The 138,621-nt window shown below is 37.7% G+C and overlaps 18 protein-coding genes, 1 long non-coding RNA gene and 2 pseudogenes across 26 annotated transcripts; 13 read left to right on the top strand and 8 right to left on the bottom strand.

Moving 5' to 3' along the window:
* Positions 1–325: 325 nt before the first annotated feature.
* Positions 326–8,349, bottom strand: LOC126587152 (DNA-directed RNA polymerase II subunit RPB1-like; annotated as a pseudogene).
* Positions 8,350–9,306: 957 nt separating this feature from the next.
* LOC126587143 (DNA-directed RNA polymerase II subunit RPB1) lies at positions 9,307–17,736 on the bottom strand. Its single transcript, XM_050252128.1, has 15 exons — positions 17,427–17,736; positions 16,922–17,185; positions 16,342–16,641; positions 16,101–16,259; positions 15,798–15,959; positions 15,425–15,645; positions 15,186–15,327; positions 14,765–15,100; positions 14,366–14,652; positions 13,948–14,206; positions 10,801–13,862; positions 10,526–10,597; positions 10,327–10,380; positions 10,139–10,210; positions 9,307–9,698 (listed from the first exon to the last, which is right to left on the bottom strand). Exons 1-14 carry the CDS (start codon positions 17,508–17,510, stop codon positions 10,150–10,152), a joined length of 5,463 nt encoding a protein of 1,820 aa, XP_050108085.1. The 5' UTR covers positions 17,511–17,736; the 3' UTR covers positions 9,307–9,698; positions 10,139–10,149.
* Positions 17,737–19,369: 1,633 nt separating this feature from the next.
* Positions 19,370–19,994, top strand: LOC126583305 (uncharacterized). The gene has a single exon (XM_050247648.1). The coding sequence runs from the start codon at positions 19,446–19,448 to the stop codon at positions 19,836–19,838; it is 393 nt and encodes a 130-aa protein (XP_050103605.1). The 5' UTR covers positions 19,370–19,445; the 3' UTR covers positions 19,839–19,994.
* A 1,156-nt stretch (positions 19,995–21,150) lies between these two features.
* LOC126583316 (uncharacterized) lies at positions 21,151–22,124 on the top strand. The gene is made up of 3 exons (XR_007609718.1): positions 21,151–21,411; positions 21,609–21,739; positions 21,821–22,124. It is a non-coding gene; the product is annotated as an uncharacterized LOC126583316 (long non-coding RNA).
* A 1,833-nt stretch (positions 22,125–23,957) lies between these two features.
* On the top strand, positions 23,958–26,606 carry LOC126613870 (probable prolyl 4-hydroxylase 10). Its single transcript, XM_050281488.1, has 8 exons — positions 23,958–24,339; positions 24,426–24,507; positions 24,826–24,923; positions 25,058–25,155; positions 25,340–25,469; positions 25,578–25,765; positions 25,990–26,078; positions 26,286–26,606. Exons 1-7 carry the CDS (start codon positions 24,131–24,133, stop codon positions 26,061–26,063), a joined length of 879 nt encoding a protein of 292 aa, XP_050137445.1. The 5' UTR covers positions 23,958–24,130; the 3' UTR covers positions 26,064–26,078; positions 26,286–26,606.
* A 298-nt stretch (positions 26,607–26,904) lies between these two features.
* LOC126600896 (F-box protein SKIP23-like) lies at positions 26,905–28,351 on the top strand (annotated as a pseudogene).
* A 2,004-nt stretch (positions 28,352–30,355) lies between these two features.
* LOC126589657 (aconitate hydratase 1) lies at positions 30,356–35,945 on the bottom strand. Its single transcript, XM_050255026.1, has 20 exons — positions 35,778–35,945; positions 35,580–35,684; positions 35,199–35,359; positions 35,012–35,104; positions 34,720–34,905; positions 34,463–34,624; positions 34,138–34,282; positions 33,872–34,014; positions 33,740–33,796; positions 33,562–33,641; positions 33,398–33,473; positions 33,055–33,240; positions 32,587–32,654; positions 32,394–32,512; positions 32,185–32,306; positions 31,947–32,045; positions 31,342–31,821; positions 31,093–31,191; positions 30,755–30,997; positions 30,356–30,659 (listed from the first exon to the last, which is right to left on the bottom strand). Exons 1-20 carry the CDS (start codon positions 35,779–35,781, stop codon positions 30,591–30,593), a joined length of 2,697 nt encoding a protein of 898 aa, XP_050110983.1. The 5' UTR covers positions 35,782–35,945; the 3' UTR covers positions 30,356–30,590.
* A 7,748-nt stretch (positions 35,946–43,693) lies between these two features.
* LOC126589664 (NEP1-interacting protein-like 1) lies at positions 43,694–46,079 on the top strand. Its single transcript, XM_050255037.1, has 5 exons — positions 43,694–44,425; positions 44,977–45,155; positions 45,331–45,414; positions 45,529–45,696; positions 45,801–46,079. Exons 1-5 carry the CDS (start codon positions 44,272–44,274, stop codon positions 45,921–45,923), a joined length of 708 nt encoding a protein of 235 aa, XP_050110994.1. The 5' UTR covers positions 43,694–44,271; the 3' UTR covers positions 45,924–46,079.
* Positions 46,080–52,230: 6,151 nt separating this feature from the next.
* Positions 52,231–55,366, top strand: LOC126611699 (probable serine/threonine-protein kinase PBL21). Its single transcript, XM_050280082.1, has 7 exons — positions 52,231–52,574; positions 53,142–53,345; positions 53,579–53,650; positions 53,881–53,949; positions 54,055–54,117; positions 54,199–54,521; positions 54,768–55,366. Exons 1-7 carry the CDS (start codon positions 52,376–52,378, stop codon positions 55,245–55,247), a joined length of 1,410 nt encoding a protein of 469 aa, XP_050136039.1. The 5' UTR covers positions 52,231–52,375; the 3' UTR covers positions 55,248–55,366.
* A 164-nt stretch (positions 55,367–55,530) lies between these two features.
* On the bottom strand, positions 55,531–57,753 carry LOC126613711 (protein ALTERED PHOSPHATE STARVATION RESPONSE 1-like). Its single transcript, XM_050281290.1, has 4 exons — positions 57,613–57,753; positions 56,962–57,179; positions 56,535–56,743; positions 55,531–56,440 (listed from the first exon to the last, which is right to left on the bottom strand). Exons 1-4 carry the CDS (start codon positions 57,677–57,679, stop codon positions 55,783–55,785), a joined length of 1,152 nt encoding a protein of 383 aa, XP_050137247.1. The 5' UTR covers positions 57,680–57,753; the 3' UTR covers positions 55,531–55,782.
* Positions 57,754–59,893: 2,140 nt separating this feature from the next.
* Positions 59,894–63,358, bottom strand: LOC126603905 (probable protein phosphatase 2C 46). Of its 3 annotated transcripts, none has more exons than XM_050270947.1 (5): positions 62,998–63,358; positions 62,126–62,559; positions 61,523–61,890; positions 60,667–60,903; positions 59,894–60,410 (listed from the first exon to the last, which is right to left on the bottom strand). In XM_050270947.1, exons 2-5 carry the CDS (start codon positions 62,442–62,444, stop codon positions 60,150–60,152), a joined length of 1,185 nt encoding a protein of 394 aa, XP_050126904.1. In that variant the 5' UTR covers positions 62,445–62,559; positions 62,998–63,358; the 3' UTR covers positions 59,894–60,149. The 3 variants fall into 3 exon arrangements, with proteins under 3 accessions (XP_050126904.1, XP_050126886.1, XP_050126897.1); XM_050270929.1 differs by having other exon boundaries at positions 62,126–62,540; positions 62,998–63,357; XM_050270940.1 differs by lacking the exon at positions 62,998–63,358 and having other exon boundaries at positions 62,126–62,623.
* Positions 63,359–77,348: 13,990 nt separating this feature from the next.
* Positions 77,349–80,084, top strand: LOC126611853 (CSC1-like protein At4g35870). Its single transcript, XM_050280187.1, has one exon. The coding sequence runs from the start codon at positions 77,543–77,545 to the stop codon at positions 79,994–79,996; it is 2,454 nt and encodes an 817-aa protein (XP_050136144.1). The 5' UTR covers positions 77,349–77,542; the 3' UTR covers positions 79,997–80,084.
* An 809-nt stretch (positions 80,085–80,893) lies between these two features.
* On the top strand, positions 80,894–82,291 carry LOC126611191 (uncharacterized). Its single transcript, XM_050279386.1, has 3 exons — positions 80,894–81,222; positions 81,467–81,518; positions 81,861–82,291. The coding sequence occupies exons 1-3, from the start codon at positions 81,059–81,061 to the stop codon at positions 82,056–82,058; spliced, it is 414 nt and encodes a 137-aa protein (XP_050135343.1). The 5' UTR covers positions 80,894–81,058; the 3' UTR covers positions 82,059–82,291.
* Positions 82,292–88,153: 5,862 nt separating this feature from the next.
* Positions 88,154–97,039, top strand: LOC126600054 (aspartyl protease family protein 1-like). 3 transcript variants are annotated; one of them, XM_050266573.1, is made up of 10 exons: positions 88,154–88,758; positions 94,330–94,465; positions 95,019–95,254; positions 95,398–95,625; positions 95,749–95,884; positions 95,972–96,048; positions 96,127–96,208; positions 96,289–96,352; positions 96,569–96,640; positions 96,738–97,039. In XM_050266573.1, the coding sequence occupies exons 1-10, from the start codon at positions 88,436–88,438 to the stop codon at positions 96,938–96,940; spliced, it is 1,557 nt and encodes a 518-aa protein (XP_050122530.1). In that variant the 5' UTR covers positions 88,154–88,435; the 3' UTR covers positions 96,941–97,039. The 3 variants fall into 3 exon arrangements, with proteins under 3 accessions (XP_050122530.1, XP_050122538.1, XP_050122522.1); XM_050266581.1 differs by lacking the exons at positions 94,330–94,465; positions 95,019–95,254; positions 95,398–95,625; ... (4 more) ...; positions 96,569–96,640; positions 96,738–97,039 and adding exons at positions 88,983–89,118; positions 89,713–89,948; positions 90,095–90,322; ... (4 more) ...; positions 91,263–91,334; positions 91,432–91,811 and having other exon boundaries at positions 88,173–88,758; XM_050266565.1 differs by lacking the exon at positions 88,154–88,758 and adding an exon at positions 91,905–92,562.
* Positions 97,040–98,400: 1,361 nt separating this feature from the next.
* On the top strand, positions 98,401–103,669 carry LOC126600038 (uncharacterized). 3 transcript variants are annotated; one of them, XR_007615340.1, is made up of 5 exons: positions 98,401–98,714; positions 100,356–101,999; positions 102,117–102,216; positions 102,284–102,359; positions 102,443–102,590. XR_007615340.1 is itself a non-coding variant. In XM_050266553.1 (4 exons), exons 3-4 carry the CDS (start codon positions 102,350–102,352, stop codon positions 103,600–103,602), a joined length of 1,170 nt encoding a protein of 389 aa, XP_050122510.1. In that variant the 5' UTR covers positions 98,413–98,714; positions 100,356–102,216; positions 102,284–102,349; the 3' UTR covers positions 103,603–103,669. The 3 variants fall into 3 exon arrangements, 1 of the variants encoding a protein (XP_050122510.1); XR_007615339.1 differs by having other exon boundaries at positions 102,117–102,359; XM_050266553.1 differs by having other exon boundaries at positions 98,413–98,714; positions 100,356–102,216; positions 102,443–103,669.
* An 863-nt stretch (positions 103,670–104,532) lies between these two features.
* Positions 104,533–108,081, bottom strand: LOC126610020 (pre-rRNA-processing protein esf1-like). 2 transcript variants are annotated; one of them, XR_007618347.1, is made up of 8 exons: positions 107,455–108,081; positions 107,275–107,349; positions 106,752–106,987; positions 106,495–106,657; positions 106,156–106,281; positions 105,160–105,893; positions 104,677–105,036; positions 104,533–104,613 (listed from the first exon to the last, which is right to left on the bottom strand). XR_007618347.1 is itself a non-coding variant. In XM_050277996.1 (7 exons), the coding sequence occupies exons 1-7, from the start codon at positions 107,959–107,961 to the stop codon at positions 104,766–104,768; spliced, it is 2,112 nt and encodes a 703-aa protein (XP_050133953.1). In that variant the 5' UTR covers positions 107,962–108,081; the 3' UTR covers positions 104,533–104,765. The 2 variants fall into 2 exon arrangements, 1 of the variants encoding a protein (XP_050133953.1); XM_050277996.1 differs by having other exon boundaries at positions 104,533–105,036.
* Positions 108,082–110,532: 2,451 nt separating this feature from the next.
* LOC126584455 (peroxidase 64) lies at positions 110,533–112,242 on the top strand. The gene is made up of 4 exons (XM_050248830.1): positions 110,533–110,831; positions 110,927–111,115; positions 111,363–111,525; positions 111,617–112,242. The coding sequence occupies exons 1-4, from the start codon at positions 110,622–110,624 to the stop codon at positions 112,009–112,011; spliced, it is 957 nt and encodes a 318-aa protein (XP_050104787.1). The 5' UTR covers positions 110,533–110,621; the 3' UTR covers positions 112,012–112,242.
* Positions 112,243–114,727: 2,485 nt separating this feature from the next.
* LOC126600906 (uncharacterized) lies at positions 114,728–118,469 on the bottom strand. The gene is made up of 7 exons (XM_050267614.1): positions 118,363–118,469; positions 118,240–118,249; positions 115,450–115,500; positions 115,286–115,360; positions 115,003–115,010; positions 114,855–114,945; positions 114,728–114,739 (listed from the first exon to the last, which is right to left on the bottom strand). Exons 1-7 carry the CDS (start codon positions 118,467–118,469, stop codon positions 114,728–114,730), a joined length of 354 nt encoding a protein of 117 aa, XP_050123571.1.
* On the top strand, positions 118,218–120,619 carry LOC126613837 (uncharacterized). Its single transcript, XM_050281444.1, has 4 exons — positions 118,218–119,106; positions 119,199–119,256; positions 119,386–119,463; positions 120,283–120,619. Exons 1-4 carry the CDS (start codon positions 118,795–118,797, stop codon positions 120,474–120,476), a joined length of 642 nt encoding a protein of 213 aa, XP_050137401.1. The 5' UTR covers positions 118,218–118,794; the 3' UTR covers positions 120,477–120,619.
* Positions 120,620–121,112: 493 nt separating this feature from the next.
* On the bottom strand, positions 121,113–121,556 carry LOC126600915 (aquaporin PIP2-7-like). Its single transcript, XM_050267623.1, has 2 exons — positions 121,332–121,556; positions 121,113–121,232 (listed from the first exon to the last, which is right to left on the bottom strand). The coding sequence occupies exons 1-2, from the start codon at positions 121,554–121,556 to the stop codon at positions 121,113–121,115; spliced, it is 345 nt and encodes a 114-aa protein (XP_050123580.1).
* A 1,161-nt stretch (positions 121,557–122,717) lies between these two features.
* Positions 122,718–127,056, top strand: LOC126600456 (la-related protein 1C-like). The gene is made up of 6 exons (XM_050267020.1): positions 122,718–123,556; positions 124,022–124,535; positions 124,614–124,764; positions 124,877–124,967; positions 125,676–125,747; positions 125,967–127,056. Exons 1-6 carry the CDS (start codon positions 123,020–123,022, stop codon positions 126,228–126,230), a joined length of 1,629 nt encoding a protein of 542 aa, XP_050122977.1. The 5' UTR covers positions 122,718–123,019; the 3' UTR covers positions 126,231–127,056.
* The last annotated feature ends 11,565 nt before the right edge of the window (positions 127,057–138,621 follow it).

Raw genomic sequence — 138,621 nt, forward strand, 5'->3', positions numbered from 1 at the left:
AAAATGTCTTTAGGGGCTTTTGGGGAAGCCGGAAAGGGAATGAGAATGTTGTTGACCTTTTTCACAATAACAGATTGTGAATGGAACGGAAAAAGGTTTTTTGCCGGCAAAAATTAAAAAAACTTGGATTTGCATTGCCCCCTCCACATGGCAACCAGGACAATCTCCAAATGAGAGATTTTTCAATGCGATCGTCTATAGAAATGATGGGTTATGTGTATTAAAAGGTTAATAACTTAAAAATTAAAAATTTCCACCACTTGCATAAAAACACGTGATGTATGATTCGTGTTCTTGTCACAAGTAAAAATTTCTAAGTTGGATGTGATTTTTAATTGTTGTTTTTCAGCATTAAGTCAAAATTTTCGAAAATTACAAACTTGTTCCAAGTTCAAAACCAAGCTCGTTATCATATATTACTTTCTCTACGCCCTGCTCTTTCAGCATTGGTCGGTCAAGCACGCCATCACCAACACTTGTGCCGCAAGCAATGTACGAAAAGACGGCTCAAGTTTAATTTGGAGATGGAGGACTGTAGGTTGAAGAGTAGCCCGGGGAAGTTGGGCTGTAGGGTGGTGAGGTAAGGTTGTAGGATACTAGGATGGGGATGTGGGGCTGTAGAAGGGGGTTGTCGGGCTGTAGGCGGGTGGTGTAGGGCTGTTAGGTGGAGATGAGAGGCTAGCTGTAGGAGGGGGACGTCGGGCTGTAGGCGGTTGAGATGGGGCTGTAGGATGGCGATATGGGGCTGTAGGAGAAATTCGGGCTATAAGCGAGGGAAGCCAGGCTGTGAGCGGGCGAGGTTAGGTTGCGAGTGGATGTAGTCCGATTGTACACCGGACTGGTGGGAGAATCTTCCTGATCAGTTGGACTGTGGACCGGATAAACCAGACTGTAGGCCGGAGAAACCAGACTGTAGGCTGGGGAAGCCAGACTGATGACGGAGGGTGATGGGCAGCATAATTTGGGCTGAACAGCGGAGACATCATATCGTCATGATATGGAGTTTCCAACGCTGGACAACAAAATGGTGTCGCGTCAAACTCAAGACCCTCCATACAACTAGGCAGCTCGAGCTCATTGAGAAACAAAGCAGTCTCCTGTTCCGATCGGTGCAAGCTGACCTAGCATTATATTTTCCGTGACCCCTCTCAAATAATCTGTTTCCCCAAACATGGCCGCATCGAGTAGAATATCAACCGTCTGTTCAAATGAGCAGCGCATCAGGGGACCAGTGACATTGCGGTTGAAGCCATGGCGGGTGATTGACATTAAGTGTCCACGATATGTCATGAGATCAGAGAGGATCGCCAGATGCCGATAGTTCACATAAGACCCATCAAAAGATATGACAACACGCAACTCATCCAGCAGTGACCGACGAGCTGCCTCGATTCCAAGAACCTCAAGAATTTCGGGCAAGTGATTACTAGTAGTGCGCCTGGCATCAACCTCTTCATGGCCCATGACGGCAAGAAGATTAACGCCTTCTGTATCCAGCATCCACTCTTGCTCTGCTTTAAATCCTTCGTTCTGATCGAACTTGTTAACTTTACCGTGCTTAACGAACACTTTTTTAATCTCCGGGATACCACGAATAGCCATCTCTGTCAACATGTTGCTCTCAATCTTCTTCAAGAAAATCTCATCTTCAGAATCGTCGCCTGATTCCGCTTGTGGAGCTTCAGCATTCATTATGTGCACTCTAAGGATCAACTTTTCAGCATTGTCATCAATGAAGATACAATTTAAATCATCGCCAAATTCATTGTTAATCTTCTCAGCAATGTCGGCCATGCTGAACCTCTTATCCACCATCATTTCGCGATTCAACTCAATGCGAAGCAACCAAGGAGATATTCTATCTGAATTAACCTCTTCATCTGGCATTTCCCAGTTGGTATTCACAAGTTCAACATCCTCTTCAATTATTGTGCACATGGGGTCTGGATCGTACCATACTTCTGTGGCATGAATAACACTTCGGAGAGTGGTGTATTCCAAATCACACTGGACATTTTTAGCCCTCTCCTTGGTTTTACTAGCTTCCGGCTTTAAGTAGACAGACAGAGAAGGCGTTTTGATTTTCTTAGCGACGTTCATAATTTCCTTCAACCTGGGAACACCTAGGGTAACATTCTTTGCACTCACACCAGCATAATGGAAAGTATTGAGAGTCATCTGAGTAGCAGGCTCTCCAATAGATTGTGCAGCAACAATACCAATCATTTCTCCAGGTGCTACGATTGATTGCCGGAAGTGTGACTCTATCTCCCTATTAATCCAATCAAATGCTTCTTGAGTAAGCCTGTACTCATCCAACACCCGTTTGCTTGCGAAAGTGCTGCGAAGTAGAATGTTGAAAAACAATGTAGCATTCTTTTGAGCTTCGACATTCAACAAGTCATCACCAGGAACAACTTTCAGTCTCTCCGTCAGCTTATCAATAGCATCCACAATTTGCATCGGGTGCATATCAGAAGTCTTCCGGAAGTCTATCTTAAAAGTTTTTTGTGCATTCCAAATAAGCCTCTTCAAGTTAACAGGTAATGGCCAAGAATTATCACCGGTGACTGCAATCTCTGTTCCAAGAAGTAATCTGTCTCTTTCAAGTTTCTCAAATTCTGCTTCGAACACATTGCGAAACTCTATATTATATTTGAGATCATCAGCATGTTGATGCAAAATGTAGTCTGGATCCCAATTTTCGTCCACCTCATACTTAAAAGTCTGATCAAACTCTGATTTTTTCATTCTTAAAGAATCCAGCTTCTGTGATTCTATCCAAACAGCATCCATTCCATCTTCCCCGTAGAGAAACTGAATGACATCATCCAAAGAATTACGTACTGTGCCATCATGTTTCACCATAATATCCTCCATAGCCTTCACCAGTCTCCTTTGGATGTACCCAGTCTCAGATGTCTTACCTGCAGTATCAATAAGACCTTCTCTACCATCCATAGCATGAAAAAAGAACCCCTGTGGAGTTAGTCCTCGCAAGTATGAGTTCTCCACAAATCCACGACTTTCCGGTCCATAGTCATCTTTGGCAAAGTGGGGCAATGTCCGGTCCCTGAACCCATATGGGATTCGTTTACCCTCAACGTTTCTGCTGTCCCACACAAGCAGTCATCTGTGATATGTTGATAAAACTCCCCTTGGACCCTGCCGTAACCATGGCCTTAAGATTGTTGCTTTCGGACAAACTCTTTTGAGCACTACTTCCAGCGTCATCATGAGCCCTATTCAATACCTGGAAAAATCAAACATATTATTACTCAACAGTAGGCAGTCTGCAGCCAAACCACCATAATAAATTGCAGGCAAAAATTCATGTAGCACACCTGGTTGACTTTGTTTTCAAAGGATTCCATCATAGTTCGTCCAGGTTCAGCCTCGAGTTGCTTGGATTGGGCTTTAATTATAAGATCTTTCACTTCATTTTTTGCCTTTGATATTGTTTCATTGATTTTCTCCATTGTTGCAGCATCAGCAATTGTATCTCCAATTCCCATGCTAAAAGCATTCTGCAGCAGCCAGTAATTCACAAGCCATTGGGTATGACCGAGGAACTTGCTCGCTGCATCTGGACCAACCTCTTCCCTGCACAACAAAAAGTTTCAATCCATAAAACTTTCTGTTCAGATGCTTCAACTTAGATCCAGCACGATAAATTAAAGAGCAAACTGGGAAATTCTAACATTTCAGAACTGAATAGTTAAACTGTAGAGCAAACAGCATACCATATAACATGGATAAGACTTCCTGTAGAAGTCCCAAGAGTCTTCTTGCACAGCGTTCCCGAAAGCAGTTCACCTTTTTCAATTCTAACTAAAGTGTCTCCTGGGGTTATGTTCCCACTCTCTGCTTCTGAGTGCCATGAAGATGTTCTTTGCATATTTATCTGTTTCGGAATTATAAGATTGAATACTTGCTTCCCCGTCCATAATGGCCGGGGCTTCAAAATTGCTGGAGCAGGAACTTTTCCATCAAAATCCTCACACCACATCAGAATATTCATGAAGACATCCTGAAAAAAATCAGCAAGGATAAGACACCTATGTCGCTAACAAGAAAACACGATATTCACATGGGGAAAATAATGGTCGTATCAGAGTCACCTTCTCTATGAAGGTATCCCTCTTTGTTATCTTACGACAACCTAAAAGCGTGTCCTGGACGATTCCCATAACAGGTCGATTTGACTGAGGTGAGACGATGCATTTTGGTACCATCATGAGCTCCGATACTTCAGCCCTGGTTTCAAAGGACTGGGGTACGTGCATGTTCATTTCATCCCCATCAAAGTCAGCATTATATGGCAAGGTCACAGACAGATTCAAGCGAAATGTTGAGTACGGCATGATCTTGACTTTGTGCCCCATAAGAGACATTTTATGCAGACTAGGTTGACGATTGAAGAGCACAAAGTCTCCATCGTTCAGATGGCGCTCCACCTGAAGGCACAATAGTAGAAGCTAAAAAGTGCTACTCAAACAGAGACGACCCAAATCAAAACTTATTAGAATGAAAGAGCAATGCCTTATATCCAAGCTCCAAATGATGATCACTGCTTTTCTTCAAATAACGAAGATCAAGCCTTTGCCCGTCATCTCTTATTATATACTTCGCACCAGTTTTACCGGGCGGAGGATGAGGGCCATACTCAACAAGCTCCTTCAACCTGTTTTTGATTCAACAAAATTCCATCAACAAAAGATTGAATGAACTAGAAAAGAAGAAGAAAAGTTGAAAGGCACAAAGTAGTCTACCTTTCAATATTATACGGAGTCACAGTCTCCGGGTATGTGAGATTCAAAGCAATACTCCACGGCACCCCTAATTCATCGATGTTTATGTTTGGATCCGGAGTGATCACCGTTCGTGCTGAAAAATCAACACGTTTCCCCATTAAGTTGCCTCTTACACGGCCTCCTTTGGCCTTCAGCCTACTACATACCGATTTAATAGGCCTCCCTGATCTCTGAGTAGCCTGTTTCAGCCAAGAAAAGTTTCAGAGTACGCATACAGACAACATAAAAGCATATAGCTTCTATGTTGATACATGTTTCCATGTATGCATACCCGTGGTAGACCAGGCAACTCATTGTCAAAATATGTCGTAATGTGGAACTGCAACATTTGTGCAAACTCTGAAATTATACGAGCCGGTGATCCAATTCGTTCCTGTCTCCTCAGATTGTCATTATGACGAATGATCGTTCCCAGTTGATAAGTTAAATCATCCTGGATCAGAAAATATATGACGTCAGTTACAACTTATCGCCACCAACAACGAATACTAGATTTTCTCCTTGGACACTAAAGCTATCAGCTAAAGAGAGACAAAAGACCCGTACCTCACTCTTGGATGAAGTGTCCATCATCACGGAAGGTCTCACAGCTAGTGGAGGAATAGGTAGAACTTGTAAGATCATCCAATCTGGCCGAGAGTCATCGGGATTGAATCCCAATAGTTGGAGTTCTTCATCACTTATCCTCTTTAAAACATTCAGAACCTAAAACCAATTCAACAATGCCTTAGCAACGTGCAAAATGTTGGTCTGATAAAACGAAACTGTCTAAGTTTAAGCACACAACCCTTTCAGCCGTAAGAGTCTGTTTCCTTTCCACCGGTTCAGGAAGCTGTTCCTGGTCATCTTTTTTCTTCCTCTGGGCTTTGTACTCCGCTATCATTTTGATACCGTCTAGAGAGAACTTGGGCTGCTTAGCACCGCAGCCGCCATGACTTTTCTTGACAGGCTCTTCAGACTCTAGGCCTTGGACATCAATGTCGTCACCGCCTTCACATTTAGTTTTGGTTCTGCACGCATCCACAATCTGTTTTAGCCTATCTTTCGGGCATTTGATTCTCAAAGCTTGCTTACACTTCTGGTCTTCCTGCGGCAAATAAAAGGAAGCGAACATTCGAAACATTTCAATCTTTTTTAAACGACTAACGAGCTTATAAACCAAATCTTCGTCAACATTAATCAAACAACGCAGAAAACTACATTGCAGGGAAAACTTAAAGCTCGAAAGCACCTCGTCGGCTAGAATTTTCGAGCAATTGAAGCAGACGCAACGGATCACAGACAACACGGTCTTCATGAACCCGATGTGGTACATTGGTTTGGCAAGCTCAAGGTGCCCGAAATGGCCAGGGCAGTCAGCCATGTTGGAAGCACAAGTCTCGCATTTGATCTTCCGGTCAATTGTACCAAGCCGGGGATCACTCAGACCACCCGTCTTCGGTTTTCCCTCCACCGTTGTCTCACCGTGCTGAATCTTAGCCACAGACATTTGTCTCTGCAACCAATGCACCAAAAAACAAAACTTGTTCGTGGCAGGAATTTCCGCTGGGGATGTTTCCTGGCCGACGAGCACACAGCTTCCCTGGAGGTTGGCGCCGGTTGAGGGCTGCTGTCGGGCTTCTGCTTCGTTTCTGGGCGTTGTCGGGCAAGTCTCGTCGGGCAAGACTCTTCGGGTAAGGCTCTTCGGGTAAGGCTGAAAGAGAAGGACAGCGTTAACTTTGAGAGGTGCCTTTGTGGGGCCTTAGGTATAGGCCTTGAGGCTCACAATCAAGGTTAACATTCAGGTGCTCAGGCGTGCCACTGCCATCTTTAGCATGGCAGATGTAAAATGGTTGTCGTTCTTTCATTGTATATATATATATATATATATATATATATATATATATATATGTATCCAAGAAACCGTGTTAGTTACAACAGGTGCCTTTGTGGGGCCTTAAATGTAGGCCTTGAGGCTTCCTATCAATAACTAAACCAGTGCATCATATTTATTCTTGTGATTGTAGGAGTCTTCTAACTATTATATTTCCGATTACCCGAATCCAAGGAATAGAACGAACCCAAATGGATGCCTTTGTGAGGCCTTAGGTGTAGGCCTTGAGGCTTTCCATTAGAGTCCATCCCATACTTAAGCGTTCTATGATAATCATGATATAATAGAAAGAAAACTAGAAGGTAGGTCGATTACTTGCGCCCCAAGTAACTTCGGACTTCTCGTTTATCAAGGATTGTCGTGGATGGGTTAAGTCCACATAAAGTTCTTTTTTATGCCTTGAGGCCAAGGACTTTCAAACTAATCAGATTTACATGCCTGCGGGCTTAGGACTTTGATCTGATTTAAGCATTTAAGATATATTTAAATCAGATCCAAGTACTGAGAAAGCTTTGTCATAGTGATTTTGCTAGAAACAGACTTGCATATAACTAAAAATATACAACATATTGCTAGACTTTAAAGAAAGAGAAGACAAAGACAGAACAAAGCAGGTCGGGCAAGATTAAACCTTATCAATTAAGGCTGATCGTCTTGCAGGTCCCTATCTTTGTGGTTCTGTCATAGGTCTGAAAGCTTAGAGGTGGAGAGGGGAAGGAGAATACAAAAGGGTGAATCGATACTACAACAAGTTAGAGCAGGGTAGCAGAGCTATTACAAAGTTTAGGAGAAAAGAGTATCCCGCGGGGGATAAAGGCTGGTCCCGAATGGAATGAAGGCTTGGCTGACTACAGCTTCGTTTGGAAGGCAAATCTGGCTTTGAGCAGAGTTTTGGCTTGCAGTTGTTTGTTTGATTGAGTGTCGTTGCTCCTGTCTTCTCTTCTTCCTTTTATAGACGACTTGACTCGGCTTCCTGTAGCAACAACTTTGCCCGAATGCGGTCTGAGGGTGATGACTCGTCAGCTTTATTACATGCAATGCCACCATAAAGTACTTTATGGGCTGTGCAGTCTGATCAGTCTACACCACTTGGTCCTTGGGTAGGTAGGCAAGTGGCCTTTGTAAATTGTATCAAGTCAGAAAAGGGCATTTCCTGCCTTCCCAAGTTTTGGCTGGGCTTTGATCTTCTATGTTCGTCCAGGCCTCCTTTTGGGCCGACTCCATCCTTGGGCCAAAAATCAAGTTTTAATCCAAACAAAACTCAAAACCAAAACCCTAACACTCCATCCAATCGCTACTCAGTAACGAGCTTTCGAAATCGAAAACTCGCACCACATGGCAGAATCACAGGCTAACTTTCTCGGCAAGCAAACAATTACAGAACAAGCTTCGAATCTCAACAAAATTAAATTCGAAGAAGAGCAATGAGGAATCGGAAATTACGATTTCATCAGGACTCAGTATCCCGAACCGTACGCGGCGGACTTTGGCCGTCTCCGCCGGCGAGTACGGGAATCCCTGGTCCATACTGTAATCAATCAATCTGCTCACGCAAAACGAAACCCCAGGGTATGTGATTTTTCAAATTTTTGTTCAGATTTTGTTATTTTTTGGTTTGTTCTTCGATCAGCATCTGCAATTTTCTGGTTCGAATTTTCGATTTTGAATTTTTGAGCTTCGATTTCTGCGCCAACCTCCGAGGCAAAATGAGGAATCGTGCGGCGAGAGGGGGTATTTATAGGGGAAATCTTGGGGTTTGCCGACTTTGTCAAAGCACGAAATCGGCCTCATGTACCGACTTATGATATTAGCTGAAAGTACGGTAATATAAGGCCTAGGCCCAATGACAACAGTTGGTGATCCGCGCAGATGACACTCGCAGTTGCGGAAAGTAATCATTATGTAGCTTAGTGTTGGTGTGTGTTCAATTCTACTGATCTTTCTTCCCTTTAACAACTAACAAATTAACTTATTAACGATACTGTTTGTAAAAAAATACAAGTTGCGATCAAATTGAAGATAAAACACCTCCTTTTTCATTATTACAAGAAAGAAAATCAGTTTTTTTTTTTTTTTCCCATGCTAACTTCGAAGTGGGAAATTCATGATTTAAGAATGTAAGAAATAATCAAGAGAAGGAATGAGTATGCGATGAACTACAACTCTAATCAATTTAATTCGTGATTTTTTATGTCTCAGTAACGAAGAGAACTAAAATATGCGAACGTAGCATCATCGATCTAATACACAACAAAAGAGCAATTCCCATTCTAGCTAAATAGGCGTAGGAGAAGTCAGGAATCGCAATAATATTACCATTCATTCTATGTTAGTTGTGTTAATTGGCTAGAGTAGTGTGTATATCATCTTACATCTAAATTCAATAAATTATAGTTATTTAAAAATATTCCTTTTAGGAAAGCAAGAAGGGAATTAAACCACATAATTTTTTAGGTTAAGCACTAATGTGCCATAGATTAAGCACTTGTTCACCGTCAATTTCAATGCTTGGTACTTTATTTCTTTTATGAGATTGGCCTCTTCAAACTCATAGATTGTGTAATGAAATAGTGGAAGCTTTCATTGTGTGATAAGCAGTGGCAAAGGGTTTTAAAACAGTTTTATGATAGCAACGTGTGCAATTTTATAAATCTATGAACTGGTAATAAATTCAGAACCAGAACTCTCAACATACTCGTCATCCTCACACTAACAAAGACACGAAAATATCCGACGAGAACGTACAACTTTTTACAGTTTCAACTCATCTCGACACGAAAATATCCGACGGACACGAAGTTTTGGGCACCAAAAACACAAAGTGTTACAGAGTTAAGATACATTCTCCCGGGATATCTGAACTGATGCTAGTAAAAACTAGTCCTGGAGATATCCTCCACTGTTAACGGGATTATAATATGTACGGCAAGCTCACATCCTGCCATGAAGCGGCCAGCTTGAACGTGACTTCTCAGTTCCAATTAGTCTGTTCTCCGATGGTAGCAGGCGAGCTGTAAATTTGGACAAAAAGAACCATGAATAAAAGCCAATGAAGTATCATTTTATATCAGTTTCATTCTCTAGCTACTGGCGTGCATTTTGGGAGCCTACTCGGAAATTTTCCTCCGACCAAAACATCGTTTCGTTTTCCATTCCGACTTGCTTACACGCAATTTCCTTTTTCCAAAATGAAAACAACCAGGACCACATACAATTTAACTACAAAACTGTATGATGCAACTATAAAACTTTACGAATATAAATGAATGAGATATACAAGTGCTCGAGTCAAAAGCTTGAGGAGGCATTTTATGTTTGAGAGACGTGAAAATGAACATAACTGGTGACGTAAATCAATCCTAATAACCCAAAGATGAAGGCTTGAAGAAGAAACTGAAATCTCCATTTGGATAAATAGACATCCACAAGATGAAGGATTCAAGAAATATACCTCCGTATCATCTACTGGCTAGTAGATGATGGCGAGTAACCTGGTTGACTAGGTGAGTATCCAGCACTTGGACTGCACGGAAATAAAAGCGACAAGAGGAAAATTCACAAGCATTAGGGCACATCTAGGGGCAATGAAGATCAAAATAGAAATATTCAGAGAAAAACAAAGATTGTTTCACAGTTTACCTATACTGAGGGGAACTCGGGCTATAGTCTGGGCTCACTCCAGAAGTCAATGGGCTGAACAAGAATAAATATTAGAACAAGATAACATTTTTCAACAAACTTACACAAGAATAAAACCAAGTAAACTCCAAAAGTACGAAATTGGACAAGAAAATAAATATAGGAAGGTGCAGAACAGAGGTGACCAGAGTAAGTTTACCTGCCCGGACTGTATGTGGGGCTTGAGGGAGAGTACGATGGAGATGTGGGTGAATATGATGGTGAGGTTGGGCTGCAAATAAAAGAAGACATAATTAGTAGATAACAATAGATTTCCTCAACTCAATAAATATGATTACTGGAAAAGAGAGGCAGCAAGACAGAGGGTTAGAACTGAAGAGATCAACTGTGAGAGTACTAATTCTAATCATCAGCACTGATCAGTCAGCATGCAGCAATTCTAATACCATAAGTGCAGTTCAAAAGACAGCTCACCTGTAGTTCGGAGAGGTAGGACTGTATGGACTAGATGGTGACAATCTTGGACTGCTTGGAGAGTAAGCTGACGACGGACTGTACTTGGCAGACTGAGGATTATAGCTTGGAGATGTAGGGCTGTAACTGGGCGAGGTTGGACTATAACTGGGAGAGGTTGGGCTGTAACCAGGAGAAGTTGGGCTGTAGGCTGGCGAGGTAGGGCTGTAGGATGGAGATGTGGGGCTGTAGGAGGGAGAAGTTGGGCTGTAGGAGGGTGAAGTTGGGCTGTAGGAGGGCGAAGTTGGGCTGTATGAAGGAGACGTGGGACTGTAAGATGGGGAAGTGGGGCTATATGCAGGGGAAGTGGGGCTGTAAGCGGGGGAAGTGGGGCTGTAAGCAGGGGAAGTGGGGCTGTAGCTTGGTGAGGTGGGACTGTAGCTTGGTGAGGTGGGGCTGTAGCTGGGAGAGGTTGGTGAGTATGATGGACTCGTAGGAGAGTAAGCTGGACTGGTGGGACTATAGCCAGGAGAACTAGGACTATATGTCGGAGAGGTGGGACTGTACCCAGGAGAAGTGGGGCTATACCCTGGTGAGGTGGGACTGTACCCAGGAGAAGTGGGGCTGTATCCAGGCGAGGAAGGGCTGTATCCAGGGGATGATGGGCTGTAGCCTGGAGAGGAAGTAGGAGAGAATGCCATTCCTCCAACATATGGAGAAAACTGAGCATCTGAAATTGGCGACAACCGAAGATTTGGGCTCAACAAATAATTAGGGGACATCATGCCCTCGTGATATGGTGTTCCTGATACTGGAGAACGAGACGGTGTCATACCAAAATCAAGACCATCCATGTAACTGGGCAGCTGCAGTTCAATGGCATTCTTCAGCATCTCATCATTGAGATACAGGGCACAATCTCCTGTTCCAATTGGTGCAAGTTGTCCTAACATTATATTTTCTGTCACACCTCTTAAATAATCCGTCTCTGCGAACACTGCAGCATCAAGAAGAATATCAACAGTCTCTTCAAAGGAGCACCTCATCATAGGACCAGTGTCATTTCTATTAATGCCATGACGAGTTATTGCCATTAAGTGCCCACGGTAGGTCATCGTGTCACAAAGGATAGCGAGATGCCGATAATTAACATAGGACCCATCAAACGATATAACAACCCTCAACTCATCCAACAATGACCGACGAACTGCCTCAATTCCGAGAATTTCCAGAATTTCAATCAAATGATTACTAGTTGTGCGCCTAGCATCAACATCATCGTGGCACAAAACAGCTAAGAGATTAACCCCTTCGGTATCCAGCATCCACTCTTGCTCCGCTTTAAATCCTTCATTCTGATCGAACTTGTTAACTTTACCGTGTTTAATGAACACTTTGTTAATATCTGGAATACCACGAAGAGCCATCTCTGTCAGCATGTTACTCTCAATCTTCTTCAGAAAAACATCATCTTCAGCAGATTCATCAACCATCTCCCCTTTTGGAGCTTCAGCATTCATGATACGGATACGAAGGATCAATTTTTCAGCATTGTCATCATTGAAGATACAAGTCAAATCATCGTCAAATTCAAGGTTAATCTTCTCAGCAATGTCAGCCATGCTCAACTTCTTATCCACCATCATTTCGCGATTCAACTCAATGCGAAGCAACCAAGGTGAAATTTTATCAGGATTAACCTCTTCATCTGGCATTTCATAGTAAGCTTTCACAAAATCTATATCCTCTTCAATTACTGTGCTTGTGGGGTCTGGATCGTACCATACTTCTGTAGCTTGAGTTACACTTCGCAGAGTGGTGTATTCCAAAGCACACTGCACATTCTTGGCCCGCTCCTTCGTTTTATTAGCTTCAGACTTTAAGTAGACAGAGAGGGATGGCGTTTTGATTCTCTTGGCAACATTAATAATTTCCCTTAACCTGGGGACACCTAGGGTAACATTCTTTGCACTCACACCAGCATAGTGGAAAGTATTCAGTGTCATCTGAGTGGCAGGCTCTCCAATAGACTGTGCAGCAACGCAACCAATCATTTCCCCTGGTGCTACAAGTGATTGCAGGAAGCGTGATTCTATCTCCCCAATAACCCACTCAAATGCTTCACGAGTAAGCCTGTACTCATCCAACACCCGTTTGCTTGCGAAAGTGCTGCGAAGTAAAATGTTGAAAAACAACGTTGCGTTCTTCTGCGCTTCAACACTCAACTGGTCATCACCAGGAACAACTTTCAGTCTCTCCTGGAGCTTATCAATAGCTTCCACAATTTCCATTGGGTGCATATCAGAAGTCCTTCGGAAGTCAATCTTAAAGGTTTTTTGTGCATTCCAAATAAGCCTCTTCAAGTTAACAGGCAGTGGCCAAGAATTATCCCCTGTGACTGCAATCTCTGTTCCCAGTTGTAATCTATCTGTTTCAAGTTTCTGAACTTCTGCATCAAACACATTACGGAACTCTCTAATCGTTTTGAGATCCTCAACATGTTCGTGCAACATGTAGTCAGGATTCCAATTTTCATCATCCAACTCATAAGTAAAAGTCCTATCAAATTCTGTTTTTTTCATTTTCAAAGAATCCAGCTTTTGCGATTCTATCCAAACAGCATCCATCCCATCTTCCCCATATAGAAACTGAATGACATCGCCTAAAGAATTACGTACTGTGCCATCATATTTCACCATAATATCCTCCATAGCCTTCACCAGTCTCCTTTGGATGTACCCAGTCTCAGATGTCTTAACAGCAGTATCTATAAGACCTTCCCTACCACCCATAGCATGAAAAAAGAACTCCTGTGGAGTTAGTCCACGCAGGTATGAATTTTCTACAAATCCACGACTTTCTGGTCCATAATCATCTTTAGTAAAGTGGGGCAACGTCCGGTCTATGAACCCATACGGGATTCGCTTACCCTCAACATTTTGCTGTCCCACACAAGCAGTCATCTGTGATATGTTGATAAAACTCCCTTTGGACCCTGCTGTAACCATGGCCTTAAGATTGTTGCTCTCATCTAAACTCTTTTGAGCACTACTTCCAGCGTCATCACGAGCCCTATTCAACACCTGGAAAAATCACATACATTATTTATTACTCAACAATATGCAGGCAAACAAGAATAAACTGCAGGCAAAATGCCAAGTAGCACACCTGGTTCACTTTGTTTTCAAACGAGTCCATCATGGTTCGTCCAGGTTCAGCCTCCAGCTGCTTGGATTGGGCTTTACTTATAAGATCTTTCACCTCATTTTTCGCCTTGGAAATTGTTTCATTGATTTTCTCCATTGTGGCTGCATCAGCAATAGTATCTCCAATTCCAATGCTAAAAGCATTCTGCAGCAGCCAGTAATTTACAAGCCATTGGGTATGACCCAGAAACTTGCGGGCTGCATCTGGACCAACCTCTTCCCTGCACAACAAGCCAAAGTGGTCAAATTATATGTTTGATACTCAGATGGAAGCAAAGGCCCTATTGTATGGTGCGTCATAAACTGAGGGTACCAAGACCATACACACAAATGTATTTCTTAACTTAATAGAGTGAACTGAATAGAGAAAATTTGCATACCATATAACATGAATAAGACTTCCTGTAGAAGTCCCAAGGGCCTTCTTGCAGAGAGTTCCAGAAAGCAATTCACCCTTTTCTATTCTAACAAGAGTATCCCCTGGAGTTATGTTCCCACTCTCTGATTCTGAGTGCCATGCAGAAGTTCTTTGGAGATTTATTTGTTTTGGTATTATAAGATTAAACACCTGTTTTCCAGTCCAAAGTGGCCGGGGCTTCAAAATCGCAGGAGCAGGAACTTTTCCATCAAAATCCTCCCACCACATCAAGATATTCATGAAAACATCCTGAAAAGAATTAGTGAGGATAAGAATCCTTTTGCGTAAAAATAAAATAAAATAAAATAAAATATTAACAAAACACGATATTCAAGGGGTAAAATAGGGGTGAATCAGTTACCTTCTCTATGAAGGTATCCCTCTTCGTGATCTTACGACAACCTAAAAGTGTGTCCTGCACAATTCCCATGACAGGTCGATTAGCCTGAGGTGAGACGATGCATTTTGGCACCATCATGAGCTCCAAAACTTCGGCCCTGGTTTCAAAGGACTGGGGCACATGCATGTTCATTTCATCCCCGTCAAAGTCAGCATTATATGGCGAGGTCACAGACAGATTCAATCGGAATGTCGAGTATGGCATGATCTTGATTCTGTGGCCCATGATAGACATTTTATGGAGACTAGGTTGTCGATTAAAGAGGACAAAGTCTCCATCATTCAAATGACGTTCCACCTGAAGCCACAAAAGTAGAAGTTCAAAATTTACTCTCAAACAGAAAAGACCCAAATCAAAACTTATCAGAATGAAAGAGCAATGCCTTATATCCAAGCTCCAAATGATGATCACTGCTTTTCTTCAAATAACGAAGATCAAGCCTTTGCCCATCATCTCTTATTATATACTTCGCACCAGTTTTACCGGGCGGAGGATGGGGGCCATACTCAACAAGCTCCTTCAACCTGTTTGTTATTGAATAATATTCCATCAATATTGAATAGGAGAATGAAAAATGTAGAAAAGAACAAAGATGGGAAAATTAAAAAAGATAAAGTTTACCTTTCAATATTATATGGAGTCACAGTCTCGGGGTATGTGAGATTCAAAGCAATACTCCACGGCACTCCTAATTGATCAATGTTTATGTTTGGATCGGGAGTAATCACTGTCCGAGCTGAAAAATCAACACGTTTCCCCATTAAGTTGCCTCTTATACGCCCTTCTTTCGCCTTCAGTCTACTACAAATTGATTTAATAGGCCTCCCTGATCTCTGCGTAGCCTGTTTCAGTGAGGAAAAATTTCAGAGTACGCATGAAATGAAGTTGTACTGCTTAACATAAATTTATGTGTATCTCCAGTCTACAATCAAAGAAAGACACAAAATAAATGAATATAGCTACTATGCAGAAATATATTATAATGTATACATACCCTTGGTAGTCCTGGCAACTCATTGTCAAAATAAGTGGCAATGTGGAATTGCAGAAGTTGTGCAAACTCTGAAATGATATGAGCAGGAGAACCATTTCGTTCCTGCCGCCTGAGATTGTCATTATGACGAATTATCATCGCCAATTGATGAGTCAAATCATCCTGGAGTCAGAAAATACATGAAGTCAGTTATCAACTTATCACCAACAACAATAAATACTACTCTCTTTAGCTACTAAAATTATCAGCTTGCCACTTGTTCTCTAAAGAGAAAGGAAAAAACACAGCACGAAAGAAGCTTACCTCACTCCTGGATGAGGTGTCCATCATTACAGAGGGTCTCACAGGTTGTGGAGGTATAGGCAGAACTTGTAGAATCATCCAATCTGGCCGAGCGTACTTTGGGTTTAATCCCAATATTTGGGAGTCTTCATCACTTATTCTCTTTAAAACACTAAGAACCTGATACAAATTTAACAATGTTTTAGCATCATGAAAAGCTGGCCTGATACAAGGAAAATCTGTCTATTTAAAGTATACCAACCCTTTCTGCAGTAAGGGTCTGTTTCCTTTCCACGGGTTCAGGAAGCTGTTCCGGGTCATCGTTTTTCTTCCTTTGGGCTTTGTACTCTGCATTCATTTTCATACCCTCAATAGAGAGCTTGGGCTGCTGAGCACCACAGCCACCCCGACTTTTCTTTACAGGCTCTTCAGTATCTTGGCCTTGGACATCAATTTCATCACCACCTTCACATTTGGTTTTGTTTTTGCAGGCATCCAAAATTTTTTTCAGCCTGCTTTTCGGATTCTTTATTCTCATAGCTTGCTTAAACTTGTGGTCGTCCTGCAAAATGAAGTCACATAAAATTTGCTGGGGTTAACAACTGTCTGCATACTTAAGTATAAGATCCTTTTTTAAAACAAAATTGATGTTTTCGGATTCCATGAGGCAACAGACTCATTTTATGCACCGCATCCATTCAAGCCATCCCAAAACATAACCCAACAAATTTACAATGAGGTATACAACAGGCTAGGGACATCCAAATGACCTTTCAATCTATCTTACAAAGTTACAAGACTAACAAGCTTATCAATGTTAGTCAATATCAAGAAAGCAGTACCTCATCGACTAGAATTTTCGAGCAATTGAAGCAAACGCATCGCATTACGGACAGCACAATCTTCATGAAACCGATGTGAAACATTGGTTTTGCAAGCTCAAGGTGCCCAAAATGGCCAGGGCACTCAGCCATGTTGGCTGTACACGTCTCACATTTCAACTTCCGATCAATTGTACCAAGCCGAGGATCACTCAAACCAGCCGTCTTCGGTTTGCCTCCCAACATAGTCTCACTGTGCTCAATCTCCACGACAGACATTTGCCTCTGCAAACAAAACACACCAAAAAAATAAATATTGTTTTAGAACACTCCGATTCACCTAAATACAGCATTCACTAAACCCTAGCAATCATCCAATAACTACCAAATCGATCAAACTCAGTAAACAGCTTTCGAATTCGAAATCTCGCAACAGAATTCACGTTTCTTAATCTTTCTCAGCAAACAAACAGGCGATAACCGAATGAACGCAAAAACGAAGAACAAAGAGGGAGTGGAAAATTACGATTTCGTCGGGGCTGAGGATGCCGAACTGCACGCATTTCACCTTCGCCACCTCGGCTGGCGAGTAGGGAAACCGGATATCCATGGTGGCGACGACGACGACGACGACAAACCCTAGGGTTTGTTGCGAGTTCCGAGTAGAATTCTCACTGTAACTGGAATTAGTCAGCTCGTGGTGGTCGTCAATCAAACAGTCTTCTGATTTCTTTGTTTTTTTTTCTGGTTTCTTTTGGGTTTAATTTTGTTTTTCTGTTTGCGGCGAGATCGATTTCGCACTCGACTCTGAGGGAGAAGCTCTCCGAACAAACCAAAGGGGTAACGAGGCCCTAAGGCTCTATTTATAGGCAAAGTAGGTGGAGGATTGTGGGTACCGACTTGTCTGAAAGACGAAATTGCCCCTCTGAGGTTGACAGCTTCAGCCGCCTCCATGTGGGCCGTGGGCTGTGGCAAAGCCAGTCTGATGGGCTTTTGATCGGAAGTGTTCTGCCAGCGGCTAAAAGTGCATTACGATGATAAAGGATTTTTTTTTTAAAGTACTTTTAAAGAAAATGGTTTTAAGGTTCAAAAGTATTTGAAGTGTTTTCAGTAGGAAACAGCGGTTATATGTATATTGAATGAAGCATTTCAAATGTTTTTTCATGATTAACTACTAAAGATTGATTTCAAAAAAATTTCTCAAAAATAACTTTCAGTCATTTAAAACACTTCTCAAATGAGCCATAAAAACACTTTTTTGTGCATTTGACAAAAGTAATTAGAGATCTTTTCTTGAGTGTGAGAAATTATTTGATTGCAATTTTGAATACGTGTTTATTGAAATGCTTTTACAAGAAGCATAAAAGTTGTTTAGGAATGCTTATAAAAAAAGGTATAAAACTATTCAATTTTTTATTAGTATCAATCAACATAGTAAGGGCTGGCTTGGTATTGTTGTGCTTTGAAAAAAAATTGTTTCTGCTGTGCTGTGAGAATAAGCGGTTGTGAAATAAAGTTGTAGAGTGTTTGGTAAACTTTTTTTGTAAAAATGCTTTTGAAAAAAAAACAATATTATAGTGTTTGGTAAACTTTTATGTAAAACAGATGTGAAAAAAAATCGGTTTTTCAAAGCTGGGGTTTTGCAGCTTTCTTTTTTTTGGCTTTTTTTCACCAAAAACTGTAAAAAAAGCTGAAGCTAAATGTTTACCAAACACAAAAAAGCTCCCAGTTTTTTTTTATACCAGTTTTTTTCAGAATCGACTTAGTACCAAACCAGGCCTAAGTCTCATTGCTCGTCCAAGTCTTCTTGTTTTGTTTCTTCTTGTTTTTGGTTGATGACCAAGTCGGGGTCTTGTTGTTGTTGTTCTCTTTTTCTTCACTTGCTTTGCAAGCAACTCCAAGTTGAGGTGAGTTGAAGATGTTACTACCAACACTTGTAAATGGTTCGTTTGGTAAATGATTTTAAATGATTGAAAACATTTTTAAAGAAAATATTTATGGATTTCAAAAACACTTGAAGTGCTTTTTACAAGAAGCATCCGTTATATATTTTTTGCATGAAGTATTTAAGTGTTTTTTCAAGATTAACTTGCATTTTTACTAAGATTGGTTTCAAAAATATTTCATCTAAAAATATTTTCAGTTATTTAAAAATATTTCCCAAACGAGAACATAATATTTGAGCGGCTTGTGCAAGTCCGTAATAAAGCTTTATTTGCTTGTGATAACGCATGATAGGGAAGTAAATACTTCAATTTATCTAAACCAAGATTTACTAATTTTTGCTCAAAGATCCAAATGTTTGCTAATCAAATTTTAGAAAATTTGCTGTAATATGATGCTTCCAACTTTTATTTGCCTGCAATAGCGGGTCGGGTTGTATTTTCCAATTGGATCACCCATTGCATTTTTGGCTGGGGCCCACCTGATTTTCCACAATTCTGAAATTTCCTTGCCGGCCGAACGCGGTTTTGGAAACTTCCAGTCGAAACGAAACCATATAAACGCCAAAACGCAGCAAAAACACCATTTCCCAATTCCGCCAATGGCTTATTCCGATTCGACGATCTACACCTGCACGGAGTGCGGAGCCAACCTGAACCTTTCCGCCGCGAATCTCTACCCTCCGGACTTCTTCTTCGAGGCCGGAAACAAGGGAACGGTGTCTTTTGCGGCGGTCGACACCACCAAGTTCCGGTTCGAGAAGGAGGACAAGATCAGGCCGTTCTTCGAGACCAGAAACTACTGGGGGATCCAACGGACGAGGACGAAGATCAAGTGCAACGGCTGCGGGCGGCTGGTCGGCCACGTCTACGACGATGGGCCCCCCATGACTGACAGTCCCGGCCAGTTTCACATGGGGCCCAGCCAGGTTATCCCTCGAGCTGCTCGGTATAGGTTCAAGACGAAGGCCCTTCGCGTTTCGTCTGGGACTTAGGTGGAGTTTTTGTGTAATTTTGGGATTTTCCTTGTATACTGAATAATGATATGGGTTGCGACCATAATTTCTTGATTGTATACTTTTTGTTGTGATTGAAGATTGTATCGAATTTGTGATTAAATAAGTGAAATTTGAGGTGGGATTTTCTGGGAATTTTGGAAAAAAAATCCCATGAGCTCTGGAATTTGATCTGGATTGAAGAACATAAATTCAATTATTAAGTTAAACAGATCATTAGGAATAGATTAATTATAAGAAAACGAATGAAAAAATATTAAAAACTTCTGAGTTTTAACGACAAGGATAAGATATGGCTTTTCATTAAAGTGAATAGTAAAGTTCTTATATTGAAAATTTTTTAATGTAAAAATATAGTTTTTCGTTGAAGTGAACAATAAAATTTTCATATTGACTATACAGATGTTATTAATCACAAATTGATGATATTAACGTATTAAAACTTATAAATTCATGTTAAGATCTGTTAATTAGTTAGTGAAGGCTTTTGGGTAGCCGGCTTGTTAGGGTTGTTCAATTTTTAATTGATGTCTGACTTGGGAGGCTTTGCTGTTCAACGGAAGCAAATATTCGGTGGGACGACATCATTCCTTAGGGTATGCTGTTAGATTCATGACACGTCATCTCTTGCGAAAAATATAAGTATTTAGATTTATTTTAATAGTTGGTTTTTTGGATCTAACTTGATATAATTAGAGTTTCGTTTCCTTATCTATTAGGGTTAGTTTGGTTTTTTAAATATATGGTACTTCGTAACTTTATAGATAACAACTTAATTAAAATGTAGCATTTAATTTGTAATCGTCCCGACATTCTTGTTTCGTTATTTTTCTTTTAATAAAATAGCTTTCGAAGTTTGTTCGTTAACATACTCTGATTTTGGACTATGTCATCCATTTTATAAAATAATAACACAGCTAAGAGTTGTGACCGTCGCACTTAAACATTTCTGGTTGGAGCCAATTCCATGTCTCGAGTCTTCACTAAAGAAGGTCACTTTTTGGATGCATGGATTTAAGAACATTCTACCAAATAGTTCTGTTGGGAGTTGCTTGCTGCAATCCAAAATGTCAGAGTCTTACTCGAAATTTCAAGGTGCAATGACCACTCAAATTTCCTTTGTATTAGAAAGCAGAACTGGGAAATGTGCCTGGAAAGCCAAATCCATCAGTCACATTTGAAAGTTAGACTGGAGCAGTAGCTACCTCTTGAGGGTTGGTACTTGAAAGTTCCATATCCAAGACTTTCAATCGTATTATTTCTTCCACCACTTTGCAGTCTTTATCTTATACTTATAGAACTTCGAAAAGGAAAGTCGGCAATTCGGTTAGCAGAAAAGATTGATGAAGATGAAGCAAATAGAGCAGGGGAATTCACTCTCGCCGCCACCTCCACCACGGCCACTTCCAAGGTTCTGGGATAAGAAGGCTGTTCCGGAGAGCGTGACAAAGCAAGAAATCGCAAGGTTCTGGTGTCAGAAGCACATTAACGAAAGGAGCATCTCCTCGTCGCTATCAAGGCTGCAGCATGTATTCGAGCCCTCAAGCTCTCGGTAAGATTCTTTAAAATGACTTGTTACAAGAAAAAACTTTAGTGTAACCGAGGATATATCCCCTCTCAGTCTCACTCATCACATGTCATGTGCTATCGAGCTGAGACATATGGATCAGAAACATATGCAAAAGAGCAGTTAGTAGCATTTTTATTTGTTTACTTTTGCTTAACTTGATGAAGGGGTATGGTGTATAGGAGGAAGATCACAGACGTTTTGAGGAGTCCTTGAACGACAATGGCAAAGGCGAGAAGGACAGCTCTTCTGCTACAAACGATAGTAACAAGAGCGCAAGTGACAACGGAATTCGTGTTGGAATCAAGGACTGGTTAGTTAATTTTCTCAACTAGTCAAGCATTTTAAGTTTTCAATTTTTCTTAACAGAGATTTTGGACAAATATTTGTGCAGGTGGACGAAAAGCAAGTACGCATACTTGAACCAACCCGCCATAGAGTCCTCCGCGGATCCTCCGAAAAGGCGGACTTCCACATTTGTTCCGAATTGTTTCGCTTACACGCCTGCGCCGCTCTACCCTACTTCTGTTGGTGTGTTTTCTACCAGTTGATGATCATCAGATGGTTCAGTTCAAATGAAGGTTTACAGCCTCTGCAAGTATATTTGTTTTCTGAGTAAAATGTTTGTATTTATGAATATTTGGTAAGTTAATTGGACAGTGAAATATACTTATGGTGTGGAGCTGTGATTGCAAAAACTTTGGCCAATCTTTTATGTTTCAGAACACAAATTACTTAGTTTTTTTTTTTTTTTTTTTTTTGTCAAAAAATTAGATTGGTAGCTCAAGAATAATTTTTTTCTCTCGCAAGAGTCTTTTAGTTCAAATCGTTAAAAGCATTTATTTCCTCGTTCTTCTTGCCATTGGCATGCTCTACGTCCCCAGCGGCTCCTTCGGCAACTCCCTCAAAGCCAACCTCTAATTAAGTAGAAATGAAACCACGAGTACAAAAGAAAAAAAGGGGTTAAGAAAATCACTTAATAATCTAAAAGTGCACAGTATTTCAAGTTAATTGCGTATTTTGTACGTTTTAAGTGCAAGATTGGTTTGACAAATGGACATAGTAGCATCATGTTGCATTGCATCGTGTCTGTGCCATGAGATGGAAAAATAAGCGCGTCGTTAAAGAAAGATAAATCACTGTCGATGAAATGAAATTATCACGAAAGTTCATCTCAACATTTAAAGATAGTAAGTAAAAAAATGGTAAAAATCACTTTGGAAGTGAAGTTGCCAGAAAAGTTCGTCTTCTTCAACCTAACCACATTCACATTGAAAGATAGTAGTGCGTAGCAAGAAAACACGAGGACTGATATACACAAGAGAGAGTCCATTGACCATACCATACTGCATATTCCACTTCTTTGAGAGGCTGTTTTTCTTCAGTTTATCTGGCTTTAATTCTCCTATGGCCGATCAACTTGTCTCTTCTTCTTCATTTAGCAGCACTCCTTCGTGGAGATACGACGTCTTTTTGAGCTTTAGAGGAGAGGATACGCGAACCAATTTTACAGATCATTTACACAAGGCTTTGGTCGAGAAGGGAATCAACACGTTCATTGATCGCCAACTTATACAAAGAGAAGAAATATCACCAGCGCTCCTCCAAGCAAAGCAACAAATAGTTTTGGGACGCATTTACAGAACTTGAGTGCGAAATCAAGGACAACGAGGATCGATATATACAGGATTGAACTTTAGCCGAGACATTCTCCCGCTTACTTCCGCTGTAAACAGGATTGATGCATGCAGTCATATTCTCGTGGTTTAACAGAAGACAACCTGATGTGAACATATTTGTGTAGTATCCCATTCCCGCTGCGTTTATGCATGATTGGTTTTTCCTGTGCTCTTTCTGTGAGTGTTTTACAGGTAATCTGTTCAATTTCTTGACTGTTCATTAATTAATATTTTAGATTTCAATAACAATCAATTTGCAATAGGTTTCAGTATAATAGAAAAGGATCCGGCGATCAAAAATCATTTCAAAAATTAAATTTTAAAATTAAATATAAATAGTACATTATGAAAACTGATTACACGATATACGATGAACGGTTATGATTACGAGATCCCTAGGATCCCTTTTTCCCAGTATAATTATGTCATGCACAATAAAATATAAGGAACTTTAACGAAAAGTTTAATGTACTATTCAATTTAACGAAAAACCATATTTTTACACTAAAAAGTCAATTTTGATACTATCACTTTACCCTTTATTTCACCATAATCGTTAAAACTCAAAGTTTTCAAATCATTTTCATTAATTTTCCTTAAAATATATCGTCTTACCTTAAATGACTAAAACAAATTAGCTTACGAATGATGCAAATTGACCGACATACACCATTTACCACAATTAGTACCAATCTCCCTGCAAGTGTGACTTTGAAACGTTGGTGCTAACATCGACCGTTTATGTTTCCATCAACCATTCACAACCATCTTCTCACATTAAAATGTCAAACATTTTTTTGTTTTTTTGTTTTTTTGTTTTTTATATAGACATGCAACACTATACGTTGATAATCTTTTAAAAAAAACAAATAAAAAACAAAAGCTCGTTTAATATTAGAAAATTGTAGAGACTATTCGATGCTCTAATCCAATCTCCCCTCACAGAGCTTCAGATCTTGCTGTTCCGATTCCCGAATCCAATCCGAACGATCTCAAATCCCCAATTCCTTGTCCCAGAAGCAACAATGGCTGTCAAGCCTCGGTATTCGCGCCTCCCGGCTCGCAAAACGTCGTCGTCGTCGTCCACGACGCTGGTCCTGACCTTGCTGGTCATGTTCACCTTCGTCATCCTCATTCTCCTCGCCCTCGGCATCCTCTCCGTCCCCAGCGGCTCCGCCGGCGGCTCCCCCAAAGCCAACGATCTCAGCTCGATCTCGCGGCAGAGCGTCGAGAGGTGAGCGACGAGTCTGTTTGCATTCTTTGCTTTGATTGCTTCGGTTGGTAATTTGGTACTTATATTGAATTTTGTGGGTTTGTTAGGAATGAGGAAAATGAGGCTGGGGAGCAGTGGGTCGAAGCCATCTCTTGGGAGCCAAGAGCTTTTGTGTATCACAATTTCTTGGTGAGCTGAACTGAGCCGCCTTTAATTCTCCCACTCATTGAAAATTTATGATTTTTCTGAAATTTTTGGATTGCATTTTTGTAATTACTGTTCAAGATACTGAATTGAGCAATCCATGAGAGTCCTGGATTTTGTTATAATTGTGCCAATATATCTTGCATTGTATATAGAGTGAGTAAATAATTGTGTGTAATTTCTTATTTGTAATGGGTAATTGCATTGCATTTACTTTTGGAAGAAATTAATGCTTCATAAGTGCCGGGATTCGATGGAATCTAAAGCCGGCGGAATCTGACCCTGGTTGGCTAATGTTGGCAGACCAAGGAGGAATGTGAATACCTAATCGATCTTGCCAAACCGACTATGCACAAGTCATCGGTAGTTGATAGTGAAACCGGAAAGAGCAGAGATAGCAGGTCTTTATTTCGCACGTAGTTATCTCGTTTCATTCCAGTTATAAGATGTAGTAGGGAAAATCTGCTGTGTTTCTTTTCATTCCCTTGCTTTACGCCTTCATGTGTGGTACAATTGTTTTACCTGTTGCGTGCAGGGTTCGTACAAGCTCTGGAACATTTTTGGCAAGAGGGCGCGATAAAATTATCAGGAACATTGAGAAAAAAATCGCTAATTTCACCTTTTTACCTGTAGGTATGCTGTTGCGCACATATCCGCCTTCTTATTGATTTTTTTCTTGTTCTTTTTAATGCTTTTTGCCTTCGAAGTTGAAGATACTACCTTTCTGTGGGATACAATCTTTAGGATATTCATCTATTCATAGTGTAGCTATGTGTGTTTCGTAAAAGTCACAAGCTAGTTTTTAAACCAAATACAGAACAGGGGGAGGGGCTTCAGGTTCTCCACTATGAAGTTGGACAGAAGTATGAACCTCACTTTGACTATTTTCAAGATGACTTTAACACCAAGAATGGAGGCCAACGTATAGCTACGGTTCTTATGTACCTGTAAGTTTCCTCTCATAGCTGCCCAAATACTCACATTTCTGATGCACTACATCATAGACCCACTTATATCCTTTGCAAATGTTTTCTCCTCCCATGTGGCGCACGCAGCTCAGATGTTGAAGAAGGGGGTGAGACTGTGTTCCCTGCTGCCAAGGGGAATATTAGTTCTGTGCCTTGGTGGTATGAGCTATCTGAATGCGGTAAAAAAGGGCTTTCAGTTAAACCTAAGATGGGCGATGCACTGCTTTTCTGGAGCATGAGGCCTGACGCAAGTCTAGATCCTTCAAGTTTACATGGTTAGTAGCTTCTTGATATTTAGCTTTGTGAAGCATCAATTCCAGATTTAAGTCATCCTAAATTGTCCATCATGGAAAATGTCATTTGTTTATGAGTGCTTCCTTTTTTAATTTTGTTCATATTTAAAACCTTTCTGCTTACAATTTTGTAACTTTTATTACTTATTCACAAGTATGCTGACTTGTAGTACCTCTGAGTTAACTTCGACTCATGTTTATTTCAGGCGGATGCCCTGTGATTAAGGGGAATAAGTGGTCATCTACTAAATGGATCCGTGTCAGCGAGTACAGTATTTGAACTATTATACAAAAGGTAACTATCTTTACCCAAAATAGATAACTAACAGTACTTACGGTTTCTGCATTCTGTGAAGCTACAAAATTCCGTTTCTCAAATTCCCAAAATCTGCCACTGACTTGCTCTATGCTCTTGTTCTTATATATGGCTTGGTTCGGGTTGTGCTGTTATATGCTATTTCTACACTTAAATTATATGTATCATTTTTTCAATGATTGGCAGGTTATACAAGTTCTTAGGTCGGTGTAGTACTTGTCAATATCTCAAGCCAGAGCTTTTGTACTTGTGCTTCACGTCTCATTTGTAACTAAGTATACGGATCGGCGCCTGCATGCCTTAGATTTTGATGTGCTACAGTCGACAGCTGTTCTACTACTAATTCAATTTTTGTTCAAGAGCTTCTATATTCTTGTTATTATCGCAACGCATCGATGAAATAAGTTCGATTTTTTTCTTTTTTAATGGAAATTCCTACTGTAAGAACTCAGAAGGTTTAGAACGTTGAGTTGATGAAAAGAAACAGCAAGAGATATTCACGGAAAATTACAAGTACTAATTATATGTTTATGAACATTCGTGTTCACTAATTTATTCACGTTATGACATCTTTTAGATAGTTCATTGTACATCTTGTATTCCTCGGAGAGCAAGACTCTCCTTATTGCTACAAATAAAGACAGGGTGATAAATCAGATCACAGAATTTTCAAATTATCTCTGGCACTCTCTGCCGCTGGCCCTCTCCTTTAGGCCTACAACATGAATATTAATTAATTTAGGATTTTTTTTAGTACAACGATATATTTTACACTAAGGAGAGAGGGGTTCGGCTAAGCCACACAATGAACAACCTAATTTGGTATTAAATTCGTTATCCACAAGATTCGAATCTAAGATATCTGACTTATAAGTGAGGAGGAATACTATTAGAGTCTTGAGTGACAATTAATCTAGGATATTGAATTGAAAAGTTTTCCGATTCTCGTTAGGACTCGAGGATATAAAAGTTCAGCTTTCACCACGATAGGCAAAAACCCTAGACTACAAGTACACTGCTCCTTTTCCTCCTCCAAGAAAACACCAAGACGTACAATACAAGTATCCTTGACATGGTGAGTGGTGCAGATAATATCCCACATGAACTGTTAGCGAACTTCGGAAACCACCTGAACACTAAAACCGATGTTTCCCAGATTCCGTGCGGTCTGTAAGTCATGGCGGTCCTCTATTCCTCCCTTCAAGAACCTGCTCCAGTTACCCTTAGAACTGTCGGTTGCGTTCGGAAAGGACGGCGAATATACTCATTCCGGAGGCTTTACCGTCATCGAGAGCGCAGTCTATCATCTTGCACCTCCCACCGATGACGATCCCCGGAAAGAGGTTGGTTGATTATAATGTCAAAGAAGTAGGTCCTGATCGTCAGCGGGGTGAACAACAAACTCATCGAGCGTCGCATCCGCTCTCTTGCTTGTTTGAAGGGCAGCCCAAGTCCATGCCAAAGGTATTCAACTTATTGGAATTTAGGGTAGTTGAAGTGGCAAAAATGTATTTTCTAGTACACGATCCTTACACGCCTGATGATCATTTTATGGTGGCCGCATTGAATCTAGATTTCCCTGCTTTCATGGCGATTGATATATTCGGATTGTTATATTACGGAGAGCTAGGTGGTGATGTTGTAGAGGGCATCAACTTCCCCTTGAAGTTCGACGACATATACCTGATTTTCAAGATGTTATTTTTTACAAAGGAAGGTTTTGTGCTGTGTAGTGCTGGGACGGGGGAACTGTAGGGGTTGATTCTTGTCTGAATATGGAAATGATTGCATCTTCACTAGCGAATATCTCTTGCCGTCATAGCGGGAAGAAGAAGTTGGTGGAGTCGTTGGGAGAGCTGCTTTTAGTCGATAAGTATTGGTATGGCAACCCGTAGGACCTTACATTCGAGATTTTAAAGCTGGAGGCTCATAAGAAACAATGGGTTAAGCTTGAGGCGCAAGCTTTGGATGATCGAATATTGGTCCTCGGAGATGACGGCTGGTACTCTCTGTCTGCTCGAGATTTCCCCGGAGTCGAGGGGAAATGCATTTATTTCAACAAGGCTCTTCATCGCAAGAGTTACGAGTGCAATGAGTTGAAAAACATGTTTAGAGAAGTTGCAGTGTACAACTTGGGTTCTGGCCCTGTCTTGCAGCTAACAGATATTCCAAGTTCGAACAACATCTTTTGCCCACGCCCAACCTGAAGATGGCGTGACACGCCAGAGTTGAGTTGCAGACATGATGAATGAGGCAAAGATTTCCGAGATGGTGCTGAGGAGAAATAAGCATTGATCAAGTTCTATCCACTGCGGTATCATATACCTATTACTGATAAAGCGAAGTAATTTACGAACTATCGTTACAACTCTTTTTATGTTATTTCTAGCTTTTTTATTGAATAATCAAATACAGGATCATAGAAACAAGAGAACGAGGATGATGAGTTAGCAAGAATGCTATCCCCAAAGGGAGAAGTGTTCCACATAAGTTCTTGGTGCCCCATCTTGCGAGTAGCAGATTTTCGCAACGTATGTTTGCTTTGTTTCTCAAGGATTTATGTATTCCAGCTGCGGAGCCAATTGCCCGCTCTCTTTTGTTTGAAATAATACTCGACTAGACTAGCTTTAATCACCAGATTTCACGGGGAATCAAGGTAGAACATGGACGGTGTAAGCGCTAAGATGCATTTTTCGTAAGAGGTTGGTGTCTAAACTTTCAGTCCCGGACCCTTTCTCTCTCCCCGACCCTCCCCCCACAAAACCCTAAATGAAATTTCAGGCGCCACTGCCCCTTGCTCCGGCTTGGCAGTGGTGTGTCAGATATGGCAGCTCCGCTGCGTTGGGCTTCAAGTTGGTTGTGACGATGTTGCAGGTAGTTGTGGCTTGATGAGCTGACCAGTAGGTCCCTTCTTATTGTAGGTTAGTTTTGTTGTCCCGCCTAGCCAGTGTTGTGGTAGCACTACATCGATGGCTGGACGTGATTTTTGTCTTGAGTGACGAGTTATGCCGCCCCGTCTTCTAATGATGACTTCAAATGGTTTTGTTCCTTTACGATGACTTTACGTGACCTCGTTATTTAATAAAGTGACATCGCTATTCAATGATTTTATGTGATCTCGTTATTCAATGACTTTACGTGACCTCGTTATTCAATGACTTTATGTGACCTCACTATTCAATAAATTGTAGTCACATATACGTATCTGTTGTCTCAATCGTGTTGTGACAGATTAGTATGTGTGGCACTAGTAGTCTAGTTCTACGTAACAAGCATAACCCAACGCGCTGGCGGATAATTCCTTGATATAGACCGACAGTAGTTCATGTAACCCTACATACGAGTAACAAAAACTAGGAAATTTGAAATTTGTGTGCATGCGTAGCAAGCTGAAAACAAAGTGGCATTAACACTGCTAGGATGGGCAAATACCCATCGGTTATGGATAACCGTGGTTATCCGCCCATTTAAATTTTATGGTTACGGTTATGGGTAACCGTTTAGATAAATAAACGGTTATGGGTATAACCATTTACCCATTTATTTTATATATGTAAAATTAACACAAATCATGTTTCCTATCATACAAAACTTAGATCAATGATATTGACTATAGTGCATGATTTCTATAGCTAATATAATATAACTTTCCTTAATCACTTTAAATTTCATGGTCCATTATATATATATTATGTTAATATTTTACATTCTGAGTTAAATAACCCAAGAATACTGTCTTTTAACAGTTTTCGTAACCCAAGAATACTTAGCAAATTTTATATTACCTTCATTGCTAACAGTTAAAAATATCGTCTGTAAAATATTATTTCAATTATTGGAATGGTATAAGTAAGAACTTAAAAAATTAAAATGCGGAAATGTACGATGAATATACCTATAACGGTGTTTAATTGTTAGAAAAAGAAAATTATGACAAATTTTTCTTTTTTAATTTTCAAGTTGTTAAAAAAACACATAGACGGTGAAAAAGGAGTAAATGGTAAAAATGAAAGGATAAACAGGTTTAAAAATGATAAATGGATAAACAGTACTAAACGGTTACAATTAAATGGGTACACGGTTATGAGTATGGTTAACCGTTTATAAACGATTATGGGTATAGGTATAGGTATAACCGTTTAGACAATTACCCAACAGGTAAACGATTATGCGGACATGAGAATAAACGATTATGGATAAATAACCGCAGTTACCCACACGCCATAACTGCTGCCCATCCCTAAACACTCCACACCTCCAATAAAAACCAAATTTCACAACGTCGTATTGTTGCCAAAACATGATTATTTTTCTAATACAACAGATATTCCCACCAATATTCCTTTATTTATAATGTAGCTGGGGTCGTCAGCGCTGGGATTTGAAGCAACTTCGTATTGTTGCTGAAACACGTCGATTAATTTGAGCGGAAAAATTGGTACAATCTTGACCTGCATCGGCATTGTCGATACCCGTCAAGTGGTTGTTGATCTAGCTTTTGATCAGATTCCTGATGACATACTGCAAAATGCCTCCGTGATCGAAATATGCCAGCTCAACCTGCACCAAAGACGGAACAAGCCAAAATTTAAGTAACCCGAGCTTGATCGGGCAACGAAAATACGAAAGAAGCGAAGGGTGATGGAGTGTCTTACCTCTGTATCGAAACGTAGTGTACATACGAAGGACTTGCCATTATCTGTCACCACTGTGACATCCTGACCGGGTCTAATTTCACTGACAGTGCTGGGAAGATTGATGGTGTAGCGTTCCTCGCCGGTTAAACCAAGAGAGTCAGCATCCTCCCCGGTCTTGAAACATAGCGGAATGATGCCCATGCCAACAAGATTACTACGGTGAATGCGCTCAAAGCTCTTCGATATGACTGCCTTCACACCCTGAAAATTGTCATGTTTAAAACAGACTTCATTAGAGATAAGGCAAACATATAACGGAATCAAATGCATAATTAAGGTACCGCTAGAGGGCATACCAATAGCATTGGACCCTTTGCAGCCCAATCACGAGAACTTCCACTTCCATACTCAGCACCAGCCAAAATAATCGTATCATGTCCTTCGCTTTTGTACCTCTGTCAATAAAAGTAGAGGAGTCAATATTACACGTCTCGGTCAGGGTCGAAAGCATCAACATTAAACATCCAATACGGAGGAAAACCTTCCTGAGGAATTAAAATGATTATTCGATAACCTGAGTAAAAGTTGAGATTGAAATGCATTACCATAGCAGCATCAAACACAGACAGTTTCTCTCCGGTGGGAATGTGGATTGTTTTGGGACCAACTTCTCCTTTCAAAAACTTATTGACCAGCCGAATATTAGCAAAAGTCCCTCTTGCCATAATCTCGTCATTACCACGGCGACTTCCATAAGAGTTGAAGTCTCTTCTATCAACACCACGTTCCAGAAGGTATTTAGCTGCTGGGCTGTCTTTGTGGATGCTACCAGCTGGTGAGATGTGGTCAGTTGTAATACTATCTCCAAAGTTGAGCAAGCAGTAAGCATGCTTCACACCATGAGCGCCCGGAGGAGACATGGTCATATCCTTAAAGTACGGCGGTTCATGTATATATGTTGATTTTGGGTCCCAGGCATAAAGAGTGCCAGATGGTACAGATAACTGATTCCACATTGGATTTCCCTTGGTGATTGCTTCATATGTAGCCATAAACATATGAGGAAGCACATTTGATTGCACAACCTGAAAACAGCACGACAAGAACAAAATGAATTTCCGATCCCTCGACTTAAATAGTAGAAACTATCCTTGTGCACATCATTTCAAAATCTTATAGAATTATATAGCGCGATAGTAGAGCAACTTACTGTTGCCACTTCTTCATTGGATGGCCAGATGTCCCTGAAAAATATCTTCTTTCCATCTTTTCCCACCCCAATTGGTTCTTTTTCAAAATCAATATCTACCTGCAGCATTGCAAACAAATGAGATACTGCACCAAAAGTCAAATTTTACGAGACTAAAATCAGCTGATGAGTGGCATAAAAATGCATACAACATAACATGATACAGAGAGTAACAACTGTCTGTGCAAGAGTTCCATACCGTTCCAGCAAGAGCATAGGCAACAACAAGGGGAGGAGAAGCAAGATAATTAGCCCTTGTTAACGGATGCACACGACCCTCAAAATTCCTATTTCCAGATAATACAGCCGCAGCTACAAGATCTGTACACGTGCAGAAAATCAACTTAGTCACCATGTAAGACTCCACGAAGTAGTATCTGTAAGAGCACAAACTGTAGAGAAAATTACCATTTTCTGTAATAGCAGCCGCTACTGCATCATCAATATCTCCTGAATTCCCAATGCATGTCGTGCATCCATACCCAACAATATGAAATCCTAACTGATTCAAATACTTCTGCAACCCACTGCAGAACAATACATGATTTAAGAATAAATAACAAAGGTAGCGTACCTCAAAAAATAGAGATTCTAAAATTACCTCTTTTGCAAGTATTTAGTTACAACCCCAGAACCAGGAGCAAGACTTGTCTTAATCCATGGCTTGACCTAATAAAAGGCACAAAAATGATGCAAGGACAGTTAATAAAAAGATTCACTATATTGCCCAACGTTATATACTGCAGAAATAAAACTAATCTTTCGGTTACGTGACATCAAAAGTAATCAGCAGACTAACAAACAGGGGGACAGCAAAGTTATCCTGCGCAACGCAGGCACTTATTTTGGTAATCACACGGCAGGCAAAGTGGAAATGGACTCATTCTGAAGAGTCCACCGCAGGCGTATGAAAATGCATTTTATATGACACGAAATTCATTGTCCATGACATTCTATTCTACCCTAGTATACCAATCTTCTTGTAAATTTATTTCAATTGATTTATTATTATTATCCTATAAATGATTACACAGACATGAGAAATGAGCCATAATTAGAGACATCTAACCTCCAATCCTAATTCACAAGCTTTCTTGGCAACCAAAGCAGCTCCAAGCATTACACTAGGATTTGAGGTGTTTGTGCAACTGGTGATAGCTGCAATAACAACATCCCCATGCCTAAGCTGTGCTGGAGTTCCGTGGAAATTGAATTCTACAACCTTACTTTGAGATTCCTTTGGCACAGCAAAACCCTGCAATACATTGCAAGAAACATAAGCTTTTCAGGAAAATGTTTTCTTAAGTGAACAGTAATCTATAAAGTAACCAAATTCTTGAACTTCCAAATGAGCCCCATAGCTTCCAAGCAGTTCTGAAAGAACATTTGAGTTAAATTACGGCACTTCTCACCTTAAATCCAACTCTATTGTCAAGGCATGCATGCCAATCCCCTTTCATTTCTTTCAAAGTAACACGATCGTGTGGCCTAGAAAACATATTATTCCAGTGTCACGCCACAAAAGATTGGACCCAATGAAGTGTGCATGTTAGCTTGAGTTACCAAGAAATCCTACCTCTTTGGACCGGATATGCATGGTTCCACATCATTAAGATTTAACTCAAGATAGGAGGAGTACACTCTCTCAATCTGGGGCTGTGTTGAGAAAATTGTTCATTCAGAAAGTTCAGAATCAACATTACAGAACATGTTAAATAGAAAGGTTCCAAACATAGTGGGTGCACATATTTTACCTCATTGTAGTCGACAAACATCTTATTAGCCCGTAAATAGGATTCTATCAGAGCGACCTACATGGTAACTTTTATCTCAGCATACAAACAAATGGCCAAGATAAATGAAACAGTGTTTAAACAAGCAGTTACCTTGTCATCACTTCTGCCCGTAAGTTTTAGATACTGCAGGGTGACATGATCCACTGGGAAGAAGCCCATGGTTGCACCATACTCGGGAGACATGTTGGCAATAGTGGCACGGTCTGCTAGTGACAATTCACGCATGCCTTCCCCTGCAAAAGAAAGCAATGGCCAACATCTGATGTGAGAAGAAATGGAAACCAAGCAGCACTTGGAGCATCTATCATTGAAACACCAGTACAACTAGATAATATGATTAAAGCGTACGGGATTACCATAGAACTCCACAAACTTGCCAACAACTCCATGCTTCCTCAGCATTTGAGTTACTGTAAGAACCAAGTCAGTAGCTGTCACACCGTCTCTCAGTTTTCCTAATAATTTAAACCCAACAACACCAGGCAGGACCATGCTCATGGGCTGTATAGAAGAAAAGAGAGACAAAAAAAAGAGTAAATGTATATTTCTGGACAAGAAATTGCACAAATGTGCCGCAATAAAACTCAGGTTGTACTGTAATACTAGGGTCAACAAAATCTAACGAAGACATCAAGTTATTCATGAAAAAGCTGGCAAGGATCCATGGATGCACTTCTTTACCTGGCCAAGCATAGTGGCTTCTGCTTCGATACCACCTACTCCCCAGCCAGCGACACCTAATCCATCTATCATAGTTGTGTGTGAATCTGTCCCGACAACACTATCAGGATAAAGCAAGCCGTCTGTGTTAAACACAACTCGACCAAGGTATTCCAAATTAACCTGTAATCAGCATTTCAAAATGTATGTCGCAGGTTAGTATCCTGGAATAATATATTAGAGGTTAAAATTTGTGTTTCCCAAATTGATTGAATTACCTGGTGAACAATCCCTGATCCAGGAGGAACAACAAGCATGTTATGGAATGCATCTGATCCCCACTTCAGAAAACCAAACCGTTCTTTGTTTCGCTGGAACTCAAATTCCATATTTGCCTGCACGGCATTTTCTGATCTTGCAACATCTACTTGAACCGAGTGATCAATGACAAGATCAACTGGGACCTACATTCATGAGAAGCCAATGTTGATACTCTTTGAAACAGTTAAAAGCAAAAAAAATAAAAAACTGCCAATGTTAAGCAACAATGCACGCATATATGTAGCTCACCAATGGGTTAATCTTGTTAGAATCCCCCTTCAGATTGTTCATGGCATCACGCATACAAGCTAGATCAACGACAGCTGGTACTCCAGTAAAGTCCTGAGAACCAGATGAACAACACATTGATAATCCACGTAACGCTAAACTGTGATAACTTCAAATTTCAAGACTGAAAATCCACACACTGATTTACCTGAAGCAGGACTCTAGCAGGTTTGAATGGGATCTCAACCTGCTTGGGAGAAGTGTTCTCCCAATCAATAATTTTCTCAACATCATTACTCTTCACTTGAAACTCATCACAATTACGAATAGCGGATTCGAGAAGGATCTTAATCGAGAATGGCAGCTTCTCTGCAACATATAACACCAATGCAATAGTCAATTTCACCACAAACTTTCACACTTTCAAGTGAAATAAACAAAATTAACACTCTGTTTCCCCGCAGTAATCCAAAAGCAACTACTTTTCACAAACACAAACCACAAAGATTCAAACTTTCTACTCATTTCCCACACTTTCTCGGCAACCAAACAGAAAATACAGTAAAACCGATCAGAGATACAAACAAACCGATTCTGGGATCGTTGAGAGCCGGCAAGCTGTAGTATTTGCCGAATTCGCCGCCGTCCGGCTTCTCGAGCGCCGTCAGTATCTTCTGAAACGGATTCGCCGCCGCTGAAACCACCCCAAAACATAAAAAATTAAAACAAAAAACCAAAAAATAAACAAATAAAAAGCTACGATCGAGCCGGTGGATAGTGAATGTACCCATTTAGCGATAAAGATCCGAGCTTTCGGTTTCGATTCAATTCGAATTCGGGCCGACGATTCGAGAGAGTGAAGTGAAGGAAGAAGGGGAAACACTTGGCAACGTTATCTGGAGTTCTGTTATTGTTATTGATATTGTCGTGTGTTCTTGGTTTTGGTCCGATGAATATCCTGATCTTAGTGGAAGGGCAATGATTCGGTGGGGTCGAGTCTACTTTTCTGTTCCTGCGCATTTTTCATGTGATTTGCTGTTGAACTGTTGGTTGGGTGACTTTTGGGTCAGTGATGATAAGGCAAAAAGATGGGCCTTTGGATCCTCTGGAAGTGGACGGCTTCCAAGAATCTTGATGCCTTTTGCTATTTTTAGAACAAATTGGGTTGGGGTTGCGTGGGATATTAATCTCTTTGATTTTTTTTGTGAGGTCTTAATTTTTGAAATATCCAAAACAAATGTTGGGATTGGGAAATTCCTATACCACAAAAGGAATATAGTTTGAAATTGCTTAAGCTTTTTATTTATTTTATTTTATGATATGAGTGGAATATACTGGCGTATCAAAAAAATCACAATTTGACATTTGAATCAGTGAGTTATTGCATTTACAGAACGTAGGAATAGCTCTTGCAGATAAGGGAGGCAAACAATGTCAGAATAAACTACTTTTGAGCAAAATATGGTTATAGAGTATATTGGCTCCTTGTGTATCAAAAGCAAAACAAAAATCACAATTTGACAAGTGAATCAATGAGTAATTTTGCATTTACAGAATGTAGGAATAACTCTTGCAGATGAAGGAGGCAAACAATGTCAAAATAAACTAAGGGCTCGTTTTGATGTGGTTTTGAAATGACTGAAACCGCTTTTAGAGAAAATGTTTTTGGGTTCCAAAAACACTTAAAGTGCTTTCTGCAAGAAGCACCAGTTTTGTGTTTCTTCCAGGAAGCACTTTGAGTGCTTTTTTTTAGGATTTACTTGCATTTTTACCAAGGATTGGTTCTAAAAACTTTTTTACCAAAAACACCTTTAGTCATTTTAAAAGCACATCCAAACGAGCTCTAATTTTGAGCAAAATATGTTTATAGGTATATTAGTTCCTAATGTATCAGAAAAATCACAATTTGACATGTGAATCAATGGGTTATTTTGCATTTACAAAACGTAAGAATAGCTTCTTACAGATAAGAAGGGAAATAATGTCGAAGCAAACTAATTTTGAGCAAAAGATGGTTAATACAGTGGCTACTAATTGCCATATCGTTTTCCCCGTCTTTTATTCCTTATAGAAATTTAAAAAAGCAAGTAAATCAACCAAATTAAAGAAACTTGCTTTAGAATCATTAATGACATGTCACCTCAACCATCACCGACTTTCTCTAATCTGAAAGTGATTATACAGTGTAATCTTGATTATCTTTTTCAAATATAAATTTCTTATTACGTGAAACCATCGTAATGTAGACACAAGCAAAAATGAGGGTTGTTAAAACTTGAAAATGGCAAGGTCCACGCTAAAGGTAAGAGGTGGATGATTAAAGTCTTCAATTTCATAATTTCATCATATTGTGTATCGAGTTCAAACTGTCTCACTCTCTTTTAATTATAAATTAGTATATAATGTGAATGTAAATTTTTTCCTTCTTGTTCTTGAACGAAAATGCACTTGCAAAAATAATTAACACCTTAGATCAAGGCCAAGAGCTGCATGCGCCCATGATGGATTTCCCGGGGGGGGGGGGGGGGAGGGGGCTTTGGCCAAAAAACCTCCGATGTCAAAGTTAGAATTTTGAGGGAAAAATATTTGGAGAATTTAGAGAATTTTGCAAAAGAATTGGAATTGAGTTTTGGAGAAAATGAGGTAGTATTTATAGGGGTATGGCCGGCCCCTTTAGGAGGATGGGGACCGGCCACTTGGATGGTTTTTTGGAGTTTTAACGAAAAGTCTGCGGTACTGTTCACTTTAACGAAAAACCATATTTCTAATGTGAAAATATCTGATGCATATTAAGTTGAGTAAATTCTTTTCTCAGTTTTACTTTGGACAGTAAAAGATATGGTGGATTTTCACAGTGATATGAAGGTCATTTAACCATTTTTTACTTGTACCTAATTACTACATGCATGGATTAGATTACGATATTAACCAACCATATCTCTCTTCCGAGGGTGCACATTAGAAATACAGGTTGTAATAAAAGTAGGCAACAAGATATGCTTGTCCTATTTTTAAAGTATATTACTAAAAAAGAACAATTAACATTTATGATTTGAGTAAAATAATGTCACGTGACTTTATGTCTAATAAACTGGAAATTCACTTCACATTTTAACCTTGAAAGATGACCACAATTAAGTGTCCTTGAATATTAATATATATTGTTGATGCACAAAACCGGAGATCTTGGAACAATGTAAATTCGACCGTGAATCTGCAAGAAATGTAAATAACACAAGATGTATTGTGATTCACCCCAATGTTTCGGCTACGTCCACACTGATTATTGTATTTCTCTGAGGAGATTGTGAGGGAGAGAGCCTCTGTAATGTGAGAATGAGGCTCTCTGAATGTGAGGGAGTTTGGGGATCTCAGGCCTAAGAATTGGCCTCTCCCAATGAGGAGAGTGAGGAGTCATTTTATAGAATAAGGGCTCTTCACTTATTACATATTTGTCTCTTCCTTTATTACATAATTACATTTGAGTCCCCCGAGTATTTATACGAGATCTAAATACGGATGCCCTAAGTATGGTACAAACATACATATTTATTCTTTATTATTGAGGTTTGGACCTGATTGTAATGCAATTAACAATTTATTGACTAATTGCGTCACAAATTCTTGGACGATCATTGACATGATCAAGGGTCAGTGTTTAGCTTAACCACCATTCATCAAGTGGAAGAAATAAGATTAAGAAATCGTGAGAGATCATTGACATGTATACATGCATGTATGACTTTCCCTCCAACTAATTAAGAGCACGATGTATAGATCACAAAATCTATTGGCCAAAGGAAAGAAATTCGTAGCTAGGGTGGTGAAGTTGCAGGTGGTCTTGTCTATATAGAGTGTCTTAGCCTTCCTTTAAGATTAGGGGACCGGTGGATTCTATTTTTGGATTAGCGTAGATTTTGTTTTTGCCGTGTTTGGTGGATTCTATTTTTGGATTAGCGTAGATTTTGTTTGTGCCGTGTTTGGCGGATGATGTGGTTTCACTTTTGAGCGACGGCTTGATGTGGTCTCGCCTTCGCGCGATGATTATGTGATCTTATCTTTCAAGGTAACTTTATGTGGTTTTGCTCTCCAACAATGACATTGTGTGGCCTCGCTTATCAACGAAGATCGGTATGTGCACTGGTATAGGTTTGTTGCGTCTATCGTTCTTGTGACGCATTTGTATTGGTGCACTTGTACTTGTGGTAGTCATGTAGATGTTTTTAATTAATCGCTTGTTTGTGAAAATTCACTCCAAATCAATGTGTTGGTCACTAGAGCAATATATCCAATTAGCAACCTTGTATTTGTTTGTGATGATCAATGAAATGCCGCTATCGTTTCTTGTAAAAAAAAAAAAAAAAAAAAAAAAGGATCACAACATGTATATGAACATTGGTATGTTCCTGCATACATTTGTTTTCGAATTCACAACCCTCAAATTTAAATAAATATAATGTAAATTATTCTATTGTTTACAAAGAAAATGAAAATATCAGTTCATGTTTTATAAATCACACAGTTTGACACACTTATAAAAAAACGAAACGAAAATTTTATGTGCGTTTTCTATGTGGGTAGAAATATTTATTACTTCCAATGGGAAAATGCATATAGTTTCCAATCTTTGTAAATATATATTTGATGCAACACAAACCAATCATATCAACGTAATCCTTTGAAGAACAGGGTCTGGAGTCCACCAGAATTTAAGAGAAATCCCAAAGGGTTGAAATTGTTTAATGATTGAATGAATACAATTGTTACATCGAACGACTTAAAAATAAAAAATTACATGATGTTGGAACAACTCAAAGGACTATAGGAATTAAAACGACATTAATTAAACATAATCGGACGAAAACCAAAAGGTCCGATTTTTATTACGAAACTTTAAACGGCGTTTTGGAAGCCTAAACGGCCTCAGACGGCCAAAATCCGTCATACTTAATTGCATGGCAACGTGCTTGACCCATGACGTCGTTTTCTTTTCAGAAAGGTGCCATGGGCCCAAACTAGAACTCGGACTCTAAATCTATAAATTTCTATTACGTCCCTTGGGTTTGTCAATTTTAAAGTGCTTCTTTTTCTTTGCCTTTCCTAATAACTATTTGGGGTGTGATATCCACACACCTCTTTTTACTTCTCCCACACCTTTTTGGTTTTCGGCCGTCAGATCGGATGAATTGAAGAAGATCAACAGACAAAAATTAACAAGGGGTATGTGAGAAGTAAAAAATGGTGTGTAGATAGCACACCCCTAGATATTTACCCCATTTCGTACTACATCAATATTAAGTCATATGGACTTTCTTTTGAGAATGATATAAGAACTAACTAATATAGCATATGTATTGCATCAGCTTATGTGCATCTTCAGCAATAATTGAGTGCTCTGATGAAGCTAGAACATACGAACTTATAGATCTTAATAATTTATTCGTGTGGTGAAGGCAAAGAAGAAAAGAAAGTTCTAGCTTCATCAAGTACTTCAAACTTTCTTGACTGCAACTTCAAAATGATTACAATATCTTTTATGTATATATGCATGCATGTGATACATATTATTATATAATTATATTCACTTCTCCCTTGGATGAAAGTATACAAAATTACAGTATCCAGAACTCTCTTGGTGTCATCATGTAGCATCTACAACTCTTTGCATTGAAACTTGACAGAGCCACCCCAACTTCCTCAATCTTTTCACTGACTTGCAAAATCTCTTTCAAGATCGATTTAATTTCTAGAGGTATGAATTATTGTTGTTCGTTGCCATTGCAAATCTACAAAATTGAACATGACACAGGACTTTTGAATAGTAGTATTCATCTTCCCTTAAAATTATAATGAATGTATAATAAATAGTCAAAGCCGTTTAAATGGTAAGTACAATCATTCACGTCTATAAGTCACAACGTTAAATATTGATGCGATGTATAAAGTGCATAATTATAATATTAAAAGTTAAAAGTCATTCACGCAAATATAAGCAACACACACTCAAGGTCCAATATATAGCTACCTCTAAATTTAACTGGGAGCCTATAAGGGTGTGGGATGGTCAGCATGGGAAAAACCATGCATGCCTCGAAGAGCAAGAAGAAGCAGTCGCCTTAATTAATTCAATTGTATACTTTTTCAGAAAAATGGGTTTTCTTCTTCCAACCGCGTAATTTGATCAGATGGTTCTCAGAGGTTCTTTTTTGGTCAAATAGATATTTTATATTTACAAAAGCTTATAACCACGTTGTCAAATAAGACTGCTATGCGTGCATTTCTAGCGTATAAAAGTCAATAAATGACGTAATAAAATTGCAAAAGTAGAATGTTCCTCCTTCTTGTTATACTACTACAATATATGGTGTAGTGGTTGATGACTCGACGGCCGACGTGTTGAGTTTGTGACAAAGGGAGGAGGAGGAGAGCAGATAGTGCAGAGACGATTCGAGGTTGAGTCCAAGGATGTTGACATAGCAGAGGAGGAGATGATAGAGTGTAGAGAGATCCAAGAGGTTAGAGAGAGTCTGAGTGTGAGAGAGATAGGCGCATAGATTCATTTGAGATATAAGAGAGAGAGTTGGCTCAGTGGTTAGATCCGAGAGGTTAGAGTCTAAGTGTGAGAGAGAGAGGCGCATAGATTCATTTGAGAGATAAGAGAGAGAGTTGGCTCAGTGGTTAAGTATAAGTAACTAATGGTTATTAAGCATATAAATACATTTTCTGTATTATAATTTCAACAATCGAGAGTTGGCTCAATGGTGAAGTTCCATGAATCCCAAGAGGAGATAAGGGGTTCGAATCCTTGCTAGACTGAATACCAAACCGAACTGGACGGTTCGGTATAATAACCGAACCGAAAATTTTCAAAAACCGAAAATTTCGGGATAATTTCAGTTCAGGTTCGGTTGGGATCGGGATTTTCAAGATATTTTTCCATCCCTAGTTCAATTACTTATGAGATATTTTGAAATACTTTCGACACTCAATTAGGTTCAAATGAACTTCACACAAGCTCAATTTATAAGCTAGCTAGTATTTATTTGCATGCGTGAGACTCTTTACTACACGCAGCACATATAGAGGATTCAAGTTTTAACAGACACCAAATTTCAAGTTTTGAACTGAGTTCGAGAGGTAGCTTGGTTTGAACCCATCAGAGCCACACCGCTTATCATTTGCTTGTCCAAAGTTGAACATTTTGAATGACTCGTTGGACTCTTACGTACAAATTGCATCACTCTTTTCTTTGAGCTAAATCTAATATAATTTTTTTTGTCTTGTAGTTGACACCCTTTTTCTTTCCTTGTTGCTTTTCTCATTTTTATCTAGCTATTGAAGTGAATAAATAAATAAAAATAAATAAGAGGTAGATACAAATAAATGAGAAAAATAAAATGAAAACACGAGTGTTGAAGGAGAAAACAGGTATATAAACATAATTTCATTAAAAGTTTTTTTATAAAATTGATATTAAAAAATAGGATGACTCTAAGCCAATAAGAACATCCACTTTGCGAAGATTGAGGGGAACGTCTATTGTATTCAATCTCACTCTTGCTTTGCAAAGATATAGTTTTCATAACTCGAAACTTTTCGATCGCAAAAGAACAACTTTTTCATTGCACCAAAACTTACTCTCTCGTACAAGTGATATTAGAAAAATGTAAATCCTAACCTAAAATCTCGGATGCTAAGATGGATACTTTTTAACCAATTAAATTATAAACATCTCGGCAGTTTCTTACAGTTTTATTTGTTTGAACATTAATTTATCCGGTATATCCAATAGCAGAAATCACCCTTCCCACTTGTATAAAACAAATCTAATATATTTTGTATGAACATTCCTCAATCTGCCAAGTTTTTTGTTTCTATTCAATTGAATCTAAAATAATATTAAGTTAAAACGTACCTATCTGTTGTTTGGTTTCGTTTTGGTTGAAGACCTACTTACTCCACTCAAAACCAACATTGTAATAGTATTTCCATTTTGAGGTGGCAGGCAGGAATTCTTGGCAACATACCATATTTGGGAAAACCTACTAACCAAAGCAACCCTGATCAAACCTAAACTTTCAATAACATTTTAAAAAAAAAATTTAAAAAGAATAGATCCATGTCATCATTTTTTTAGGAAGTTTTAATAAAACACTCCCGGTATTGTTCACTTTTAACGAAAAACTACATTTTTATCTTTAACTTGCACTATTCACTATACCTTTAAAAATGAATTTTCGTTAAAAGATAAGTTTTTTTTAGACTTTTCGTTAGTTTTTATTTTTTTATACAACTTTGACACACGTTTATATGAGGCTTTTTAGAACATAATTTATAAATCATCCTTACAAAAAATTAGTCAAATCCAGCGATTATAAGGTTTCATATTTGGGTGATTTTGGCAAACATGATATTTGAGAGAAGATATAAAAGACAGACGATTTGAGCCTTTAAAATACATTTATATAGTGAGTTTTATAAAAAAAAAGTGTGTAAAAAATTATGTAGAAAAAATAGTGTCACAAATTCGTCATCTAAAAAAAATATTGCGAGAATAAGAAGATATTATCGTTGCCTTAGCCTACACTGTGGAATTATTAAAACAAAATCTCAGCGATGACCAATCAATTTGGCACCAAATCTCACAAAAAACCAACCCCACATCCTTGACTCTCTCCTTCCTTCGTCTATCCTGGTTGAAAAACGGGTGATGGAAAATTAAAAATAAACTTGCAGTGACGAGTTTTGTGGGACGATTTTACAACCTGAACAGCTTGATCAATTGTCAAAGGAGAAGCTTCTTAAAGTTAATATCCTCTCTCTCTCTCTCTCTCTCTCTCTCTCTCTCTCTCTCTGTCTCATGTATTTTCTGAAACCAAAATTACCACTCTTTTTCTACCAGGGCTATATTTTCTTTGATCCACGAGCAAATATAGCTGCGATGGAAGAAAAACAGAGCTTAATGACCTAGAGAGAGAAAGCTATAGAGAGAGAAACAGAGAGAGATTTATGTCAAACGAGAAAAAAAATAAGAGAGCTTTAAATGCGAGTTGGTTGATGTGGTTTTCATTTTCCCTTCTTCTCTTACGGACTAAGCAATACACCTTTCCATCCATCTTCCCTTTGTATATAAATCTATATATATACACATATTTATATAGAGGGAGATATTCAAAGCTTTGAAAAGGGTTTTAAATTCGTTCATATTTTTGCTTTAAACTCAACAAACATTCAGCTACAAATCCAAAAGCCTTGTTCTTCTGCTATAAACGCAAACAGCAATGGATTTTATTGCGCACCCATCTCATTTGTCTCCTTCCTATTCGTTTTCGTTGGGGAATTTCGTCGAACGGGTCAAGGATTTCTGCAACTTCGCCGTCTCTGTGGTTCTCGGGAACGTTTTCTCTGCGATCTTCACCTTCTTCTTTGCATTAGGTTCGTTTTATTTTATTTTTTCTGAATTGGGTTCTGCTTGTTCGTCGAAAGTTTCTGTCTTTCTTTTGTTAATGCATTAAAGGGTGTTGATTTTTTGATCTGTTTCTGTGTTTTTTGATGTCGGTATATGGCATATTTTGCAATGATTGGATTTTGGCTCTTGGGATTGTTAATTTCTGCAGGAAAGATCAATTGGGTCTCTATTTCTGTGACAGAGGAAATTAATGATTGCATGCATTTGGATTCCTGAATTTTGTTGGAGAATTGAATTGAATTTCGTATGCCATTGTTTTGTTAAATTCTAGCTCCAATCAAAGTTCAAAACTTTACTTGTTGACAAAAGGGTTCTTTTGGGAAAGCTTGTTCATCTTTTCTTTTTTTTTTTTTTTTTTTGGTCTCTGGATCCTTGGAACATAGCGTGTTTTGAAATTAAGAACTGTATGTTAGGTTGTCCCTTCTGGGACATCCGATAAAATTGGAACAATACAGAGAAGGAAGGCTGTACGTTATGTTATATTTTGACTAATGGAAATGGCAATTTTTGTGTGCAGTGGGCAGCACGTTAGGAGCAATGACTGGAGCTTTGATAGGGCAAGAAACTGAGAGTGGATTTGTGAGAGGAGCTGCAGTTGGAGCAATATCAGGAGCTGTTTTTTCAATTGAAGTGTTTGAATCTTCCCTTGTTCTTTGGCAATCAGATGAATCAGGAATTGGGTGTCTTCTGTATTTGGTGAGCAATTAAGATTTTGGGGACCCCAATATTTATATGGTTAGGTGGTCGCCGCCCAAATGCCCCAAATGTTTGGTTCTTTAGAATTCCTGAGTTGGTGTATTTGATCTCCAAAGGTTTAATTAAGTAGCAAATGCCAGTATGACTAATTCGTGTTTTCGTGTAATCTATGCAGATTGATGTCATTGCTAGTCTCCTAAGCGGTAGATTAGTCCGCGAGCGGATTGGCCCAGCCATGTTAAGTGCAGTGCAAAGTCAGGTAATTTCAATGCTTAGATGCCAGTTTTTATGTTAGGCAACATAAACTCCAAGAGGTTCATTCATGTGCTTGCTAATTACTAATTTACTATTCGTTTCGTCGTTCTTTATCCAGATGGGTGCTGTGGAATCAACCTTTGATGAGATCCCCAACATCTTCGACACCGGCAGCTCCAAAGGGTTGCCCGGAGACTCAGTTGAAAAGATCCCGAAGATCAAAATTACCTGCCACAACAATGTGGATGCTTCGGGGGAGAAAGTCTCCTGTTCAGTTTGTCTTCAGGTAAAAAATCTTAAAGAAACCATCTTTTTTCGCTCATAAGCGATAGAATTAGTCTCAATTTCGAACTTAGTGATTGACATCGTGAATTTTGTTTACATGATCAGGATTTTCAGATTGGAGAGACAGTAAGAAGCTTGCCACACTGCCATCACATGTTTCACCTGCCTTGTATAGATAAGTGGCTCCTAAGCCATGGCTCATGCCCTCTCTGCAGAAGGGATCTGTGAATCTGATGATCTTCTTGTAAATTACCATATGAGTAAATGTTCTTTTATTGACTATACAAATTTTGTACCCTTTTCATCTGTATTATTATTCACCAGGCTGCTCCAGTAGTTTCATGCTACACTGTGAGTTATGTATAAATTTTTTTTATTTTGGTAGTTTTAAGTTTTTATTGCACAATATCCCCTACTTTTTACAGTTTTACAGCACCCTTTTGGGAATCTGGGATCCTCTCGGGACCTTAGCGTCCAGAGCTTAAGAATCAGAAAATCTGGATCTTTGGTTTGTGTGAAAGAGAAATCGGAGCTCTTAGTTTGTATGAGGTGAGCCAGCAGAATAAGTTAATGAGACCGTTGGATTCAATTTGAGTGGTCTAAATTGACTGGTCCTTGAACTCTAGATAGGTGAGTTCTGGAGTGAATCACTGTACCTCTTTTGGTACTGCAAGGACATTGTTGTATTGCTATTTTATTCTTACAAGACATTTATGAAATTTCTATGGTGATTTGGAGTATGAGATAATCGAGATTTCTTAAATGCAAGATCTTGGAAAATGCTAGCAGAACCATAGAATTTTGACACATTTATAACGGTCTATCTGAGTTCGAGCTGAAATATGAATTTTCAATTCGAATGCCAGATTTTGTCTGCAAAGTAAAGATGTCAATAACTATTTTAGCATGGTCTCAACTGTAGTGCATGCCACCATGCCTCCCTTACAAGGATAAGTATTTTCAGGTCCACCGATATCAGACGATGGGGGGTTTGAATGCAGGACCTTCGGTAATAAACACTCTTATTTATTTAAGTTGAATTATGTGCGTTACGAAGATAAGTTAAAACGATCTTTAATCTTATCCCTAACCCCACTTTAACCCACGGCAATTGGGCTTAGCTTTCCATTAACATAATTCTTACTCCAATAACTTCTCTTCTGGTGCAAGTGATTTGAGAATTAGTTGGCTCCAACAGTTGTGAGATATTTTGGTATGAATTTTGCTGATAAAGTTATCTCATCAGGTCGGTTGGAACTTCATACCACACTAGAAAACACTTTTCTTTTGGATATGGTGTGTTTTGTTTCCACGCATATATTGTTTTTTGTTTTCTTACCAACCCCACTCTTTCTAAGTACAAAATAAAAAAGCCACTTGTGTGGATACCTTATCATTATAGCAAAAGTGATTTCCGCACATATTTTTTCATATTCTGTATAATTATGTTTATTTGTAATATTTGAATTTAATAATTTACGAAAAAAGTAAAGACGGACAAAAGAAAACTCATGTAAGCAGAAGAATCAAACTTTGACAAATCATTTGTCATCGTTTTATTATAAGACATGACGCAACATGAACACGAATTAAAATTTCTTAGTGCATGTCGTTTACTGTGTTTGGGGCCGGATCATACACCCTGCCGCCCAATTAAGCGGCAAGCGATTTTGATCTTACTTCCTCATTACTACCTCGAGAATATATGATGTTTCATTTATGAAATTCATATTTGATGACTTTTTACCCCTGCAATGCAACAAGCAATGACAAACTTTCTAACTAGAAAAGTAGGTGAAATCTTTTCCTGTTTTTATAGTATATCAGATTTTAATCCTATTCTTGCAAGACTGGAATAAACTCTGACTCAAGTCAGTTGTGAAGAATAATCTATCGTACCTGTAATTATTAAACAACCAGGCCAAATCTTAAAAGTAACCTCGTCATCTACGAAACCAGATCTGCTACTGAGCATTATAAACTAAACCTCATGAGCAAGGGATCCGGACCGTTTGATTGATCCAACGGCTACAATTATTATAATTTTTAGAGGGGCCTCTGTTTGTAGTTATTGGATCAAATTTCAAAGGTCCGGATCCCTTGCTTAAGAGGCTCAGTTTACAATGCTCAGGAGGGGATCCGATTCCATCATCTACCACTAATAAGATGGGGAAAATAAGAAAAACAGATTCCCAAATTGTTTAAATAAAGAACAATAATATTAATAATTCAGGCAATGCTCAGCGTAAATGCTTGTTTTATTGATTGATTTATTTATTTGAGAGTAATACGAACATTAAGTAAGATCTTTCATACTAGTTTGAGTGAGTGATACTTATATATAAAAATCAGACAACCTGAATTTGATTCTTTAGAATGATTTAGTAGATAGGAATTAAGTTTTATTTGTAGAATTACAAAATCTTATCAATATAGCATTAAAGCTACCTCGTCACCTACACTGAGTAAGTCAGAAGTAGATATACATTGCAATTTCTTATTTATGTGAGTCAAACTTGAGATTTTTTACAACTACTTTGAAATACTATTAACATGTTTGCCTAACATAAATGAAAGAAGTAGTGAATTGGGGAACTTAAAAATATGAGAAGTAAAGAAACGAAATCGTATCAACTAGTCCACTCTAGTTGATTTGATTATAATTTTTAGGTATTAGATTACAAATTTTAAAAGAAAACGGATGTTTTTTTCAATTATATGTGTGTTAACACATAAAAGGTTAAGAATTAAAATGATTCATAATAAATACATGAAACTGAAGAACCAAATAATTCTAATTTTGTTTCCATGTAAAAGAATGTCATAAAAGTTTATCAAACTAGTCAGTAGAAGATCAAATTTTAAACTAAATTTGCAGACCAAAATTTAACCTATCGATTAGAAATAAGAACGTTAATTAATATTTAAGTAATAATTTAATAATCAACAACCACATTATTTAATTTACAAAATTTAATTCAAAATTTTAATCTTTTTAATATTACCTTCTGATAACGTCTTAATATTCTTGATATACAGCTTTTACCGTTAAGGTAATTGTTGTTTATATTTTATTGTGGATACATGCTTTTGGCTTTTTCAAGTAAACTTTTCTTTTGTTTTACCTTCTGAAATGAATGCGACTAGCTAGCTAGCTACCTCACCTGCATGTGCTTTGGTTCAATGGGGAGAGAGAGAGAGAGAGAGAGAGAGAGAGAGAGAGAGATCTGCCATCTCAAGTGAGCAATCACACTCACACATGTATGATGCAAGCAGATCACCTTCAACATATCTCAAATCATGTGATCTTCTCACATGCTGCTCTTTTTACAGCTTTTTGCAAAATCATGATCACCTGCAAAAAGCCATGGCCTCAAAGTAATTCACGTGACTTTGAGGCATATAATTCCAAATGGTCGATCCTAGGACTTGATGCATGCATGCAGGGAAGGGGAATTAATCCACTTTCATTTGACGAACTGCTCGAACTATTAATTTAACGAATCACGAAGAAAACATCGCCACTCACTCACTCTCGTCAACTAGGTTTTCTTCAAAGAGACCTCGAAAGCATGCAATTATAACTTTGCTTGGAGCAGCATCAAGTGGGGTGCCTGATATATATGAAGGCACAAGAAAGTTTAAGGCTTTGTTTGGTGTCTAAGATTTGATTCCAGTATGTAAGGTATATTGAATATACAAATTTGTGTCAAACTCAAACTCATTAAAGAAAGTTATTCATTTCAACTTCACAAAAAGTAGTAGGATTAAAGGCATAATAAGTTTCCTTCATATCATATATCTTTCTAATATTTTCAGAATAAAAAACTGTTCTCATATATCTTCAGTATACCTTGAATTTTATTTGTTACCCAATCCATTTCACATTCCAAATCCTAGACGTCATATGAACCCTCTCCAGTAACCAAGAGACGAAGAGAGAGCACTGAGTTCGCCAAAGTGACAAAAGAGGAAGGGGTGAGCGTTGTGTCTAAAGTTAAAAAGAAGAGATGATTGATTCTTGGCTGCATGAACGCCCATGATATATTAGTCCGGAAAAGTTCTGAAAAGGGTCTGAACCCCAATGAAAAAGCTTTGAGACTCTTGATTTATAGTCACATGATCGATCAAACCTCCAATATTTTCATAGAATACGGTGTAAGTAAATGGTCTCTCTAGTATTACAGGCATTTGTTAATTTTCTCTAGCAATTAGAAACATAGTTTATGGGGATAAGCTTAAATGTACCAATAATTGGATTGTTTTAATGGAACCTGTCCTTGGTTGTGAGGCTAAAGTTGCTGTAAGTTTTGGAAAGTGATATTCACACATTTATTTTACCTATCACATATCCTTGTTAATTTTTTGCATTAATTTTCTTCAGTTCATTCGATTCGACTATAACAATTTGAGAAAATATGTGAGAAAGTAAAAAATTAACTGTGCGGATAGCACCGCCCTAAATTGTCTGGGAAGTTCAAGTTTTGTAACGAGACAAAAATGTCAAACTCCCTTATTTGTTACAATCAATCTCTACAACACTACAATACAAGTGTACTAATTATAAATTCCATTCTCAAAAGAATCTTAATGCAAACCAAACACCAGGGAAAGGACATTGGTGTTCAAAGCATCCAAAGCTAAGGTCATGTTTTCCATTTTTTTTATTTTCTAAATTGATAATCAGGTCAATATACAAAACAAAAAGCACGTGGCGACATCGTATCGTTTCACATCTAGGATTTGGAATAATAATTAATTTCTGACATTTAGCTGTCCATCACTCGTATACATAAATTCAAAAAAAAAAAAAAACAAATTAAATAGCATTATGTCAATTTCTCTTGGAATTAATTATATAGATGAATCAGTCGTTTTGTATGCATACTCTACCAATAAAAACAGGTTATGCTATGTATAATAAATTTGTAAATTATATAATCGGTTATCAAATAAGTACATTAATTATTACTTAAATGATAATCCAATCATCAATTACTATGTTATTTTATTTACAAAATTTAGTCTCCCTAGCATTACCAATAAAAACAGTCCATTTTCATTTTATTTCTACCCTGACCATCATAACTATAATGTATGTTTACCATACACCTAATCATTTATCATGTGCATTTCACCTAACTCTAGTTAACTTTTACACTAAATGTTACATTTTCAATTTTGAAAAGACAGACATGTGTCAGTTATTAAGTGTATAGTGAGCATACACCAAAGTTTAGGATGGTGAGAAAAAATGCTCCCCAAGATTATATTAGTTTATATCCAAAGACTTAAAATATTTGACAACTTAATAAAGAAAAATAAGAAAATAAATTTTCTAATGGTTCGTGAATTTTAAATTGGTTTTGCTTTATTAAGTTATCAAACATATTAAGTTTTGAATTAAAATTAATATAATTTTGTGACTAATATGTATTTAGTCTTCACACATTCTCAAAATGAGCGCCTTATAGGGAAGCAGGATTGACTGTTTCAATGCACCATATAACAATATTATTTTTGTTGGTTTTTTTCTTCTTCTATGTTTTTATTGATTTATTTATATCTAGTATCTGATAGAATGACTTGAGAGATTACAAAGCTTGGAAAAACTTGACCAAAAAAATAAGAAGACTCAATCTACCCTCATCTTGATCCGTATCTATATCTCTTTACCCATGCAAAATTCTGAGTAGAAAATTGTAACTTTAGTATGAAAAAAGATTGTTTGATCTATAGTTTCTGCTCAAGTGGCCCCGCGGCGGATGCCCCCACTCAATTGTTTTTTGGTGGATAAAAAAAGTTATATTAGTAAGATGTATCACTAGTTTACTTGCTTGTGATATTAATTAGCATTAACTTTTTTAGTTGGCCAATGTTGAAGGAGCATTTTCAACCATGAAATTTCTGAAGAATCGATTGAAAAATCGAAATAACATGGTTATTCTTATAGAGAAAGAGATATTTGATGGTATTCGTAATGAAGTTGTCATGCAACGATTTCAAAATATAAAAACATGTCAAGGTATAGTGCGATGCGTTGTGCAAAAAATCTTATGGATTAAGATATAGGTATTTTGTTTAGTAAATTCTTTAGCATTTTAATTTGTAAATTTGTTGTTTGAGGATACCCTCATTGATACAGATCTTTGACTTTGTCCTTGTATGTAGTACATTACATTGTCAAGAGACATGAAAAACAAATGGTTATGATATAATTAGGTATACTCTAACAATACCTATGGCCAAGTCTACCAACACATGTCCATTTTTGAGTTTAAGAAGCATGAGAATTCTATGCCTCTTATAGCAAGAAATCATCTGTAATGCAACAACATCAATCCACATATACGTACGTATACATGTACAAGTTGTTTTTGGCTTATATGCCGTCCTAGCATTAGACCTAGTCATGGTGACTCAATCGAATAATGTCTCTTTGAAACTATAGACTTACTATATACACATATGTGTATAACATATTTATATATTTTTGAAAATAATAGCCGGCAGATGATTATTGATCAGTCTGGGATCAGCTTATATACATTAGCACTTCCCAATATTCCTTCCCCTCCTCTACCTATTGTTCTCTTCAATTTGAAGCAAATTAATGGTCACCTTAATTTCATGGAAACGTAGCTGAATCGAATTGTGCGCACCCCTTAAAGAATACAAAAATGGAAATGCGACGCCAGTTGGCGGTGGCTTCACCACCATCTCGAAGTTTTGTTCATGCTCATCACATACACATGTTGGGAGGCTTTGTTGTTGGCATTCTGTCAGTTTTGATAGTGGCCTTGTTATACTACTTGATCAAGAAGAAGCTCCTACCAACTCTCAGGCAAAGACAATTACTACATGAGCATGGACAGAAAGGTGAGCAAAACCTAATTTTGTTGTGGGGCCCACACCAAGTTAACCCAATTCATTGACACTCTTAACAACGATAATTTGAAAACCATTTTGCTTTTAGCTTTTATTATTTAGTGTTATTTTGTGTGTGTTGTAGATACAGGAAAAGTATGCGGGAGAATGAATTGTGAGCAAAACACAAAATGAAAACGTATAACCTGCTTGCACTTTCAAATTTTTGTTTTCATGGAATCTCCTTCATTTCTTTCTTCTCCCTCCATCCTACATCCTTCTCCGCTATTCATTTCTCTTTTATACTTTTTCTCTATTTCTAGCACAAAAAATGAAAACTAAATCAAACGGGACTAATAATATGAAAATGTTGTCTTAATTACCACATATTCGACGTTTATGTAATCAGTATCAATTAAACATCATCCATTCAAAATAAGAAATTACTGAACTAAACAGCCAAATGAAATTGTGTGTTTTGTTAATCCGTTTGACAAGAGAACATTAGTTACGAAGTTGAAAATCTGGAGAGACCACTTGAAGATTTTGGGGTGTGACTACTATGTTTTTCTCTACTAGGAAATTTGAAAGAAGAGAAAATAACGTTGAGGCGCTTCCAGTTGGATGAACTAGTGAAGGCTACTAATAATTTCAGCGGTGAGTGCTTGTTGGGTTCCGGTGGTTTTGCAAATGTCTACAAGGGGACCTTTGATGATGCAGGAACCGTAGCCGTTAAGCGAGCCCACGCCGATTCATTTCAGAGTGTCGAAGAATTCAGAAACGGTAAGCCTCAACCAATAAAAACATGTAAACGGTACTCAAATACACAAAAGTAACACACTTGCTAACACTTTATAATATATGTGAGTTTCACATCAATAATAGGGCCCAATCAAATATATATAGTAGTCTTGTGTGTCTAAATAGATTTATCGATGTAGAAGTTTGTTGTGTAGAAAGATTCAGAATTTAGTTGATATAATCTGATTTCTGTGTAGTGTTTATTCTTTGAACAGAAGTGAGGCTACTTTCTAAGGTCAAGCACAGAAACCTTGTAGGTTTGGTTGGATATTGTGAAGGATCATCTGGTATGTAATCCACCTGTAAATGCATATTTAATTTTCTAAATTAGCCCTCTCCTTGTATTGACAAGGGAAATGATTTTCAGACCCTCTTTTTCTCCTTAATTTTGATTTCTTAAAATCAATGCTAAAAATGATTAGGAGTGCATACGTAGGATATAAAAAGGTGTGTGGAAATCAATTCCTTTGATAAAGGCATGTAAACTAGCTAATATGTTGGATTGTGATTGGAATAGGAGCAAAAGGAGGAAAAGTATTGATCTATGAATATGTACCAAATGGTTCTCTCCTTGATTACTTTATGGGTATGTATGTTCCTTACCAGGAATTAAACCTACTTGTTAAGTGTTGATTATAATCTTCCTAATTCTATGTTTGTTTAGCTTAAATCCTGTTAAATTACCATGTAGGAAGAAAATGGAGGAGCTTAACTTGGAGGCAAAGAGTCAACATAGCCATTGGAGCAGCAAAAGGTCAGTCATCAGAGATTCATAACTATATAAATAGTCTAACTAGATAAGTAGAACTCTAATTGATTGTGTGAAATTTTGCAGGCATTGCTCATTTGCATGAAGGAGTAAACCCGAGCATAATCCACCGTGATATAAAGCCGAGTAACATCTTGATAGGAGATGGATTTGAAGCCAAGGTTTCAGATTTTGGACTTGTTAGGTCAGGGCCTACTGGGGATCAATCACATGTCAGCAGCCAAATCAAAGGAACTCCAGGATACCTAGACCCTGCCTATTGTTCAAGTTTCCATTTGACACCGTTTAGCGATGTCTATAGCTTTGGTGTGATACTTCTGCAGCTTATTTCTTCCCGGCCTGCGGTTGATTCAACAGGCCACCGCCCTAAGCAGCATATAATTGACTGGGTAAATATTTCAAACATTGCTCTTTTTTCTTGTTTTCTTTCTTCTAATACAAGCGATATGTATTATACTTTAAATTATTAAACAATAGAGAGGGCAATTCAAACTTGCTTGAATGTAAGATACATTAAGTCCTTCTTAACCTAGTAGGGTAAACCAACAAGCTTTTTCCTCTCATTGCTAATAGTCATTGCAAAAGGATTTGCCTTTGATTTTTGAGTTCTAGTGAGCTGTTTTTCTTGAATGCAGGCAAGACCAAGCTTAGAGCAAGGCCGCGTTGAGCAGATTTTAGATGCAAATCTTTTAACAGAGCCATGTAACACTGAGATGATGCTAAAGATGGGGAAACTTGGCCTAAGATGTGTTGTGAAAGTGCCCAAAAACCGCCCTACCATGTCGCAAGTGTTGAAAGAACTCGAAGAGGCCCTCGACTCTGCAGACAACTTCATTAGCAAACAGCCTTCTGGGGGATCTCGAAGATCAACTGGCACGTTCCACCTACCATCAGAGCTAGGGCATAGAAGATCGATGGACTACGACCAGTCTCAAAACTCAGTGAGCATAGATGGCATTGGACTCCAGAGGTTTCATGTCGACGTAGATAGCCTCTCCTTTCAGAGCACGAGCTTAAGGTGTTTGGAGTTGAACGATAGCAGCATCGATATTGACATCGAAAATTGGGAAGATATACATGAGGAGTCTATTAGAGAAAAAGAACTGAACATGTAATACATCTTTCTTCTGTGTGTGCATGATGTGTGAATTTTCTGAATTGTAATATATTATCATTGCTTTAAGCACAAAAAGTTTTTTATAAGATATGTGGAATATTTTAAATATTCACAACACTATAACGAGCGACATACAAGAGAGCTTATTAATATAAAACAACAGCAACTCTGGAGACAAGCGTGCACAACAAGCAAAACCGACCGTTTTCGAAAAAGGTTGGTATCGTTGGTTAATTGGATTATTGACTTAAACCAAAGTGTCCTATTGATTAATCGGATAGTTTATATTTAGAATCAAGTTTCTCCTTCACTCCATGAAAAGTTACATACGATTTTGCAACAAATTAAGGATCAAAGAAAAATTAAATATTGTTCCTAAAATAATAAAACAAAAAGCAACTAATTAAGTTCCAAACGTTCTCAGAGCCTGTAACATGAATCAATTCTTAAAGTTGCCTGTCATGCTCAAAATCCTATATACGCATCCTTTCCAAATACGCCATCGGCATTAACCCGACTGTAGCAAGGTCATTTTATGATGAGTTGATGCTTTCGTTGTCAGCTTCGTTTGCATCTCCACTGCATGCTATAAGGTTATCATACATTGTCATTGCATTGTTTGAATACTCAGCCAAGGATTCGAAAACTGTAGAAAACCCCGTCTGAAATCTACTCACAGCAATACAAGTTTTCGCCTTCTTAGTATCTAGCTTCTTCCTCAACTGCTCCGTCATCTCAGTCTCAGGCCTGTCGCGCTTATTCAGGTCATTCAACTCTTCATCAATCTCTTTCTTCAGTCGATGCTCCTTTTTTTGTCGATCCACCAGTGCTCGGACATCCTTCCCAAAGTCTTTCATGGCACAAGTGACTGCTTCATCTGGAAGGCTATGCAGGCAATCTAACCAAGTCTTAAATAGCGAAGACTTGTCGGGAGAGCCAGATCCATTTTCAGCGCCAGCAAACTTGAATATCCCACCATGAAGAGCTTTAACGTACGCCTTCTGCGAAGAGACATACGAAGCAAAGCAAGAGCACCACTTTTGAAGTTCATCTTCAAGCTTAGAGGTGGCAAGTTGGTGTAAGTCATTGCATGACATTCCAACAGATGGAGAGTTGAGACATTTCACATGAGACATGATTCTCTTTTGCATCTCATGAGCTTCCGACATCATCTGCCAATTTCTCATTAGGCTGCAAAAATGGGGAAGGAGAGGGTTAGAACACAATTCAGAAATATTCAGGAGTCTAATACACATTCAAAGTAAGATTGTGGCATTTATATTACCCTTGAAACAACTTAACAACTTGTGCCTGCAACTCATCTCTCAGCTTTTGAATTTTCTTGGAGTTATATTTGATATCTGTATAGGAATTTGAAATTTTGCTTTCCAAGTACGATATTTTAACTCCAATCCTGTCCTTTTTCTTGAGTACATCTCCTTCTCCTCGTTGCTTTTGCAGTCGGACGCATCTTTTCTTGGTTTTTTCCACTATCTGAAATTCGAAAAAAATCAAATGAAAGATCAAGTTTTGTAGAAATACGAAAAAAATCAAATGAAAGATCGAGTTTTGTAGAACACAATTAAGAAAAAAATTGTTGTGAAACTCATATCAAAGAAATACGAAAAAAAATCAAATGAAAGATCGAGTTTTGTAGCAAAGAAATTTCAGAAACTGAACGAAGAAAAGAACTTGTCAGATTGATATTGTACCTTCACCTCCTCATAGAGCTTCTTCTCCGCATCGTATAGGCTCGTAAGTGTTGACGAATGGCCCCCAAGCAACGTCTTTCCATGGTCATCAAGGCCACTATTGAAATAAGTGCATGTCGAAGAAGTTCTAGAGCTAGATCTCAAGAGAATTTTGGAGGAGAATCTAGATGAGGCGGAGTGGCTCACCGTCATTGAACGAACAAACTTTTCCGATTTTTCTGCACCCAAAATCATAGATGCATTGACGATACAGCTATATTAAAGAATAAATCAAATGTGGACATGAATTTCACACTAAAAAAAGTGTTACCATGCCCACGCACCATATATTAATTTGTCATGCATATTTTAGTTATAAATTAGGTTGAAAAATAAAACAGATGGGGGACAAAAGCACTAAAAATCATCATCACAAAACGTAATTCCAAGAAAAGACGAAAGAAAAACCAAAGAGTAAAGCTAGGGAGATCAAATTTTTTAAATCAAATTGCAAACTAAATGATATGTCACTAATAAGAAATAAGCACGTTAATCGATACTTAGTTAATAATCCAATCATCTACGACCACATCATTTAGTTTGTAAATTTGGTTTAAAAAATGTTGTCTCCCTAGTTACTCAAAACGAAAAGTTAAAAGAGAAAGATCTCACCTTTAATCTCCTTGGAAGCAGATTCTACTTGAACCATGTTGGTTTCAAGCATCCTGGAAACCTCCATACCAGAATAATAAACTCGAAAGAAATGCTTCTCAACAGCTTTTAGTGCTTCCAACAATTCTATCACTTTTCCTTCCGTTTGATTCATATTACTCGAATCTCCTTCCTTTTCACTACTTATCGCCATCTCTCCCCCCTCAGAATCTCTTTGTGTTGATGATGCCACCGAAGGAGCCACCATCACCCTACAAACTACTTCCCCATCAGTCGTCCCAGCGTCGTCCTCTTCTCCGTCAACCTTTACAGAGCTCGTCGAAATTTCGGAGTCCGAAAACGTGGAGCCAATGTTTTGAGTTTGAACGTTTGCTAACATCCCTACAGCATGCCCGACCGACAAGAGCGAATGGATGTACTTGCACTGCGCGTCTGCGAACGCAGACCTTCTCTCTAGGGCTAACTCTAGTTGGCGTTTTCTCTCTCTACAAAGCCGTACCTGATCGTTAACATCCACCACCCTGGACTTGGATTTGGAAGGATTACCACCCATGTCTTTAATTCCTCTGAATTTGCAGGGTTTTGGTTTGCTTAAGAAGATTTGTACGGACTTCTAAAGATTAGACTGTTGTGTTTTTTTTTTTTTTTTTTGGTTCATGGGTAGAGGTATATATACTGGTAGTAAAAACTCCTTGTTTGAAGGGGTAATTGTAAAAACTTGCTGTTTTTTAATCTAATTCCGAGGATAAAAGATGAATTTGAAAATTTTAATTAGGGAAGTTCTTCATATTCTTAGCCGTTTTCTTCATGTTTGAAACTGGGAAACCTCTTTTCATATTTAATTTTTTATTTAGGAAAAATAGCTTTCCTTGTTTTTTTCCTTCTTTTTCTAACTCTCCTTTCTTGAGCCTAAAGTAAGAACATTCTAAAAGTGGAACATTCAGTTATGTTGTCGAGTTTTATCATAACACGTAAAATTATAAACCATGTGACATGTTCTCGGTACATAAAAATTTATCATGGGTATAATCAACATATTAAGGGTACTACCCACTAGCACTACGATAGGTGATATTCTTCTCCATTTATAAATATTAACTCACACGCTGATTTTGATTTTTGCTTATATTCGGACCATTGTGCGAGTTAGCATAAATCCTTCCTCTCCCTCAGAGTAGGAGAATATTGTGTTAAGAAAAAAGGAAAACATATTAGGCCATTGGATAGGGTAGTGTGTCCGCCCTCTTGCAAGAGTTAAATTCCTTCCCCGTAGATTAAAACAGTTTAGAGCGAGGTCGTGGAGGAAATTTTAGCTAAATTTCCACCGAGTGTTGCAAGAACTTGAAGAAAATATCTCTTCGGGAGACAACTTCATTAACAAACAGCCTTCAAGGGGATCTTGAAAATCGGACTTGGATTGTCTGCCCTCCTAGTTGTGGTGCCCTTCCATGCCCTCTTATTTTGTGCGGTCACGGTTAAGCCACGTCAATATTTTATATTTTAATTATTTTTTGTCTTATTATCTCATTAAAAAATTAATATAAAATATTGACGTGGCTTAACCGTGACCGTACAAAATAGGAGGGCATGGAAGGGCACCACAACTAGGAGGGCAGACAATCCAAGTCCTTGAAAATCAACTGGCCTAAACGATAGCTGGAATACGATTTGTCTCAACACTGTGCCATCAGTTCATAGGTTTCACGTCGACATCTTGTGATGGTTTAAGAGCTCATGGGCACCATTCCGCTGCAAGCCGGTTTTTAGAGGCAAAATCTACTCAGGGACTCTTAACAGAACAGTAAGATCAGTATCCTCCACATTGCGAATTTGCTGACTTTGTGAGTGTCATACCAGGAGGTGTAGGGAAGTGCGTGCTCCTCCTCCCATTTAGGAGAGACTTGCATGTAGCAAGTTCATCGACTTTGTGACATCCTACGTCACTAATACATGGCCTTATGATAATCGACTAGGGTGCCACATGACGGTAAACTAGGTTCTAGTTGTAAGATAAGGTATATGCGGACGTCACCCCAACAAACCCCACGTTCAGGATTCAAGAAGTTCTACGTTGCACTCAGGCCATCCTGACAATTTCAGAATTCAAAGAAAATGTACAAGCAATCAACATGTAGAGATTTTCCATTTCCAAGGTTGTCCTACCAAGCATGATTTACATGTCCCAAAAACCCTGCAACGAAGTTCAAGAAAACCGAAAAAATTCTACCATACACCGAAGCATATTAGAAAATCTCGAAGTGAGAAAAAATCATAGAGAAGATTGTCCACAAGAAAGAATCTTTATGCGCCTGTCACCTTTGAAGCTCTACATTTTTTTTATTCTTTCTTTTATACCTGTGCTCAATATCTCATAAACTAAAAATAAATTACATGTTCAAGTTAATTGTTACATTGTACTGTGAAAAAAAATTGACTGCACCTTCTCGTATCTCTCTCTCGGATGTACAAGCTGACGGTTCACCGGAGTTCTCAGAAGGATTCAGCAATAGATACAATATTACATGACCTGGCTCCCATCAGCTATCCATGGGTGTGGAACATGGGGCAAGAGTTTTTGATGGTATATGAACACCGGCTCCTCTCACGGACAAAGAAGGACCTCTCGTTGAGCTGGCTTTGCTCACAAGGTTCGAGTCAAGGAATAGGACTATCACTGTTATGTCGTCGTGGAAATGCCGGCGGACACCACGCTCTATTTTCTTCAAGTCTGAATATCTCATTTCTCTTTTCTTAGCTGCTTCCTGCAAGGCAGTTTTCACAAGCCTCCGAGCACTTCCCTGAAAAACAAGAAGCAAGTAAAATCATGTTCCTTCTCTTTTAAACCACTCGCAATATGGTGTTTGACATACAATTTTACACTATTCTTTGGTGCTCCTGTATCAGTAGTCATAAACTCGATCCTATGGATACGAGCATTTATATCCTCCTCAAAGACCACTTGCCCATTTGACACAGAGCCCAAATATAGCCCACCATGTAACTAGCTATTCCAACATGTTAAACGAAATAGAACTGTAGAGATGAGTAAATTACGCTGTGTGGGTGATTTTGAACAATATCAACTGCCTCCTGGTTGGTGAGGTGCTCCCACAGCCCATCAGATGCAAGTATGAGAAATTGATCGTGCGGTTGAAGTTCATGTACAGAGATCGATGGTTCAGAGCTTAAAATTGGCCTTTTAAAAGGTTCGCGCAAGCGAAACTTGGCATATAAAGGCTCCCTGTTAAATTCAGGCTTTTTAAGATATACATCACCAATAGATCTAGAAACCTGCAGAAGAAAAATATACTTACCCTTAATATAAATAACAACCAAATATTCAATTAAGAACCATAAATTTTGATTCATTAAACGCCAAAAATTAAGTTATCTTTGAAAAGAAAATGCCACTTATGATTATAACCACGAAACTCAGTAACACCCAGCATCTGCTCAGTCATTTCTACCATAGAAATAGGAAATTAGTAGCAGCTCTACTCCAACCCCAAAAAAGAACAAAAATTTATCACTGCTTGAAATTTGAATCACTCTCAGGCCAGGTATTATCCCGCCATGAATCGTGTTGGATAATTACCAAATGACATCTTTATTCTTTAAATGAAAATAAACATTAGCCTACAAGCCTATGTAGTAGCTCAAAGGTCTTAAGTACCCAACATAAAACCAACATCTTAGTCCCCTAGTACGGTGGATATTAACAGAGTTTTGTTCTATTCAAAACCACAGTTCTCTATCCAATAGTCCAAACTGCCTTAGTCATTCCAATGTTCTTCTTCAACAACTAAATGAGTCAATACTGAATTAGCTTAGGAAATAGGAAAGAAAGCACTTTACCAGGAATCATAGAATATGGCATGAATAATTTGAGAAACTGACGCAATCAAGTTACCTGTATCAAGCCCTTCACGCGCCATACATTATGCTTTAAAACTACAATATGTGAGTCATCAGGATGCAAAGAATGCATCTCCCGTCTGACAGATTCTATGGCCACATTGTGCTCTGATGACAACTGGATGGCACGAACCTCCCCAGTAGCCTTCATAACTCTCCCCAGAACAGCACGGGAATCACCAACGTTGGCAATGTAAAGGGTGCCACCACAAATCACACCAGCAAGGCAACAAGATCCAACAGCTGCAATTTGGGGTTTCATAGGCCATTGTTTGGTAACAACAGAGAGGAACCCCTCTTCTGTTGCTTGATATGCTTTCCGTATCACGTCTACTGACATGGACTGTTGCTCTGAAGTGAACCCTGAATATAAAAAAGATAAACAGAATTATCACCAATGACTTCATTTCAATCCTAAGAAATCATCAATGAGAAATAGATAATACATATCCCCTGAACTGTAGTAAGGAGCTTCATTTAATTCTGGGATAATGAATCCTATTCCTAACATGGACTAGTTTGAGCAAATCAAATTTATTTCCCCCACAAACACTTTTACGCTAAAAAGTTCATTTGGCACTGGGATGATGTAGTTTACTTTTTAGATGCTGGAATAGGTGATCATTGATGTAACGTGAGGTCTCAGGACCGCCATGACCGTCATATATTCCGAAAAAGGTGCCATACGGGCCAGACTCGAGCGAGCTCAGGGGACCAGACTCAACCTGGCTTTGATCCTCAAGCAAATTGTTGGCCTGCACAACAGCCATTGAAAATTCACCATTCATGTGCTGCCCAATGTCTTTGTACCAAAGTAGCCCGTCTTGTCTGCCAGCTGCATCCGAACCTGCGTGTCCATACTGGTCCGAGGAAGGCAGCCAACAGGCCCTCAGAAAGTTCATCAACCTTGATAACATCCCTCATTTCACCTGGGCCAGCCTCGAATGCTTCCACATCCAAAATGGATGCAATACCTTTCACAACCAAAGACCCCACCACACCGGCTTCCTCTCCTAAAGACCAAACAATCGACTATAAAACCCGGAACCAATCAATTAAAACAGGAATATAAAAACCCAGTTAATCAAAATTCACCACACACTTAACCAAAGGATCAGACTTTAGAACGCAAATTTTGGTTAACAGGCTCATTGAATAAATGATAAAACAAAATCAGGTCTGAAATATCAACCCCATCTGCATTTCTGCTATAAATACTAGCTTGAAAACAAAGAAAGCAACACAACCAACATACAGTTTTGGGAAAACAGTGACAGTAACAGCTACCACTACTCTACACACCAAACTTCCACCACACAATTATCTCGACACACGCAAAGCAACTTTACCCTTCCCCACTAACAAATTACCAAACTTTCTGATTAACCAACAACAAATTACTAAACTTTTTGATTACCCAATGGCAAAAACAACATAGCAGAGAGTAAAAACCAAGAAAAATCAACTCACAGTGCAAAATTAGGCAGTTTTGGTGTCAGCTACTGAACCTTGACTGGTGAAAACGACGGAGATCTAAAAGAAACAGAGCAATACATGTGGGTTTATACGCGTTAGATCTGCAGATCCATCAAACTTGAAAACTGTGGGCAAAAGGATTTTTGGATAGGGGTCTCTTTTGTTGGTGTTTGAAGCAAATTTCTCTAGTCTTTTGGGGTTTTTCTGATTTGGGATTTTTCCTGTGGGTGACGCAGAAGGGTGTAGGAGGAGGAGGAGGAGGAGGAGGAGGAAGATAGAGATTGATTTTACTTGACAGGGGAGGAGCTTTCAATCAGTGTGATTGAACGAACTGAAACACCTTTTTATTTATTTATGATTTTTTCTCAGCACACAAAACCCCCACTGAAAGAAAAGCCACCAAAGCGATGGGAAAGCCAGCAATGCATCTGGCCAGCAATGGGCTCCACATAGAACCAAAGAAAGAGAAAGTAGATAGAAAGAGGGACAATGATTTAATATTTTTAATTGAAAATATAAACCAAATTTATCGTTTGATAAAAAAAAAATCTACATTGTCAAATAATTTTAAATTTTGTCTGCCCAATTGAGGTATAAAAATTGAGTAACACTAGGAACACTAATTATTTAGACCAAATTTTGTAAATTATATAAATTATATAACGTGATTGTTGATGATTGAATTATTACTTAATGGTTTATTAACGTGCTTATTTTCTATTGATGACACATCATATAATTTGAAAATTTGGTATAAAAAGTTGATCTGCTTAGCATTACTCTTAAAAATTTAGCAATCGAACTCATAGTAGAGTGCATAGGCATAATTACTTTCCGCCACTGCGATAAATCTCTTCTACCCAATTTGCACCCTTGACCATTAACTTTGTCAAAAATTTCGTCAAATTGAGAGTTTCATTCGTACTTTTAGTACAATACAAGCCACTAAATTTACTTTAGGTGTGTAAGTTTCAATTCCACTTAAAATTTAAACATAACTCAATTCTCAAAATTCCAAGTAGTTTTTAAATTACCAAATCAAAAGATCCAAAATTCAGAAGTAAAAAATTTTCCCATTCATTTTTCATCTATATATATTCAAATAAAATATCAAAATTTTACTTTTCAATGAGTATTACATTTTCAAAAAGTCCCTTCTCTTTCTATCCATTTAAAGTATGTCATTTTCTTTTTCAAAAGATTGCTTGAGTGGTATGGTTGACATGTTATTTCTTGTAGCAATATGTTATTTTTGCATGAAAATACTTAGAAAATAGCTAAAAGTATTATTCGATTGCTCGGTTTTAAAATTCAAATACATAGCAGTAGTACATACTTTAGAAATCTCAGAAATACACCACTCAATTATCTTAAACATTACACAATATTTCAAAAGAAAAAAAAAAAAAAATATATATATATATATATATATATATATTTGCTATTTGCAAACACATTGTTTGTAGACTTGTGGTCTTTATTATTCAACTTTGTTGCGTGTTTGTTTTGAGCATTATTTAAGGGCAACACCCTCCCAAAATCCCACCACAATTTTGATTCTGGAAGATGGTTTGTGTCTGTGACCTTGTGACTGTTTGCATACGTGTCCCTGCCTCAAGTGCCTGGAGGACACGTGTCCTCACACAATCACGAGAAAGTGGCAATCATTTTATGGAGTTTTAGAGAGTTGAACGTAAATAATATTATAAAAATAATAATATTAATAGAATCTGGATTTTATTAAATTTTTGCCCCAATATTGAACAAGATATATGCATTTAAAAACCCATTGTCGCAAGTTATGGCGCCAATTCCCGATCAAACCATTTTTTTTTATGGTTTATTTTACGAGGGTTTTAACGAAATATTCACGGTATTGTTAAATTTTAATGAAAAATTACATTTTTACATTTTTCTGATATTATTCACTAAGTCTTTATTTATCATTTTTTTATTAAAACTAAAATATTTTTTGAATTTTTCGTTAATTTTTCTTTGTTTTATTGATTTGTCTACCCTAAGATTCCAACCCTAGCATGGCAAACAACAAAACTAGGTGTAATGGTATCAGCGGTGCTCGTGGTTTGCTTTGTCGTGGTGGCGGAGTTTGGTCAATATTCGGGATGGTCATAATGGTGTTGCTGTATAAAGTTGGGGGTCGTTGTCTACTCAGGCCATCTTTTATTGGTAATAGGGCTTTTGTGCTCTTTACTCCATGTTGTAGTTTATTATTTTTTGTATCTTTACCTCTTTAATTGGATTTGTAATTGTGTTGTATGTTTCTTTTGCTGAAAAGTTAGAATCCTCCTTCAGATTCTCTTTGTGGGGATTCTGAGAATTCTCTAATCATATCCGTTAATCGTACATTGTATTACTAGTTTTCGTCAAGTACTGTTTATATTTAATTTTAAATAAAAAGATTTACAATTATTTCTAACTGCACGATATACGATGAACAGATGTAATTAGAGGATCTTCGAAATCCTCACAAAGAGGATTTGAAGAGGATCCTCATTCGAAAAGTTATATTTCAATTTCTTACCATGCCAAGTTGTTAGGCTCTTAGGTTCTTATCTCTGTAACACTTTCTTCTATTAATGAAATTTTCGTTGGAAAAAAAAAACGACAAAGCTAGGTTGTCGTTTGAGCACATATGTTGATGAATATCCCAAATAAACATTTTACAAGCAAAGATGCATTTTAAGTACTGTTTGTACCATACTTGACCAATCCCGAAACTACTGAGTACTGGTCAACGTTATACCGTCAAGGACCCAGAAGAGTTTCCTTCTAACCAGGAGGCTAATCATAATGCGACACGTGTCGACATCAGAAGCCAATCATAGCGCGACACATGTCAACATCAGAAGCCAATCATAACACGACACGTGTCAATGTCAAAATGAAATTAGAAACTCTCTTCTATAAATAGAGATCATTCTCTCACAATATTTTCTAATGTCATTTGTACTAAATCATTCACTTGTACTCACTAAAGGAGAGCTTAAACCTATGTACTTGTGTAAACCCTTCACAATTAATGAGAATTCCTCTACTCCGTGGACGTAGCCAATCTGGGTGAACCACGTACATCTTGTGTTTGCTTCCATGTCTCTATCCATTTATATATTTATCCACACTAGTGACTGAAGCAATCTAGCGAATGTCACAAACTTAACACTTTCTGTTGTACCAGAGTCCCCACTGATTTTGTGCATCAACATTTGGCACCGTCTGTGGGAACGACACTTATTCCCACTCTCTTTAGCTTTGTCAAGCTGGTTTCCACCATTCGTACACTCTCTTTTAACCAGGTATCTCTCTCTAACATGGGGAGCAAAGGAAACCACATCACACAGAATGACACCCCTCTTGCACCTAGTGCAAAGCAACGAAAGAATGAAGGAAAGAGGGTTGCTTTTCAAGCTAAAGTCGATGAGCTAGAAGCTCAGAACAACAAGATAGCAATGAAGAATGAGGTCCTCCAGGAGCAGTATCAGAAGCTATTTGAGACGCTCCACGAAACTAGGCATACTCAAACACGCGAGCTCGTTGCCTCTGAGGACATCAACCATCATCTGGGTGCCCTCCAACACGGAGGATCACCTTCCTTCGACATGGGTATCTCTGATGAAGAGCGAGCTAATCATCAAAACATTGATCAACATGAGACATCTCTCAACCCAGCTGATTCGACCCGAAGCAGAAGAGTGGAGGAAGACACCTCATTGCATAAGGGTTGGAATGATCGAAAGCCGTTTATCGTGACTGCCGAGACTTTATAAAGCAACGTCGAGAGAATCCCCTACACATATGCTCGAAGATCAATAACCCAAGGGTTTCTGAAAGACTCGGTCCCCTCCTACGACCTAGGTCAACTGCCAATCTAGGGAAGGAACGACAGGTCCCAGAGGAACATGAAGGTACAATGGACTCTGAGGTATTCCGACAGACTCGCCCTAGAAGTCAGTACGGCAAGTCCAAGGAAAAATCACATGTCTTTGCTCAAACTTTCCTACTTCCAAGATGCGATGGAGACTTACGAAAGAAAATCTCAGTGGTACATGACTCCACTCAGAACCCCCTTGTCCTACAACTCTTTGAGGAAATAAACAAGTTGAAGGCCAAACGTCAGGCCGAGATACCTAACTGGAACCAACCCAGGCCTGACCCTCTCACAAGGAGGATCCTCGACACCCCTTTCAAGCAAAGACAAAACAAAAGTTTGGTTTACAACTTTATATTGCAAGGGAAGACCCAATTGAACACCTTAACCTCTTTAAGTCTACCATGGCATATCGAATGCACACCGACGAAGAACGATGTCTTCTCTTCCCCTCCACTCTCTCTGGCGGAGCTCTAAACTGGTATTGTCGTCTTCCACCTGAGACAGTAGACTCATTTGAAGAACTGAGGAAACTGTTTGTCTCTCAACATATCTTCCAGATCGATCGCTTGCATTCTGCAGATGACTTGTACACTATTCGCCAGAAGCCGGACGAGTCACTACGAGAGTATACCGGTCGTTTCAGCCATGAGTATTCTCCTGCGCTGAAGCAGATAACAAGACCGCCCTCAAGGCCTACGTGATTGTTTCTTCAAATACATGATCAATGCCAACACTTGGAAGACTTACTCTGAGGTGATGGCACAGGCTTACAACCATACCTCCGCCGAGGCAATGACATAGCAAAGGAAACCCCCCACAACCACCCCTTATCAGCAAGTAGGGAGTGGAAGCCAGATCCAACCAAATGAGAAGACCTCGACCTTCCAAACGGCAGCGGTGCCTCCCCCTGCCTTACTCAATATTTTGCCAAGTCAACAGACATATCAATCTCAAGGCAAAAGGAAAGATTTCCATCCTTACCAGTCTCATTTTAGTAAAAGGAGTAATGGACACTACCGCAATAACCAAGGGTATCGCCATGATAATCCCCGACCCTAGGCAGTCAACACAGTGGGTCAAGTATATGTCAGGACAACCCCTACCCCGAGGTATGAGGCATACACACCGTTGAACGCCACATGCGTGGCCATTTACCCCAGAATAGCACACTGATACCGAAGCCAAAGCCGAGGCACCCGGATTACAAGCCCACGAAGAACACGGGCACGTTTTGCTGCTACCATGAACATAACGGCCATGACGGCGAGAAGTGTTTCAACACAAAAGTTTCAACACAAAAACTTCACCAACAAAAGCTTCATCAATTGAGGACAACTACAAAATCTCAAAAGCTTCACACTATCTTGATCAAGATAATGTGAAGCAAAATCAATTCATGGTACCCAACAAAAGCTTCACCTACAAAGCTTCAATTCCAAAGCTTCACCTACAAAAACTTCAACACAAAAGCTTCAAAGCTTCACACTATCTTGATCAAGATAATGTGAAGCAAAATTAATTCATGGTACCCAACAAAAGCTTCACCTACAAAGCTTCAACTCCAAAGCTTCACCTACAAAAACTTCAACACAAAAGCTTCACCCGCAAAAACTTCACCTGCAAAAGCTTCACCCACAAAAGCTTGATCCACAAAAGCTTGACCCACAAAAACTTGACCTACAAAAGCTTGACCCACAAAAGCTTCACCCACAAAAGCTTGACCTACAAAAGCTTGACCCACAAAAGCTTGACCCACAAAAGCTTCACCTACAAAAGTTTGACCCACAAAAGCTTGACCCACAAAAGCTTCACCTACAAAGCTTCAATACAAAAGCTTCACCTACAAAAGCTTCACACTATCTTGATAAAGATAGTGTGAAGCAAAATCAATTCATGGTGCCCAACAAAGCTTCACCTACAAAGCTTTAAAATATATATATATATATATATATATATATATATTTTTTTTTTTTTTCAGAATTTCAAAATTTCAAAATTTCAAAATTTCAAAATTTCAAAAATTCAAAAAAAAAAAAAATTGCCTAGGCCTCATCTTCTTTGGGCCTAACAATTTTCATAACAAATATTTATGAAGAAGGAGTTTTGAGCTACCACTTAGAAAGGAAATGCCTCATTCGTCAACTCCCTCGACCGAAGACTTGGGGAACTCCTACCATATGCTACTGCACCTTGATACTCAGAAGTCTCACGACCACTCAGTGACTTAGATTTTTCAAGTCTCCAAACAAGAAGTTTTCCTCACTCGGGAAATTAAGGGAGCACTACCTCAACCTACATGTTTCACTAACAAAGCTTCAACATACAAGCTTCAACAAAATGAAAAATTCAAAGAACTTAGTGAAGAAGGCCTTGGTGTATTTAACACAATACGTTGAAATGAAGTAAAGCTTGTTTATTGATATCTCCGATAAGTTACAAATATGTACATATACATGAATCAAAATAAACAAACAAGAATGAGCATTCATAAAGGTTGCTCAAGAGAAGTCTCAGCAGTTGGCAGAACCCTAGAAAGAGAATGCACCAGAGGGTGACTATTCAAAGCCTCAGTACTAGGCAGAACCCCAAAAGGAGAAGGCACCGAAAGTTGATCATTTGGAGCTTCATTACGCGGTACAGCCCCAGAAGACGAATGCAATAAATGTCTTTGGAACAAACCCATAAACCTCTTATGATCAAGTAAAATCTGACCATCAGATTTCTGCAACTGGTCGAGCTTCCTCTTCATGTTTGTAGCATAGTCATGTGTGAGCCTGTGCAACTGTTTATTCTCATGCTTGAGCCCTCTGATCTCCTGTTTGAGACTTATCACTTCAGCCACCAATGATTCAACTTGGCGAGTTCGAGCAAATAGGCGTTGGGCCATATTAGACACAGAGCCTGCACACTGAACACTGAGAGCCAGATAATCCTTAACATCCAACTCATAAGACCGTTTGGAAAGTAGTCTGTTATCTTTGAGAGTGAGAAGGTTCCTGGCCACCACTGCAGCGGTCATATCATTCTTCATCACAGAGTCCCCAATGGTAAGAGGACCAGTAGGGGATAAGAAGAATGTGAGCCATATGTTGTCTTGAGAAGGTATGGCTGCCTCTTCACCAAAGTTCAAGTCAAAATGACAGTCGGATGGACCAGACATTCTCAAAAATGATGAAGGAGAAATGAGGGGCAATAAATCTCTGAAGTAATGGGAAAATTCCTACAAGCAATAACTCTTTGAATGTACTTCTTGCACACAATTGGTGCCCTTATAAAAGAAAGGGCAACATGGCCGTTGGTTCAAAAATCGAAGAGGCACCACTCTCCGGATTCCGAAGAGGCACCACTTTCCACAAGCAACATCAGCTCCTTGGGTCACAGATAACTTTGCCAAAGATCTCTGACAAAGTTTAGACACATAAATTTTGAAGGTCTAGCTACCTTACTATTACCCACATGGGTAAAGGAACAGCACCACTGCTTGATAACTAGAAAGTCCCAATGTGTGTCAACCTATGTGCTCCATGGCAAGGCAGATTGGCAAAAATGCCCGACCTTTACTCACATTCGAGAAAACACTCCCAACATGATTACTTTTTAAAAAATCGAAGAGACACTGCTCGAGTCAGACTTCCAACAGGATTTCTTTCTCAAAAATCAAAGAGGCACCACTCTCCGAATCTCGAGAGCCAGACTCCCAACAGGATTACGTGCTCAAAAATCGAAGAGGCACCGCCCTCCGAATCTCGAGAGCCACCCAACAGGATTACTTTCTCAAAAATTAAAGAGACACTGCTATCCAAATCTCAAGAGTCAGACTCCCAAGAGGATTGCTTTCTTAAAAATCGAAGAGGCACCGTTATCTGAATCTCGAGAGCCAGATCCCCGACAGGATTACTTGTTCGAAAACCGAAGAGGCACTGCTATCCGAACTTCGAGAGCTAGATTTCCTTAGATAAAGCTTGTCTGCAATCTTCACACGCAACATCAGCTTTCCAGATACCACAGACAACTTTTTCAAAGTGCTCTGACAAAGTTAAAACACGTGAAGCTTCCAGCTCCCATTACATTGATATGACCAAGAAGGGTAAAAGAATAACACTACTACTTGTTGTTAGCGAAACTCCTATATATGCCGACCTTCATCATCCACAGCCAGGCATACCTGCAAATTAAAAAAAATGCTCAACTTTTCTTCACATCCGAGATGGCACTCTCAGCAGAGTCTCTCGAAATACTCAGATTCTTTTCCTTCCGATAATACCTCTACAAATAAGCTACACCAGAGCAAAAGTATCTCATATCATTAGGGTTAAAAGCAAAAGTATCTCATATCATGCTTTTTCCCTGTCTTTTCCTTTGGCCTTGTTCTTACCTGCAAGACAAGGAGAAAAAGAGCAATCAGTCATCACTTGGAATCAAGCTTCCGGTCAGGAACTGACTGCCTGGAACCCCTTGCCTGATTACTTACCTGGCATTGCTCTCGAGTACCCATCTTCAACATCTTATACTTCCAGAGAAGATACCACATCTGCCTGAGGAACAGATAGGGCAAGTGAGAAGGATACAAGGAAGCATGTGGAGACGAGCGTAACAGAACACGTGTCGATACATCCACTACTTTGTCAACAGCAAAAGTATCTCATATCATCAGGGTCGAACGTACTCTAGATTTGATAGACTTGTTTTGACCCTCAAATTCTTGAGTCGGCCTTATACTCTGGAGGAAACCAGAAAACCTTCCAGCCCAATTCAAGAATAAGCCTGTGGAAAGTTACTTCTTCAAAAGCAAAAGTATCTCATATCATCTCTTCTCCATTTGCTTCTCATTATCCTTGTTGCTGTTTATGACACAAGGAGAATGAGAACAATCAACCAGAAGCCGAAGTCGAACCTCCAATCCTGGTTGCTTGCTTGGAAGTCTGATTGCTTACCTTGTCTGTTACCTCCTTCGGTAAATCTCCTAGCTCGGCGACTTGGAAGACTCCTACTATAGGGTTTGTATCGCACTTGACCAAGCCCAAAACTACAAGTAAAACTTCAAGTGAAATTGATACATTACCTTGTGCATCTTCATCGGTTAAAGATACCATCCCTGGATGGAGGAAAAGTACTTCCAGAGAAGATGCCACATCTACATATGAGACAGATAAGGCAAGTGAAAATGATACCACACTTTGGTACTTAGAAGTTTCGTGATTACTCAATGGCTTGGATCTTGCAAGTCCCCAACCGAGGAGCTTCCCTCACTCGGAAACTTAGGGGAACACTGTTTGTACCATACTTGACCAATCCCGAAACTAATGAGCACCGGTCAACGTTATACCGTCAAGGACCCAGAAGAGTTTCCTTCCAACCAGGAAGCCAATCACAGCGCGACACGTGTTGACATCAGAAGCCAATCATAGCGCGACACGTGTCAACATCAGAAACAATCACAACACGACACGTGTCAATGTCAGAATGAAACTAGAAACTCTCTTCTATAAATAGAGATCATTCTCTCACAATATTTCCTAATGTCATTTGTACTAAATCATTCACTTGTACTCACTAAATGAGAGCTTAAACCTATGTACTTGTGTAAACCCTTCACAATTAATGAGAACTCTTCTACTTCGTGGACGTAGCCAATCTGGGTGAACCACGTACATCTTGTGTTTGCTTCCCTGTCTCTATCTATTTATATACTTATCCACACTAGTGACTGAAGCAATCTAGCGAAGGTCACAAACTTGACACTTTCTGTTGTACTAAAGTCCCCACTGATTTTGTGCATCAACAAGTACAATTATTTGTTTTTTTTATCCAAGTTTGATCGTCTATATTTCATATATAAGAGTTGTTATAGTATTAGGAAAGTGTTATTGACACTCCAAAAATCTCATTCTACACTCATCACAAGCGTATTTTTCTTTCTAAATATAGAAAGTTTGGAGTGTAGAATGAGATGTTTGGAGTGTCAATAACAATTCCCATAGTATTATTTAAATGTCTCTAAACAACGTATTTGATACGTTACAGACCGCATCATATGACTCTCCAATATAAGGAACCCCTATCGAGCATCTCACATCTGTCTGTATCATTGGTTGAGTCTGTTTTGTCCACTTTCTCTATCTCCAAAAAGGAAAGCGAGCTTGCCCATGTTCAATCTCTTCTTCTTGGGTAGTTCTCAATGTTTGGCACTTTCCATACTTCACTTTTGTATTGAGTATGTTAGTTGGATTGAAAATTTTGATATAAAATATTCAATTTTGACAACATTTTTGAAGTTTAAGGGCTTGTTTGGATGTGTTTAAAAAATAACTAAAAGCAATTTTAGAGAAATTGTTTTTGGATTCCAAATTTAAATGCTTATTACTAGAAGCATATTGTTGGAAGTACTTCAAATGGTTTTCGAAGATTCACTTGCATTTTGGCTAACAATTGATACCAAAAATAGATTCACCAGAAACGTTTTTAATTATTTTAAAACACTTTCAAATTAGCCGTAAAACTTTAAATTATGAATCAAGAAGTTCTTGGATTATTGAAATGACATGATTATTATGTGTGTATAGAATGGTAATGTCAAAGCCACCGATGATTTGATGAATATCATTAAGTGTTATTTAGCAACCAAACCTAATGACTCTATAAAATTTCGTCAACACTATTACATTTTTTTTTCTTTAACATTGTATATGATACATCGCATGCCACCAACCTTGTATATTGCATGTGGCATGCGATGCTTATGCTTTTATTATATTCCGACCATTCTTTGTATGCAGCAACACAAACTTAAGAATACACTACAAGATAATTGGAAAGCTCGAAAGAAAGTGACAATGCACATTTACATCAGAATTTTGATATTGCAACTGAAAAATTAATCCTGTGGTTTTATTTATGTTTGGTAAAAGACCTGCAGATGTTTCGGTTAAAAAATACGATTATGAGATGAAGTGGCAAAAGAAATAGAGGAGGACCTAAGAAGACTTAGAAAAAAACTTTAAAAAAAAAACACGAAGCACTCGGAATTAACAGAAAACTTAACGTAAAACCAAGCGTTGTGACGATTTGAGATTCATACAATCGACCTTGTCAGTGTAATAACACTTTGTTATTGTCTTCTACTCTGATGTGGTTTGGAGTTGGGTGATGATGTTTTTCTTTATAGTTTATGCATGGGCAAATATTTAAACTCCACCGACAAAACGTCACAAAATAGATAGGGAGATTGCGCGTTGCGATGGTTGGGGAATTTAAAAGATAAAAGACCAATTCCCATGGTTCACAGTCAAACACCAGGAAAGTCATATCACAAGCAAACGACCAAACCGACCATTTGCCTCCTTTTTTATTAATTATTGTTTTTTTATTTCTTTTTATGCATTTAAATGGGAATAAAATTCATGAAAAATATGGTATATTCTTTAGGATCTCAACCATCCCAATCCAATCCACACAAATATGACAACACGATCGAGTGATTTTTCTAATAAAGTAGACAGTTTCTAGACGACTGGTCGGAAATAGAGAATTCGAACTTAAAATGTCTTTTAAGTTTTAAGAATGAAACGTAACAAAATTTGTTGATGTAATTAACTTGAAAAAATATGACCATTTTAAGCGTAGTTAAGTTGGGTGGAAGATAACACGGAGGTGGATTGTCTGCCCTTCCATTTTCACACTTTTAACATCTTTTTTGTTTGTGTAGTCACTATTAAGTCACGTCAACATTTTATATTGATTTTTTTATAAAAATAATAAAACAAAAAGTAATAGAAATATAAAATGTTGACGTGGTTTAACCGTAACCACACAAAATAGAAAGAGATGAAAAAAGTATAGAAATATGAGAGCAGACAATCCACCTCCAGACAACCCATGTTTGGCAGAAGTCAATCTTTGGACGACCAAGAATTATTTGAAAACAAAAAATTCGTTTGGTGGGAATTGGGAACCAATAATTGGGTCAATTTGGACTCTTCGAAATTGCAATGCAGTTCATGGCTTTCAAGCTCGATAATAAGAACACGTTAATCTAGCTCATTAAATAGCTAGATAAACACGTATGTAGAGGTCAAATTAGAGAGGGAACAAAACAAATGCAACGCTTCAAAGTCCAAAAGCTACAAAAGGCTAAAACGCGTATTTGGTGAAAGTTCACTACCAAGAATGATTGATGTATATAACTCTCTAAATAAAAAATGAGTTTCACATGAAACAAGCGAGGGTGGCGTCTCGATTCAAAATATAATAAACTATTTAGTTAAATGTTCTGAAAATTTGACATAACTCTTCACTTTGGTTTATAAGGTTTAAAATCGATTGAATTGGTCCTTGAAATGTCCATTGTCAATCATTTCAGTCATTCCCTAAAAATTCTCAATTAAATAAGGAAAAGTAACTAATTACCCTTAATTTTTGTCAAATCATTTTGGCTTATTATTTATTAAATTAAAAGCATTTTTGTCATTTTAATCCTTACTTAATAGAATTTGTTTCACATAAATATCAAAATAATTGACGGTAGACAAACTCTTGGACTATTTCTATCGATTACAAATCTCATGGACCAAAGTAATAAGTTATATCAATCTCAGAGATCATTTTAACTAAAAAACTAATACAATATTATATATAATTTTCTTTAAACAATACATTATTTTATTAAAACGAGACATTACAATGACAGTAAACCTCTTCTGCATAAGTTGATTCCTCTAGATTAACATTTACATTTTGGCCAGAGTTAAAATAGTAAAAAGAAAAAGAAAATAAATAAAATGATGGACATATTGCTTTTTTGCTTCATCAAGCCCAAAGACACGAGAGAAGAAGAAGTGGCCCTGCAGCTGGAGACCTTGATCAGCCAATAAAGACCCAAAATTTAGGCCCATCACCAGAAACAATATCATTAACGAACTTTAAAAAAGGTTTTTATTGCCACAAGACGTTTTATTGTTGTACAAATAGGTTAACTTACAATGTTTACCAAAAAAATAAAAAATAGGTTAACTTACAATTGTAAAGTTTGTTACTCTTAAGTCTTAACTAAGAGTTGTTATTGACGCTCCATAAAAGTTGTCATGCATTTCTCATTTATACAAACACAAGAAAATAACACACGTAAACACTACATCGATAACATTTTACAAAGCTAATAACAATTCTAAATTGACGTTCTCATGATCACATAGTGTTAACACATTTCCAATAACAATTCTTTGGGTTGTTTTAGGCTTACACAGAGAAGAAATAAAAGAAACTGCATGAGAAAATAAGTTGAACGAGAGAGATGCGCTTCATTAATATCGTTAATTGAATATACGCAAAGAGAAGTTTTTCAAACTATTATATCGTCACGTGATACTACCAATTTATTCATATTATAACATGTTACACTTTACTAATGACCATTTGATAACCATTCTGTTTTCAGTTTTTACTTTTTTGAAAACTAAAATCTTATTAGGTCTACTACTTTCATTTGTTAGTTTTTTAAAAAAAGTACTACGGTTTGGTAGTATTCCTCTTCGCTTATAAGTGAGAGATTTTATGTTCGAATCTCATGGATGACGAATTCGATACCAAATTAGGTTGTTCATTGTGTGGTTTAGCCGAACTCCCCCTCCCCTAGTGTAAAAATATCGATGTACTAAAAAAAAAAAAATTTAAAATTTGGCCCAAGTTTTTAATTTTTAATTTTTGGTTTTCAGTTTTTTTTTTTAATTGAAAGTAGTTATAAATTTTTTTTTAGTTTTCAAAAAAGTAAAAATTGAAAACAAAATGAATATCAAACAGTCGCTAAACTTTTTTCATCTACTCATATTTTAAAATTTTAACACTGAGTGACATATAACTGCCAACGCAAGATTTCTCGTTCATAGCTAGTGGCATCCTAAAACCCCTCATGAAGAACAAATAGTTTGGCATGTCACAACACTTTTGGTTCTCATTCTATTTCCAACAATTTTGGTTTTTCCTCAACACAAGTATCAGATTTGTGTGTTCCAAATTAAGCTAGGTTTCCTTCAGGAACAAAAGAAAGCTAATTTCTTGTTGGTCAAGAAAGCTTAACCTAGTGTTTTTTTTTGGTACATCGATATTTTACACTAAGAGGTGAGGAAGTTCGGTTTAGTAAGACAATGAGCAGCCTAATTTGGTATCGAATATGCCATTCACGAGATTCGAACATAAGATCTCTCACTTCTAAGTGAAGAGAAATATCACAAGACTATAACTGTGCATTAAAACTAACTAATTGTTTTTATAATCCTATTCTATTTAGGGAACTTTAATGAAAATCCCCTGATATTGTTTATTTTAACAAAAAAAAAATCAAAATTTTATACTAAAAAGTCAATCATGATATTATTCGCTTTACCTTTTATTTTATCCTTATCGTTAAAATTTTCAAATTCTTATGTTATAATTTATTTTATTTTTTTGGGCGATTATTCCTTGCCAGCATCGAACACTCCACCCCAAAAAATCCCTGCATCTTCCTCTTCTAGCCCATAACCCCAAATCCCCGCAAAACCCCATCCAAACCCTAATTTCTGCCCCACATGAAGAAAATTTCAATCCAATTCAATCCCAATTACCTCAAATCCCACCAGAAAAACCCCAATTTCCGGCTCAATCATTAGATTTCCCATGCCTCTGATGGCCACGCCTTATCAATCTTCAGTCTTCTCCCCAATTCCCTCCATGAACGACACTCTCTCTCCTCCGCCGTCCCCCGGCGACGGCGCCGATACCTACGAGGCTTGGTACGGCAACATCCAGTACCTCCTCAACATCTCCGCCATCGGCTCCTTCTTCTGCGTCTTCTTCTTCATATTTGTCAAGCTTCGCAGCGACCACCGCCGCATGCCCGGTCCGTCTGCCCTGGTCGCTAAGCTCCTTGCGGTGTGGCACGCCACGTGCCGTGAGATTGCGCGCCACTGCGGCGCTGACGCCGCCCAGTTTCTCTTGATCGAGGGCGGCAGCTGCGGGTTGCTATTGTCCATGGCGGTTTTGGCTGTGCTTGTAATGCTTCCGCTGAATCTCTACGCTGGGAGTGCTGTGCTGGGGGATCAATTCTCGAAGACGACCATCAATCACATTGAGAAAGGTTCGGCTTTGCTTTGGGTGCATTTCGTTTTCGTGGTTGTTGTTGTTGTTCTTGTGCATTTTGGTATTTCTGCTATTGAAGGGAGATTGAGAATCACTAGGATTAGGGATGTGAATGGCAATTTGAGTGACCCGACTGTGAATTCCATGGCGATTTTTACTATAATGGTGCAGGGGATACCGAAAACCATAGGGAATGATGGGACTGTGCTGCATGAGTATTTTCAACATAGGTATCCTGGAAAGGTTTATAGGGTTATAATGCCGATGGATTTGTGTGCTTTGGATGAATTAGCCTCGGAATTAGTGAGGGTTAGGCATGAAATTTCTTGGTTGGTTGCACGAATTGACTCTCGGCTCTTGCCGTATGAAAGTGAAGAGAATGGATACGTAAGGACTTCTTCAGAGGGAGTATGGGGTTGTGCTTGTAATTTATGGCGAAAGGTAGAGGATTTCTGGTATCATACTATGGCTAGGTTGGGATACACCGATGAAAGGAAGTTAGGAGAGTTGCAGGGATGGAGAGCTGAATTGGAGACTGAACTGGCAGCTTACAAAGAAGGTCGTGCACTAGGTGCTGGAGTTGCATTTGTGGTGTTTAAGGATGTGTACACTGCTAATAAAGCGGTTCAGGACTTTCGACATGAGAAGAAGAGGCGGATAGGGAAATTCTTTTCTCTTGTGGAATTGCGTTTACAGAGAAACCAATGGAAAGTTGAGCAGGCACCCTTGGCCACGGATATTTATTGGAATCATTTGGGGTCGTCGAAGCTCTCACTGAAATTGCGAAGAGTGTTGGTGAACACGTGCTTGTTGTTGATTCTTCTGTTCTTTAGCTCTCCTCTGGCAATTATCAGTGCTCTAAAAAATGCCTGGCGGATTATAAATGCGGAAGCTATGGATAACGCCCAGTTGTGGTTTGCTTGGGTGCAGAGCTCAAGCTGGCTCGGGAGTCTTATCTTTCAGTTTCTACCCAATGTGTTTATTTTTGTCAGCATGTATATGGTTATTCCATCAGCACTTTCATATCTCTCCAAGTTCGAGCGACATCTTACAGTGTCGGGGGAGCAACGAGCTGCTCTTCTTAAGATGGTTTGTTTCTTCCTGGTGAATCTTATACTTCTTAAGGGACTGGTTGAATCATCTTTAGAGAGTGCCATCTTAAAAATGGGAAGGTGCTATATGGATGGAGAAGATTGCAAGAGAATTGAGCAGTACATGAGTGCCTCGTTTTTGTCAAGATCGTGTCTTTCTTCTCTTGCATTCTTGATAACAAGTACATTCCTGGGCATATCTTATGATCTATTGGCTCCAATCCCTTGGATAAAAAGGAAGATTCAGAAGTTTCGGAAGAATGACATGCTACAGCTAGTCCCGGAACAAAGTGAAGAATACGCATTGGAAACTCAGGAAACAAATGGTCTAGAGAGGCCCTTGATTGTGGACAACACTTATGATTCTCCCAGAACTCTGCAGGGAAATGATCTCTCTGATTACCCAATCAACAGAACATCAACTGCCCCCAAACAGACATTTGATTTCGCCCAATATTATGCATTCAATCTGACGATATTTTCCCTGACCTTCATATATTCTTCCTTCTCCCCACTTGTGGTTCCCGTTGGTGCTATTTATTTTGGGTATAGGTACCTGGTCGACAAGTACAACTTCCTCTTTGTCTATAGGGTCCGGGGCTTTCCTGCTGGGAATGATGGGAAGTTGATGGATACAGTTCTGTGCATCATGCGTTTTTGCGTCGATTTATTCCTGCTGGCAATGCTGTTGTTCTTTTCGGTCCACGGAGACTCAACGAAGCTGCAAGCTATATTCACACTTGGGGTATTAGTAATGTATAAATTGTTGCCTTCCCATAATGACTGTCTTCATCCAGCTCTTTTGGAAGGCGTACAGACTGTAGACAGTGTTGTGGATGGACCTATAGATTATGAGGTGTATTCACAGCCCAAGTTTGATTGGGATACATATTATTCATGATTCACCATCTGTTGACTTGTAACTTTGCACAGTAATACTTTTCTTAGATTGCCAGAATGAGGAGTGTGCCATTGCCCTTCTTTTCAGTGAGGACTTACCTACACCTGTCGCGGATCAAAAATTGATAACGCAATGTTACTTGGGAAAGTTAAAACACATGAAGTTGCGTTATTAATTTGGGACATCCCTGATTAATTTTTTTGTTTTCTCATTGTTTTGTGTGAATTTTGGAAAAGGATAAATTTGGTAAGATATAATTTTGTTGAGTGAATAAAGAGAAGTGTGGTGACCTAGAGTCCTTCGATCTAACTCTGGCACTTAGAGCTCTTAGATCTACTACAATACTCCAGCACTTAGAGCCCTTAAATCTAACTCTTGAATTGGATCCAATGACTTTAAGTGCCCTGTATTGTAGCCTTTTTGTAACCACCGTGACTTTTATTTTGGTTACCACAACTTTTGTTCAACTAGGAAAATAAGAACTACAAAACAAACTCGCGACGACAATCTAATTCCAGCATGTCGAAGCTAAAAGTTGGGAAAACGACCGTAGGTATAAGACGCCCTCCAAATAACAAGGAATTTTGCAATATGGTCATCAAAATTGGATGAGAAAAAGAATGGTTCAATATTATGGAGATAGAACACCAAAAAATACGTAGACAAAGAAGGGAAGTAGAGGAATATGAGGAGATCAAAAGCCAAGACAGACCCTAACTCCACTCTTGGCCAACCCTCTACTCCTCCTATACTTACACAGTTGAACCAAGTCTCCAACCAAAATGTGGCTCCACTTCTCACTATTTTCTCACTTACCTCTCTCTCTCTCTCTCTCTCTCTCTCTCTCTCTCTCTCTCTCTCTCTCTGTGTCTTAAATGTGTGGCTAATATTTAAATAAAAGGGGCAGGTTCTTATATATTAATTACCATTTCAATGAGGGTAAGTAAATAGGGCAACAGTTGAAATTTTGCAGTCACAAGTTAATCGTTTCTTTTTCTACTGCTTGTGACTTCGATTTTCTTTCTTTCTTCTTGTTTGTTGTGTTTTTTGGTGGAACAAATTATGCACCAATTAGGCGTGAAGAAAAGCAGCAATCTTCTTCTGGGTCCTGGTTCTGCTGCCGTGGCAAACTCTGCAGGCAATGCCCAGCCTCTTTGCCCTAAGCCTCGAAGAGCTGGCCTTGCTATGCCTGAGTTCCTCAACCCTATAAGATGTAACAAGCACAGGTTTCATTAGGGTTTTCTTGTTTTTGTCGGGTTGATTTCAAAGGAAAGTGATTTTCGCTCTCCCCTTTCTTCCCATAGAATCCTCTCTTTGTTTTAGTCTTTGGATTCAAAATATCGAAAGAGAATGAAGGACGGAAACAAGGAAAGAAGTTCAAAATGAGAAAACGAGAGTGCGGAAATCACTGCCTACTTATCATATATTTGAAGATGTAACAGCTCTTTTGTGTTTATTTTTTGTGACCAGCCAAAAAAATTCCGATGAGAGAAGTGGGGTTCTGAATATGATCAGTGAAAAGGTTAGCATTCATGCTCTTTTATTGTTATTTTTCTTTTTCTACAATTGTCGTTTATATTTCATGTATATTTAAAAATGCTTCTAAAAATGCTAAAAGTGCTTTTGTCAATACGTGACCAAAAAATTAAAAGTACTCAAACATTAATAAAAATTTCAACGTGCTTTTAATAAAAGTTAATAAAAATTTCAACGGGTTTTTAATAAAGGTGTTTCTTAAACAACGCTTATAAACAAAAATACTTCTTACATAAGTAATCACATACATGCCCGATATTTGAACACCATGATTTCATTCGTGACCAAATGAGTACTATCTCGTGTTTTTTAAATTCTAATCATGCAGGAAATATATGGTGGAAGGGAGTATGTGTGCACGAAATGCTCACCGGCATGCTACTCAGGCTCTCCACCAGGAAGAACACACAACCCTTTGGTTCATGATGTGCAGTTCCTTCATCAGATGGAGCTTCCTTCTCCACTTACAAGAACAAAGCTCTCAGAAAAATTTGGTTTTAGTACAACCTCTGCCTCTCCAGTGTGATATATATCCTCACAACATTGTGTCCCCAATTTCTTGTAAGAAGAAGAATTGGAGTATTGGGTCTTGAAAAATTTTCAGGTTCATTTTTTTTGTAGTGTGTTAATTTTGTATAAGCTTGTAATTTTGTTGAGTTTAATTTTTTGAGTATCAAATTGTATATATTATGAGACGATTACACAAAATTTTTCTTGTATATATGATTTTGATAACAATAAAGGCCTCTACTTTCAATCTTTTGTTTGTGTGTGAGCATTTTTCTTATCATGGATTGAAATGTGAGTATGATTGTATACGAATTTTTCTCCGATCATTTGGTGACTAATACGTGGACTTATTTTAATTTAATATTGAGGGTTGAGATTAAAACATCACAAATATTTTTCCGCTTCTGACATCAAATCCAAATGGAAGTGATCGTAAATCTTTGATCAACATGTGACTAAGAGAATGAGATTATATGTAAATCTTTGGTCAACATGTGAACAAGAGAATGAGATTCTATATGTGAGCATAGTCATTTTATGAATTTTGTCATTCTTCATCTTACAAAATGTTAGAAAATAAGTTCGAAAAAGATTATCTGATTACCCAGAGAATGAGATTCTATACATGCGATGTAAAGACGCTGTGCGTGAATGGGAAGGGGAGGAAGAGACCGGATGGAGAATGACTAGGAAAGGGGTTGCCACTGGCGCTAAGCCGAAGCAAGGGGTTGGTGGCTGAGAGGTATCAGATCTAGGGTTTTCAGGCAAGAAGGGTTAGAGGGAGAGTCGGCTAAGAAGAGTTTTTTTGTGTAGGTTGACTTGGCCACATGAAAACTTTATCTCTGAATAAAAATTGTTCGAGGGCACAAAATAGAAGAGTGATTGATGGTGAAATTTTTTTTAGTCACAGGTCTATGTGAATCGTGAATCTCATGGGCAACTTTTGAACGAAAATTTTGATTTGAAGTGATTGAAAACGAGTTTCACTACATGAGTACGATTAAAGATTAGTAGGAGAGTGATTGGTGGTAAAGCATTTGAGTCATAGCCAGGTCTCTTTCTACAAGTATAACCAATAGCCAAAAGACAAGTCATAACTTTATATCTTTCAATCATGTTGCCTTTTGTGTATATTTCCATGGGTTTTGGTTGAGGTGTCAATTGGACAAAGATGAAACTGAAACTTCGTATTGAGGAGATGGTGAAAGGTCGGTCTAATACTATTTGCTAGGTCAGAAGTTTGCAATGCTTTAGGGTTTGTTTGGTATTCTATTTGAGTTCAACTTTTTTAACTCAAAAACATTTTTTGAGTTTTAGATTTTGAATTCTTGTTTGGTAGAACTTTTTTAAAAATTGGATTCAAAACTAACTTAAAAACATAAGCTATTTTTTAAAAACACTAAAAGTGAGTTTTTAGAGTTTTTATACCATCTTCTCAACATCTTCTTTTGCTCATTCGTAACCCTCTCTTTTTTCTCCCTCAACCCTCTCTTTTTTCTCTCCCCACGTCACACCTTGTTTTTTTTCTCTTCTCAGCCTTTGTCTTGTCTCTCTCTCATTACACTCTCTTTCTTCTCACTCCTCATCTTCTCACCGTAGTTTTTTGCTTTCCCTATCTTCCTCGTCCTCTCCCTGTCTTTCTCTCCCCTCACCAACTATTTCCTCTCTCTTTTCTCTTTCCCAATTCTTTCTCTCCTCCAATTTTTGTTCAAGAAAGTTTGAATTCAAACTAAAAACATTATTTTTAAAAATTCAACCAAACAGATTTTTGAAATTTTGAGACTTAAAAAGAATACTGTTTTTAAGTGATGTTATTTGAAAATTATTTTTAGGAACAACCAAAGTTTTTGGGTAGGATACCAAGCATGCCCTTACTTTTCCTAAGTTCTCCAAATCTCTCCTCTTGGCTTTAGATAGATTGGTGTGAAATTGTTAATGTGGTCATTTGTTATTGGCTACTTGCATGCTAAAGTAGAAAAATTCAAGCACCTAATCTATAGTGGTGGATATATGAGATAGGTTAACATAATGGATTAACCGTAATAATATAGTTCAAACTTTGCCATACATGAGAATTGAACAAAAAACTTTCAACTTACAAATTGAGAGAAATATATCTAGACAATAGTACTAAATGACTCATATTGAACTAATCTAAATATACACAAATATTAAAGGTAAGTTTTCTTTTATTCCAACGATATACTAAACTAATCTAAACTATAACTTTTAAAAGTGTTCTTCTTGGATTCGATGCTACAGAACCAAGAGAATCAATCTTCATGTCAAAGGAAAGGAGAACAGGAAAAATGAGATCGTTGTGGAAGAGATACAAAAAATTTCGAGTATTTTCGTTGCAGTGAAGCTATCGGGTTCGCAATATAGTGACATATATGATAGTGAGGTGTGCACTTACATCAAATGAGTTTCTTCACCGGATTTCCTTCCCTTTGGGGTGTTTTATGGCAAGGTTTAACAATATCGTTGCACGTTTGTTCTATAAGATTTAAACTTTGCTACAAAAGAGAGGAACACACCACTCTGTTTGACTTAGCCCCGCTAAAATCTGCAATAATAACAAAAGAGAAATTGAGTTAGTGATAATTAAATATTGATAATGGCTGATATAAAATCATTAATAACTATTTCTCCATAGTCGATGTCGGTGACATATTATTTTCTTCTTGGACATGGATCCTCTCCGGATCCAGTGATTCTAATCCACCAAGTTCAATTATCCGGGCTGTTAAAATTTAATTTAACGACTAAAGTTATTATAACTTTTAAATTGGACCCCTATTTGTAGCCGTTGGATCAAATTTCAACGGCCCCGATAATTGAACTTATGGATTAGGACCACTGGATCCAGAGAGGATCCATGTCCTTTCTTCTTTTACCATGAACATGTCAAATTCCAATGTTTTGTATATAACTAGGAATTATATCATCTTGGACAAATGTTTGGAATTAAGGTAACCTGTCAAATGTTTTGTTCAATGTTTGATAGCTTGATTTTCGACAAGTGGCTTCGAAATGGCGTGTGATTAAATCAGCTTCCAAACTATGACTTCAATGTCAATGTCGAAATAGGAATCACTCCGCATTCACTTTGTGGGGATTATAGAGATTTTCACATTTTAACCGTTCATCGTATATCGTGTGGTCAGTTTTTGTCAGTTATTATTTATGTTTATTGCACGATGCACGATAAATGACTAAGATTTAAGGATCCCTAAGATCCCCACAATTTGGATCCGGATGGGATCCAAATTTGTCAATGTCTTTAATTCCCTAAAAGGAGAACTCTTCGTGAATTCTCTGTCACATTAGGTTTTTGACTTAATATTTAATTATTTTATAGAGAAATGCCAAGAAGACTCTTTTACAGTAGAATTTTTTATGAATGCTCTGGCACGTCACAGTTTAACGTCATTTTCCCTACCAAAATTATTAAACATTGTGCAAAAAAAAAAAAAAAAAACATGAGATAAGAGAGAGTCTATGGAGAATCTTCTTAACATTTCTCTGTTTTATAATGTGGCACAAAACTTAACGTTAATTGTGAGATGGTAGAGGGTCCAAAAGAGAGTTTTACTTTGAGAAGGTTGATTAGCATTATCTTCTTTTATATATTATTAATATAAAAATAATATTCTCACCATCTATTTGTATCATCATTACTACCATCTCTAATAAAAATAGAATCCACATGTGTTTGTGAATCCTAACTCTATTAGAATGACGGTACAAATAGATGGTAAGGATATTGCTACTTTCCCTTTTATTAATCTTTGGGAGTTTTAACAAAAAGCTTACGGTACTATTCACTTTAACGAAAAACCACATTTTTACACTAAAAAGTCAAACATGATATTATTCACTTTACCCTTTATTTGTCCTTATCCTTAAAACTCAAAGTTTTCAAGCTATTTTCATTAGTTTTCTTTAATCTTTTTGGTAAAGTGATGTCTGTCTTTTACCCAACTAACCTGAGTCTTAATCATTTACCTTCCCTTTCACACGCTTTAATTTCAGGGTTATTGTCTAATCACCCCTCAACTTTCATGCTATTCATTAACTTCTTAATTTTTTTAAGAGTAAATTGTAGCAATGGTTCCTCAACTAAAAATTCATTATCATTGGTCCCTCAACTCATCAAAACATGTAGCTATGGTCTTTTTCATCAATTTCGTCAAAATTTTGTCAAAATGAGTTGTGTTGGAATGACCATTGCTACAGTTGAGTTAAAGTTTTGAGTTAAAGTTGAGGAACCATTTCTCCAATTGGATTAAAGTTGAGGGATCATTGTAATAGATTTTTAATTGAGGGACCATAGTTGCACGTTGTAATGAGTTGAGGGATTAATGATAATGGATTTTTAGTTGATGGACCATTGCTCTAATTGAGTTAAAGTTGATGGACCATTACTACAATTTGCTTTTTTTTTTTCAAACCATATTGATTAAATTCTAGAAAAATGATTTCTACACTTATTTACTTTTTTTTGCACACCTGTTAATTTATGTTTCTTTATTTTATTTAGACTTATCTAATTCGAAGGCAAAAAGTAAAGGTGCATAGAGCAAAAAAAAAAAAGAGGTGTGAAAATCATTTCTCATTTTCTATAGTATTTTATCACATTTTTGTTTATTTAATTTGTTATATCAATTATATGTCAATGTATTTTAGTCAAGCAATTTGCAAGTTCTCCTAATATTTTTATAGTATAGACATGCAAGATTATGTTTTTATACTAGAAACATGAGATGAGAGAGTCTATGAATAATCTTACTTTTGAGAGTCTTCTTAACATTTATCTGTTTTATAATGTTGGCATAAGAATTAATCTTAATATTTATCTATTTTATAATGTTGACACAAAAATTAACGTTAAATTGTGAGATGATAGAGAGTACACAAGAGAGTACTACTTTGAGAAGGTTGATTAGCATTATCTTCTTTTATATATTATTAATATAAAAATTGTTATTCTTACCATCTATTTGTATTAATGGAATCCACATATATTTGTGATTCTAACTTTATTAGAATGACGGTACAAATAGATAGTAAATGTCCTGCTACTATCTTTTTGGTAAGGTGATGTCTGTCTTTTACCCAACCGACCCGAGTCTTAATCATTTACCTTCCCTTTCACACGTTTTAATTTCAGGTTATTGTCTAATCACCCCTCAACTTTCATGCTATTCATTAACTTCCTAATTTTTTCAAGCCATATTGATTAAATTATAGAAAAATGATTTCTACACTTATTTACTTTTTTTCGCACACGTGTTAATTTATGTTTCTTTATTTTATTTCGAGTTATCTAATTCGAAAGTAAAAAGTAAAGATTCATAGAGCGAAAAAAAAGGATACGAAAATTATTTCTCATTTTCTATAGTATTTTATCACGTTTTTGTTTATTTAATTCGTTATATCAAATGTATGTCAATACATTTTAGTCAAACAATTTGCAAATTCTCCTAATATTTTTATAGTAAAGACATGCAATATTGTGTTTTTATACTAGAAACATGCACAATCATTTTTTTTAAATGTTAATGACAACTTTCAAAGAGATACAAGTAAATGAAAATTGAAGGAGACTTGCATAAACTCAATGTTAACTCAACAAATATATGCGAAAAAATCGTAACTTCTTTTTTATCTAAGGATATGCTAATCTAATCTAAATTAATGTGAGAAAACTTAAACTTTAATATAGAAAATGGAGAATACTGCTATAATCAATTTGGTTAAGCGTCCCAAATCTACGTAGAAAAGACAAAATCTTGGGTGGTAGAATCTTAGGAGGGAGAGATTTTTCAATGTGCCGGAAACACAGCTGGTACACTGAATGTTATAATACAAATGTTTGAATACTTAACAAAAAAAAAAATTCAACTACTTGTATTAGCGGACCGTATTTCTAGCACATTAGAAAAATTGATCGAAGAGAGAGGTTGTATGCAATTATAAGTAATTAATGCTAGTGAGCAAGTATATTAAATAGAGGTTAACGTTGGATCATGATCCACAATTACAGCAAAAATATGGACATTTACAGCAAATTCTCAACTTTCATCTATCTTCCCAACTTCCCAAAGTTTTCATAATTTTTTATTTTTGGAGAACAAGTTTTCATAATTTGTGTAAAGAATTGGACCCACTTGCCCACGATTTCGTCGGACAGTGATCAAATTTAAACAACCACTCAAGCTTTCCCAGTTTTCCATCTCTCTCTCTCCTCAGCTGCTGACTTTGGTGTGTGAGAAAGCGTCGCCGCCCACCCAATATAAGCCCACTTCATCACATTTCTCCGTTTCTTACTCATGCCTCCCAACCCAATTCGCCAAAACATCTGTTTCTCTCTCTAGAATCGTCTCAGCCATGGCGGCCGGGACTTGCAGAGCTTCTTACGGTTCCTCCGCCGCGCGTCTCTTACTCTCTTTTTTGGTATTGGATTGGGCTTCTCGGACCTGTTTCGGGCTCGGGACGTACGGGTTCGATATCCACCACCGGTTCTCGGATCCCGTCAAGGCAATTCTGGGTTCCGATGAGCTGCCGGAGAAGGGGAGCGCCGAGTACTACGCCGCTATGGCCCACCGAGACCGCTTGATTCGGGGCCGGCATCTCTCCACCGCCGACGATCAAACGACGCCGCTTGCTTTCGAATACGGAAACATCACGTATCGGATTAGTGCGTTTGGCCAGTAAGCACTTTTCTCCTCTCTTTTTTACCTTAAAGTTCATATTTTTTTGGTGTTGAAATTGATGGGGTTTTTGTAATTGTTGAATTTTTCCTGCGTTCCTGAATTTTTACAGAAAACCCATTAATTTGTTTAAATTTTTGCACAAAACCCAGATATTTGTTTCCTTTGAAGAAAATTATACGTAAAGTGTTTGAATTTTTGCTTTTTTGGGGTTGGAATTTCAGTCTGCATTATGCAAATGTATCTGTGGGGACGCCGAGCACATCATATCTTGTGGCATTGGACACAGGCAGCGATTTGCTCTGGTTGCCATGTGATTGCAGCAGCTGCGTCCGCGGCCTCCAGCTCTCGAATGGAGATGTATGTGATCTGAATTATTATGGATTTTGTTTGCCTTTCCTTGATTATACTTATGCAAGATTTTTGAATGAGATGCATTGTTTAGTTCAAAAGTTGGTTGCTTGGTGCTTTTGACTTGTCATTACTTGAGTTGTTCGCGGTTATGTTGGTTTGTGATAATTTCCAGTAGTTTGTGAAATTAGCTCTGGAATAAGTACTAAAACTATCGATTCAAGCATGTAACTTTATCATCGTCTGTGTTGACTGTTGAGTGAATTCAGTACTGCCGTGTCGTCTGTGTTGAGTGAATTCAGTACTGCCGTGTGTCTTTAGGGTTGGTGTTTGATCATGAAGGAATGCAAGTGTATTTGAATTTTAAGTGGGCAACAAAATAGCATCATTTTCTTGAAAGCCTTAGGTTGCATCGTAAATTTGTAGTGTTATTCATCAAAATACTGAGTTGCATCTGGTTTCTAAAACTATCTACCAGGCATAGTTTTAGAAGGGCGGACTAAGATTGCTAGTGCATTTGGTCCCTATGTGGATCAATTGGGAAGATGCTCTTATTGTACTCATTTTGTTGACAATTAACTCTTGAGCTCTTCTATCAACCAGGTAATACAATTTGAAATCTACAGCCCTAATACGTCATCAACGAGCAAAAAGATTTCTTGCAACAACACATTTTGTTCACAACCCCAAAGCTGCGCTTCAGCAAGTAGTGCTTGCAATTACAGGATCGAGTATCTGTCTAATGAAACCTCATCTACTGGGGTCTTGGTAGAGGATGTTTTGCACCTATCTACCGACGATGCTCAACAAAAAGATGTACCTGCACGGATTGCCTTTGGGTGAGTTATTTTCTTCACTGCTTTACCACTAGAAAAATATAGGGTAGTCAATAAAAATTAGTGAGTATGCTGATTATATTATTCCTAAACATGCCAATTTTAATTGGTTAGCGTGCTTGTGATGTTTGTATGCTACTCTACTGCAGTTGTGGTAAGGACCAGACTGGTATATTTTTGGACGGAGCAGCTCCCAATGGTCTATTAGGGCTTGGTATGGAAGATGTATCCATTCCTAGCATTTTAGCAGGACAGGGCCTTGCTTTGAATTCATTTTCCATGTGTTTCGGACTTGACGGAATTGGGAGAATCAGATTTGGTGATAATGGAAGCCAAGGCCAAGCAGAAACACCGTTCAATCATGATAGCCAATCATAGTAAGTGCTCCCCCTAAATATCCATATGCTGATGTCAATTTTACTAGTTTTGCAAGTTAACTTCTTCAGTCTTTAATATCATCCCAGTTGTCCTAATCTTTTCTTGTTCGAACGTGTTACCAGTCCAACTTACAACATTACTATCACTCAAATAGCCATCGGAAAAAGTGTTACCGATCTCGAATTCTATGCAATTTTTGACTCTGGTAGCTCATTTACATACCTAAACGATCCAGCTTACACGCAGATTACTGAGAGTGTGAGTACTTCAGATTTGGTTTTTCATATTATTACCTTTTGTATCTTCTTTATTGTATAGTCTTTGTAACTATTTGTCATTTTTCAGTTCAACTCTGTGCTTAAAAATAGTCGGCATCCAAAGGATTCAGATATTCCTTTTGAATATTGTTATGACATAAGGTAAATTCTATCAGAATACTAAACCTTGTATCAGTTCTCTTTCTGAGCCTTCAGGCACTGACTTAACTTCGTTTGCAGTCCAAATCAATCGGTGAACTTGACAATGAAAGGTGGAAAGCAGTATTCTCTCCTCGATCCACTGGTACCCGTGTCCAATTCGGTAAGTTACCACTTTTAGTATTTCTTATATATCCTGCTCCTACACCATGCCATGCTAAACCTTGCTATTCCAATCTCCAGGATGAATCCACAGGGTTCTATTGCCTGGGCGTCGTCAAAAGTGGAGATGTTAATATCATCGGACGTGAGTATCTCTTTCTAAATATCTTTCATTATCTTGCTGCAAAAGTTTTCATACGCTTGATGTCTACGCAGATCATGTAATAGTTGATTTTAAAATCAGATTCATAAAACCATCGTAACAAATGGTTAAGGCCCTCGTACGGCCTTAACCATCACTGGCATTCAAATGAATTTGTACATGTTCAATGTTGCTTACAATGTGGATCTATTCCTGCAGAAAACTTCATGACGGGTTATCGCGTAATTTTTGACCGTGAGAAGATGGTATTGGGTTGGAAGGAATCCAACTGTGAGTCTTAATTCCATCATTGCAAATCAAACTTCGGCAAAACATTTTTCTCGTGATTCCTTTTTCAGTGACAATGGCGTGACATTTTTCTTTTCAGGTTACAACGATGAGGAAACCGTCACTTTTCCCATCATCCCATCGAAATCTCCGACGGCCTCCCCCCGGAGCCTCAACCCGGAGGCCGCATCAGGGAGTACCAACAAATCTAGCATACCGGGATCAAATCATTCACCAAAATTGAAGAACTCTTTCACGACTGCAATCACCATTCTTCTTTTTGTATTTCTCGCTACTGTGTGATTATTTTTCGCCTTTCTGTAATATATCTAAAACCGTGAGGCATTTTGTTTTGGAGGTAGAATTTACACGGCGATTTTTGGTATATTATTCGTAGTTATAGCGACATGTCTTTGTACATATGATTTTTGTTATGACTACTGACCACAGACCGCAGATAATAAACATCTTTTTTTTTTTTTTTTGGTTACAATAATAAATAGTTTTTGGTCTTTGGTTTATTCTTTGAAATCGAGATCCTTTTCAGATCTTGCAGTTCAGAGCCGATTGAATGAGAAATTTGAATCACTCATTTTAAATCCACGCCCTTCGTTATTTTACCCCGCTGGTTCCCTCATAGAAACCGAGGGTTCAGATCTCTTACCTTTTTTTGAACGGTTCGGAATCGGATTACTTAGTCCGCCAACTCCGAAACTTCCACAACAACGCAAGCTTTCCCAGTTTTCCATCTCTCTCTCTCTCTCTCTTCCCGCAGCTGCTGACTTGACTTGGGTCTGTGAGAACGCGTCGCTATAAAACCCGTTTCATCACATTTCTCTGTTTTTCACTCATGCCTCCCAACCCAATTCACCAAAACATCTGTTTCTCTCTCTAGAATCGTCTCAGCCATGGCGGCCTGGACTTGCAGAGCTTCTTACAGTTCCTCCGCCGTGCGTCTCTTATTGTCTGTTATAGTATTGGGCTGGGCTTCTCGGACCTGTTTCGGACTCGGGTCGTACGGGTTCGATATCCACCACCGGTTCTCGAATCCCGTCAAGGCAATTCTGGGTTCCGATGAGCTGCCGGATAAGGGTAGTGCTCAGTACTACGCTGCTATGGCCCACCGGGACCGATTGATTCGGGGCCGCCATCTCTCCACCGCAGACGATCAAACGACGCCGCTTGCTTTCGAATACGGAAACATCACTTACCGGATTAGTGCTTTTGGATAGTAAGCACTTTTCTCCTCTCTTTTTTACCTTAAATTTTTTTATTTTTTTATTTTTTATTTTTAGCAATGTTTTCTTAACTTTAATTGGTTGCAATTAGGGATGGGTAAATTCCCATTAGTTATAGGTAATCGTTAAGATAAATTAACGGTTAAGCTTATGAAATTTAAATGAACGGTTATAAGTGTTACTCGCGGTTATACACGAGTACCCATTAAACCATTTATTTTAATATATGTAAAACTAAAAAAAATAAAAAATTAGTTTCTAACTAAATTTAGTATCCTGAGACATATTTGGTTATAAAGTGCCATATATATATATATATATATATATAACACGCCTCACTTGATAGAAAAATATAGTTGATAGAATGGGTTAATGTTTAATATATGTGATTGAATATGCTAAAACATTAGAATGTTCGACAATTTTGTTTTGGAGTCTTTTGGAGCTTTGGCAAATTCAAGATAATGATTACCTTAAGTTTTTAAAAACATGTTATTGTCGACTGATGCATATATATATATATATATATATATATATATATATTTAATTGACCTCAAGTTTTCAATAAGTATTTGACCCAAAAATTAGAAATCAATTAAATGACTTAGATCAATAAACATATGTTTCTAAATAAAAATCCAAATATTTATCAAATTAGCTTATTAGCAGACTAATGTGTACTTATGTATACAAGAATATTAATTAACCTACAACCATGTATGATTCTTGTAATAGATTGACCGTCAAATAATTGGGAGACATCGCATATATTCATAAATAATATTACCGTTAATATAAAAATTCATGTTAAATGTATTTATAACAGTATTTAATTGTTAGAAAAAGAAAATTATAACAAATTTTTTTTTAATTTTCAAGTTGTTAAAAAAATAGGTAGACAGGTGAAAAAAGAGAGTAAACAAGTTAAAAATGGGTAAACGGGTAAGTGGTTATGGTTAAATGGGTATGCGATTATGGGTAAATGAGCATGCAGTTATGAGTATGGTTAAACGGTTATGGGTATGGGTATACCCGTTTATGTAAATACCTAACGGGTAAACGGTTATGCGGGTAAAAGTTTAAACGGTTATGGGTAAATAACCGCGGTTACTTGCCCGGCATAACCGTTGCCCATTCCTAGTTGCAATATACCTTCAATTAAAAATCCATTATTATTGGTTCCTCAACTTATCAAAACGTACAGCTATGGTCTCTCAACTAAAAATTTATTATCATTGGTCCCTCAACTTTAATACAAATGAAGAAATGGTCCCCCAACTTTAACCTGATTATAGCAATAGTCTTTCTAACGTAACTCATTTTGACAAAATTCTAACGAAGTTGACGAAAATGACCATAACTACATGTTTTGATGAGTTTGAGGGACCCCAATTGTAGCAATGACCCTCCCAACATAACTTATTTGGAGAAAATTCTAACGAAGTTAACAAAAAAGACCATAGCTACACATTTTGATGAGTTGACGGACCAATAGTAATAAATTTTTAGTTGAGAGACCATTACTCAAATTTGATTAAAATTGAAGGAGCATTGCTATAATTTACTCTGTTTTTTTTGTGTTGAAATTGATGGGTTTTTTTTTAATTGTTGAATTTTCCAACGGTCCCGAATTTATTTTATTTTTTCTGAAAAAACCCATTAATTTGTTTAAATTTTTGCACAAAACCCAGATATTTGTTTCCTTAGAAGAAAATTATACATAAAGTGTTTGAATTTTTGCTTTTTTGTTGGAATTTCAGTCTGCATTATGCAAATGTATCTGTGGGGACGCCGAGCGCATCATATCTTGTGGCATTGGACACGAGCATCAATATGCTGTGGTTGCCATGTGATTGCAGCAACTGCGTCCGCGGCTTCAAGACCTCGAATGGACATGTATGTGATCTGAATTATTATGGATTTTGTTTGCCTTTTCTTGATTATACTTATACAAGATTTTTGAATGAGATGCATTGTTTAGTTCAAAAGTTGGTTGCTTGGAGTTTTTGACTTGTCATCACTTGAGTTGTTCGCGGTTATGTTGGTTTGTGATAATTTCCAGTAGTTTGTGAAATTTGCTCTGGAATAAGTACTAAAACTATCGATTCAAGCATGCAACTTTATCATCGTCTGTGTTGAGTGAATTCAGTACTGCCGTGCGTCTTTAGGGTAGGTAAACATCATGAAGGAATGCAAGTGTACTTGAATTTTAAGTGGGCAACAAAATAGCATCGTTTTCTCGAAAGTCTCATGTTGCATCATAAATTTGTAGTGTTATTCATCAAAATACTGAGTTGCATCTGGTTTCTAAAACTATCAACCAGGCATAGTTTCAGAAGGACGGACTAAGATTGCTAGTGCATTTGGTCCCTATGTGGATCAATTGGGAAGATGCTCTTAGGGTACTCATTTTGTTGACAATTAACTCCTGAGCTCTTCTATCAACCAGGTAGTAAAATTTAAAATCTACAGCCCTAATACATCATCAACGAGCGAACAGATTTATTGCAACAGCACATTTTGTTCACAACCCCAACGCTGCACTTCAGCAAGTAGTGCTTGCAAGTACAGGATCAAGTATCGGTCAAATAAAACCTCATCTACTGGGGTCTTGGTAGAGGATCTTTTGCACCTATCTACCGACGATGCTCAACAAAAAGATGTACCTGCACGGATTCCCTTTGGGTGAGTTATTTTCTTCACTACTTTACCACTAGAAAAATAAAGGGTAGTCAACAAAAATTAGTGAGCATGCTGATTATATATTCCCAAACATGCCAATTTTAATTGGTTAGTGCGCTTGTGATGTTTGTATGCCTCTATTGCAGTTGTGGTAAGGACCAGACTGGTATATTTTTGGAAGGTACAGCTCCCAATGGTCTATTAGGGCTTGGTATGGGTGATGTATCCATCCCTAGCATTTTGGCAGGACAGGGCCTTGCTTTGAATTCTTTTTCCATGTGTTTCGGACTTGACGGAATTGGGAGAATCAGATTTGGTGATAATGGAAGCCAAGGCCAAGCAGAAACACCATTCAATCGTGAAAGCCATTCATCGTAAGTGCTCCCCCTAAATATCCATATGCTGATGTCAAGTTTACTAGTTTTGCAAGTTAACTCCTTCAGTCTTTAATATCATCCCAGTTGTACTAATCTTTTCTTGTTCGAATGTGTTACCAGTCCAACTTACAACATTACCATCACTCAAATAGCCATCGGAAAAAGTGTTACCGATCTCGAATTCTATGCAATTTTTGACTCTGGTAGCTCATTTACATACCTAAACGATCCAGCTTACACGCAGATTACTGAGAGTGTGAGTACTTCAGATTCGGTTTTTCATAATATTACCTTTTGTATCTTCTTTGTTGTGTAGTCGTTGTAACTATTTGTCATTTTTCAGTTCAACTCCGTGCTTAAAAATAGTCGGCGTCCAAAGAATTCAGATATTCCTTTTGAATATTGTTATTATGACATAAGGTAAATTCTGTCAGAACACAAATCTATATCAGTTTTCTCTTTCTGAGCCTTCAGGCACTGACTTAACTTCGTGTGCAGTACAAATCAAACGGTGAACTTGACAATGAAAGGTGGAAAGCAGTATTCTCTCCTCGATCCACTAGTAACCGTGCCCAATTGGGTACGTTACCACTTTTAGTATTTCTTATATATCCTGCTCCTACACCAAGTCATGCTAAACCTTACAATTCCAATCTCCAGGATCAATCCACAGGGTTCTATTGCCTGGGCGTCGTCAAAAGTGGAGATGTTAATATCATCGGACGTGAGTATCTCTTTCTAAATATCTTTCATTATCTTGCTGCAAAAATTTTCATACGCTTGATGTCTACGCAGATCATGTAATAGTTGATTTTAAAATCAGATTCATAAAACCATCGTAACAAATGGTTAAGGCCCTCGTACCGCCTTAACCATCACTGGCATTCAAATGAATTTGTACATGTTCAATGCTGCTTACAATGTGGATCTGTTCCTGCAGAAAACTTCATGACGGGTTATCGCGTAATTTTTGACCGTGAGAAGATGGTATTGGGTTGGAAGGAATCCAACTGTGAGTCTTAATTCCACCATTGCAAATCAAACTTCGGCAGAACATTTTTTCTCGTGATTCTTTTTCAGTGACAATAGAGTGACATTTTTCTTTTCAGGTTACAACGATGAGGAAACCGTCACTTTTCCCATCATCCCATCGAAATCTCCGACTGCCTCCCCCCGGAGCCTCAACCCGGAGGCCACATCGGGGAGTCCCAACACATCCAGCATACCGGGATCAAATCATTCACCAAAATTGAAGAACTCTTTCACGACTGCAATCACCATTCTTCTTTTTGTATTTCTCGCTGTTGTGTGATTATTTTTTGCCATTCTGTAATATATCTAAAACTGTGAGGCATTTTGTTTTGGAGATAGAATTTACACGGCGATTTTTGGCATATTATTCGTAGTTATAGCCACAGATTTAAATATCGATATTATCGGCGATATTTCGCCGATAATATCGATTTTTTGGGTCGGCGATATTTAAATCGGTTTCCGTGGGGTTTTCGGCCAAATATCGCGATATTATCGATAATATCGCGATATTTTGGAAATATCGAGAAATGTCGGCAATACAATGCAATCGGACTCCGATTTCGTCCCAAAAACGCCGGAGAAGAACGCCGGAGATGGTGTGCCTGTTCTCGAGCCCATTTCGTCCCAAAAACCTTGCAAAAACACGAAATTTAACTTAAATTTCACATATAAGCCTCAAATTTCACGCATGCATCAACGATTCAACACATCTAAGTTAGGGTTTCAACGCATGCATCAACGATTCAACACATCTAAGTTAGGGTTTCAATGGAATCTTACCTGAGACGACTGAGCCATGTTCGACTTCGGCAGACCCACGATCAACGGCAGCGAAGGATCGAGAGAGTGGGAGAAGGGGGAGATCTGTGTGTGTGTGGGTCGAATGGAGAAGGGGGAGAAGAGAGAAGGATCGAGGGCAGAGAAGAAGAGAGTGGGTGTGGGTCGAATGGAGAAGGGGGAGAAGAGAGAAGGATCGAGGGCAGGAAGAAGAGAGAAGGATCGAGGGCAGAGAAGAAGAGAGTGGGTGTGGGTCGAATGGAGAAGGGGGAGAAGAGAGAAGGATCGAGCGCAAGATCGAGGGCAGGAAGAAGAGAGAAGGATCGAGGGCAGAGAAGAAGAGAGTGGGTGTGGGTCGAAGGGGGAGATATGTGTGTGGGTGTGGGTCGAATGGAGAAGGGGGAGAAGAGAGGTCCGGCGCGACTCAGAGAAGATGAGAGAAGGATCGAGAATGAGAGAGAGAGAGAGAGAGAGAGAGGGGTATGCGTGTGTGATATGTGTGCGTGTGTTGTGTGCGTGTGTGATGGCACGTTTGTGTGCGTGTGTGCCTATGTGATTGAGTGACCCATCTGACTCACCTCATGAATTATTCAATCACTTTTTACATTTGTAGACAATGGACAACGAATAATAGCATGTCTGTGTGTGTGCCTCTGTGGTTGATTGACCCCATCTGACTCACCTCACTAATTTTTCAATCACTTTTTACAATTGCAGACAATGAACAACGAATATTAGAACTTTAATAATGAAACCGTGTATCACTGTGAGTCTGTGATATGCTTTCACAGGCAAAACCATGTTCCACTCTCTGTTATATACTTATATTCCCTCAGAGGATGTGCAAAACCTTATGAGAGTTAGAGTATCAGAGGCATTCCCTTAGAGCAATTTCGTTTATTCTTCTTCCCTTACCATTTTCAAAGTCATTCCAGATCCATTCCAAAGCTTGAACACAAAGGGTCCATATTTAAGGTAAGTTTACAAATTTATATTTATATTATTGTAATGTATACAACAACAAATAAATTTGTATGGACTCGTATGTTAATTTTTTTAACTAATTAATACTTGCATGTTAATTTTTGTAGGTAATTAAGTAATGTTAACAATTACATGTTAATTTTTTTTAAGTAATTAAGTAATGTTGTATAATTATTCCCTAGGATTATTTTAATGTGTTTAATGTTATTTATTATTTTATTTCCCTTACCATTTTCAAAGCCATTCCAGATCTATTCCAAAGCTTGAACACAAAGGGTTCCATATTTAAGGTAAGTTTACAAACTTATATTTATATTATTGTAATTTATACAATAACAAATAAATTGGATTATTGTTAAATTGGAGTATTAATCATTAAATTGGATTATTCATTAAATTGGCTTATTATCAAATTGGACTATTCATTAAATTGGATTATTATTAAATTGGATTATTATAAAATTGGATTATTATTCATCACTATGTTTTATATTAGGATTAATTTTTTTTCAATTTGGATTATTATTCATTAATATTAGGTTTTTTATTATTCATTCATATTAAGTTAAGACCAAAAAAATAAAATAAAAAGTAAAATAGAACATGGGGATCTCAGTTGCATGTTTGTGAATTTAATATGAAATATATTAGTTAGCTTGGTCGGAGGTTAGATTAGAAAGCATGTGTACAACTTTTTATTAAGCCCTTCCTAACTTATATTTATATTTAGATTATTCATTAAATTAGATTATTATTCATCACTATGTTTTATATTAGGATTTTTTTTTATCAAATTGGATTATTATTCATTAATATTAGGTTTTTTATTATTCTCAAATTGGATTATTCATTAAATTGGATTATTATCAAATTGGATTATTCATTATATTAGATTATTATTCATCACTATGTTTTATATTAGGATTAATTTTTTTTATCAAATTGGATTATTATTCATTAATATTAGGTTTTTTTTATGGAGTAATTAGGTTTTCATCCTTATTTTTACTACTCTATTGATTAAAACCTTATTACTTTTCAATTTTTGATCAAGGTCCTTTGTATTAATAATATCATTAATTATTTCAATAATAAAATATTTTTTATTTCTAAATATATTCATTTAATATTAAAAATATTACAATTAGTATATTTATATTTATGGCTAAATTTTTTATCATATATTTTTATTTTTAGTTTGTACCCATTTTTAATTTGCAACCCTTTTTTAATTTGTACCAATTTTCCTTTCAGTTTTAATTTGTACCCATATATTAATTTCTTTTTGTGCCCATATTTTTTAAAGTTTTATTTGTATTGTACCCATATTTTTTTATTTATTTGTACCCATTTTTATTTTTGCTAAATGTACCCATTTTGAAGAATGTATCCATGTTTTGATACAATAATTTTTTGGTTATTTTTTATGAATGTACCCATGTTTACACACACACACAATAGTATATTTATATTTTAATATTTTTAATCCCACAAATTATGGTTTTTTATTTAAAATCTCATTACTATAAACAACTATAAATTTTAATTTTTAATTTAAAAAATATAGTAACGTACATAGAAATAAATTATCAATTAATTTCAGGGACTTGGATCAAAAATTGAAAACCAACAAGGTTTCAGTCAAAGACTATTCATAACTAGGGACCGCATCCAAAGTCTCCCTTTTTTTATTCTCAAATTGGAATATTATTCATCACTATGTTTTATATTAGGATTATTTTTTTATCAATTTGGATTATTATTCATTAATATTAGGTTTTTTATTATTATTATCAAATTGGATTATTCATTAAATTTGATTATTATCAAATTGGATTATTATCAAATTGGATTATTATTCATCAGTGATTATTTTTTTATCAAATTGGATTATTATTCATTAATATTAGGTTTTATCAAATTAAATGTAGGTACGTTTAAGATGTCTAGTGGAGCTAGTAAACGTGATCCAGCTTGGGAACATGGTGACCCAATAGACGGAAACAAACATGGCACAATTTGCAAATATTGTGGTCGGGTAATGAAGAGTGGTGGAGTGACACGACTTAAGTACCATCTTAGTGGATTAGATCCATCAAAAAATGTCCAACGATGCGATAATGTCCCCCCAGAAGTGAAGGCATTCATCAGCACATTATTAAAAAATAAAAAACAGCAAAAGGAAAAGATGACACAAGGAATGGAAAATATTCGAGCTGGGCTACGGGGAGAAGTCTATGGCCAAGCGGTTGACAGTGATGATGATGACGATGAGGACGAATGTGATGATGACATGGGACCTGAAGAACGACGCAGTTTGAAACAAGCATTACGTGCCTCCAAACAGTCAGCATGGGAAAGAGAACACCTTCATAAAATTCCTAATAGGGGACAAGGTTCCGGGACAAGTTGTGGTGCACAAATGAGACGGGGAGGCAGTCTTAGAGAATCACAACCAACACCACCAATAGCCCCAAGTTTATATAAGTCATCCAACACACGTCAAAAGAGTGTTTGGAGTTATTTCAATGGAGGTAATGTGAAGGAGGGAATGGGGCGTCTAATTAGCAAGTTATTTATCTATGAAAATGTCCCTGCTGCGAAGGCTTCATCACATCATTTCAAAAATATGGTAGTGGGATGTCAACAGGCCGGTGTTGGAGTACAACCTCCCACTCCCTATGAGATAAGAAACAAATATTTGGATATGGAGTATAAAGACATTGGCGAGTATGTTAACAAGTTGAGGTCAAAGTGGGAAACTAATGGTTGCACAATCATGTGTGACGGATGGACCGGCCCGACCAGATTATCTATCATCAACTTCATGGTATACTCCAAGGGCAAGACAATTTTTTTGAAGTCTGTTGATGCTTCAGACCATATAAAGAATTACAAGTATATTTACAAATTATTGAGGGATGTAATCATGGAGGTGGGAGAGCATAATGTTGTCCAAGTCGTGACCGACAACGGTTCTGCATTTGTCAAAGCTGGAAAAAAGTTAATGAAGCATCATAATGTGTTTTGGACATCATGTGCAGCACATTGTATTGATCTTATGTTTGAGGCAATGGGGAAGAGAGAGAATGTTGCTACTGTGGTCAAAAGAGCTAGAACGATCACTAATTATATTTACAATCACGGTTGGTTGTTGGCAAAGATGCGTGAATTTTGCAGAGGAGAAATTATTCGTCCAGCTACCACTCGATTCGCCACCAACTATATTGCATTAAACAACCTACTCAAGAAGAAAGCAGGGTTGAAGCAACTATTCACCAGTGATGATTGGGCCAACCACAATTTTAGCCGCTCAAATACAGGTCGTTTGGTGGAAAGTATAGTGCTTGATCATGCTTTTTGGAGTCAAACAGAACATGTGTGTCAAGTGTTTGAACCTCTTTACAAAGTTTTACGGATCGTTGACACAGAAGTGTATCCTACTATGGGGGCTGTATATGAGTTGATGCGTGTAGTGAAGGATGAATTGGAAAGAAAACATGGTGCAAGGTGGGTCGTAAAAATAATTGAAGACCGATGGTATAAAACATTATACCACGATTTGCATGCAGCAGGTATAAATTATGTCATAATTTGCAATTCATTTCTTTAGTTGCATAAGTATTATTTATCTTATTAGAGTATGTGTTTCTTTGAACAACATATTATTTGAATCCCCGATACCAATACAGACCCGGTGTTGGAGATGATGGTACCCTTATACGTGCTGTACATAATGTATACTCTAAATTAGACCCTGCATCACCAGCAGTTGGCCAATTTGGAAATGAGGTACACAATTACTTAAATTATAATAATTACTTTGTTGGATTAAACTAACACAATTTATTGTATTCAGCTAACATGGTTTAAAGATGCAAGAAGAACATTTGGAGAACCAACATCAGTTGCTGCTCGAACAAATATGTCTCCTAGTGAGTATAAACATATTTCACTATAAGTTTATAATAGAATTTGTTGGAGTTATTAGGCTTATCAACATTATTTTTCATTGTAGCTGAATGGTGGATCATGTATGGGACCGATGCACCAACTGTGAGAAAGTTAGCAATAAAAGTATTATCACAAACAGCTTCCTCATCAGCTTGTGAAAGAAATTGGAGCACATTTGCACTCATCCATACAAAGCAAAGAAATAAGTTGGCTCATAGTAGCTTGGAAAAATTAGTTTATTGCTACTACAACATGAAGCTTCAAATTCGAGATAAGGAAGCAGAAATCGATCATGTCGACCGTGGTGACCCACTAGATGTGTTTGATATTGTTGGTGAAGATGATGATACGGAGGGTAACCAACTTTTTCAATGGATTAGACCTCTTCATTTAGATGATGATGAAGGCAACCCAGCTCCCAGAGTTGCTGAAGAAGCACGTAATGAAGGGATAAATGTAGAAAGAGTATTAGAGGAGGAGGTGGGATCTAGCAGCGCTGACTCTTTCGAAGAACTTTTGCACCCAATGCCAAGCAACACTGGAATTCCACCTTTTTCCAATCCTACACAACCACAACATCGTGCTGATACTAATGATAGCTCTAGTACAAGATCAGGAGACTCACCTACCACAGGAGGTGGGAATGATGAAGGAAATAGTGGAGCTGGAGGTAGTGGAGCTGGAGGTAGTGGTGGTGGATATGGAAACTATTATGGACCACCACCTCCCGGATATATGAGCCCCTTCACTGGTGAGGCAAACTTCACGCATGCAATACAAGATGATGACCATGGCAGTAGGCGGGCAGGACCAGGAATTGGTGCCATAGGGAAGGACTATACTCGCAGAGAAAGAGGCAAAGGGATTTTGTCAAGTCAAGAAGATGACTCGTTATCTAGAACTTCAGACTCTTTTGGATTGGGAAGTAGTAACTATGGTTATACTCATAACCAACCATTTCCCTACCCTTCATATCCCATTCCTGTTGGGATGGAATCGAGCGACTCATGGAATCAATCCCAGCCTCAATCTTCAAATGATTTTTCTTATGGACAACCTCAACCAATCTCGGATCCATATGGGTGGCATATTAACAATTACATGCAAAACTATTTTGGGGATTTATCATTTGATAACTACTCTTCACAATACACTCATTCTACACATAGAGATGATGAAGATAGTGACAAATTTGAACCTCATAGGAACTCTATGTGGTACTAAAGTGTAAAATATTGTACTAATTCATTATATATAAATGATTATGGTGTGTTTAGACTTCTTTCATTAATTACTACATATTTTCTACACTCATAATATTTGTCAGATCGCTATATAATCAACTTGATAATGTTAAATTCATCATGCAATGCATTTCCTTCCAATTTTTTGTGATAAACTAATAGATAATTGACTAAATAAACATCCTACAAAGTTTCAATACAAATTTCCAAGTTTTTCTTACAATTTCCGTGGTTTCCATGTAATTTTTATCGATATCGATATTTTACCGATATTTCCATCGATATTTCCGTGTTTTCGGACTACCGATATTTCCGATATCACCGATATTTTCTTCCTTGGTTATAGCAACATGGCTTTGTACATATGATTTTAGTTAACTTATGACTACTGACCACAGACCACAGATAATAAACATTTTTTTTTGTTACAATAATAAATAATTTTTAGTTTTTGGTTTATTCTTTGGAATCGAGACCCTTTCTAGATCTTTCATTCCAGAGCCGATTGATTGAGAAATTTAGATCACTCATTTTAAATCCACGCCCTTCGTTATTTCACCCTGTTTGTTCCCTCATAGAAACCGAGGGTTCAGATCTCTCGCCTTTTCTTGAACAGTTTGGAATCGGATTACTTAGTCCGCCAACTCCGAACTGCGAGGTCCGGAGTTGATCTGAACTCATTTCTTTGTTCTAATCATTTTCCGGAGATCTCAAGTGCTAACTTGTTACTTAAAATCGTGCTAACCACTCATTTTGATTCACTTCACAATTATCAATTTCAAAAATTCATCTCAAGTGAAAGTCATAACGAAAAGCATTCCGATTGAACGAATTTTTGTAAACATTCTCTTTCAAGTTTCGGTAATACGAAAAACAATCAGTTCAAATCATGAAATATTGTAAAACAAGATCAAAAAGTGGTTCACATCGTATTAAATTACTAACTGATTAGCACCCGATGACAAAAATAAGGGTCACGCCAAAAATAAAACTCGAACATTTTCTCATTTTTACTTTCCAAATAACAATTTTCCGACCCAAAAAAAGAATCGACAACAATATAACCAACTGCAGCTTAACTATCAGGGAGTTGACGAAGACGTCGAACGGACTTATCTGAATTTAGCAATGCTTTCATTTTTGTTAACCTTTGGTCCTTTTCTGTTTCTTCGCCGGATGAGCCAAGCTTGGGTCCTCCTGCTTATCTTTCTTTTCCTTCTTCCCTTTGGACTGCAAATTTTCTTCTTTCTTTGGCATCTTACCTTGTAAGGGCTGGGCTTTCATCTTGATCGATTTTATTAACGATGATTTCTCCATCTTTGACGGTGAAACATCGGATTTCACTTCCTTTTCTGGCACTTCTCGGTCTGCCTTTGACTGTCTCAGTGCTACCTGCCGAGCATAAGCGGCACTCCTGCAAACACCAAACCACAAATACATATAACTAAAACAGTTGCGGCCGATTAATTAAGTGGCACATATTAGGGCATATATTCGAACCACCTTCTGATAACAAGTAAAAACTCGAGGGAGATACCTTTTGAACTGCGGATCTGTCGGATCCAGAGCAAAGCGAGATGAGGTGAAGAGTGCCGAAAACCGTGGATCTTCGAAATCAGCGGTTGGTATTTTGTCCTCTTCTAGAGCCTCTTTACCCTTCTTTCCCTTGGTCTTTTTACGTTTCAAATTGTAGCCCTTAGGCCCTGCATCTGCTCCGTTGTCATCAGCAAGTAATAGCTCGAGCTCATTTCTGCTTGCTTCTGCTTCCTTATCATCTAGCTGTTGCTTTTTATCTTTTTTACTTTTACCTTGAGATCCTTTTTTAGTTTTTTCGACTGAAGGCTCTTCCATAAAGAAATCATCTGGTCCATCTGCTGCCTCATGATCACTGTCACTACTCTCATCCTCTGATGAGTCCTTCGATTTATTTTTCCTATTCTTCCTTTTCTCACGTCTTTTTCTGAGATAGGACTCCCAAACTGTTTCTGATCCCTTATCTTTCTTTTCTAGGATGCGCTTGCTTATATCCTCTAAGCCAGTATTAAAAGTGATCTCCATATCCTGGTCATTGTCTTCACCGTCTCCTTCTGATGCATCTTCATCTCCTTCTCCTCCTTCTCCATCTCCATCTCCAGACAGGAGTAAAGCACGGTACATATCTCGTTTTTTACTCTTTTTATCAGTCTTGTCCTCTGCAGCATCATCATTCTCCTCCTCATCACTTTCACTCTCATCAGAAGCCAAATACTCCTTCAGTTCCAATTCAGAAAGCTACAAGTAAACCAACGTCAGATTAGCTAGAAGCAAGCTGTACAAGAAGAAGTTGTGTTTGTTTTTAACATAAGTTTATAGCTGATAGTTTTCAGTTGCCCTTTCCATCTACCTCGTGATTTCTATTGTTTATTCAGATCAGGGTGACAGAATGCCCATTCAATCCTCAATAATGAAAGATATGAATGCATAGTGCTAGATATGAACTCTATTATTAACAAATAAAATGCAAGTAATGTTCACTTAGATAAAATTCCCCTACCTGATCATCAGTGAATTTCCGTTTCAAGGTCTTGCGTCCAGGCTCATCCTCATCCCAAGAAATATCAATTTTACTATGTTGCAGAGCTTGAGTCTGGAAATCCAAACCCCCGTAGCTTGCAGGTACCTGAAAGCCAAAGACTTCACAATCACTCCTCCATTTACGAGAAAATTCATTTTATTTCCTTTTTGTTTCACATTCACCTCTCCCAGACCCTGCGTAAAGCGGGAGCCTTGTGCACTGGGTACGACCTTTTTTTTGTTTCACATTCCATAAAAGAAGCATAAAAATACACGATTTGCTCTCTAAAACTTATAAATGACTGGTTGAAACATATACCTCTGTCGCCACATCACGGGGTGGGTGTTTAAACTCCATCGAGTCAGGGATGAACCTTAAATCAAGTTTATTCGATGATCTTTCAAACTCAACTCCATCACAATTTTTGTACAGGTAATCCGCTGTGGCAATTGAGTCACATTCAACAACAGCAAAATAATACCTGGAAATAAAGTTACACCCACAATTGATAAATGAAAATATACTTTAGAGACAAAAGATAAAATCATTATCACAAAATAACAACAATTAACCACCTTAGCCTGCTTTTCTCATAAGCCCGCATTTTCTGAGCAATAAGCTCCTCATCATCATCGTCGGCGTCATCATCTTCATCACTTTTCTCATTTTCGTCATCAAATAAGCCAACAGGACCATGAAGTTCTTCCTCTTTCATACGCTGGAGTCCAAACTCAGACGGATAGACAGTTACAGACTTCATTTCTCCACCTTTCGGAAGAAATGACCTCAACACTGCATACAAGTCAACAGCCTACACGAAACACAATGGAACTCTCAGTTACTGATAAATCCCTACAAAAGGAGCTTATAGACAAATTAACAGTCCGAAACTCCAAATGCTCTCTCGAACATCTAATACAAAGTATGCAGTCCAAAAATTACACTATTTTACGAGAATAAACTTACTGCTCAAATTTCAACGAGAAATCACACGATCTCCGGACCCAATGGCACAAAGATAAAAAAAAAATTTGCTTTTACAATGTGTCACTAAATTAAGTGTAGAATGAATTCAATCATGAGCTTGAAAAGGCATACCTTCACATGCCTCCAATCCAGATTAACAATTGCAAGTCTGTGAGTCTCCTTCTCAATTTCCGCTATATCTTCCGCCTGCTCGTAAATTTAATCAATTAACCAAAATGTAGCAACATTTTCTTCCAAATTACGATTAATTAAGCTTATATTATACTCACAAAAGCAATTAATAAAAATTACCTCAATTCCAGGCGCGCCGTCCTCCAAAACAACCTCCTCATCTTCATATCCGTCATCGGTGTCGGTATCTGTATCCGTCGCCGTCTCCGAGCCACCACTGGCCACGTCGTCTTCCGATTCCTCCACCTCCTCACTCTCTTCCTCCTCCTCTTCCTTTTCCTTTTCCTCTTTCGATTTGGCCTTATCCTCCTCTTCCACTTTGGACTTGACCTTATCTCCGTCGTCGTCCTCCTCCATCCTGTAGTACTGCCGCAGCGAGTTGCCCTCCTCGAGCTTCTTCGGCTTGCCTCGCTTGTCCAGCGGCGCCGACGACGAGCTGAATCGCTTGTCCGTGAACATCCGGTCGAACCGCGAGTCGATCTCGACTTTCGCCTTGTGCTTGGGAACGTTCTGGAACCTTGGGTCCCAGTGCACGGACGAAAACCGAGGATCGGCGATGATGTTCTCATCGTCGCCCTTGGATTCTTTGAGCTTGTTCTTTATCTTGTTTTTCTTGTTCTTCCCCATGGTGGCGGCGTAGGCGGTTGTTGCTTTGCGGTTGAAGGTGGCGCGGGTCACGGCGGGTATGGGATGTCAGTGGCGGTCTGATTCGGGGCTTAAGCTTTAAAGTTCCTCCTCCTCCTAGGGTTTAAGTTAAACAAAAAAAAAAAGGGGTAAGATAAAAGGAATATTCAGTAGAATTGTGGTGGACTACGATGAGGCCCACTGGAAATTGAAAGCCCAACTTGAAATTCAACTTAAAGTCCAAGTTGTATGATGGTCCTCTTCAATAATTTGGGCTTTTAGTCTATCTCAACCCAAATTTGAGAAGCTAGGCCGTATCATCGCAAATCCAGAGTTTTTTATGTCACGTGACGGGGTTGAGTTTTAAAATTTTCAAATTGAGGCAAGTTAGAGTGTGATATGTACGTGTTGTACAGGTTAGCCTATATCGTTATTATCTAGACGGATGTTAAAAGTCGTTAAGCAATAAAACGTGCTTGGCAAATTGGTCGGAAAAATTTGATCATCCACAAGATAGATACCACATACGTATTTACAGTCATTGCATTTAATTCTAGTAGAACGTATTAAGGGCTTTTGAAGCGATGTGTGTGTTTTGTTTATAGAGTCAATGAGTCCGCTTTTTTTGACAATTTAGACAATGACAATAATATAAATAAGTTGAAGTTTGATAGAACCTACGACTATTTCTTTATAATCGAAAATCTATAAAGAAATAGTTTCCTACTTTATAAAGAAACAGTTGCCGGTGCCACCTGCCAACTATGCATATGGGCTTGAAACTTCACATTTTCTAAATTATTGTAATAATTTTAAATCCTTCCACTCCTCCCTTTAATAACAATAAATTTATAAAAATAAAATATAAAGTTGCCGGTGCCACCAACTTCAACTTATTTACGATACCGCCATCACCGAAACTTCATAAATATAACTAATTTGAATGATATTATAATCCCATCTCGTTTGGCTGAAGTTGTTGGGATTTCAAATTGACCATTCCAAGTACCAAATTTATAATCCAGTCAAATCCAATCCAATGCAATCAAGGCTAATAGCATATCTGGGAAATTATTTATCCATTATTTTTTAAATTTCCCATTTGCTAAAATTAGGTTAGGTAAGCGATCCAATACTTCAGCGAATTATTTCAGAATAATTAAAAGGAATTGAGAGACAAGGTTGTTGGGATGGACTAAAGTTAGTTAATTATGTCTCAAACATAACTAATAAAGCTGTAGACGTTGATTTCAAGCTAATTGACTCCCTCAGAATTAACAGCTTTTGATGTCTCAACCCTAACCACTTCATAATTCACACATCCTTTTTTTTTTTCTGTTAAATCAACACAATGATTGGATTTTGGTTTGTTTCGCGTAACGCGGGTTTTCTTAAAACTAAAAAAGAGCCCGAAGTACGTATTAGATGATTCTGAATCAACCTAAAAACTCGAAATACGTGATAGAACGAAGATATGAGGTGGAAATGAAAACTAATGAGTTGAGGAGCAGGGAAGAACTGTGTTGATGGAGCATGATGATGCATGCATAAGCTTTAAAAGAAATGAAATAAATAAAATTAGAACCACCACGGGATCGCTCAGTGGTTAAGGACGAATTTCATGCTCATATTTTATACGGCACATTTTGGATTTAATTTCTGGCGTTGGTGAATCACATGATGGTGGCTAAGGAGGCTAAAATGCTTATGTAAGTCTCTCAATCCCAAAAAAAGTAAACTGATATAGCAAAGCCACTAGCTAGTCTCCTTTTTAAAAGAAAAAAATTAAAATAAAATTAGGAGTACCTACCATACCATGCAGAAGGGTTTTATTTGGTTATTAAATTGAAGAATATTCGTTGTAATTGTTGGATTGGAACAATTGTTGGTTTGCAGAATCTTCTCCTTCAAATTTGGTCTTGAGAATCTTTTGGTTTTGTGTTTTTTATGTATTAAAACATCATAATTAACTCCTTGAATTAAAAGTAAATAATCATGTGCCATGTTTGATCATTAACACCTTGACAATCAATAAAAATTATTGAGTTCACTTTATAGGATGATGGAAATTTAATTAGTAAAAACAAACAAATCATGTTTTACGGTATTCCTTGATCAGTGGGACACTGAGATTTGAACGTGGGATGTTCTCGAACATTTAAACCGAGGTTTAAAGGTGCAAAAGAAAAAAAAATTGATATCCTATGCCCCCATTAGCCTATTCATTGGTCAATCTCATACAAACTAAAGGTCTTGATCTCTTTCTTTCTCTCTTGAACGGTCCGAGTTACTCTATCCGTCAACTTTGAACTACGAGATCCGGAGAGGATGTGAATTCCAAAAGAACGATGTGATGGCAATTGTCTTGTAGTAAGGTGCCTTTGCCTTCATAATTACTTCTCAACATCCATCTTAACTAATTCATTCCTTAGGGCCACCATCATATTAGTAACAGCCTCTGCCTCTATCTCCCTCCGCCCCCCCCCCCCCCCCACCACTTTTCTCTCCCTCCCCCCGCCCCCCACCACGTCTCTCTCTCCCCCCCCCCCCCCCCCCCCGCGCTACGTCTCTCTCCCTCTCCCTCTCTATAAATACAACACTAATCCATTTTCATTTCCCACAAAGTTAAGAGAGTTAAGCAAGAGAGTTCTAAACCTCTAAAAATGGCTTTCAATCTAGCATTCTTGAGCTCAATCTTCATCATCCTTTCGGTATTTTCTGCAGTGACTAACGCGTTGAGCTCGAATTACTACGATAAGAGCTGTCCCAATGTCGATCAAATCGTTTCTAATGCCATCAAGCAGGCGACATCCAACGACAGAACTGTCCCGGCTGCTCTACTCCGGATGCACTTCCACGACTGCTTCATTAGGGTACATACATATTTTTCGGTACAACTAGTTTTCGACAGTTGAAACACATTGGTTGGTTGATTAAGTTTAACTCAAGGTGTTTGTTTTGTTTACAGGGCTGTGATGCATCTGTGCTGTTGAACTCCAAGGGAGGCAACAAAGCTGAGAAAGATGGGCCACCAAATATTTCTCTGCATGCGTTTTATGTCATTGACAATGCAAAGAAACAAGTGGAGGCTTCTTGCCCTGGTGTCGTTTCATGTGCTGATATCTTGGCTTTGGCAGCAAGGGATGCTGTTGTGCAAGTAAGCTTTTCGAAACCAGGGGAGATTCTGTTGCGTAATATGCACAAACAGAACCGGTTGCAAGCGTTTAATAAAAATAGAACTACCGTACACACTAGCCATATATAAACCACGGTTTAGTGCTCCTCCAGTTATATTTTTTATTGGAAGTTTAAAACCGGTTTCTGTTAATTCATATTTCCCGAAAGTAAAACAATAGAGGTGTAAAATTTTATACCACTTACTGAATGTGTTATCAATGTTACAGTCCGGAGGTCCGAACTGGGCTGTGCCGAAAGGACGAAAGGATGGAAGAACATCGAAGGCTAGCGAGACCGTGCAGCTGCCGGCTCCAACCTTCAACATATCTCAACTGCAGCAGAGCTTCTCACAGAGAGGTCTGTCCTTGAACGACCTGGTGGCTCTTTCAGGTAAAACAATTCTCAAAATTTCAATTGTTATTTCGTATCTGTAATTTATCGAAGAAGAAACGAAAGAGAGTAACTTCCGATGCATCTGCAGGAGGGCACACTCTAGGGTTCTCCCACTGCTCATCGTTCCAAAACAGAATCCACAGCTTCAACGCCACACACGACGTTGATCCAACACTGAACCCGTCCTTTGCTGCAAATTTGAAGAATACGTGTCCCATCAAGAACAGGCCAAAGAATGCCGGTGCCACCATGGATCCTTCTACAACCACCTTTGATAATACATACTTCAAGTTGATCCTCCAAGGGAAGAGCTTGTTTTCTTCGGATCAAGCTCTGCTCAGTTTTCCGAAGACTAAAGGTTTGGTTACTAAGTTTGCCTCCTCAAAACAAGCGTTCTTAGACGCTTTCGTGAATTCTATGATAAAGATGAGCAGCATTAATGGTGGGCAAGAGATCAGGAAGGACTGCAGGGTAGTAAATTAATCGAGAGCCGGCAAGCTTAGTTTCAGTTGATTCTAAAAACATGAGAACCTGGAAATCAATTAAACAGGTGGTTCTCTATCATTTCCTTTCGTGTTTTGAGAGATTTGAGATAGAAATTGTTTGTGTGTGCTGTGTTTCATAATGTTTGAAAGGATCTTGTTACAACAAAATCCTGCAATAAATTGTAACAAAAATCCTACTATAAATATGAAGTATTCAGTTGAAGGGCAACGGTCTTTTCTTGTATGAAACTTAAGGTAAACTCCCAACAATGCATGAAACCGGTGTATATCAACCCTTTTCAGAACGAATATGAACAGACGATGCTCATTACAGTATGCTCGTATAGGTCAAGTGTGTTGATGCACAAAATTGGGTCGATCTTAGACCAACGTAAATCCGACTATGAATCACACAAACGCACAAGAATACAAAGATATATCGTGGTTCACCTCAAGTTGAGGCTACGTCCACACTGGTGTTGATTCCGTTTCACTATGTAAATGAATGTTGAATATACATGGAGGCTATAGAGGCAGTGTTTGCTCTCTTTGCTATTCTGTTTGCTCTCTCGTTTCCCCTCTGTTTGTTTCCCTTTCTTCTTAAGTGAGTGTGAGGGATCCCTTTTATAGAATAAGGGCTTCCTCCCCTCTTACATGAATCATGGGCTAAGTAATGAAGCCCAAATATTGAGGCCCAATATATGATATAACAGGAGTCCCCCAAGTCTTTAGTTAAGAGAGTCTTTTAGCTGAAGACTTCAAATCCAATCTGTTTGTACCATACTTGATCAATCCCGAAACTACTGAGCATCGGTCAACGTTATACCATCAAAGACCCAGAAGAGTTTCCCTCCAACTAGAAGGCCAATCACAACGCAACACGTGTCGACATCAGAAGCCAATCATAGCGCGACACGTGTCAACATCAAAAGCCAATCACAACACGACACTTGTCAATGTCAAAACAAAGCTAGAAACTCTCCTCTATAAAAGGAGATCATTCTCCCACAATATTTCCTAATGTCATTTGTACTAAATCATTCACTAGTACTCACAAAATGAGAGCTTGAACCAATGTACTTGTGTAAACCCTTCACAATTAATGAGAACTCCTCTACTCCGTGAACGTAGCTAATCTGGGTGAACCACATACATCTTGTGTTTGCTTCCTTGTCTCTATCCATTTACATACTTATCCATACTAGTGACCAGAGCAATCTAACGAAGGTCACAAACTTAACATTTTCTGTTGTACCAAAGTCCCCACTAATTTTGTGCATCAACACATTCCATGTGCGGGTTAAAGTGACTAGATGTCGTCAAGAACTAGTACTCGACATGAGACGATGCTTAACATGAAGCAATACTCAGCTAGAGGTAGCACACATTGCGAGGCTGCTCGGCTAGAGGCAATGCTCGCAGCAAGGCGGTTGCTCGGCTGGAGGCGGTGCTCGTTGCGAGACGGCTCATCTTTTGGCGTTCTTCATTGCGAGTATGCACTCGACGCAAAGCCTCGCCATACCACATCCACTACTTTGTCAACAACAAAAGTATCTCATATCATCAAGGTCGAACGAACTCTTGATTTGATAGACTTGTTTTGACCCTCAAATTCTTGAGTCGACCTTATACTCTGGAGGAAACCAGAAAACCCTCTAGCCCAGTTCAAGAATAAGCCTGTGGAAAGTTACTTATTCAAAAGCAAAAGTATCTCATATCATCTCTTCTCCATGTCCTTTTCTTTATCCTTGTTGATGTTTATAGAACAAGGAGAATGAGAACAATCAGTCGAAACACGAGATCAAACCTTCGATCTGAGACTGACTGCTTGGAACTCTGATTGCTTACTTTGTCTGTCACCTCTTTTGGCAGATCTCCTCGCTCGGATACTTGGGGGACTCCTACTATAGGGTTTGTATTGCGCTTGACCAAGCCCGAAACTACAAGTAAGCTTCAAGTGAAATTGATACGTTACCTTGTGCATCTCCATCGGTTAAAGATACCACCCCTGGATGGATGAAAAGTACTTCCAGAGAAGATGCCACATCTACCTATAAGACAGATAAGGCAGGTGAAAACGATACCACATTTCGGTACTTAGAAGTTTCGTGATTGCTTAATGGCTTGGATCTTGCAAGTCCTCAACCGAGGACCTTCCCTCACTCGGGAACTTAGGGAAGCACTGTTTGTACCATACTTGACTAATCCAGAAACTACTGAGCACCGATCAACGTTATACCGTCAAGGATCTACAAGAATTTCCCTCCAACCAGGAGACCAATCACAGCGCGACATGTGTCGACATCAAAGGCCAATCATAACACGACACGTGTCAACATAAAAGGCCAATCACAACACGACATGTGTCAAAGTCAAAACAAAGCTAAAGACTCTATTCTATAAAAGGAGATCATTCTCTCACAATATTTCCTAATGTCATTTGTACTAAATCATTCACTGGAACTCACTAAATGAGAGCTTGAACCTATGTATTTGTGTAAACCTTTCACAATTAATGAGAACCCCGCTACTCCGTGGACGTAACCAATCTGGGTGAACCATGTACATCTTGTGTTTGTTTCCCTGTCTCTATCAATTTATATACTTATCCACACTAGTGACCAGAGCAATCTAGCGAATGTCACAAACTTAACACTTTCTGTTGTACCAAAGTCCTTCCTGATTTTGTGCATCAACAAAGTGGATTACTCAACTTACAATGCAAGCTAGAGTTGCAGAATTACCACAAACTCCTAAAATGCTAATGCAATTCATTGTATCAGCCCATTCACTATCCAGAATGATCTCTGCCAGTTAAATGTTGCCACTTAGACCGGATACCTTGGAGGATGGCATAAACGAAAAGACATCAAGAAGCTTCGCGCACTTCAATCCCCATTTGACCGTCAAGAATTCAATAAGACGATGCCCACTGCATATTACAAGATGTGCTTTCAAAGAGTAATAAAAGTGAAAGAGGATCATTTACAGCGTTATCTGCATATTACAAGCGCACATGTTTTAAAATTAGAACAGCATTAGAAACACACACTTTGGAGCAGAAATGTCACAGTGGCAAAGAGGTCATCGAAGGCTTACCAAGGAGAATAAAATCCAGTTTTGGCTTAAGTTCAGTGACAGAGAGGACGTGGAAAAAAATAAAATCCAGTTTTGGCTTAAGTTCAGTGACAGAGAGGACGTGGAAAAAAAGAAGATCGCAAAACACAAAAATCAAAGTCGATAAAAATCCTACCACTAGCATCATACAATACATCAGCGCCAAGAATAAATTTCGGGTGTAAACTGAATGTGGATGCATCCCAAGCTCCCCATGTCAATCCCATTACCTGAAAAATACAAGTGAGATAAAATTAACATCATCTAATTAAGTTGTGTGCAAATAAGAATCGGCGATTAGCCTGTTGATGGCAATTACATTGCACTTGAGTTTATTAAGGTCAAGCATTCTTCTCATGTTGTTCAGCACCTGCAGATTCAAAACAACAATGCCATTAACCGCTAACTATAGTCGTTAAACGCTAACTATAACCGTTAAAAACCGAGACATTTCTTGGAGAGCAAATAACAAAGTCGGGTCTAATTAACTAAATTAGTACAGAAAACGAAGATTCTTTATCAATTTGAAGGTTCAATCGAGATCAATACAGGCAGTTCATACCAATAATCATACTTTGGAAGTAAAAAATTAACGGTAAACATAAATTATTACAGGAGTTTTAAGCACAAATGGAAACACTATGCACCAAAAAGTTTTTCAAGTGCCCATTTTTTCACAAAAATGGGACGTTAAACTCATTAAAACCCGAAAATTTCCACTACCCATTCAACTATTTGATCCAGTTTTTCATCAATTTCACACTCTTTCGAGCGTAATACTTTTTAACCAATGTATTCTCTTAGGGAGAGTGACTGGTCTCAAGCCATTGGTGTGACTGACACCAAGACACGCATGTAGGTGCTTAATAGAGAATGAGTCTGTTGAACGCGATCAACGACGAGTTCTCATACTCATGGTTGGGATAATGCAAAGTAGTCATTTGACCTGAGACGGATAGTTAATCATGTTCAATAACCTTAGTTACAGGGACATTCATTTAACTTTTGGTTTCAAATTGTAGAAAGACGGCTTTTCATTATTTCTTAATATAAGCTTTCATTACAGCTTCAGTTTCACATCATTCGTCATTGGATTTGCTATATAAGTTTTTAGTGAGAGAATCTTACTAGTGAATTGTTAAAAGGTAGGAAGAGAGAATGCGGCCTGCGAATTTATAAACTAAAGTTCAGATGCATTTTCTGTGGTATGGGGTGTCCGAGAGAAAGGGTTTCAGGGATTAGGTTTGGGTGGGATTTCAAGGATTAGGTTTGGGGTTTTGTTTGTGCGATTTGTAGAGAGATGGGGGGTCCAAGATAGGATTTAGGAGATTTGTTTTTGGAATTGCAAAGAGAGATATGGAGCGTCTGAGATAAGTGTGGGAGGATGTAGATGTAATGGCTGCCTTTGTTACATTATGATTTATGTTTTTTGCTATAGAGTCGAAGATGTCCGGTCTTAGAAAAAGTGAACAGCCACGCTCTCCGTGATCGAATTTTGCACACCATGCTACATATTTTTTTATTAGAACATCTGTGCTTGATGACTTACATGCGCAAACATCATTTTTTCTGTGTTTTGCTAACTGCTAAGTGAGGTATGTAGGCTGCAAGGCATATATTTTACCATCTTAATTGTAGGGGAAAATATGTGTAAACTGCAATTTGCTTCTGTTTCTTCAGTTTTGTATGGAAACAGACCTTCTGCTTATTTTTGCCTTTGAACAGTTGTGGTTACAAAATTAGCTACTTGAACAAGTCCTCAACACTTTATGTTTTTAATTACCTATTGAAATGGTTGCCTACACTGTAGGACACATATTCTATGTGTGAACTATTTGTATCTTCTGTTTCTTAAGGAAACAAAACTTTTTTGGAAACCATCTCTCTTTAATCAAAGACGTTTAGGGCATGTTTGGTATTTGATTTGGATCCAATGTGTTTTACTCAAAAACAAGTTTTGAGTCACAAATTTAAAATCTTTGTTTGGTAGTGGATTTGAATACAATTCTCAAAACCATAACTCAAAAATATCTGAAAACAAGTGCTATTGGTTGAAAACACAAAAAGTGTGATTTTAGACTTTTTATTTTATGGATTATCACTCCTGTCTCTCTCTCTCTCTCCCTCTCCCTCTCCCTAGCTCCTCTCTCTCCCATTTGATGTACTCATTTCCCTCTTGCCTCTTCAATCCTCTTTTCTCTATTGCCTTTCCAATCCCTTCTCGCTTATATCCACCATAGCCACCACCTCTATCATTCTCCCTCCGGCCAAGACAAATTGATCTCTCCCGCCTCTTCAATCCTCTCTTCTTTGTTGCCTTTTCAATCTTATCTCTTCTCACTTGCATCCACCATAGCCATCACCATATCACCATAGCCATCACATCTTCCCTATGGTTGTTGGATCTTAGGTTTGAGACCGCCAACATGATTAGCCTCTGTCAACTCGAGTTTGGAGTAAGAAGTTGGTAAATAGCCAAAGGAGCTAGGGAAGTGAGGGATGCGGTGGTCGGGGAATTGGTCTTTCGCCACTGAGGATAGGAGGGATGCGGTGGTCGGGTAATTGCTTGGGCTGGGCTTTTGACTTTTTCTGCTTGGATTAGTTTTGAGAAATTGCATACCAAACAAGGTTTTGAATTTAAAACTTTTAAATCAAAACATGTGTTTTTAGAAAAAATTAAAATTTTGAGTTTCGTTCTCAAGTTAGATACAAAACAGGCCCTTAGTTTCTTCCCACTCATTATACAATGTGTTTACATGCCAACTCACTTGAATGTATAAAAGCGAAATTGCTTAACTTATCGACCCCATTCACTCATGTATCCCTCTGTTTGTTCAAAATTGTGTTGAATTTATTCAACTTAAATGTGTTTTATTCATCCGATAATGCTTGAAACAGTTGGTTCCCGCAGCAACGCGGGCGTAATTTCTAGTTAATATCAAATATAAGGATAAGTGATTGTGAATGTAGTAACTATATAAGATGAGTTTGGAGTCTTGTTCCTTTCTTTTTTGCAATGGAGTCTTGTTCCTTTCTTTTTATGACCAATGGAGTCTTGTTCCTGTCTAGGGTCTTATCTTGGTCCTACGTTGTATGGTGAAGAATTAACGTTCTCATGGCTGAAGGTTGCACCAACACAATCACACATAAAGTTTGAAAGTAATTTGACCTGAGAAGTTGCGTATGGTGGTAGGCATTGGAAAGTTTGGGATTATGGTTTAATTAGTGAGACAGCTCAGCTAAGCACCCGTACTCTTCCTTCACGTTCTCGATGATGGAGATGGAGAAGGCCGGCTCGTCCGAGTCGTCCCCGAAACGATGACGCGACACCGTCGTCATATCGGCCGTTTCGGCCGAGTCATTTCCTTCCATAACTCGCCGCCGCGACGAAACTCGTAACAGAGGGAACGAAGTGGGTTGGAGAAATTGAGACTCGAGTCATAAATATGGGCCTACTAAATAATCTCTACAGGCCCAACAAAAAAGGCCCAATTAAATTTATCCGAAAAACCGAAAACCAAAACCAATTTTTCAAGTCGATTTTCGATAGCGCTTTCTCGAAGCAATCAGCCCCAGAACATTCTCCGTCTTCTTCTTCCTCACTTTTCTGCTCCACTGAGTGAACTCGCCTAACTCGCTAACTCAGAGCTCGCCCAGCCCTCCCATGGCATTTGCTCACTACCCAACATCCATTCGCCTCCAAGCCTCAAAGCACCCAAAGACTTCGATTCTGAAACCACCACCTCCTTCTCCTTCCTTTTCCTCCCTTCCTCTTCCCCTCAAACCTCGGAACCTCTCCTTATTTTCAAGGCCCCGAATTCCGGGGCATAAGGGTAATTACACTTCTCCGCCGTCGGCGCAGGCGGAGCCGCAGGGGCCTCAGGTGAGTTCAGCTGCGGACGCCTTCACTAACTTCAAGCATCTGCTGCTGCCCATCACCGACGGGAACCCATATCTCTCCGAGGGCACAAGACAGGTAATTTTCGCATTCAATTTTGACCCGGATAAATTTCGTGGCTGCCATTGTGTGAGGATCCAGGTAAAAAGTTTGATTTTTTATTTTTACAGGCCATAGCTACGGTTGCTGCTTTGGCGAAGAAGTATGGGTCTGACATTACGGTTGTGGGTATGTTTACTGATGAAATTTTACGAAACCAAGCGTTACAGATAGAGCATTTTTTTTTACTGTACAGACCCTTTTGGAATTGATTCAGAAATGTAGTGTAGGAATATAGAACTTTGTGTTGTTTTGCAGTGATCGATGATCAGCAGAAGGAGTCGTTGCCGGAACACGAAACCCAGCTTTCGACTATCCGTTGGCATCTCTCCGAAGGTTTGTGTACTGTCTTGTGTGGAATTGGGAAGGTTTAACTTACATGAGGAGTATGTGAGGAAAGGGAATCTTAATTTTCGGGGATGATTGATTAGTAGAGAACAAAAACATATATACTATATGATTGTGTAGATTCCGTTATGTCGATTGAGTTTCCATCGGTGAATTGCAATAAGATGCATTTTTTTTCACAAGTTGATGTGATTATGCTGCTGATGGAATCAAAACATGTACAGGGCAGAATGACAATGAAAAGGAGTCATATTTCATTACGGAAAAAAAAGGCAACGGTTTTCTAGTTGATAATTCTTTGGAATTACTGAAACCGCATTTTATTCGACCTTGAGTACCAGAGTCGTTAAAATGACTTGAGTCGCTCACCGTAGAATCTATATTTAGTGATGAGGTGAGGATTGTGATACTGAATGTGAAGTTGTTTCGAAAGTGGCCAAAAGTTAGTAAATTAAGATAAAATTTGATGGTTGAAGGGGGTTCAAGTACTAGGAAAGGGTTGAAGCATCAAATCTTGGTTAAATTTGGTTATTTTGTCAAAAATGCTTGAAAGTAGAAGATGAGGATCTGGGAAAGTGGGCATTGTAGATGGCTTCAACATGTATTATTGTGTTGTAAGAATATTGTATCGGTTTGCTGACCAAGTTTACTACTTAATAGAATAGTGTGCGTGAGGTTATGTATAGTTACATCGTTACACTTGTATGACAATTTTGGTTGTTTATTTACTTACTTACTAATTTTCTGTATGCACATAACAACATATTTGGCACTAACATTATTTTTAACCGTTATAATTACTGATAGGTGGGTTCCAAGAATACAAGCTGTTAGAGCGACTCGGGGAAGGGAACAAGCCGACAGCCATCATCGGCGAGGTTGCTGATGACCTGAATTTGGATTTAGTTGTTATAAGCATGGAAGCTATTCACTCCAAGCATATCGATGCAAACCTGCTTGCTGAGTTCATTCCTTGCCCTGTCATCCTTTTGCCGTTATAATTTGCTATTTCAACTGTAAAGTAATCACTTCAAACTCAAGCTCCTTTCTAGTTTACAATGCCAGTTTCTTGTGACCGGATTCTATGACCTTTTATTTTTGTTTTCCAAGAAAAATCAATAGAGAATTGAAATTTTTGCTCTTAGGAATCGCGGATCATTGTTATTTGTCTTGTTTATTGGGTATGCTTATTTTTATACACCTTACCGTACAAAGATAGAAGACAGTAGCTAAGGTAGATGTTTTTTTGAATTAGATTAGCTCGAAATTACAGGATCTGTCCTTGTTATGAACAAGTGCTTTTCGAGTCCTAAGAATGTAACAAAATAAGCCAAGCAGAGTGCTTTTGACTTGCTTCACCTAAATTTGTCTTTGATATTTGAGGATTTGACTTGAATTTGTCTAGTCTACTTGAAATGACCCTAAGAAAAACGATAGGAATTCCCAAGGGATACACGTCTCTGTGTCTCTCCCATCACATGATTAGTGATATGCGATGAGAGAGGTTTACACAACATGTGATGGGTAAGTTTTCTCGATAAGAACAGCCACTTCCCCACTGGTAATAGTGAGAGTAATAGGTGGGTAAATACGCAAAGGGAGAAGCCGACAGGACAACATACACCATGCTACTCTGTTTAGGTGGCGGGGTTACTGCGGAAAGATCCCAAGCCTTTAGTAGCTGATGCCCTTGGAACATGCTGGTGATAGGCAGCTGCTAACAGAGCTCCAATAAATGGCCCAACCCAAAATATCCACTGCTTGACACCATTAAAGTTTAGAGGTCATAAAAAAACGTACAGAGAGTGGTGCTTGACGCACTTGCCTACACCAGAGATTCCGGCTGTGCAGTAAACCAGGACGAAGATCATACCGCCGAAGGCCAAAGAAATGCCAAGAAGGCCGACGCCGTCGCACTGGTTTGCTTGCTTCTTGTGACCGATGACCGTGGCAACTGTGACGTAGAGGAAGAGAAGCGTGGCAACAAACTCTGCTATCACAGCTCTGAAGAACGGCCAGCTTTTGAGCTCTTCCATGTCCAAGAGAGGAACCAGTGGTGGCTCTACGTAGTCCTTGGACATTTCTTCTTCTCCTCTCTCTTGCTCTCTGGTTTCTAACTATCTATTTCCTCGGGGTAAAAGATGGAGATTTTATAAGGATTATAAGGCCATGGCATAACGTGTGCAGTACATTGTTGATCAGAAAGTATGGTATTTTATATCATGAGATCATGTGACATTTTCATTGAGAGTTTGTTGTCTAATCGATCCTTCTTTTTTCTTCTTCCTTTTTTTATTTTTTTTTTGCGTAACAGTGTTATTAATTTACATATTATAAAATATCCAAATGAAGAACTCAGATATTACGATTGCTAACATTCCTTTCAATGCCCGAGAGTTAGCGATAGAAGTGGAGGCCATATCAAACTAATGACAATAATAAGTCTCAAAATGAAAAAAAGAAAATAATAAGTCACCATCTCAAGTATTTTGGGTCAACGAATTGAAGTCATATAATCATATGAAATATGTAGTTTGGTCAGCCCATGATGACACGTTCGATATGTCGAGCTTGCCCAAGAGTAATTCGAGCCCAATCAACAAACTAGCTCAATTTCAATTCGAATTCAATAAAGTTTACCACAATTTTAAAAAGTGAAAATTTTTAACGCGACAAATTATGATCAGAAATTTAAATTTGCTTACAGGTTGTAGATTGACATGAACATGATACAGATACCGATTGCCACCCCTACGGGCATCATCTTCTTAAATTAGGAAGATAAAAAAGTGAAGATATGTTACCAAATTTTGAGATATAATTGAGATGCACTCCCAAAAGCAACCTCTATATTCCATGATGTATTCACGCCACACGTCGCACTCCTACTGGATCACAAAGTAACTTCTAAGTGAATGGTAGGATTAAGAAGATGGATCTCTTCACTAAAGTCACCGAATCAAGTAATTTGGATTTTTAAAATTTTATCAAACAATAAAAAATTATTATGATTTTTAAGAGATGAAAACATTAGAGCTATTGGATAAAATTTTAAAGGATCATTTCATCTTGTGATAAGAAGTTGGTAAATAGTAAAAGTAGATTAAGTAGTCACAGTCGTATTTACATTCTGAATCTCATGCCCCTCCCCGCGGGTACGCCATAGGGGTATTTTTGTAATCTCACGTAATCTAAAACCTTAGCATCCAGGAAATCCCAATAGCGCAGCTGCGAAGAAAGGCACTATAACCGAGAAGAAACAAAACAAACACACCACTCCCAACAGAGAGAAAATCCCCAGAGAGCCGTCTCTCGCTCCTCCTCACCATTCTCTCTCCTCTCTCTTCCTCCGCTCTCTGTCTCTCTCCGGTCTGCGATCCCGATCGCCCCAAATCTTTGGAAACCCTAATTTCTGAACTCGCACATTGCTCAGAAATTTTCGATCACTCTGTATTTTATTAATCCGCTTTTGCCCCTTGTCGTTGATCAAGAAACTTGTCGACGTCGCTTTCGCAAACCCTAGCGTTTTTGTTTGGTTCTTGTTATGGCTGCGATTAACGCCGCGAACAAGGGTAGCAACACTGAAACGGCGCCGTCTGCGACCGTGCAGTCGCCGCGTAACGTCGGCAAGAGTGTCAGCAGCCCGACCCAATCGCGGCGCGCCACTAGGGCTGTCTCGTCTCCTTGGACTCAAATCGTTCGGGGCGAATCTGAGCCGATTGCGGCCGTTGCTTCGTCGCCATCGGCGGCTGTGACTGAGCCAGTTGTCGCCGCCGCGGCCCCTCCGTCCCTTCCTTCCTCTTCTTCGGTTAATCAGACTCAATCTAACTCGTCTTCTCAGTCGAATTCGTCTTCTCCTCCACCGGTGGAGGAATCGGTGGGTGAGGGCTCAGAGAACGGCAATGCGGGTAAGAGGCCAGCTTGGAACAAGCCTTCTAATGGGGCCGTTGAGGTTGGGTCTGTAATGGGAGCTGTGTCTTGGCCTGCCTTGTCTGAGTCGGCTCGGGCTTCTACCAAATCGTCTTCTGAATCTCCCAAAGGTGTATCAGAACCCTCGTTGTTGTCTATCTCCGTATCGCAGGTTTCTTTCTTGAATCTTTTTGCTATTGTTTGGTTGCTGAGAAAGTTGGGAACTGAATCAAACTATATGCAACACTTTGGGTTTTTTCTGATATGCTAATTTTTCGTTGAAATTTACCATAATCAAGAAATGCACCATTAGCTCTCTGCATTCGAATGGCGGTTTGCTGATAAATTTTGGGTAGATGCAAATAAAAAGAAAACTTTTGGGTAAATGGATAATCAAAAGATTCTTATGCATTGAGAAAGTGAAGGAAAATAAGTGGAAGGAAATTTGAAGAGTTGGTTCTGATTGTTTGAGACATTAAGAAATAAAATTTGATTAGAAATGATTCACCTTGTTGGAGCCTAACAATGTAGTGCGATGTGGCATACGGTTTTTGTATTTTTACATGTTCAATATGCTGGATTTTATGTGTTGTATGTGCATATGTACATTTATATTACTTATTGTGCTTTGATGTAGGGGACTGGAACCACACCTACCTCATCACCGAAACAAGGGAATCCTTCTACTCCAAACCATACTGGACCTACTCGCCAAAAATCGATGAAACGAAATAATTCAAATGCATCCTCTAATGGCGGTGCCCCCCTGCATCAATCATCTGCTGGTCAAGGTGTTGAACTGCCTTCAAATAACCCATCTCCCAAGGAGCATACCCCTAGGAATGCATTTGGTTCACAATCTCACAGCAATAATGATCATCCGCAGCAACGTAACTCCTTCAGGAACCGAAATGGTGGTTCACATCCTCGTGGAGAAGGTTCTCATCATAACTATAGGCGGGATCAGGACCGTGGAAATCAAGATTGGAACACTCATCGAAACTTTAACAATAGAGACAACCACATGCATTCTCCAAGAGGTGTTCCTAGGATGATGAGGCCTCACCAAACACCACCTCCACCACCTCCTAATGCTGCCCAATTTATTCACCAACCGCAGATGAGGGCTTTTGGTGGTCCTATAGGGTTTGGTAAACACTTAGGCATATTCAAATAGAACTTGTATGTGTTTTACATGCGACTTTATCCTAATGTGTTTCTTTTTTCAGATATGCAACCTCATCAACTGGTATATGTTACACATGCACCACATGAACCACTTGTACCTTTTGTTGCACCTCTGAGACATCCCATGATGTTTCCTGCTCCAGATCCTCACCTGCATACTAAGATCATAAACCAGATAGATTATTATTTCAGGTGCTCCTTTCATGTTTGTTTGTTTGTTTACGTAAGAACATTAATCATCATTTCCCTTTTAATTTGTTTGATAGTTTAACTGCTTGTGTCCCTTCATACTCATTTATTGCAGTAATGACAATTTAATTAAAGATACATACTTGAGGCGGAACATGGATGACCAGGGATGGGTTCGTATTAAATTAATAGTAGGCTTCAAAAAAGTGAGTTTTTGGGAAACTTTTCTCTGTGGATTTCATTTATTGTGGTGATGATCTGGTCTTTTGTTGTGTATACAGGTGTGTGTTTGTGTGTATCCATGCATACAGGTTTATTCTATATGTTCAAGATTAACTTGTATTTTATGTTTTTAACTTGCAATTCTTGGTGATGTGTAGGTTATGTTTGTCATTGGGATTTGTCAATTGAGCACTTTGAATTATACATTTAAAGAAAGTAAATGAATGAACAACAAATAAATAAAAACAAAGTATAGAAACACATTAAGGAAAATTACTTATGGTATACCAAGTATAATAGCACTTTGTTTGCTATTCTGTGGTGCTCTGTGGCATGCTATTCTGTGTTATTTTTTGTTATCGTTACATTGACATGGGATAATACGTACACGTTTTGAAGTAAGGAATTATTAATGTTAAAGACTGAAAATAAGCTATAGGCTATCAAGCAAATGTTGATATTGCAGAAGAACCATTTTGTGGTAGATTATAGGGAGATACCTTAGGACGAAATGTGGTTTTATGTATTTGATTAAGCAGGAGCATATCTAAGGTTAAAATTTGCTATACTATATTGCCTCCTCAATGGGGTTCTGTTCTTATATCCTGGCCCCACTTTCCTGACCGACAACATTCAGCTTGTACTGGATGCTATGAGAATGCCAATGGTTTAATTTCTCATTTCCTTTTCAGGTTATGAGTTTGACAGACAACATTCAGCTTATACTGGATGCTATGAGAATGTCAACTGTTGTGGAAGTACAGGTAATTCAAGATTCCATAATTTAACGTTTGATGTAATCATGTAATAGAAAAAATGCCATTGCATCGCTATTTTATTATTTATTCTCCTCCAAATTTTCATTTCCAGCACCCTCTACCCCACCTAGCCCCGTAATATACAGTTAAAAGTGTTATGTGTTTTATGTTATATAACATTCTGATAAGATGACAAATCTTGTGCTGTGTCTTGTGACTGTTTAGGGTGATAAAATAAGAAGGCGTAATGATTGGGAGAGATGGGTAATGCCAGCTGCTGAGCCTCCAAATGCCTCGGGCTCTCAAACCCCTGGAAAGGCCGGTCCGGATATGCTGTCAGCTCATATCCAAAGTATTGCACTGGACGAGAACACCACTAACAACAACAATGTTGAGAACAATAATCAGCCGCAGCTGTCAAGTGGTGATGGAACAGGTCAATTCGGTGTTCAAGCAGGTGCTGATCGCTCTATTTCAGCAAGAAATTAGAGTTTGAGGGATGGATGTGCACAGACGATGCACACTCGTGGAGAGAAATGAACTTGTGGGAAGAGAGGCTTAAAAGACACGATGGTGAATATCTTTTTTTTTTTTTTTTTCTTTTTTTTCGAAAATAGTACTACTGCCTTGGCATGATGAAACGTTCTTTCTTGCCTGGCAAATAGAAAGAAACTAAAAAAAGGGGGAAAAGAGAAACATCTAGGAACAGAAGCAAAAGACTAGTTGGGATTCCTGTACTTATTTTTGCTTCGTGTTTTTTTACTCCTGTTAAATTTTATGGTGGCATGGATGGTGCTTTTCTGGGGGGAATTTTTGCTGTCATTTCCCCATGCTGCCCCCTCAGCTGATTTTAACAATCTTTGGGGTCAGACAACCTCCATTTGACGGAGAATATGTGATGGAGGAATGGATGAAGGTGTTCGGGGCTTGCCTCTGCGTACTGAGGGGAGAGAGGGTGGCCCTTTGCCGGATTCAGTTGGATGCTGCTACAGCAAAATTTGGCTACTTGTCGAAGGGAAGATGGTCTATCTTTTCGTATGTTCTCACGTACAAAATTATATATTTAGAACTAAATTGACATATAATGTATACCTTTCTATGGATCTTCACCATTTGAGGATTGAGTGCACAAATGGTTCCTGGTGGAACAAACTGATGATGTTGTCCAGGTCGGAACTGGATTGGGGCTGGTACTTCATGTTTATTGCACTTTTTGGAGCTTGTGGATCTTTTCACCTGCTTAGGATCATCGGATTAAGTTTTATATTTTAGTTAAATGTACCTGATGGTATTATTTATTTAATTCCTTTTTATATTTCAGTTGTTGAAATGATCAATTTTCAGTATATCGACAAGATTTGGTCATTTTGTTCTCAATATTTTGTTGATATTTGATTTTGATCATTTCAACAATTAGAATTTAAATTTTTATCATTTTAGTTGAGTCTTAAAAAATTGATACATCTTTTTATTATTTTTGTTCTCAAAAACACATTAATATTTTTATCAATAACAATTTGAGAGATGTGTCAATTGAACATCTTTTGCTTTTCCTAAATCACTCAGATCAATTTGCTGCAGATGCATGTCCTTTTTCCTTGGATTTGGATCCTATCTGGATTCAAATTGTAGCAATCCTAGGAATCTTCACATTTTAGTTATTTATCGTGCAGTAAAAAATTATTTAACTATTTTTTTATTTAAAAATAAATACAAATAGTACATGGCGAAAATTGACCGCACGATGTATTACCGTACCAAACTTTCAGTTTGGAAAAATTCATTACCATTACCGTATTAAATTTTTGGTATACCGAAATACCGAATTTCGGTACGCCAAATAGTTTAGTTGGCATGACATGATAATGGTAATTGTCACTTTGTTTTGTACCATTTTTTTGGGCCAAAATTTTTTTTATTTAATTTTTTTTTTTTTGTACTTTTACTTTATATATTGTAGCCTAAATTCATATATCATTTGTCATTTACAATTAACACACATAATAAATCAAATGATGCATCAAGATTCATTATGAAAATTAAGGTTACAATCCAAATAGAAGTTAGAAACCAAATCAATAAATAGAAGTTTCCAATCCAAATAGAAGTTAAAGTTTCAAACCAAAGCAAAATTGAGAGTGGATTTAAACTTCAAAAAACAAAAATATAGGGTAAATTACAAAAAAACTACCTCAACTATTGGGTCAACCACAGTTTCAAACTCATCTTTAAAACATCTCAATGTCATACCTTATCTTCAAATTTGTTGCAATGACATACCTTCTGTCAGTTTGTCTGTCAATTCCTCTGTTAAATGTTGACGTGGCTTTGAGGCAAAGCCGACTTTCTATTAAAAATTGAATTAAATATTACAAAAATTAAAATACAATTATTAAAATATTTTTATAAAAATAATGTGGGACCCACCCACCTTCTTCCTATCCCACCCGTCTCCCCCCACATTTCCTCCCTTCACTCCAAAACCAGAACCCCACCATGACTTTCCCTCACCCTCATCCTCCCCACTCGATCGCCTTCTTCACCAAATCACCCAGTCATTTACACTTCGATCAAGCCATTCCCCTCCATGCCTGTCCTCCCTTACGCCCCCCTCCGCCGCCGCACCTGTTGCTTCGTCCTCAACCATTTTTCCACCGTCGATTACGCCACCAAGGTTTGGATCAGCCATGTCTGCTTCACTCGCAACCATTTCCCTCCCCACTACGCCTCAATCTCCGATGAGAATCTCCCCACCAAGCTTTTCCCCAGTACACCACCATCGAGTACGACTCGTCCATCGAAAAACCTACCTCGCCTCCGATCTTTATTTTCGTTGTTGACACATGATCGAGGATGAGCTATCGTTTCTCAAGTCCACTTTGTCTCATGCTCTTGGTCTCCATCCCCATATATGGAGATAAAGGAGTAGGCGAGTGATGGGGGATTTTTGGGTCGGGTTGCTTAAAAGAAGAAGAAGAAGAAATGGGATTCTTGGGAGAAGGGGGTGGGTGATAGGGGCTTTGGTTTTGGTGGTGAAGGAAGGTTGGGAGTTGGGACACGGGTGGATGGGGAAGAAAGGGGCTTTGGTTTTGGTGGTGAAGGAAGGTTGGGGGTACGTAGGGGACACGGGTGGATGGGGAAGAAGGGGGTTTTGGTTTTAGAGTTAAGGAAGGAAAGGTGGGGGGAGACAGGTGGGATAGGAATTTTAGAGTTAAGGAAGGAAAGGTGGGGGGAGACAGGTGGGATAGGAAGAAGGTGAGTGGGTCCCACATTATTTTTTATAAAAATATTTAAATAATTGTATTTTAATTTTTTTAATATTTAATTAATTTTTTAATAGAAAGTGGACCTCACCTCAAGCCACGTCAGCATTTAACAGATTAATTGACAAACAAACTGACGGAAGATATGACATTACAACAAATTCAAAGATAAGATATGATATTGAAATGTTTTAAAGATAGGGTATGAAACTGTGGTTGACTCAATAGTTGAGGTAATTTTTTGTAATTTACCTAAAAATATACTATGGATGTGTTTGTTTACGATCACTAGCTTAGACTGAACTAGCTATTAGTCCAATATTATGTTTGTCACTCGCTGGACTAGATTTAAATGAGACTACGGCGGACGCTCTTCGACTAAGTCCTTCGCAAGTTCTTAGCGAAGCCCCCCAACAAGCAGAGGACTGTTAAGACCGTTTACGTCTTCCTCCTTGCATCCTCGTCCAGTAGTCATTCTCGCGGCCTCATCCTCGTGCTGCTTTACCGATTTCGTCGGACCACGCACCGATGGTGATGGTGATGATCGTCGAAAACTATACGAGTTCTCGGCTCCGTGCTTCCTCCTTGTGTCCTCGTCCGGCCGTCCTCCTCACCTTCGACTAGCACTTGCTCGTCCTCCTCCTGCACCTCAAAATCCAAGGTCCGCTTGAATTGATTTCACATTTTATGAATTAACCCAATTAATGGAGGGGCTGCGTTGGAGAAGTTTTTGTTAGTAGTGGCTGCAAGCCTGCAACGGAAGAGTTGGGGCTGTGATGGAAGAGTTGTTAGTTCTGATTTTTTTAATGGAGTTGGGGCTACGATGTTGGTTGTGATGGAGGATTTGTGGGTGAAGGAATAGTCGGCATGAAGATACTAGAATTTTTTTTTTTTTTTAATTATGGATTTTATAATTTAAAAAGATTTATTTATTTTATTTGCTTATCTCTTAGTCCAACATTGTACCAAACGCTTCACTAAGTCAGTCCAACTTTGTTTATTCTAAATCAGTCCAGCTTAGTCTCTGAAGCTAGTCTAGTCTGAAATAGTCTGGTGCAACAAAAGCACCATATATGTTAATTCTTAAAACATAAATTATGAGTTTTGTAAAATCAAATCAATGACCTATATTTTATTTAAAGTGTGATAATATTGTGATAATGTTGTCGAATACCAATACCGTATCATAAAATTTCAGTTCGGTACAATATCATGCCATTACCGATTGACACAAAAAATTTGGCACAAAATTAGTATGATACGGTTGGCATTGTAATTTGGCAAAAAAATACATCCCTAATTTCACCAATTTATCCCCGTTCGAGCTGAGAAATCCGGGTTGGGTATCAATTTCAGACAGGACTTTGGGTTACAGATACTAGGCCCAATGGTCTCAAACTTTGGGCTGGAGGTGGTCTAATGGAGTTCAAATAGTTGCTTTCATGGATTGAAGACTGGATGGAGCAGGAGGCTCTATATTTTTATTGTTGATATAAGAGCATAATCATGCATGCAGTTCTTTTTCAACACAGATTTTCCTCGATGAACTACAATTTAATTAAAAAAAATCTTAGTCCTTAAGCTCTGGACACTAAAGTCTGGAAATGATCCAAATTCCTCCTTTTAGCCCATCTTTCACTTTATTTCTTGCTAAAAATAATATAATATTAGAATTAGTTACAATGACTAGTGTTGTTGGAGTTGATGAGTTAAACTGATTAATTAAAACAAAGTTTGGAGTCAGTAACAAACTAAATTAACAAAATTTTCTAGTGTCTTAGAGATGCTTTAATGTACATGACATAAGAATTGAGGTCTCCCAAATAGAAATCCACGTACATATGAAAGCCATGTTTGCAAAAGCGCATTGTTATTAAGAAGTGCAACCTAATACAATCACATGTATATGGTGCAAAGACTGACAAACTACATAACATAAGTCGGAAAAATGAAAACGTGGTTAGTCAAGGTTTTAGAGCTATCTCAACGAGACAATCAGTAAGAACATTTTCGAGAGAAGATCTAATTTTTGTTAAAATAATAACTGAACAGTGTCAAATAATTATTTTAGCTACTCAATTTAATTTTTCATCTTCAACAACTCTCTATTTTAACAAATTTTAAATATTATATTATTAATAATTCAAATTCAACCCATTTATTTTCCAAAAATATCACCTTCTCTCTTTCTTTTCTCCTTAGGTTTATGGATCTACCATGAAGTTTTACCAATTTTTAACATTTAACTGACATATGAACCGTGACTATAAATTTAAAGAGCAAGTCACTTTGCTATTATATAGTTTCTTGGAGATGAGTTTTGGCTCTTTAAAATAAAGTTTTAGTGGTTTTACAACTTCTCTTAAACATGTTCTAATCCTTTATAGCTAGCTCAATCAAAAAATCTAAAGTTAAGTTAACGTAACATGTCTAATTATTTAATATGTATAATCATATTGATAATTCATTGACATAGTTGTCGATATGCTTGTCAAACACAACTTATGACTAGATTAATAGTTCGGTTCGATTTGATCCTACCTAAGAAAAGACGATTAGTCAAATATTTGGTGCATGAGTGCTGCACAATTTTCTTGACATTTTTGGGCCATACCTCAATACTAATCTTATGCTTTGCCATAATTAGGTATCAGCATCACATGGTTCACATCTCCAGGACACCTGATTCAAAGTGGAAGCAAAAAATGGAAAGATAAAAACCAGTCGTGTGCCCGCCCACGTGTTTGTGGTTGTAAAATGGTTTCATGTTCCTCCCCGAAAACCCTAAACAGAAAAAGAGGGCAACGGTTTTCATGGATTTGGTTTGGTAGAATTAGAACTGGAAGTTGTCATAAAACACATGAAAAGAATGAACAACTGAGTTTCAAGTATTTCGGTATCTTCCCATTTCACTGTTTATAATTTGTGCCAGTTGAGTTCAAAAGCAGCATCCGAAAATCCAGAGGTTAAGGGATTGTTCCACTGCTATTGCCTATGAGTTTTTGGTAGTTGTAGAGTAGGCTGAGATGCAGACAAATCAGTCACATTGATATTAAAAGGGAATCAGAATATATATCAGAACTTGTTTGAATATATTTATTCATGTATATTTTTCTGGGTTTTTTTTCTGATAAAAACTCAATTATGAATGGCAACTAGTCTTCGATCAACTCAAAACCGTAGCAATGAGGTGTCCTCTTTGTATTGGTTGTATATAACACAGAAAGTTCTTGGGTTTCTTTTTTACATTTAACACCGACCTTTTCTCCATCAAACGAATATTGTTAGGGTTTTCATATGCAGGAAGGAAATGGTAGTGGTACGGGAACGTGCATACTTCCGGCTAGCTAGGGAAAAAAAGACCACTGAAAGCTGCAGACGTTTAACGTTATACTATTACCAAAACAAAAGAAGAAACAAGTTTTACACATAATAGGATAGGATGAATTAAAGAACAATGCATGAACTAATCTTGTGTTTGTTTCTTACATTATATGAGTTTTGACGCGTAATCTACATTAACTTGTTTAGTGTGCACACACAACAAGAATGATCTCTTGCATTGTGGAGGACACCAACATAGCGCTTGTGGGATCTTAATACATTAAAGTCCTTCTTTTTCTGTGTGTGGGGAGATTAGTGATGTAAATTTCTATGATCTGCTGGACAAGAATTTCTCTATTAGTAGGCGACGAGAGAATGGTTGTATACAACCTTTTTTTTTTTTGTGGCTTTTGTTTTAGTTTTGATTAGGTTGAGGAGAAAGGGAAGCAGAGCAACTCTTTTGAAACTAAAATATTGTTACAATGGCACTATCAATGGCATAGATATTTATCGTGTATCAATATTCATTAGATAGTTGTCACATAATTCATATTTCAAGAAATAATCTCTCAAAGGAAATGGACTAATGTCTATATAGTTGTCTTGAGAACAAGTATCATAAAATAATTATATTATAATCGAGAACGTGTCAATCATACAATTTTTGAAAAAGAAAAAACTTACTATAATGTTGTATTATTATCAGACACAATAGTTAGGTCATCTCTAACCGAAGGGTCCAGAGGGTTAGAGGGCTTAAAATAGCCCTAAAATCGTCTCCAACCGAGGGCTAAGCCAGAGGGCTCGGGAATCTGGGAGGGCCCCATCGAATTTCAAAAGGCCAAAGGGCCAAAGGGCCAAAGGGCTGGCTGCTTTCGGCCAACTAGCTAGCCCCGGGCTGGCTATTTTTCTTTTTATAGTTTTCCCATTGTTGTCGGTTATAACCGACAACATTAAAAAATGATTTTTTAATACTGTCGATTATAACCGACAATAATAGTTATTCAAAGGCAAAATTTTTTTAATTACTATTAGTGTCGGTTATAACCGACACTAATAGTTTAAATTTTTTTAATATAGCGGCTAGTAGCCGTTGTATTAACTTTTTTTTATATGAATTTAAACTTCTTTTTTTCCCTTTTTTTTCCTTTTCATATGAATCAAATTTTGTTTCATATATTTTTTTTCAATTCTATTTTACAAAATTTATTTCAATTTTTTTTTAAATTCTATATTTTTTTTCCTATAACTTCTATTTTACAAAATTTGTTTCATATTTTTTTAAAATTCCATTTTTTTCCTATAACTTCTAGTTCACAAAATTTGTTTCAATTTTTTTTAAACTATATTTTTTTCCTATAACTTCTATTTTACAAAATTTGATTCATATTTTTTTTCATATAACTTCTATTTTACAAAATTTGTTTAATTTTTTTTAAATTCCAATTTTTTCCTATAACTTCTATTTCACAAAATTTGTTTCATATTTTTTTTCAATTCTATTTTTTTTCCTATAACTTCCTAGGCCATTTATACAACATTAAATTAAATTAAGTAACATGAAACAACATTAAACAATATGAAACAACATTAAATAACATTAACCAACATACAAATTATACAACATAAAAAAACATTTAACAACATGAAACTTAAACAACATTTTTAAAAACATTTAACAACATAAAACCTAAAAGCCAGCCCTCTGGCCATTTGGCCCTCGATTGAAGACGGTTTTTTGTGACAGGGTTAAAACGAGTCATCTGGCCCTTTGGCTCTCGGTTGGAGACGGAGGCAAATATGATCTTGTACTGTTCATTAAAATATTAATATCTTGAGAAATCTTGAAGGGTTAGAGAGCTAAAACGAGCTATCTGACCAGCCCTCGGTTAGATATAGCCTTATGTAATCAATTGGGTTTACTCGCCGGCCTCTGAGGTACCTTTGGAAGAGGATGATATGGAAAAAGTGAGTGATTAAACAGAAAAGGAAGAGTGGTAGATCCTGCAGAGTGAAGAAGTGCTCGATTTACAGCAAGGCCAGTGTGGCCATAAATAAAAGGGATGGGGCAGAGCAAATACTGTGGTGACAGATGTCTACAGCTCCAAGACTAGACTCTGCAAACATTCAGATCAATCGATCTTACATCTCTGACCAACGTACGCATGCTTGCTTGCTTCCCCTTTACCATCACAGAACGGAAAATTATTGGTTAAAATTTTAGTGTCTTTTGTATGGTTGGTTGAGATTGTAATTTCCAAAATCTAAAAACTGATGAAGGGAGCATGGTCCCATGCTCGAGCAGGTTATGTCAAATTCACAGTACATGCTACTACATAATGGTTCAAGTACCTATTTCTTTTCCTACTCAAAGAACAGTACGAGTCAAAATAAATCACATCGTATAAAAAACATTCAAGATTTAAACTCAGCATTGTTTTTCTTCCTGGCATGTTCTGCATTTTGATTTGGTAATTTACTAATATGGCAACGTAGTGTGGCACATTTAAAAAATTTAGAGTATTTTTAATAACACTAGATATATATATATATATATATTTAAATTAAATGGTGTTTTTCATAAAATAAATAAGTATTTGATTTCAAAAGTGTGGTGTTATTTCAAATACATTACATGTCAACCCATGTTAGTTTTAAAGAAAAATAACGAAAAGTTCAAAAAAACTTTAGTTTTAATGAAAAATGACAAATAAATGTGTAGTGAATAGTACTAGAAAAAGGTAAAAATATGATTTTTCGTTAAAAGTGAATAGTACCGGAAGTGTTTCGTTAAAACTTCCTAATTTTTATCATTTGATCATCAATCCTTTTAATTTGAAAACTAAAAATTAAAAATGTGTATGAAAAGTAAAAAATAATGTATATATAGCACTTCCGGATAAAACTGTTTTCTAAAATTAATTTTATTTAATATTTCCAACAACACTACCTGTTTTAACTGCTCTAGATATTTTGTTATTAATTTGTAATATAGGTGGTAGGGGATTGTGGGCACAAAAGGGGAGGGTGCAAAGGATGATATTTAATATTTTCTAACTTTTAACATTTTGTTAAATTATATATTTCTTTTGACTAAATTTATCGAGATCAGATTACAAAACTATTTTAATAGAAATGATATTTGCACATGTTCTCTCAACTTTTGTATACTTATTTTTTTAGACCATTGAATTAGACAAATTAATGGAAAATCAAGGACAGCAATCAAGGACTCTTGCTCTTGTTTTGAGGATTTGTAAGGATCAAATGTATATTAGTCACAAGATTATATTAGTTTAGATTTAAAATTTAGAGTAAACTGTCAATTTACCCCCTGAACTTTCACTTCACTTTCGATTTCCTCCATGAACTTTTCTTTTGGAAAATTAAGGACTCAAACGATTTTTTTTAGCCGATCTGCCCCCTACTGTTAGTTTTTCATATATTCCAGCCATATTTCTGTTAAGTGAGATCATGTGTACAACATGTGAGGGTAGTTAAGTCATTTCATTATTAAAAATGATTAAAAAACTGAAAATAAATAAAAAAAACAAAACTTTCCCTCTATTTTTTCCCGCTAATTCCTATCCTCAATTTTATTTTTCCCTCTCATTCATATGCATGAGAAATGACATATGGTGTTATTGTCTTCATAAGTAGCTAAGTTAGTATTTTTCTTGAAGCATGTACTACCATTTTTATTTTCTCTAGCAAATTAATAATTTGACAAATACTCATGGTATTATTGTCTCCAAAGCAGTGCATTAATATACGAAACATGTTCATAATACTCATAAAAAAATGCTAAAAATAATTACATACTTTTCATAATGTCATAATAATCCCAATACAATTCCACAAAATGATCCTTAAGAAGTTGGAAAACATAACACCTTCAACCTTACTTAGCCATCATAAATGAAAATAGGTTTAGGTACAAGATTTCAACCAAATGAGGAAGGCCATGAAAAGTGTAGTTGATCTCCACGTGTCATATGTGCGTTTCGAGCATAATGTTTGTGCTCTTGTTTTGATAAATAAAACCTTATTTTGCTTGTGTTTGGTTACGTGGAATGCCCATATTTTGTAATCAAGATTCTATGGGTTGTATACCTTATGGATGGTAAAATCTCTTATGTTTTCCAACTTCTTAAGGATCATTTTGCAGAATTGTATTGAGATTATTATGACATTATGAAAAGTATGTAATTATCTTGAGCATTTTTATGAGTATTATGAACATGTTTCTTATATTAATGCACTGTTTTGGAAACAATAACACCATGAGTATTTGTCAAATTATTAATCTGTTGGAGAAAATAAAAATGGTAGTACATGCTTCAAGAAAAAGACTAACTTGGCTACTTATGAAGACAAGAACATCATATGTCATTTCTCATGCATAGGAATGAGAGAGAAAAATAAAATTGAGGATAGGAATTAGCGTGAAAAAATAGAAGGAAATTTTTGTTTTTTTAATTTATTTTCAGTTTTTTAATCATTTTTAAGAGTGAAATGACTTAACTACCCTCACATGTTGTGCACATAGTCTCACTTGACAGAAATATGGATGGAATATATGAAAAACTAACGGTAGGGGGCAAATCGGGAAAAAAAATTAGTTTGAGTCCTTAATTTTCCTATAGAAAAGTTCAGGGGGAAATCAAAAGCTAAATGAAAGTTCAGGGGCTAAATCGACAGTATACTCTAAAATTTAAAATATTTGACAACTTAATAACACAAATCCATCTTAAATTCTATAAACCATTAGAAAACTCATATAATTTGTGACTAATATTTTAAGTCTTTCAATATAAATTAATATAATTTTGTGACTAATATATGCCGTTTATCCTCATAAGTCCTCAAAAAGGAGTATTGTAGGAGAGCGTGACTCGTTTAGATTAAGTTGTACATAAAAACGATTAATTAATCAAATCGATTCTTGCCTTTTAACAAAAAGAAATTCAGATTTTGTCTAGCAACATATATATGGTACGAGAACATATTACAGTTCAACACATAGCATGCAATTTACGTACAAACTAGAGCTACTCCAACTACTAACGATCATGGATCGCTTAATTTTATGCATTTATTTCGGAAAACCTCTTTCTTTCCTGATTTGAGCGACTTTGTTACCACAAAAAACCACATAAAGGAAAATATAACACCATGACTTGGATCTCGACTTGGACAGACACACACAGACAAATAGGACTAGCTACTGGCCAAAATAATGATTGCAGAGAGAGAGAGAGGCTGATGAATTTTCCAGTCTCCAAGTGAGTATCCGGGAGGGGGAGGCCACGCAGCAGGATAAGGATTGTCTCTCCTCCACTTTCGGTGTCATTTTCAAGCCTTTTTGTTTGTGTAGTTACAGTTAAATCACGTCAACATTTTATATTACTATTCATTTTTTTCTTATTATATCTATAAAAAAATAATATAAAATGTTAACGTGGCTTAACCGTGACCATACAAACAGGAAGGCACCGGAAGTGGAGTGCAGACAATTCTTGTCCCACACGCAGCAGCTGCGGATCCAGAAAATTATCCCAAGAATAATACAGGTGTCCAAATATGGTGAGTGCTTATTTCTTTTGTATATAAAAGGAATAACTAATTTTAATTTTCTCATATTATAATATAAGGTATTGAGATTGGATAAATTTGTACATTCAGTTTGATCGATTATATGATAATTAATTAAATTGAGAATTGAATTGGTTACGTGATAATTAATTAAATTGATGACGTGGTGAGTTTGAGATTTTTTTTAAATTAATGTGTAAGTCGCATTTGAATTACATTAGCAGAAAAATCTCATCAAGTAAATAGTTGATTAAAAGTTCAAAGAGATAAAAATATTATAAACGTTTGGGAATTTTTTGAATGATGCTAGTCAAATGTTGAAGTCTTTTCTAAATTGGAAGGTCACATTTGATCGATGTAAAACGAACAAGATTGCACATCGGCTTGCGAGATTGGGCTTAACGCTGGAGGCTTAGGTTTCTTGGTTTGAAGAACTTCTTGATGTAATCTTTGATTTGCTTTTTGAGGATAGTACTACTATTTAATTTAGTGGTGTGGGACGTTCTTTTTTCCTTGAACCAGGTTGAAATCCCTGACAATATTTGTATTGAGGCCCATTGTTAACACCCTATATTCTTTGCTTGTACGGTTTCTTTCTCATTAATGGACTATCGTACTTCTTTCAAAAAAAAAAAAGAGAATACAAATATTATAAATTAATACAATTTTAAAACTTAAAATGTAATGGGAAAAAAAAA

Source organism: Malus sylvestris, chromosome 2 (genome assembly GCF_916048215.2).
Source record: "Malus sylvestris chromosome 2, drMalSylv7.2, whole genome shotgun sequence".
NCBI classification, from domain to species: domain Eukaryota; kingdom Viridiplantae; phylum Streptophyta; class Magnoliopsida; order Rosales; family Rosaceae; genus Malus; species Malus sylvestris.

Coding starts and splice junctions, on each gene's coding strand:
- LOC126610020 (XM_050277996.1), bottom strand. CDS start 107,961: ATGGGGAAGAACAAGAAAAACAAGATAAAGAACAAGCTCAAAGAATCC. Junction 106,988..107,274: donor TGGATTGGAGGCATGTGAAG/GTATGCCTTTTC, acceptor TGTTTCGTGTAG/GCTGTTGACTTGTATGCAGT. Junction 106,658..106,751: donor TATGAGAAAAGCAGGCTAAG/GTGGTTAATTGT, acceptor CTTTATTTCCAG/GTATTATTTTGCTGTTGTTG.
- LOC126584455 (XM_050248830.1), top strand. CDS start 110,622: ATGGCTTTCAATCTAGCATTCTTGAGCTCAATCTTCATCATCCTTTCG. Junction 111,116..111,362: donor CAAGGGATGCTGTTGTGCAA/GTAAGCTTTTCG, acceptor TCAATGTTACAG/TCCGGAGGTCCGAACTGGGC. Junction 111,526..111,616: donor CGACCTGGTGGCTCTTTCAG/GTAAAACAATTC, acceptor ATGCATCTGCAG/GAGGGCACACTCTAGGGTTC.
- LOC126603905 (XM_050270947.1), bottom strand. CDS start 62,444: ATGTTATCAAGGTTGATGAACTTTCTGAGGGCCTGTTGGCTGCCTTCC. Junction 61,891..62,125: donor CCTATTCCAGCATCTAAAAA/GTAAACTACATC, acceptor TTTTATATTCAG/GGTTCACTTCAGAGCAACAG. Junction 60,904..61,522: donor GCGTGAAGGGCTTGATACAG/GTAACTTGATTG, acceptor TTTCTTCTGCAG/GTTTCTAGATCTATTGGTGA.
- LOC126589657 (XM_050255026.1), bottom strand. Junction 33,642..33,739: donor TGTTTGTCGACTACAATGAG/GTAAAATATGTG, acceptor TTCTCAACACAG/CCCCAGATTGAGAGAGTGTA. Junction 33,241..33,397: donor ACAATAGAGTTGGATTTAAG/GTGAGAAGTGCC, acceptor AATGTATTGCAG/GGTTTTGCTGTGCCAAAGGA.
- LOC126613837 (XM_050281444.1), top strand. CDS start 118,795: ATGGCATTTGCTCACTACCCAACATCCATTCGCCTCCAAGCCTCAAAG. Junction 119,257..119,385: donor GTCTGACATTACGGTTGTGG/GTATGTTTACTG, acceptor GTTGTTTTGCAG/TGATCGATGATCAGCAGAAG. Junction 119,464..120,282: donor CCGTTGGCATCTCTCCGAAG/GTTTGTGTACTG, acceptor AATTACTGATAG/GTGGGTTCCAAGAATACAAG.
- LOC126600906 (XM_050267614.1), bottom strand. CDS start 118,469: ATGACGACGGTGTCGCGTCATCGTTTCGGGGACGACTCGGACGAGCCG. Junction 115,361..115,449: donor TTAATAAACTCAAGTGCAAT/GTAATTGCCATC, acceptor TGTATTTTTCAG/GTAATGGGATTGACATGGGG.
- LOC126613870 (XM_050281488.1), top strand. CDS start 24,131: ATGGCTGTCAAGCCTCGGTATTCGCGCCTCCCGGCTCGCAAAACGTCG. Junction 24,340..24,425: donor TCGCGGCAGAGCGTCGAGAG/GTGAGCGACGAG, acceptor TGGGTTTGTTAG/GAATGAGGAAAATGAGGCTG. Junction 24,508..24,825: donor TTGTGTATCACAATTTCTTG/GTGAGCTGAACT, acceptor TAATGTTGGCAG/ACCAAGGAGGAATGTGAATA.
- LOC126589664 (XM_050255037.1), top strand. CDS start 44,272: ATGGATTTTATTGCGCACCCATCTCATTTGTCTCCTTCCTATTCGTTT. Junction 44,426..44,976: donor CACCTTCTTCTTTGCATTAG/GTTCGTTTTATT, acceptor TTTTGTGTGCAG/TGGGCAGCACGTTAGGAGCA. Junction 45,697..45,800: donor CCTGTTCAGTTTGTCTTCAG/GTAAAAAATCTT, acceptor TTACATGATCAG/GATTTTCAGATTGGAGAGAC.
- LOC126613711 (XM_050281290.1), bottom strand. CDS start 57,679: ATGGAGGTTTCCAGGATGCTTGAAACCAACATGGTTCAAGTAGAATCT. Junction 57,180..57,612: donor TGCTTCCAAGGAGATTAAAG/GTGAGATCTTTC, acceptor TTTTGGGTGCAG/AAAAATCGGAAAAGTTTGTT. Junction 56,441..56,534: donor GTTGTTAAGTTGTTTCAAGG/GTAATATAAATG, acceptor CCATTTTTGCAG/CCTAATGAGAAATTGGCAGA.
- LOC126600456 (XM_050267020.1), top strand. CDS start 123,020: ATGGCTGCGATTAACGCCGCGAACAAGGGTAGCAACACTGAAACGGCG. Junction 123,557..124,021: donor TGTCTATCTCCGTATCGCAG/GTTTCTTTCTTG, acceptor GCTTTGATGTAG/GGGACTGGAACCACACCTAC. Junction 124,968..125,675: donor TAATAGTAGGCTTCAAAAAA/GTGAGTTTTTGG, acceptor TTTCCTTTTCAG/GTTATGAGTTTGACAGACAA.
- LOC126583305 (XM_050247648.1), top strand. CDS start 19,446: ATGGCTTATTCCGATTCGACGATCTACACCTGCACGGAGTGCGGAGCC.
- LOC126611853 (XM_050280187.1), top strand. CDS start 77,543: ATGCCTCTGATGGCCACGCCTTATCAATCTTCAGTCTTCTCCCCAATT.
- LOC126587143 (XM_050252128.1), bottom strand. CDS start 17,510: ATGGATATCCGGTTTCCCTACTCGCCAGCCGAGGTGGCGAAGGTGAAA. Junction 15,101..15,185: donor ATTTGGAGCTTGGATATAAG/GCATTGCTCTTT, acceptor TTGTGGCTTCAG/GTGGAACGTCATTTGAATGA. Junction 10,598..10,800: donor CCTACCTCTCCGAACTACAG/GTGAGCTGTCTT, acceptor TTTTATTTGCAG/CCCAACCTCACCATCATATT.
- LOC126600915 (XM_050267623.1), bottom strand. CDS start 121,556: ATGTCCAAGGACTACGTAGAGCCACCACTGGTTCCTCTCTTGGACATG. Junction 121,233..121,331: donor GCGGTATGATCTTCGTCCTG/GTTTACTGCACA, acceptor GGTGTCAAGCAG/TGGATATTTTGGGTTGGGCC.
- LOC126611191 (XM_050279386.1), top strand. CDS start 81,059: ATGCACCAATTAGGCGTGAAGAAAAGCAGCAATCTTCTTCTGGGTCCT. Junction 81,223..81,466: donor ATAAGATGTAACAAGCACAG/GTTTCATTAGGG, acceptor TTTTGTGACCAG/CCAAAAAAATTCCGATGAGA. Junction 81,519..81,860: donor TGAATATGATCAGTGAAAAG/GTTAGCATTCAT, acceptor CTAATCATGCAG/GAAATATATGGTGGAAGGGA.
- LOC126600054 (XM_050266573.1), top strand. CDS start 88,436: ATGGCGGCCGGGACTTGCAGAGCTTCTTACGGTTCCTCCGCCGCGCGT. Junction 88,759..94,329: donor CGGATTAGTGCGTTTGGCCA/GTAAGCACTTTT, acceptor TTGGAATTTCAG/TCTGCATTATGCAAATGTAT. Junction 96,209..96,288: donor TAGTAACCGTGCCCAATTGG/GTACGTTACCAC, acceptor TCCAATCTCCAG/GATCAATCCACAGGGTTCTA.
- LOC126611699 (XM_050280082.1), top strand. CDS start 52,376: ATGGAAATGCGACGCCAGTTGGCGGTGGCTTCACCACCATCTCGAAGT. Junction 53,346..53,578: donor TGTCGAAGAATTCAGAAACG/GTAAGCCTCAAC, acceptor TTCTTTGAACAG/AAGTGAGGCTACTTTCTAAG. Junction 54,118..54,198: donor AGCCATTGGAGCAGCAAAAG/GTCAGTCATCAG, acceptor GAAATTTTGCAG/GCATTGCTCATTTGCATGAA.